Here is a 144,179-nt window from a genome sequence, read left to right on the forward strand (position 1 = left end):
TTTCAGATTGAGAAACTCTATTTCACATGTACTTTCCTTTGCCATTTTGAACATTAGGTAGTATCAATAACAATTCAAAAATTGTAATGGCTGTAAATGTGGCCTATTAAATAATACCACAAAGCCCATGCTAAAATTGCTAACTGGAAGTAAAAATGCATTGACATTACATAGACATCTTAGTCATGTATTTATTAATTCAACAAAAGCTTATCCATTCCCTGTTTTCCAATCACTGTTGTAGGTGCTTAGGATACAGCATATCGCCTCCTTTTCCTTGTAAGATGAAAAAGTTGTCCTTCAGAAAACAAATGCATAGTGACCTCTTATAAAAGAGAAGGCATTTTTAGTGCTGCAGTGAATTGATAGTGTGCGCTTTCTAACCATTGCACATACAGTTATATTGGAATTTGGATTCTTTTAAAGCAACGTCAGAAAAGTTTAGACTGCAAGAAGCCAACATGCTTCACTTGGCTTAAAGATGGAGATTTACTGTCATTTCTTTTCTTTATGTCTCTGTGCATTTGCGTTTTCATGATTCTAGAATCACTGGTGTGGAAAGTCAATTATTGTATGTATTCTTTGGGACCATAGATACCGCAAAATACCAAATTAAAAACATGTTTCCTTTGTGTGAATGTAGCCTAGTTAATGGTTTTTATGTACACACCAGTTCTATGGCCAGTAAATAAGTGAAACCTCTGATTTACAGGGCAGCGTGAAAGAACAGCCATCACTCCATTTCTTAGGAACACTACTGAACTGCAGAGATTGATCTCTACTTTCCCAGATCATAGTGAAGAAAGGGAAAAGGCCTTACACAAAGGATATAATTGGGGCCTTATCAATTGTTTCTTCTTTTTAGAAAAGCAATGAAAATTACAATTTTCATATTTAAATATTTCTTCATACTTTGATTTATTTTTTCCTAAAACAAGCAATATTTTCCAAGTAAAGTTTTGAAATATTTCTTGAAAAACATTGCCCGATGGCAGATAAAATAGTCAAGTAAAAACTCTATGAATACTTTCATCTTCTGATGGGCTAATGTAATTAGCCAGAGAGTAGCTCTTTTTCCTTAAAAAATTGGATGATATGCTTCCATTATAAGACTGAAAGGGGGGCTGGGCTCAGTGGCTCACGCCTGTAACCCCAGCACTTTGGGAGGCCGAGGCGGGCAGATCACGAGGTCAAGAGATTGAGACCATCCTGGCCAACATGGTGAAACCCAGCCTCTACTAAAAATACAAAAATTAGCTGGGTGTGGTGGCATGCACCTGTAATCCCACCTACTCGGGAGGCTGAGGCAGGAGAATCACTTGAACCCAGGAGGTGGAGGTTGCAGTGAGCAGAGATCACACCACTGCATTCCAGCCTGGCGACAGAGCAAGACTTTGTTTCAAAACAAACAAAAAAAGACTGAAAGTTTCCATAAGACTGAATGGTTCTGTAGGTCTCAAAATCACTATTTGTTGACACATATGCCAGCATTATGTGAATATAGTTAAATTAAAATGATATGCAAAGGTGTCTCCTCCATATTATATTTTATTCCTCCATATTCATTTAACCTTTTGGACAGAACACCCACATTACTATTATAGGCTTTGGAGTGGAATACACAGCTTTGAAAACTTTGAAACAACTTTGAGATGCTGATGATGTTTTAATTATTACAGAATTGAGTCAAACAAGTAAATCCTAGTAGATAAAAAAGGTTTAAGAAATACTTTGTATAATTTATGTCATTAGTTGCAAAATTGTCCACCAGTGCCATCAACTATTAAACACTCTTAATAGCTTTAAAATGCCCTGAATGTACTGATTAAAGCTGAAATCAAGGTACAGTTTTGCAGTTTTCACATCTATATAGCCATCCTCCTATCATAATCTGAAATCTAACTACTACGTGGTTTTAACTTATTGGAAAAGAATCAGTGGCGTGTTCTCTCTCTCTCTCTCTCTGCTTAGCTACAGCATTTTTCCAGAATGTGTGTTACAGAGCAACTTGCAGGACACTAAAACCCTCATGTTCGCTTTTCAACTGTGTAGCTATATTTTGTAATGCCTCTTGAATGGTCTCTTCCTAGTGAAACTGCTGCAAATTGACCTAACAAATACTCAAATGATAGTTTCAGTGTTCTAAAATACAGAGCTCTCTGCTCTGGAAGTCATTATGCAATGTGTTCTAATCTGTTCGCCTCCTTAAAAAAGTGCTACCTGCCTCGCCGTGAAGTTTATGTACATTTCCTTAATAAATGCATGTCGTCAGGAAACAGCCACTCTCTTGAGGCATATCATCGTGTCTTCAAAACTCCGAGGAAAGAATGAAGAGTGCAGGGCAGTGAAACTATTTACTCCATGCACATTAACAGCAGACACCTACAAATGCTTGCAAACACGAGCTTAGTTATAATTCTCCCTGCGGAACTTTATAAAACATAATGAGTGACAAGGATAATTTAATATCGCGAACAAATGTTAACTTTGGATACACAGAAGTGTGATGCATAGCTATCAACAAAGGCCACATTATTATAACTCTCTTTTCAGTCACTTTGGGCTTTGCTAAAGCTTGCATATATTGAAGTAAAGGAAAGGAATATACTAAAAAATGGAAAAACAAACAAAAATCAATGAATATTAGTTCTTTTCACTATCCAAGAGCCCTTAACTCAGAAAACTTTACAACTAACTTTCAAAGCTGAAGAAAAAGTTCAAATGATATGAATTACTTTGTTAATCCTTTTCCCGGATTTCAGATTTTTATTCCATTGTGTGGGGGAACTTCTGTGGTGAGATTCTGCTTCTCATTCCTTTGTATGAATGTGAGCTTGCATTTTGATTTCTCTTGTAACTCTTAATTCTTTGTTTGCCATTTGCTTTAATCCTGTTTAACCAATTTAAAAAAAAAAGCCCTAGAGAAAATCTCCTTTAATTCATATCCTAGAACTTAACTAACTTTATAAGATATTTGTCTCAAGGACTGGTTTCAAGGTTGAGGAGGCAGTCTCTCTTTTGCTTACTGACATGATTTGCAATGCTTTGGGCTTAATTAAGTGACAGAATAAATTGACCACAGCAATCAGGAAATGTTTTGATCCAGATTATTGGAATGGAAACTCTACTTTACTTTCCCAGTAACTTAGAAGCCAGAATCCTTTACCATTAGATCTGACAACAGAAATTTACTCCATATCCCCTGATAGAGCCTGTAAGGAGCAACAGGCCAGCATGTATGTGACCAGAGGTTATAACGTTCTGATTCATTATGCTCTAGTCATGAATCTGGCCCGTTGCAGACAAGCTCCATCCATCCATTTAGCTGTCAGTCTGACCATGAATGTAATGCTATTATGGTGAGGGCCAAGTCCACTGCTCATGCCAGATGTTGTTAGGAATTCAATCCATCCTATGTATGAACACTGGCTCCTTCAAACAACAAGATGTTGAGTGAATTACATATTGAGTGGTGAGTTTTCTTGGCATTTAATTATCCAGCTCAAAGAAACATACTTCTCTAATTGTTTCTGAGGTTACTGCCTAGCGTATAAGTAAAAGGGATCTTGTGAAGGAATGGTATGATATCAGCAGCTGTAAAAACATTTCAAGTTATTGTAATGTCTCTTTTTGGGATTTTTTTTGGCTTATTCCTAATGTCTGTTTGTCAATAAAAATTAGGCATCTTTTATATTTGATGTCACTGTTAGATAATAATTTAAGGGGGAAAAAGATTTGCCATATCCTAAAATAAATCTATTTTAAATTTTGTGAATTATATTACAATGCTTGTTCACATACTAATATACTATAACACGGCTGCAAAGACAGAAGGAAACCTTCCTTAAAAACAAAATTCACAGTTCTTTCTTAAAGTGACACATAACCGAACTATTATTAAGATCATTAATTAATTGGGGTTTATCAGAGTCACCCAGAAAACAATTAACAAACACTTCAGTTCATTTAAAATGACACCATTTAATATGATATATAGTTGATCCTTAAACAGCATGGAGATTAGAGCCAGCAACCCCCCCATACAGACAAAAATCCACATATAAATTTTGAGTCCCCCAAAACTTGACTACTAATAGCTTATTGTTGACCAGGAGTCTTACCAATAAAAAGTTCATTAACACATACTTTGATTTTATATATAGACTGTATTCTTGCAATAAAATAAGCTAGAGAAAAGAAAATGTTATTAAGGAAATCATAAGGGAGAGAAAATATATTTACTATTCATAAAATGGAAGTGAATCATCATCATAAAGGTCTTTATCTTCATTATCTTCAGGTTGAGTAGGCTGAGGAGAAGGAGGAAGAGGAAGGGCTGGTCTTGCTGTTTCAAGAATGGCAGAGGCAGAAGAAAATCCACATGTAAGTGGACCAGTGCAGTTCAAATCCATGTTGTGTTTGTCAGCTCTGGGACAGTTTTACTTTTGTGTAATGACAGTTCAATGGGTTGGCAAAGTTATCTTTTACCAATCTAAAATTTCATCAAAATTATATCTTCTTTAAAAAATAAAAATACTGTCTGGGCATGGTGGCTCATGCCTGTAATCCCAGCACTTTGGGAGGCTGAGGTGGGTGGATCACCTGAGGTCAGGAGTTTGAGACCAGCCTGGGCAACATGGTGAAACCCCATCTCTACTAAAAATACAAAAATTAGCCAGGCATGGCAGTGGGCACCTGTAATCCCAGCTACTTGGGAGGCTGAGGCAGGAGAAGTGCTTGAACCTGGGAGACGGAGGTTGCAGTGAGCCAAGATCGCGCAACTGCAGTCCAGCCTGGGTGACAAGAGCGAGATGCCATCTCAAAAAATAAATAAATAAATAAATAAATAAATACATAAAATACTTGTGTAATTTGAAAAAAAGGATTGCAGGGTCTTCAAAATAGCTTTTTCATTATATTATATTTACCAGTAACTTCAGAAATATTTATATGTTTAGTGCTTTTTAACCTCCAACGCCTTTTTTGATAAACTTCCTACTTCAATTTCATAGATTTTATACAGAATTACCAGAAGGGGCAAAAAAACCAAAAAAACCTTATTTGTGCCCTCTAGGAGTGCATTTGTGTATTCTCTTAACTAAGTAATCAATAATTCTTAGAGGCAATTTAATACCTAGAAGTCCCATGACCCTTGGAGGTGAACTACTGGGTAGATTCCTGACTAACGGCAAACAACAGAAAAAGACGATGATGCCTCTCGACTCTTTCTTTCTTTTTTTTTGAGATGGAGTCTCGCTCTGTTGCCCAGGCTGGAGTGCAGTGGTGCAATCTCGGCTCACTGCAAGCTCCGCCTCCCAGGTTCAAGCCATTCTCCTGCCTCAGCCTCCCGAGTAGCTGGGACCACAGGTGCCCGCCACTAAGCCCAGCTAATTTTTTGTATATTTAGTAGAGACGGGGTTTCACCGTGTTAGCCAGGATGGTCTTGATCTCCTGACCTTGTGATCCACCTGCCTTGGCCTCCCAAAAGTGCTGGGATTACAGGCGTGAGCCACCGCGCCTGGCTAGCTTTTTCATATTTAGTAATGTCCTGCATTCTAATAAGGGACTAAGGAGAATTTTACAAGTTAGAATCTTACTAGGTTACTTCTGGTTTCAACTTCAAAATGAAAAGATGCTTAACATCACTTTTTATTAGAAAATTGAAATCAAATGCAATGAAAAGTTGCAAAAAAAAAAAACAGCAATGAGAAAACACTGCATAATGATTTAAATGGCTAAGAACCACACCAAACTAAAACAAAACATCAAAAAATAAAAACCTGACAATGCCAATTTCTGTCTAGTATGTGGAGCAACAGGAACTCCCATGAGAATGGTAAATGGCACTACCAATGTGGAAGACAGTTTGGCAGTTTCTCGCAATGCTAAACGTAGTCTTACCACATGTTTTAGAAATCACATTCCTAGATATTTACCAAAATGAGATGAAAACTTACGTCCACACATTAACCTATGCACACATATTTATAGCAACTGAAAGCAGCCACAATATATTTTAAAGGAACAAACAGATCAATAAACTGTGGTGTATCCATACAATGAATAGAATGTAGAATGTGACAGAATAATCTAAATTGATTACAAATATCAGAAACAACCTCACAGAAAGCAGTATGGGAATACTGTCCTGACCTAAATAATTCTGGAAAAAAGAGTGAATTATCTGAAACTAAGGCCAAAAGGAACTGTACATAAGCACTGTAATCTAATTGATGAAGTTGTTCTCCACACGGTTTCGTGTTAACAATTCTGAACTGTTACACATGCTGTAATGATTAACTTTAGGCGTCAAGTTGACTGTGCTAAGGGATACCTAGATAGCTGGTAAAACATTATTTCTGGGTATGTCTGTGAAAGTGTTTCTGGAAGAGATTATCACTTGAATTAGTAGACTGAGAAAAGATTTGCCTTTACCAGCTTGGGCAGGTATTATTCAACCTGTGGAGGGTCCACATAGAACAAAAAAGCAGAAGAAGAGCGAATTTGTTTTCTCTTCTTCTGGAGTTGGAATATCCATCTTCTCCTGCCCATGGGCATGAGAGTTCCAGGTTCTTGGGCCTTTGGACTCCAGGACTTACAAGAATTCCCTCCGACCTCCCCACCCACCTTTGTGGTTCTCAGGCCTTTGGTCTTGGACTTGGAGTTACACTGTTGGCTCCCTTAGTTCTCAGTCCTACAAATACAGACTAAAATTATACCACCAGCATTCCTGGTTCCCCAGCCTGCAGACAGCATATTGTAGAATTTCTTAGCCACCATAAGTCTAAGTCAATGTTTATTAAAACATTCCATGTTATGTATCTACATATATATCCTATTGGTTTTGTTTCTCTAGAGAACCTAATACACATACATACTGAAATTTTAAAATTAAACAAATGAATTGTTGATGATTAAAAAAACCATGTTTCTCAAGTGTTGTAGTTGAAAGTTATAGATGAGCAATGGGAGGAAGCTAGAATGCTCCATGGGTAATGAATTAGAGTGGAGATATCAGTATGAACTCGTGTTTAGGTTAATGTAGACAGAGATGGTTATATGCAGATATAATGTAAGATATGTGTATATATGCAGGTTAGTACACACACTTCTAATTCTTTGCTATGTCAATAAGAGGGCCCAGAATCAATGACATTGCAGTAGCAAAGAGTACATCTAGCACCTTGATCTTGTTTTCTAATGCCATTCTCAAGAAAAGTAACCAGCTATCCTTGGATAACTGGCTTCTCCTGGGATTGGGTCAGGTAATGCAAAAGCTAAGCCTAGAGCAACTTGTGGTGCTAGAAAATGGAAAGTGCTCAAAAGAAGGAAAATATCACAGTGATGGGAATGTGTCAAACAGATACAGGATCCAACTGAAAGGTCTCTCAATGGCCAAAGCTAAAACAACTTAACTGATATAGTAGTATGGGATTATAACCCAAAGAATAAAATAAATATCCCTGAATCTTTATTGATATAAATAAATTATTGAATACATTTTAAAATCATGGGGAATAAATGAATCTTCAGTGCAGAATAGTGATAAATAATCTTTGCAGATCCCCTGCCTTTAAGGAGGTGAAACAGAACTTTCTACTCCTCATTTGTGGATTGTGCACAATGACTTTTTCCCAAAGATGACAATACTAAAAGAGAAAAGAAAAGACTAATTTTAGAGTGGAGAAACCTCGCGAGCAGTACTTCAGACCAGGGGATTAAGGTTGACATGCACAGTGATAAATCATGTTTGTAGTATGTACTCTTAATGTGAGAAGAATGGCACTTTACCTCTATAGTCTTATTTCCCCAAACCCATAACTTCAGTCTAATCACGAAGGGGATATTTAAAATGCAAACTGAGGATATGCTGCAAAATAATTCATTAGTAATCTTCAGAAATGTCAAGGTCATCAAAAATAGGAAAAGTCTGAGAAACTGTCACAGTCAAGACACCTAAGGAGACATGGCAAGTGTCATGTGGCATTCTGAATGGAATCCCACAACTGAAAACAGACATTAGGGAAAAACTGAGTGAATCTGAATAAAGCATGGACTTGAGTTAATAATGATGTGTCAATATTGGTCCATTAAACATGACAAATGTACCATTCTAATGTGAGCTGTTAATAATAGAGAAAATTGACCGGGCGCAGTGGCTCGTGCCTGTAATCCCAGCACTTCAGGAGGCCACAGCGGGTGGATCACGGCAGGAGATCGAGACCATCCTGGCTAACACGGTGAAACCCCATCTCTACTAAAAATATAAAAAATTAGCTGGGTGTGGTGGCGGGCACCTGTAGTCCCAGCTACTCAGGAGGCTGAGGCAGGAAAATGGCATGAACCCAGGAGGCAGAACTTGCAGTGAGCCGAGATTGCACCACTGCACTCCAGCCTGGGTGACAGAGCGAGACTCTGTCTCAAATAATAATAATAATAGAGAAAACTGAAGCCAGGCACAGTGACTCACACCTGTAATCCCAACACTTTGGGAGGCCGAGGTGGGCAGACCACAAGGTCAAGAGATTGAGCCTGTCCTGGCCAACATGGTGAAACCCCATCTCTACTAAAAATACAAAAATTAGCTGGGCATGGTGGCATGTGCCTGTGATCCCAGCTACTTGGGAGGCTGAAGCAGGAGAATCGCTTGAACCCAGTAGGCGGAGGTTGCAGTGTACCAAGATCATACCACTGCACTCCAGCCTGGCAACAGAGCGAGACTCTGTCTCAAAAAAACAGTAATAATAGTAATAACAATAATAATAGAGAAAAAGGAGTGTGGGTATTTGTGCAAAATCTCCTTATAATGTTTGACATAATTCTGTAAACTGTTATGAAGTAAAACTGTTCTAAAAGATATAAGTTACTAAAAATAAGTCAAGGTATACCTACTTAATGTAACAATATATTTTAAGCTTCTACTATGTAAGAATTTGATGAAAATCCAAAAGAACATATTTTGTAAGCTATTGAACCATAATCAAACAGAAAGAGTAAAGTTTGTTTCAAAGTTACAGCACTGGCACATCATTTGCCCCCCAAACCAGACCATATTCTAAATTTATTAAAGACTGTACTCTTGGTATTCCCATTCCAGTCTCTGGACTGTGAGTAGAAATAAAAGCCAATTCAATGTAATGCATCCTCACAAGTACCTTCCATGAAATAAATAATAGGTGACCACAAGGTTCTATGGATTTTAAGTGTGAACATAGTACACACTTTGATAAGAATTAATAATACTTTTAATAAAACAACATTGATATTCATTCATTAATCAGAATTTATGGTCTATTATTTGAACTAACAGAATTAATTCAAGTTAGAAGAACTAACCTGAACTGCTGAAGTGAATAAAAACTTTGGAATATTTATGTCCTGATAACCTCATGCAGAAAAACTTTGTTGGAATGGAACTTTTTTTTTTTTTTTACAATTTAATATCAATTTAATTTTTAAAAAACTTAATAAAAAATATAACAGAATTGAAACATTTAAGATAAGTACACTCACTACCCACTCCAGTAATTCATTTAAGTCATACCAACTATAGAATATGAAAAATAAATTCAGAAGTGTAATTACTTTAAAATACACTACTTCCACTTTTGTAAGTATTTTACATTTATGTATATATTCTATAGTGGAAGTAGAAATTCTCTCTAAAAACATTATCTCCTTAAAATCTTGAGGTGCATATTAGAGCCACAGGCAATCTCTGACATATAAAATTGCAGTACAGGCCTTTCAAATTTGGCATTTCACTGGTACAATACAACAACCAAGACATATAATAACTGTACAGTGCCTAGACATTCCAGTAAGAACCATTATTTTCTTTAATGTAGAATGATTAATACATATTCTACAAGGGGCAGTAAGGTTAGTAATTCTATAGGGTATGCTCCGACATAATTTTCAAATTGTGCAATAACACAAACAACTTTGTTAAGGCCATGTTTTATTTGCTGATTAATGGACAAAAGGCAATGTAATTTATTTTCAAGTATTTTCTTGAAAGTCTGTGCTCATAAAAATCATGAAAAGTTGGAAAGACTGTTAAATCACTGAAACTTCAAATATATCTTACACAATCTTGTTTGTAAAAAAATACAAGTTAAATATAAACATAAAGCAATCATGGTAATTTTATGCAAATCTGTTTTATGTGATCATCAGTTATCTATAAAAGTTTCTCAGTTCTGTTATTTGTGAAAAGATCAATACCAGATTGAATGACTACCTATTGGCAAAGGGCCCTAAAAAGCTTACTTTAGCACTAATCTTTTACATGGTTAAATGCATTTCCTAATTTGAGATCACCTAAACACTGGAAAAGAAAAAAAATGAAAGGGCAGTATGTCCATAAACCAACAAATAATTTGGCTGTAATGTATCATAAAACACAAACCCCACACATCTGTACAATAAATATTATGTATTACATACACACAGGTGTGTGTGTGTGCATGCACACACACACACACACAACACACACCCAGTCATAAAGCCTAATGATGTGCTGCTTCCAGTTCAATATTCAGCTGTGCATTTTTTCTTATTTCATCAAATGAATAGCTTTTTGTCACCCTGCCATTCTTGAAGACAGTATGGAGAAGATCCTGACCATATTCCTCAAGGTCTCCTTTTCCTTCCTCCAGTGTAACAAAATTCCCTGCTGGCGTCCTGTGTAAAGATAATCGGCCCTTTTTGGACCTTTTGTTGGGATCAGCAACCGGGTCCTTGAAGAGGTTAATCCCAAGGCCATTAGTTACAACATAGCTACACTTGAAGGAACAATTCAAGAGATCTCTTGTTAACTTCTGTAGCAAACCTCCACCAGAACCGAAGGCAATATTTTCAATACTCCACATTTTTTGTTTCATGCCTTCTACAATCTCTTGTAAGGTATTAATATCTACTCCATCTCCTTGAATAACTCTAAGATAAGGTGGCAGCAACTTGTAACCCTTTGAGTTCTCAGTAACAGGAAACTTCTTACCTAAAATCTCCAAAACCTTTAACACAGTGTCAAGAGGGTTTCCAGAATCAGGTCTGATTATTAGTGGTGCCTGTGTACTTCTCGATACTATTAAATGTCTTAGATCTTCACCCCATATTTTCTCACACGCATTATAAATGTCATAGCTATCGCTGACCACAGATACAGGCATTGATGAAAACTGTGTTACAATATGTTCAAAAGCATCTTTTTCATGGTCTTTCCCCCAAGCTGTTACGGTACTGTGTTCTGCTGCTGGAACAGAATAGCCTGGAACAGGATCTTTCGTTCCATAATATTTTTTAATTAGAGCAAGTCCTGCTACTGTATCCGTTCCTTTGAAGTTAACCAAATGAGCAGATGCTCCTATGCCAGCAGTCTCTTGGGAAGAGACTCCTCTGTAGCCAAAATCATGTAACTTGTATTCCAGACCATCTAAGTTACCAGAAGTTTCTAACAAATATTTGGCCAATATTTTCTTCTGCTCTCTAGAATTTGTGGCCACTGTGATTGGATACCAGGACTGAACAAGAATAGTCTCAATCCAATTTGTAAGCCAGTAACACTCTGGATCTGTGTTTTCCACCGTGAAGAGAACATTTCCTCTGGGAATGACAAAGCCCTCAGGAACAGCTTTTATTTCTATTGGAAGATGCCCATCATATTTCTCAAGAATGTCGTTCCATCCCTTTTCATTAACGACATCATCTTGGAAATGTTCTTTGTAGACATCTTTGGCTTCCTGGATTTTCTCTTTGGTTACTACTTTACCTTTTAAGTACTTATTAAGAATGTACTGCAACCCATAAAATACTGTTTCCTCATATTTCACCTTCCTTAATTTGGAGTTTTCTGTCTTCTTTTCACGGCATTCAAAGTAGGAATAAACTCTGCTTGTGTTGGGTGGATATTGTTTATAGTGAATAACCCGCCCAGCCAGGAGCGAGCGCGCTGGGCTGGCCCGGCAGGGAAAGCCCCGCTCACTCTCCACTGCGGGCCCCCGGGGCCGTTACCTAACTGGTCCCAGCTCCAGGCCAAGAGGCCGCGCTTCAGGGAAGGGCATGCGCTCGCCGGCGACGCCCAAGCCCCGAGCCCTGAGCACCGGAGCCCGGGAGTCCGCTGGGGCCCGCCAGGAATGGAAATTTTAAAAGACCTCTTAATAAGTAAATATTCCAAAGCAGCTAATCAATAAATGATCTCTTCTGCTCTTGGAATGGATATTTGGTCACAAATAATAACAGACATGATTAGAATGAAAACATCTGATTTTATGTGCATTTGATAATGTGATTCCAGGGTTGAAATTCTGAGAGAATGATATTTTATGATTTTACAGGTATATGTGTTGTTTTTTCTTTGTTCTCTCTCATTCTTTCCTTCTTTTCTGTGTATCATATCCCTAGAGATCCCAGTTCCCAGCAGGTGGTGATCATATTGAGCTGATAGTCCTGTATCTTAGTAATGGAGTTTTAATCATATTATATGTTTTGGTGGCAGTCACTGCAGGCTGCAGAGTTGATACTGTTCTCAAACTTTGTCTATTTAAGTTGCTAAGTTAGCAGCCACTTTGTGGTTCAGTGTCTGACAATTTCAACTAATCAATCTTTGATGGAACTTCAGATCAAAAAATGACAAAGATAAATCAAGGCATGTGAATTCCCCCCCCCGCCCCCCACCCCGCCATATCTTAGCCCCCTTACTAGGGAATGACAAATATGTTTGGATAAGATAATACCCTGCAGGGTCTACTGCCTGCAATAGCTATTTTCAGAAAATGATTCCCGGCTGAACTCTGTTGTCTGACACTCACACTATTCTGAGCCTTTCATTCACCCCAACCCCGCTCACTCTGTCTCTGGTTACTCCCAGTGAGCCAGTGCTTCCATTTTACTTCAGTCATGCCACCATGAAAACTGCTATTTTCTTTTGGTTGTGCCAGCATTCATGCCTTCTATTGCCCAATGAGGATACATTAGGAGAAAGAGGAGTGAGGAGAGGATTTGAGCACCAATGATGTGTATCTTCATCATATGTTATTGGTACTCTTATTAACCTCTACTTTGTAAAAACTTTGATTTGAAAAAGTTAAGTAACTTACCCGAAGTGAAAAACTTTTGTCTATTTTTTTCATATCATGATAAATATAGACTGATTTCATTGCATCTTTTACTGCTCAGGGGTGTCACCTATGAACATTTCAACAAATATTTTTTTGCACCTCCAACATACTGGTTATCATTTCAGGTGCCGTGCAGATTGGAAACAAAAAAAGCAAAAATCTCTACCCTTCTTGACCTCATTCTACTAAATCCAACAAGCAAAATTATATTAAAAGAAAATGCAAAAAGAATCCCAAGTCTTCATTTTTATGTTTCATAGTTAGAAAAACCAATGATAAGGAAACAAGTCAAGGATAACTATTGGGTTTCTGGCTTGAGCAACTGGTTAGAAAATGATACAATATTCTAAAGGGAAGGAAGTGAAGAGCTCATTCTTTTTCAAAATTTCTGATTTTGGTTCCTCAACTCAATTTTAATGTACTTGGCGAGATTAGGTAAAATGCTCCTTTGTATTTCAACAATTGGATCTGCATTGAGACGAATCAGATTAATACGTGATCCTGACTTCACAAGTCCAGATCATTTTTATAGAAGATCTGTGCTTGTTTTATTTAAATATTGTTTTTTAAAATGTTATTGTTTCTAACAATGGTTCTATTTATTTTGTGGAAAAAATACACATAAAATGATTTGATTTCCAACATCCATCTCTGAAATTCTCTGTATAGTTGATCTCATTCTGACCCTAAGCTGATATTTGCAGCTGCATCTCCACATATATTTTAATTCTCAAACCAAATATAACTTCCTAGAGTTATTGGCTGCACAACCTGCCAGGAAGCAAAAGAAAAGAGAAGTTGAGCAGGGGGAACTAGTCCTATGAGATTATTGACTCCAGATGTTCCAATTACTCCTTTTGGGGACTTTATTGACTTAAGTTATACAAATCCTCCTCTGTAAATCCTTACTCAGTCATGTTTGGCAAAGACTACATTCTGTTTCTCCCAAAACACCTTTATAAACTCATAGTACAGTTCACACCTAATAGAGGAAGAAGCAAAAATATCATGGTCACATTAAATCTTATGGAGTTTTAAAAAGACATAGTTAACTGATTTAATTTTTGTCTACTGAGAGTTGAGGTATGTCAATACAGCATAGCATTCTAAGGCATTTCATGTTTTTTTATTTTTTATTTTTTTCATAGAGCAGTAAGCCATTCTGCAAATTAGATGTGATTGGAATGATGACTTCTAATTATGTTTCCTACCTAAAGGGTAAAATATTTACCCTTTATCTCATAGTCATAGCCTCCTTGATACTCTCCTTGATTAAATTTTATTATAAACTTTAAAAACAGGACCTGCCCATTTTAAATAATTATCAGTACATTTATTTTAAATCAAATGGCTCGGCTACATCAACCCTGTATATCTGTCATGTGAAATTAAATATGGAGCAATAGTGTCTTAATTCTACCTTTTTGACAGTTTTCATCTGTGAAACTTTGATGAAATGGACGTATTTTCAAATCTTTTCATAATGTAATACCATTGCTATAAATGTTTGAGGAAATTTTTGTTAGTTCTTTTTCTTTTTTCTTTTCTTTTTTTTTTTTTTTTTTTTTTTTTTTTTTGAGATGGAATCTCACTCTGTCGCCCAGGCTAGAGTGCAGTGTTGCGATCTCTGCTCACTGCAACCTCCACCTCCTGGGTTCAAGAGATTCTCCTGCCTCAGCCTCCCAAGTAGCTGGGACTACAGGGACCCACTACCGCACCCGGTTAATTTTTGTATTATTAGTAGAGACGAGGTTTCACCATGTTGGCCAGGCTGGTCTCAAACTCCTGACCTCAGGTGATCCACCTGCCTCGGCCTCCCAAAGTGCTGGGATTACAGGCATAAGCCACCGTGCTCAGTCTATTTCTTAATATAATTAGCACAAAAGTATAACAAGTAGTTGTATATCATTGCCATCCAACAAGTATATATAATGTATGATGAGATACCAATGGATGGTTAACTCAAGGAGAGTAAGAGACCTAATGTGTGGGTTCACAATAATCTAGAAAAAGTGCACAAAAAGTATTTTGAGAAATCTAAAGTTCTTATTTCAGGAATCAGGCATTCTCTAGCTTATTGCTCTAAGGTCAAAAGAGGGTAAGGTCTGCCCAAAGCATAGTTGGAGAAAATCTGCAAGTAGAGAGAGGTAAATACCCTGTCTTCGGGTGGAGAAACATCAACTCTGTGAGGTGTGCAACTGGAGTCTACTTATTCTCAATTGATCTACTGTATGACAACTTGTTCAAAATAATAGTAGCAACAACATATGCCAGTATTCATGCTCATACACACACAGAGACACACACACATACTTATGTATGTTTACATATAAATGAAATAAATGGTAGCAATGAAACAAAGGAGAGAGGAGTTCAAATTACTTTGTTATTATAAGTTACTTGCACTGCACATGAATTGGTAGGTATATTATTAATAAGAATGAGCTTGGGGCCGGGTGCGGTGGCTCATGCCTGTAATCCCAGCACTTTGGGAGGCCAAGGCAGGTGGATCACCTGAGGTCAGGAGTTCGAGACCAGCCTGGCCAATATGGTGAAACCCCATCTCTACTAAAAATACAAAAATTAGCCAGGCACAGTGGCAGATGCCTGTAATCCCAGCTACACGGGAAGCTGAGGCAGGAGAATTGCTTGAACCTGGGGGGTGGAGGTTGCAATGAGACAAGATCGAGCCACTGCACTCCAGCCTGGGAGACAGAGTAAGACTCCATCTCAAAAAAAAAAAAATATATATATATATATATATACATATATATATGTGTGTGTGTGTGTGTGTGTGTGTAAAGCTCAGTAACACCACCAATCAGTTGGATATAATGAACATGTATTGACTACTTCATCCAACAACAGTAGAGTAAATATTTTCAAGCTCTTAGGAAACATTGACCAAGATAGACCGCATTTGGAACCTAAAACCTTAAGTTTAAGAAAATAAAAATCACACAATGTCTGTTCTGACTACCACAGAATTAAACTGGAGATTAATCACAGAAATATGACTGGAAAATCCCCAAATACTTAGAGATTAAACAACATATTTCTAAATGACACATGACTTTAAAAAGCAATATTGAGAGAAATATAAAAATATTTTGAAGTAAGTAAAAATGAAAACACAATCTACTAAAATTATGGCATTCAGCAAAAGTAGTGTTCAGAGGGAAATTTACAAGTTTGAATACATATCATAGAAAAAAGAAATCAATCATCTATGCCCACATCTTAGGAAACTAGTAAAAGAAGAGTAAATTAAATCCAAAGTATACAGAAGAAACATACAAAATTAGAGCAGAAATCAGTAACACTGAAAATATGAAATCAATAGAGAAAATAATTGGAGCCAAAAGCTGGTAATTTGAAAAGATAAATAAAAATCAATAATTCTGTAGGCAGGCTAACTAAGAAAAAAGAAAGAGGGCACAAATTATTAATATCAGACATGAAGGAAGGGACATCACTACTGATCCCATAAACATTAAAAAGATAATAAAGGAATATTGTGAATAGCTTTTTGCCCACAAGTTAATAACATAAGTGTAATAGGCCAATTCCTTGAAAGATACAATTTGCCAAAACACACAAAAAGAAATAGCCAAAGGGTATTAAATAAATTTGGTCAACAATAAATAACTTTTTGAACCAGAAACCACCATGCCTAGATGCATTCCTTGATAAATTATACCAAACATTTGAGGAATAAATTATACCAATTATCTATGTTTTCTTCCAGCAGAAAGAAGCAGAAGGGATACTTCCTAACTCATTCTAAATCATCAGCATTGCCCTAATACCAAAACTAGACAAAGATGTTATAAAAAAGGTAACTATAGACCACTATCTCTTATGAAAACAGAGACAAAAATATTTAATAAAATATTTGCAAATCAATCCAATAGTGTATAAAAATAATTATACAGCCTGACCAAGTGGGATTTGCCCCAGGTATGCAAGGCTGGCTCAACATTCAAAAGTCAATTAATGTAATAAATCACTTGTATGTAATGTAATCAAAACAGACTAAAGAAGAAAACTCACATGATCACATCACTAAACAAAAAAAATAAATTTAATAAAATTCAACACCCATTTTACCTTCTAAAAACACTCAGCAAACTAGGAGTAGAAAGACCTTTTCCTAACTTAATGAAGACAACTACCAAAACCCTGCAGCTAACATCATACTTAATGGTGAGAAAGTTAAATATCTTCTGCAAAGATATTTCCTGTTACCTCTCCTTTTCAACATTGTACTAGAAGTCCTAGCTAATGCAATAAGACAAGAAAATGAAATAAAGGGATTACTGACTGGAAAGGAAGAAATAAAACTGACTTTATTCACAGATTACATAATTATCTCTCAAGAAGATCCAACAGTCCTGACAAAAAAGCTCCTTGAACTAATAAGTATAGTATTTCTTTATACTAGTAATAAATATAATTTAACTTTTAAAACACGTTATTACTTTAGCACTCAAACAAATTACTTAAATATAGCTATAATAACTATGTTAAAAATTGATAAATTATGTACAAAATGAGGAAAACTACAAAACTCTGATGAATAAAACCAAAGGTAAACTAAAACAATTGAAAGATATTTCATGTTCATGGAAACGAAGACAATATTACCAAGTTCTTCCCAACTTGATTTACAGGTCCAATGCAATCTCAAACAAAATTCTAGAAAGATACTTTCAATATGTTGACAAATTGATTCTAAAATTTATATGGAAAAACAAAAGACCTAAAATAGCCACAACAATATTGAAGGAGAACGAAGTCATTATACATTTGTTAAAATCCATTGAATGTATTAACACCAAGAGTAAACCCTAATGTAAATGGTGATATGTTATTGGGGTGATAATGGTATGTCAGTGTAAGTTTATCAGCTGTAACAAATGCAGCACCCTGGTGTGGGATTTTGATAGTAAAAAAAGCTGTGTGTATGTGGCACATGAAGTAAATGAGAAATCTGTATCTTCTGCTCAGTTTTGCTATGAATCTAAAACTGCTCTAAAAAAATAAAAATAAAGTTGGAGAACTACCTTTTTCTTTTTTCACAGGGTCTTGCTTTGTCACCCACGGCATGATCACAGCTCACTGTAGCCTCGACCTTCTGGGCTCAAGCAATTCTCCGGCCTTAGCCTCCCAAGTAGCCAAGACTACAGGCAAGTACCACCATGTTCAGCTAAATTTTGTATTTTTTGTAGAGACTGGGTCTCGCTTTGTTACCCTGGCTGGGCTGCAACTCCTGGGTTCAAAAAAGTGTTGGGATTGTAGGCACAAGCCACTGTGCCCAGCCAAGTTGGAGAACTTCTTAAAAATGTTTGCTATTTAAGTTTTGCTCTAGCACAAGGCGCCTAAAGGAAACAGTGAAAAATACGTTTAGAAAGTTATACATAATCCAAATTGTGACGGTCTTAAATAATTTTAAGTTTTATTCTGTAAGCAGTGAAGAACCACTGAATGAACAATTTGTGGAATAGTCTTCTCTAAGATGACTAAAGTATTCAGAGTGACCATGTATAAACTTATGTGCCCCATGTTCATAGTTCAATTCATTTGCAAAGATATTTACTTTTAACAAGATATTTCAGAAATGAGTTGGAAACCTTGGTTCATTAACAATTAGTAATTACAATGCACAAATCGGCTGGTAAAGTACTAGTAAGTTCTACTGACTAATAAAGGCTTAGATTACTTAGATTTTTACAGTGTCCAAAATCACCACAGTTCTGGATAGAAATGAATAGTGTATTTGCTTTATGTACTATTGGATTTTTCTATTTCCATTACAGTCATGCATATATGTAATAACAGGAAAATGAATCTGTAAATAGTGTCTTTTATAGTTTTTTTTTTAAGAATTGTTAGGTATACATGAGCCATTAGATAAATGGGGCTAAAAATGTCTTTAGAAATCATACTACTTATTCACATAACAAATGGGAAGCTTATGGGAGCTTCAGAAAATTGAGTGATTTTAAATGAATAATACATATTATAGGCAGTCAATAGCTGCTAAATGTTTAATTTGATCATCAAGCAAATCTCCATTTTAAAAAATGAGGTGTTATTTTATCGCCTATCAGTGGAAGAAAAATATATAACCAACAAATCTCATATTATGATTTATTTCATAATTAGTAATTTATTTTATTTTTATGAATTTAGCATTTTTTCTTCTAAATTTATATTAAATTTAAACATGTAACTAGGGCATTAAATTGTAAATGATGTAATTCTCATTTCATCAACCCAATTGCCACTAACAATTTATGTTAGAGCTGTTGGCTTTGTGTAGTTTTCCAAAAAAGAAAAATCCTGTTTGGTGTGCCTAGGTATGATGTCATCATTACCAAGTCATTAGTCACTTAATCAAGGCCCTCATAAAGTGTCAGCTAAGCTTTTCCAGAGCATGAGAATGGTGACTAAAAATGCCTGTTGTAGAAATATCCAGTTTGTAATGTTCTAGTACAGTGTACATTGGCAATAAACCACCAGAGCACAGGGGAAGAAAGAAGACATTATGAGATGCAGAAAAATTAACTAAAATGATGTAATATGTGAAAATGGTTCACACAGGGCCTGCTACAGACTAGACACCCAGTAGGTTTTTTAAAAATTTGTTTTCTTTTTCCTTTTTTCAAGGAATGGGAAGTGAAAATTCTTTTGAAAAAATTGTATGTTCATTGGCAGAAATTGGTCTCATTTGATAATGTTTCACATTTTAAATAATTTGTTAATTAGTAATGCTAAAATTATCCCTACATGGTGTCAAAACATGGAACAAAATGGAATATAAAAATTACTCATGTTTGGCCAGGCACAGTGGCTCAATACCTGTAATCTCAGCACTTTGGGAGGCCAAGGCAGGTGGATCACGAGTTCAGGAGATGGAGACTATCCTGGCTAGCACGGTGAAACCCCATCTCTACTAAAAATACAAAAAAAAAAAAAAAATAGCCAGGCGTGGTGGCAGGCGCCTGTAGTCTCAGCTACTCGGGAGGCTGAGGTGGGAGAATGGCGTGAACCCGGGAGGTGGAGCTTGCAGTGAGCTGAGATCGTGCCGCTGCACTCCAGCCTGGGCAACAGAGAGAGACTCCGTCTCAAAAAAAAAAAAAAAGTTACTCATGTTTAGCTAATAAAAAGTAAAAAATTGTATATATAAGGATTTTATTTTTATGCTACTGATTATGATGTACATATAAAGTCTATCACGGGCCAGGTGCAGTGGCTCACGCATGTAATCCTAGCACTTTGGGAGGACGAGGTCAGTGGATCATCTGAGTTAGCCATCTGGCTAACATGGCAAAACCCAGTCTCTACTAAAAATACAAAAATTAGCCAGACATAGTGGCTCACACCTGTAATCCCAGCCACTTGGGAGGCTGAAGGATGAGAATAACTTGAACCTGGGAGGCAGAGGTTGCAGTGAGCCAAGATCATGCCATTGCACTCCAGCCTGGGCAACAGAGTGAGACTCTGTCTCAAACAAACAAACAAACAAAAAAGGCCAGGTGTGGTGGCTCACACCTATAATCCCAGCACTTTGGGAGGTCAAGGCAGGTGGATCATGGGGTCAGGAGTTCGAGACCAACCTGACCAATATGGTGAAACCCTGTCTCTACTAAAAATACAAAAATTAGCCAGACGTGGTGGTGCGCACCTGTAGTCCCAGCTACTCGGGAGGCTGAGGCAGGATAATTGCTTGAACCCCGGGGGGCAGAGGTTGCAGTGAGCCAAGATCACACCATGGCACTCCAGCCTGGGTGACACAGCGAGACTCTATCTCAAAAAAAAAATAGTCTGTTGTGACATGGGGAACCATATAAATGGTGATAACGTTGTCATCTCATGTTAAGATCTATGAAAGGTTTGCTATACCCAGAAACATTTAGTAACATGTACACCCAATACATTAATTTACTGTATATTTTGAACCTAAGGGAAACATAGCCCTAACTGCTCCCTCAATGGGGTCAGATGCAGATTTCACTGTTCTGCTTGGCCGTGGTGGGGATCCCCTTCATTCTTCACATTTTTAGGTCCTTCTTTCTTAACAAGCACTTAAGGAAAAATAATAACCTTCAACAGGCAGAGAAGAACTGTTTTGTGGTCAAGGACATTTATGTCTTAAGTCCCTGCTTAACATCATTAATCAAATTCTCAAGGTTTATTTATGAGAAACCAGAGAATGTCAAGGGTCCAAGACTGAATCTTGATTTTTCTGTTCCAAGCACCAGATTCCTCATGAAGACTATAGTCAAAAATAAAATCTGTCTACTTGATGGTTGAATTTATTTCTGCCTAATCACCTATTCAAACACACCAATTGAGGATCTAAAATATTTGTGTGTGTGTGTGTGTGTGTGTCTGTAATTTTCAGTAGTCTAGAGCAACAGACCTCCATTACTTTAGCCTTCTAAACACACATTTTACTGCCTGCGAATGACTTAGTAGAGTAATGGAATTGTCTGACTTAGCTGGAAACTTGGCTTTTCTCTATTCATATGCGACTTAGTGTTCCAGCAATTCTTGTTTATAACATGTTAAAACTACTGGGCAAACTTTACATGCAATGGAAAAAATTTCACGTACATCTGTGAGCCCATATACTGAGGCGGGAGGCGTGCAGATGGAGAGGTATGGAGGAAAATGTTAATTTCCATTTTTCTCTCTGGGGATGCAAGCATTTAGCCTACAGCACTGGGAGCCTCATAAGTTATTACGCTACATGTAAGACTATTGTCCTCTTCAAAACAGTAGAGTGTCTGAGAAAGCATTAAATGCTAAAAGCAAGAGAAACTGCTTTAAAGTCATGAAATTTTAATGAGACATTTGCTGAGGCAAATGTCTGAAGAGGGTAAAAATTTTAACATTCACAGAGCTAAGAATATAATTCAGATGTTTTGGTGATAGCTGGCACAAAGAAAATAGGAACAACTTGTATCATTGACCAGCAACAGCTCGCTGGGGTGTGATTGAACTTCTTGTTGCTAAAAAATCTAATGTGAGTATGAAAGACAACTTAGTATGTTTTCCTTGATCCAGAAACATCACCAGGTGGACTCAATTATATCTGTTGTGATGGGATAGGTTCTTGAAGTCCCAGTGGCCTCCAAGTGTGCTTGCTCTAAGCCGATTATCTCTGAGGTCATGGGACAGAATGGTGCCCAGACCCAAGTAAGATGCTCAAGTCACATGGCTTGCTAAATCATACAGCAAGATGCAAGGAGAAAGAGAGGAAATAGGTTCATAAACTTAGGAAAGGGAGCTAGCAAAATGAGAAGACCATGACACCTGAATCCGGTGTTACACAACCTTCACATATCCTGTTTCTCTGACACATAACCCTGCCCTGCGGTGGTGTGGTTTCAAGGTCCAGAGCGCAGGGTGAGCAAGGGGCTTAGTAAGTGCCCTGAAGCTAGCACTCACTTCCTCCCACAGAGAGGCACATGTTCAGGGACTCCTGGCCAGCAGCTGGGGCTCACTGGAAACTGCTGAGATGCTCTGGGATTTGTCTGCATATCCTAGGTAGGAGACATATGGGGCCAGAATGGAGGTAACCAAAAATTGACGAAGATCTAGTGCCCCATAACTACTTAATGCTTCCTTAGGCCTTTTCTCCCTTCCTATCCATGTTCAACACACTTAGGCTGAACTTACTTTTCTGAGTCTAATGATTCTCACAAGCTACTGACTATTCTGTAGTCAGCTTTATGCCCTTAATTTGTATCTCTGTGTTCTATAAAAGAATTCAATAATCTCAAATGATGTAACAATTACACTTTTTTAGGTTAAGATGTCAAAATGAATAAATCATAAAGTAAAAATAAGGATATTTCCTTTTATCATGCAAAGCTTACTACAGGAGTTTTCGCAGGTTCTTGTAGCTTTCTTGTACCTCCCAGGATTCTCCTTCGCAGCTTTTTCCCATCACAGGAGTTGTATAGCCAGGGGCTAGAAGTATAATGAGCAGCTCCCGAGATATCATAATATTTCTCTTCTGTCTGCTCTCCTTCTCCTCTTTCTTTCCAGCATCCTCTCCTCCTCTTTCTTCTCATTTTCCTTCTCCACTTTCTTTTCCTTCCTTCTGGTTAATCCTGATTTGGAAATTTTGGGTTATATACTTGCAAATCATTTACCCATTAATCTTTTATCCAACTGTAATATATCTTACTTTATGTGAATAATAGTGAGTAGAAACTCACCAGGTACTAAACTAATTAAAATTTTTCCCATGAATTGAGAAGCAGCTGAAATATTGACTGCAGAACATTGCTTTAATTATGGTTCCTGCCCTCTAGCATTAGGTAAGTGTTATTGAGAGTCTGTTCATTCTATTTTTGACAGGTTCAAACTTATGCAACGCTAGCTGAGGATAAAATGTACATCAAGAAAGTAAGACGTGCCAAAATATGCTTAGTTTATGTTTTTATTTTACTTTTTGAGACAGAGTCTCACTCTGTCACCCAGGCTGGAGTGCAGTGGCATGATCTCAGCACACTGCAATCTCCACCTCCCAGGTTCATGTGATTCTCCTGCCTCAGCCTCCCAAGTAGCTGGGATTACGGGCGTGTGCCACCACACCCAGCTTTTTTTTTTTTTTTTAATATTTTTAGTAGAGACAGGGTTTCACCATGTTGGCCAGGATGGTCTCGATCTCCTGACCTTGTGATCCCCCTGCCTCAGCCTCCCAAAGTGCTGGGATTACAGGTATGAGCCACCACACCTGGCTGGTTAGTTTATTAAAAGAATAAATTGAAAAAGAAGTCAAAAATATATATTCTGGGCACAATGAATTCTAGATCTATATTAACATGATCAGACAGGTTAAAATGACAGGGAAGACCAAAACATATTTGTAGGAATATGTGCTTCTCTGCCTCTTACGTAGATACAGTGATTTCTCTATTAGATGTGCTAGGCTAAGGAGTATAAAAATATAAATACCATGTAGAAGTCGCAATTTATATTTTAAAAAGAGTGCTCCTCTTCTCCTTTCTTTTTTTTCTTTCATTGTCTTTCTTTTTTTGTCCTATGTTTTATATTTACCCTGAACTAAAGAATGAAAGTGACATTAATACTTGGAGTCTTTTGTATTTCTCCTTTAATTTAATCTAATTTAATTTAAAATATATAATTGACAAATAAATATTGCATAAGGCCTCCTTTAATTTTAAATACCCAAATATTTAAAAATGTAAGTATGAATATTTAAATGAAAAACATTTAAATTTTAACACTTAATTGAAATATTTAAAACATATTTTGAAGAGATATATGTAAGTAACAGGATCACCAACGACAGAGGAATCTGGAAAGAACTTGCATATATACAGGATAAGTATGTAAAGTGTACAATAACTTCAGCTGACTTGGAGGGTACAGCTTATTTTTATTTTTATATTTTTGAGACAGGATATCACTTTGTCACCCAGGCTGGTGTGCATTGGTGCAATCTCTCCTCACTGCAGCCAATCTTCCCACCTCAGCTTCCCACATAGCTGGGATTACAGGCATGCGCCACCATGCCTGGCTAACTTTTGTATTTTTTGTAGAGACGGGTTCTCACTGTGTTGCCCAGGCTGGTCTTGAACTCCTGAGCTCAAGCGATCCACCTGCCTTGGCCTCCCAAAGTGCTCAGATCACAGGCATGAGCCACCATGTCCGGCTGAGGGCATAACTTTTTAATACTAGTAAACAGTCAAGATTACCTTCTCTTTTTAGATATTCTTTTTAAAATAATCATATTAGACAGAAGAAAATCTGGAATTCCAGCTCCATCAATCATTCACTGAAAACTGAGACCTTACTGTATGCCTACAAGTAAATGAATTAGTTTCTCAGGGGTGAGTTGTGGGATTTTTCTCTTAAATACACATTACGCGTATTTGAAAATAAATTTTCAAGTATAATTAGCTCGTTTTAAATTGCCTTCTATTGGAAAAGATGATTTTTTTTTTTTTTGAGACGGAGCCTCGCTCTGTTGCCCAGGCTGGAGTGCAATGGCGCAAGCTCCGCCTCCTGGGTTCAAGCAATTCTCCTGCCTCACCCTCCGGAGTAGCTGGGATTACAGATGCCCGCCACCACACCTGGCTAATTTTTTGTATTTTTAGTAGAGACGGGGTTTCACCGTGTTAGCCAGGATGGTCTCGATCTCCTGACCTCGTGATCTGCCTGCCTAGGTCTCCCAAAGTGCTGGGATTACAGGTGTAATCTACCGCGCCTGGTTGATCTTTGTTTTTTAAAACAGAGATCATACCTCAGCCAATGAAACATCACACTTCTCAAATCTGTTTTAGTTGAGATATTAAACATGCTTATCTTAAAGCTATTACGATTGTGGTAAACAGCAGCACTCTCCCGCTCAGCTCCTTATGATTAACCAACTACAACAGAGGCTTCACACACTCATTAGCAACCACACAAAAGATTCTAATTTCTGTTTCTGGAGTAGAATGTTTAATTAAGTCACAAAAGGCAGTTTGCAATTAGTAATTTTCACTCTTCTTCTTTTTTTTTTTTTTTTTTGAGACGGAGGTTCGCTCTGTTGCCCAGGCTGGAGGGCAGTGGCGCGATCTCTGCTGACTGAAAGCTACGCCTCCCGGGTTCACGCCATTCTCCTGCCTCAGCCTCCTGAGCAGCTGTGACTACAGGCGCCTGCCACCACGCCCGGCTAATTTTTTGTGTTTTTGATACAGACGGGGTTTCACCGTGTTAGCCAGGATGGTCTCGATCTCCTGACCTCGTGATCCACCCGCCTCGGCCTCCCAAAGTGCTGGGATTACAGGCGTGGGCCACCGTGCTCGGCCCACTTTGCTTCTTTATGCTATTATTTGCCAAAAGGTAAATAAAGCTGGCTGACTAGATCATCACCAACTTGAAGCTCAAAACAGATAAATATCTTCCTAAGTGAGGGTGGTGTCCAGTGTCTTTACTAATTACATTGTAGTCTAGTTTTCAGTAACCAATTTGAAATAAAATCTAACTCTTTTATCCATGCCTGTAGCATCTAGCATGTATTAGGAACTCACTAAACGTTGAAGAGAAAAGAAAGAAAGAAAGAAAAGAAAGGAAGGAAGGAAGGAAGGGAGAAGGGAAGGAGGCAGGAAGCGAGGAGAAAGGAAAGAAGAAGAAAGAAGACAGAAAATAAAGAAATAATGAATCAAGTGAATGAATGAGAATTGATCATTTGATCTTTCTGAATTATCTTTTCAATTAAGTAAAAACAGATTAGCTGAAAGAATGTTGGACTGCAAATTGAGTCCTTGGTCTAGGTGCAATGTATCTCAAAGTAATTACATAACCTGTGCAAGTCACTTTACTTTTCCTGAATTTATTTCTCACTGAGTATTTCTAGATGCTCAAGTAGAGCCTGAAACTCAATATATTCAAATATTTTATATTTCCCTTCAAATCCAACCCAGCTTCTGTACATTATTTTCCTATTAAAATATTGTCATCAGCAGTAGATTGTTTACAAAAATGACTGCAATTTTTCTCTTCCCTAAATCAGCAACCCTTGGCAATGTGGCTTTGCAGCTCCTCCCATGAAGAAGTGTAGTCTATTTTCCCACCCTTTGTAAACAGACTGGCTTTGTGACTTGTGCTCACTAATAGGATGTGGAGGAAATGATGACATCCTGTTTCTGAGCCTAAGATTTATTATCTTTGCATGACTCTCTTAGTTGTCTCAAACCCCTGCCCAGCCTCCATGTGGAAAAGCCTGGACTAGCCTGCTGAAGGCTGAGGCCACATGGAGCAGAGGTGAGCGGTCTAACTCAGGCTGCCAAGATAAACCAGGTGTCAGCTGACCAGCAACTGATAGCAGATGAATAAACGATCACAGTCAACATCAGCCAAGCCAGGCCCAGTTCAACAGAAATGCCTTGTTGACCAGCATATTCATGAGCAATGAAAAATTGTCATTTAAGCCATTAAGCTTTGAGGTGTTTTGTTACTCAGAAAAAGCTAACTGCTATACTGCCCTTCTGGAAACATGAAACCACACTGTACTTTCTTCTCTTTGGTCCTTATAAGTCATTCACCAGATCTTCTGTATTTTAATTAAAATGTCTTCAAAATGCAATCCCTCTTTGCAATCCCCTGATGCTCTTCTAATTCTGGGCTCCATCGTCTCTTGCCTGAGTTTCCTGGTCTCATTCTCTTCCTCTTCCAATCCCATCTCCAAAGCACTATGTTTCAATCTAGAGATTTAATTATGTGACTCCTTTCCTTAAAAGTTGTCTTTGATTCTGTTTTCTAAGCATAATTAGCAGTGAAAATTTCTTTATAGTACATAAAGCCTTTTCTGTTTTTATTTCCTTTTCTCTTGCTGAGTATATAACGTGTATGGTCATCAGTCTACCATATTCCCCCAACACAAAACCACTCATCTTTAACTTCATAATCACAATTCTAAGCCACCACTCATGTTCTTTTTGCCTGAATTCCCGTATCCACCTTGTCTACCTGGCAACTTTTTACTTATTCTTTAACATTAATCTCAGATAAAAATCCGCACTGAGATTTTCTTGGTTTCTTTCAAACAGAATGAATTATACCCTTCCCTGTGTGTCCAGGGCATGTCTGTCTAACTCAGAACTTCCTCATGCTCTACTTCATTCACTTGTTTCTATGCCTTCGTCACACAGATTGAGTTCTTTAAATGCACAGACTCTAACTCCATCACCCTTTAATCCTTAGAAACAAGCGTAGTCTTACATAGTAGAGGCACTCAATACATGTTTTTTGATGTACGTGTAATGAGCAGAATTAAACTAACTTATCTGAAAAATGTAAAAATCTTGGTTTATCAAGATAGTTTTTTTTTTAAGTTTAAAATCTGTTTACTTGTCTTAAGAGCTTATTTATGTTTTGTGTGTCAATGCAAGTTGGTGACAAATTTTCCTGCGAGATATATTTTGGGGCAACCTGCCTTAATGTTGCTTATAATCCTAAGGCATTTTACTATTACAGAAAATTGTAGGCCAAGAGAACCTACTAACACTGGAATTTATTAATCAGAGCAAAACGTGGGTAACAAGCCACGGTATTAATTACAAGTGGGGTTTTATAACAAACAGATCAGAATTTATTGTAGAGGTAAAATAATGAGCTGTGAGAGCTTACTTAGTAGAGAAACAGTCTATGAATCTAATAGTATATAACAAAGTCCATTTTTCTTTTAGTTGATTTTCTGCTTAGTTCAGATAAATCATCACTGTAATATTACCTTCTTTCATTATGCAACAAATTTTATTTGTATTTTTAATTAATTAATTAATTTTTTTGTGGAGACAGGGCCTTGCTATGTTGCCCAGATGGGTCTTGAACTCCTGGGCTCAAGCAGTCCACCCGCCTCAGCCTCTCAAAGTGTTGGGATTATAGGCATGAGCCACCGCTCCCGGACTCAGCAAATATTTGTTAAACATAAGCACATACTATGTAACACTATTCTAATCCTTCAAATCAGTTATTCTCCAAAAGAAGTAACTTTGTTTCTTTCTTGTTTTTTCCTTCCTCTATCATTTCCTTTGACTTTTTAAGAAAAGAATCCTCAGGTTTCCAGTTTATTTTAGGACACTCAGGATGTTATCAGTTATTTTTTAATTCTCAAACTCTTTTACACACACTAGATATTTTTTACCCAGAATTTTAATACGTATAGTTTTTAAGATGATAACTGCTTAAGAAGTCTTATTTTAGTAGCTATAACACATATCCACTGATTTTTATTAATATAACATACCAGTCACAGTTTATAAATCCTTTGATTTGGGATTAAATTGAGTTTTTAAAGCATTAGTACGATTTCAGATTTTCAGTGAGAATATGATTGGGTTGTGCTAAGACAGAAATTAAAATTATTTTTTTGAGATGAAGTTTTGCTCTTGTTGCCCAGGCTGGAGGGCAATGGCGTGATTTCGGCTCATCGCAACCTCCACCTCCCAAGTTCAAGCGATTCTCCTGCCTCAGCCTCCCGAGTAGGTGGGATTACAGGCATGTGCCACCACGCCCAGTTAATTTTTGTATTTTTGGTAGAGACAGGGTTTCTCTGTGTTAGGCTGGTCTCGAACTCCTGACCTCAGGTGATCCGCCCACCTTGGCCTCCCAAAATGCTGGGATTACGGGTGTAGAAATTTAAGTTTTTATATATTTATTATTTATCAAAGATTAAAATTATTATCTTAGAATATCAGTGACTATGGATAATGTTTGTTTTTTGTAAATTGAATAATTAGGTCTCATATTCACAGTTCTATAAGCAAGTTATATTTGTGTTTATTATTTTAGAAAAAGAAATATGTTTTTATAAGAATTAGAATTCAAGAGTGAATGATTAAGTATAATTGTCAATACAATTCAGTTAAGAGCTACTGAATATAAATATTATATTCAAAATAAAGCTAATATTATAGGCAGACTGACAGTGATATAAGCCTTTACAAAGATTCATAGTGACATAGAACTATATCAAATTCGTCAAAAGTTCTATTCAGTAAAACATGCAGTTTTTCCCCTTGAGGAAAGTAAAACAAAATGCTTTGTCATTTTAAGATCAGTTAAATAGTAATATGAATTAATTGAGATCAATTTTTTTTCTTAGCAAAATATATCGAAGGCGACTTTAGTCTTTTTTTTTTTGTCCTGGATGAAATTACCCAGTATATTTATCTAGGATTCAAATCAAAATCCAATACATTATTCTTTTGCTTAATCTGTGAAAGAAGTTTCAGAAGTATGTTTTTATGTCAAGATTGATATTTTAAAATATTTTTATAAAACATCATAGAATAATGTTACAAATGTCTTTGACTTTTTATCTTGCAAATTTATTTTGAAGATTTTTAAGGAGGAAGGTAATCCAATCCAACTGAGTTTTCCTGAAATTACTATCATAATGAGCTTGACTCACAGTTAAGCTTGAGTCTTTTTCCATAATTGTTATGACCCCTCTCTCAAAACACGCACACACTCAAAGATTAAAGGAAGAATCCACTTCAAGTCTGATTTTGGCCAGAGTTTTACACAGTTGGGGTATACTCCTACCATCTGAGGTTATTAAAAACAAACCAATCATTACTCAATTTGTCCCTCTTGGAGTCTCTTTCCTGGTAGCAGCATTTAGGATCAACTGTGATCCTGAGTTCCCAAACTGGCCTGTTAACACGAACACGTTTATCAGTATTTGGCTCAAGGACAAAGCACTAAAACAACAGATGGAATCAATATTACATTTTACAAAGCGATTACATCGCAAAATCAACAGTTCTTTGTAATGACTGATGGTGACTGTGTAAATTTCTTCTGCTCTCAGCATTTTCTTCTTATAAGAATGTCTAAGTAAGTGCCATAGGTGCCAGTTATGAAGTAGCTCTGATTAGGTATTAATTGGGTTTCATCCAAGGCTGTAATCAGTTGTGACTTAGTCACCAAAGAAGGTAAAGAACAGAAATAATTACCTGCGCCTTTCAATTAATGTATATATATGGGGATTCAGCATTTCACAATGAGATCTTTTCCCAAACACACCACACACAGACACACACACACACACACACACACACACACACTTTTCTCTAGTTTCTCAATATTGCTATTGACAACATTTTGGTCAATGGTTATGTTCAGTGGCTTACATTGTTATGACTATGAAAATAATGTTCACAGCTAAGCCGTATATTACACCATGATCACATTTCCTTTCTTGTATATCTATGCACTTTTCCATGCTTACAAATTTCTTAATTACTTTGCTTAGCTATTTTTAATCTTACTCTTTCACTTATCACGTTGCAAAAACTGTAAAATTTAAACACATATGGAGAGAACCTCAGTGACTATATATAATTATATATATATATATATGTGTGTGTGTGTGTATTTTAAATAAGAAATACCTCTTGGCCAGGCGCGGTGGCTCACGCCTGTAATCCCAGCACTTTGGTAGGCTGAGGCGGGCAGATCACAGGGTCAGGAGATCGAGACCATCCTGGCTAACACGGTGAAACCCTGTCTCAACTAAAAATACAAACAATTAGCTGGGCATGGCAGCATGCAACTGTAGTCCCAGCTACTCAGGAGGCTGAGGCCGGAGAATGGCATGAACCTGGGAAGCGGAGCTTGCAGTGAGCCGAGATCACGCCACTGCACTCCAGCCTGGGCAATCTGGGCGACAGAGCGAGACTCCATCTCAAAAAAAAAGGAATACCTCTTGCAGGCACCTTCCATTCTCCTGCCCCAATTTTTATTGATTGTTCTCTAAACCTGCTACACCAGAGTCATCATAAATTTTCCTTCACCATCATTCAGCTATTTCCCTTGCTTTTCGTATTCTGTATGTAGTGGATGTATTACATACAGGAATTATTCTATTTTGCTCTATTTCTTCATTCATGAAACATGTCTTCCAAGAGTAAAATTTTAAAGGCCTTATAAGCTTCTATGAATTAGTTATTATCAGCTTAAATTTATAGTATGGCTTGGCATAGCATTCTAGGATGAAAACCAATTTCCCTCAGAATTAAAAGAGTGGCAGAGCTGGGCGTGGTGGCTCACACCTGTAATCCCAGCACTTTGTGAGGCCTAGGCAGGAGGATCACATGAGGCCAGAAATTCGAGACTACCCTGGCCAACAAGGTTAAACCCCGTCTCTACTAAATATGCAAAAATTAGCCAGGCATAGTGGCGCACGCCTGTAATCCCAGCTACTCGGGAGGCTGAGGCAGGAGAATCGCTTGAACCTGGGAGGTGGAGGTTGCTGTGAGCTGAGACTGCACCATTGCACTCCAGTCTGGGCGACAACAGGGAAACTCCACCTCAAAATAAATAAAATAAAATAAAATAAATCAAATAAAGTGTGGCAGAGACTAGGTAAATGTTCACATATTGGCCCTTCTTCCTTTGGGGCATAATTTGCATTACATTTCTCATGTCCTTTGCAGACATCACCTTGTGGCTCAGTGTTGGCCAGTGGAATGTGGCACAAAGTGACATACAGACCCTGATGCATGTGTACACATCCTTCACATTCTCCTTTCTTCCTTACTTTGAGAGCTGAATACAGAAAATCTGGATGTGGATTCCAGGCCCCTTATGAATAGAGGAGCCTCTGAAGGGGAGAAGCCTGGATCCTAGGGTGACTGCCCATGCTGGAGCTCCACCAGTTCACAGGGGTGTGACATGAGCAAGAATGAACTCTATTATTTTATTTTATTTTATTATTATTTTTTGAGACAGAGTCTCACTCTGTCGCCCAGGCTGGAGTGCAGTGGTGCGATCTCCGCTCACTGCAAGCTCCGCCTCCTGGGTTCATGCCATCCTCCTGCGGCAGCCTCCCAGTAGCTGGGACTACAGGCGCCCACCACTACGCCCGGCTAATTTTTGTATTTTTTAATAGAGATGGGGTTTCACCTTGTTAGCCAGGATGATCTCGATCTCCTGACCTCATGATCCGCTCACCTTGGCCTCCCAAAGTGCTGGGATTACAGGCGTAAGCCACTGCACCCGGGTGAATGTACTCTATTATTAAACACCACTGAGAATTTAAGATTCTTAGAGCTGCAAGCTTCTTTCTAACAAAATGTCGTATAAATTTTAATGTTAAAAACCTTGGCCAGACGCGGTGGCTCAGGCCTGTAATCCCAGCACCTTGGGAGGCCAAGGTGAGTGGATCACGAGGTCAAGAGAGGAGACCATCCTGCCAACATGGTAAAACCTTGTCTCTACTAAAAATACAAAAAAATTAGCCAGGCATGGTGGTGCACGCCTGTAGTTCCAGCTACTTGGGAGGCTGAGGCAGGAGAATCACTTGAACCAGGGAGGCGGAGGTTGCAGTGAGCCGAGATCATGCCACTGCACTCCAGCCTGGGCGACAGAGCGAGTTTTGAATTAGTCACCAAAAAAGAAAAAAATTAGACACACACAAAAAAAAGAATCTTGGTAAAATCCACATGGAAAATAATTGCATTTCTCACTAGGCATAGTGGCTCACACCTGTTATCCTAGTGCTTTGGGAGGCCAAGGGATTACTAGAAGCCAGGAGGTTGAGACCACCCTGGGCAACATAGTGAGATGCCATCTCCACAAAAATAAAACACAAAAACAGAAACAAACAAACAAACAAAATAACTGGGCATGCTGGTGCATGCTTATAGTCCCAGATACTTGGGAGGCTGAGGCAGGATCACTTGAGCCTAGGGTTATGAGGCATTTCCCATCTTCAAATCCCACATAGACAGCAAGATTTCCAGCTGCTTCTTCAGATGACTGGGCATTGTTTCCTAGCTTTTAAGTGAAAGTAACATTTGGAAGTCCCTGCTGTATTGGCGGGGAGGCTGAATCCTAGCTCCCTCCTTTTACAGAGGGCCATGTCCTCTGTTCCTACAGGAGCATTAGAAGACAAGGTCAGAGCCTGGGCATGGTTGCTCACACCTATGATCCCAGCACTTTTTGAGGCCAAGGCAGTCGAATCACTTGAGGTCAGGAGTTCAAGACCAGCCTGGCCAACATGGGGAAAACCCGTCTCTACTAAATATACAAAAATTACCCAGACATGGTGGTGTGCACCAGTAGTGTCAGCTACTTAGGAGACTAAGGCAGGAGAATCGCTAGAACCCAGGAGGCAGAGGTCGCAGTGAGCTGAGATCATGCCACTGCACTCCAGCCTGGGAGACAGAGTGAGACAGTCTGAAAAAAAAAAAGACAAGGTTGGCGCTTCTACCCCTTTTGTATGATCCATATGCTCTTATGCTCTGTGCCTTGCAGGCTTTGACTTCCTCTACCTATTTCAGCTTTTAGCTCTCTCTATACAGAGAGAGAGAGAGAGAGAGAGAAAATATCAGCTCAGTCTATGTCTTCAGAAGTTAGCTACTCATTTTATTTTTGAACATGACTCTCACTATGCATCATTTTACACAAGATGTTATACTTTCTGTTTATAAGAATTTCATTTTAGAATAGAGTCCAGGCTTATCATTTAGTAAGAGCATAGTCTGGTAGGGCAGCTACGGTTCGTTCTAAAACTTTTGGGAATACATCAGGAAACAAAACAAAACAAAAACACCAGCCCAAATTCAAGTAACACTGGACCTCACAGAGGGACCACACTTCTTGAGAGATCTTGTGACAGCATATCTACTTGCAGGAGTGGAGTTCTGTATGTATATAAAGTAAAACAGATAAATGAAGGCTGGGCTTGGTGGCTCACACCTATAATCCCAGCACTTCGGGAGGTTGAGGCAGGTGGATCACCTGAGGTCAGGAGTTCAAAACGAGCCTGACCAACATGGAGAAACCCCATCTCTACTAAAAATAGAAAATTAGCCGGGCATGGTGGTACATGCCTGTAATCCCAGCTACTCGGGAGGCTGAGGCGGGAGAATCACCTGAACCCGGGAGGTGGAGGTTGCAGTGAGCCGAGATCACGCCATTGCACTCCAGCTTGGGCAACAAGAGCGAAACTCTGTCTCCAAAAAAAAAACAGATGAATGAGCAATTACCATTGTTCATAAAATAACAATAACTGTAAGGTCAGCAATTTCTTCCATTTTACTAAATTGTTCTGTGTTCTATGGAAAAGAGGAAGGATTTAATCCCCAATGGTATAAGATGAACACAGTCATTAAATCTTAAAGGGAAATAAAAATTTTGTAGAATTTTATTTTAATTTGACTTTCACCTCCATCCTTTTCCAAAAACTGTGCCTCTCAAGATCAACAGTGACCTCTCCATCATTAAGTCTATAGTTGCGTCTCCATTTTCATCTTTCTTGACCTATGAAGAGCATTGGCCAAATTGTTCACTCCCTTCTCCTTGATGTCTCTTCATCAGGCCTCCAGGGCCCTACACATCCATGATCTTCTTTCAGTCACATTAATGCCCTCCCTCAGCCTCATTTTTTGGGTCCTCCTCTACCTTCTGCCTTTTATAGAGAAGTGTCCCAGCACTTCATCCTTGGCCCTTATCCTTGGTCATTAAACTTAGTCAGTAAGTTTTATTCATCTATTTATTTTAATTTTTTTCTTTTTTCTTTAGACACCCCATAAGGCCCTGGATAGTCGTATTAGTTTTAAATGTCATCCATATGCCAAGATATCCTCATTGTTTATATCTCCAACCCAGATGTCTTTAAGAAACCCAGACTCCTACATCCAGTTGCATCATCAATTGAATGTAAAATAAAATTCTCAAACTTAACATGTGCAGACTGGGTTATCGATAAATCCACCCCAAACTGCTTTACCTACAAACCTCTCCTTCTTGATTGAGAGATGGGATTCATCCTTCTAATTTCTCAAGCCAAAATCTGTGGACTCATTTCTGACTCCTCTCTCCTACACAGCCAGGCAATCCAACAGGAACTCTTGCTGGCTCTGCCTTCAAAGTTTTTCCAGCCTCTCTATGTTGCTCTCACCTCCCCTATTACTGCTCTAACCTAAAGCTACCAGCAGCAATATAATTACCTCCTCATTGTTCTCTCAGCTCCATCACAGCTGCACTGCAATCTTTCTCAATAATGCAGCCGGAATGATTCTTCTAAGACATTAATGAAATCATGACACTCTTCTCTGTAAAACTCTATCATGGCTGCTCATTTTACACCAAATAACAGCCAAAGTCCCTAGGATGATCTACAAGATCCTCTGGATCTGGGCCACAGTTATCTATGACCTCATCCCTTAATACTCCTCTCCAAGCTCATTTGGCTCCAGACACACTGATTTCCTGAGATTCTTTGAACACACCAGCCATTCTCTCACCTGAAGGCTTATTCTTTTCTCTGCCCACAAACCCTCTTTTGTCCTGCTCAACTCCCTCCCTTCCTTAGAGCTTTTGTTCTTATGGCATCATTTCGGGCTTGGTACCCCAGCTAGCACTGCAATCTGCCCCATTTTGCACATCCAAACCCAGTACGCTGATCTACTCTTCATTTCTTTCCATAGACTTACTGCATTCTCTCATAACTTTTAATTCACTTCTTGTCTATGACCTCTAGAATGTGAGCATTATAAAAGAAAGATTGTTGATTACTTGGTTTACTTACATATGCAAACTACCTGAATGAGAACCTGCTAAGGGACATGTACTTAATTCTTATCACTGAATAAATAAATTAAAAGTACAATTCATTTTTTATACATGTGAATTTAAAACATGTCTTCATGAGACATATTTTTCAATTTCAGAGAACTTCGTGGTAGGTTACTTGAATTTATATCATAGTGTTTTGTAGTAAAGCCAATTAAAACATGAATTTAAGAAATGAACAATTGCCTACACAATTGAAAGGCTGTTAGACTTATCCATGGTACAGCTAGATTATGGGGACTGTGGTGTCTCTCATACATACCCCAAAACAAAACTATGTATTTAGCCAGAACACTGGAAATTTTAAAGTGATTAATATATTGGCCCGGCACAGTGGCTTACGCCTGTAATCCCAACACTTTGGGAGGCCGAGGTGGGCAGATCACGAGGTCAGGAGATCGAGATCATCCTGGCTAACACAGTGAAACCCCGTCTCTACTAAAAATACAAAAAATTAGCCAGGCATGGTGGCGGGCGCCTGTAGTCCCGGCTACTCAGGAGGTTGAGGCAGGAGAATGGCGTGAACCCGGGAGACGGAGCTTGCAGAGAGCCGAGATCGCGCCGTTGCACTCCAGCCTGGGCTACAGAGCGAGACTCCGTCTCAAAAAAAAAAAAAACTTGATTGATATGCTCTATTATATAAATGGTAATTAATACCTTCCAACTTATTTAAAAAATATAATGTTCTTCAATGTCTAAAGAATGTTCACTTCTCTTAATTACGTGCTAGAAGTTTTGATAAAGTTGATGTAATTACAACCAAACCGTCTTCTCATTTATAAAAATGCAAACAACAGTAATATAATGAAAACTGGTGGAATAATTACGCCTGCTCTATACCAAATAAACTCCCAATCTTTGTGCTAAATTTGGCATCATGAAAAGATGTTCACTTCAGTAACCTAGTTCTTTTCTAAATGCAAGTGAAAGGCAGGCTTGGAATAATTTGTTCTTTATATCTTGCTTCAAAATTGTCAACAAAGATAGCGATAGCATTAATTGCCTCATCATATTTGCGTATGGTTTTACATCTGATTAGCCATGGAAAAAAAACTGTGGGTTTTAAATACATGAAATTAGAACTACCTGGAAACTGCTTGTCAGGAACCTGTCAGCTCAGTTTCGATACTGCCTATTATTAAATACTTTTTCTCTTGCTACTCATTCATGGTAAGATTTGCTAAGCCTGACAGAAACATTTTAATTACAATTTGAACTCAAGTAACTTCTTTAAGATTCACCTCCAGATCACTTTCAATTAATATTGAGAAATAGTAATACTTACTGAAATTAATTTGGAGTTTCTCTATGTATTTAAGTGCCTTCTAAAATGAGTATAAAGACATATACCTTTTATATTCTATATAATTACAGGTCCATAGACTTATTGCATTCTATCGTAGTTTATAATTTACTTCTTGTCTATGACCTCTAGAATAGTTTCTAATGAGTTTGGAAATACATGCAGTGTTGCTGCTTCCACTATTTACAGAGGAGATTGTTTTCTTATGTTCTTAGTCTTGTCATTTGAGTTTTCTTTTCCTGCTCACTGTAAAACAAAAGAAAATTTTAACCTTAAATTTTATATGAAAGATCCAGATAATATTAAAATATTTTCTATATACAAGAAATGTAGAAAAGACCCTTGACTTTGTGATAAAATACAAATTCATGGAAGTACTCTTCATCTGAAGCAGTTACGAAGTTTGCCTGTTAGCAGCCTAAGTGAATTTACAACTAAAACTGTAAATAATTGTACTCTATATATATGAAATGCATTTATTACATATTATTTCAGATTAGGCAAAGGTGAGCTAAGAGATGTGTGTTCATGTATGCCTATTCAGAGAAAGCCTAGGTGACATTATGAATATTGTAGTCTGGAAGGGAATTAATTTTATTCCATTTTTTCTATATGTATAAATATAAATATATATATATAGAGAGAGAGAGATAGAAAGAGAGAGATACGCAGTGTAAATAGGAAGAAAAATTATTAAATAATGTATACTACGTAAATATACATTTGAAAAAATCAACTTTTTTTTTTTTTTTTTTGAGGTGGAGTCTCACTCTATTGCCCAGGCTGGAGTGCAGTGGTGCAATCTCGGCTCACTGCAAGCTCCGCCTCCTGGGTTCATGCCATTCTCCTGTCTCAGCCTCCCAAATAGCTGGGACTACAGGCGCCTGCCACCAAGCCTGACTAATTTTTTTTTGTATTTTTAGTAGAGACAGGGTTTCACCACGTTAGTCAGGATGGTCTCCATCTCCTGACCTTGTGATCTTTCCACCTTGGCCTCCCAAAGTGCTGGGATTACAGGCGTGAGCCACCATGCCTGACCAAAAATCAACATTTAAAACTGCAGCATTTCATAATGGAAACCAAATAAACACTTGTTTTATAAAAGCCAAGTAATGTATTTTATAAATAAAGAATATTTAAAATTTAAAATATAAGTGATTAACATTGTTTTCTAGACTAAATTATTTGCATTCAGTACCTTCTGATATAAGCCCAATGTTATTGAACCATGAAGAAACAACTCAATTGATATTCAGTTCATACATAGACAATATTAGTATCATAATTGTTTCCACAATTCTGATAAGTTTCTACATTCAATAACCTGCAAATATTTCACTTCAGATATCATCTTGATCATGAAGCCCACCCTAGCATATTCTAAATTCCTGCTGGATGTTCTACTAGTCTAGCAAGCTCAGCCTGGCTCCTCAATTTTAACAGGGGAGTGTTGAAGAGAAGTCACACGGTGACAGCTGCTTAGCAGTAGAAAGGTTTAATTATTGTTTTGAGAAAAAATAAATGGGGTAAATAATGGAGAAAAAAGAACTAGAAACTCGAGGAGAAACAAATAATTGTTTAGCAAATACATGGCTGAAATATTAAGCAAAGTAGCAGCAACATAGTTGTAAACACCTGGAGGCGTCTATGAAAGGCAAATGCACTCTTTTTACTTGACTCAAATCTACACTGGACCCCGTGAAAAGGCAACTTAGTCTTAGCACAGTGTTTGGACCAGCATGGACCAATGTCTATGCAATCATGACAGTGTGACATTCTTCATGTTCAATTTTTAGCTCACACGCAAAGCACAGGGACCTTGGTTGTGATTGTTAAATGCAGATATTATTATCCTCATGAAAAGTGGAGCTTAGAGAAATTTGGGATATAACAAATGTATGGTGCTGACACCCTCAGCTTATAAACAGGCATGCAAGGATGGCTTAGGAATTTGGTGGATCATAAATAGACATTCAAAAGTATTAGTTACAATTACAAACACAACAAACAAAGAAACAGGTATAAGCAAAAGAAAAAGGAAAGCACAAACACATGCCTGTACACACCCACACCCACACACACAGACTTACAAAGCATTATAGAATGTGAAGCATAAGTTAACTAAACTCCACATCTTTCAAGTCAAGTGATCAGTTATTATTTTTTATTTATTTATTTTTTTAAGACAGAGTCTCACCCTGTCACACAGGCTGGAGTGCAGTGATGCGATCTCGGCTCACTGCAACCTCCAACTCCTGGATTCAGGCATTTCTCGTGCCTCCACCTCCTGAGTAGCTGGGATTACAGGTGTCACCACCATGCCCAGTTAAATTTTGTATGTTTAGTAAAGACAGCGTTTCGCCGTGTTGGCCAGGCTGGCCTCAAATCCTGGCCTCAAGCCATCAACCTGCCTCGGCCTCCCAGAGTGCTGGGATTACAGACATGAGCCACCATGCCTGGCCAGTTATTATTTTTTAAAAAATAATAAAGCAAGGGAACAAGGTATAACTCTTTAAATTTGTAATTTTAAAACTGTACAATGAGTGTACAGTTTTCCAAAATTCCTTTAGAGAGTGAATGAATGAAGACATTTCAAGACCACTGGTCTAGTCTCAGCTTGATACACAGTGCCGAAGCCTGGCTCTCAATGGCTGCCTCCTGTGTGTCTGTCTCTGCACCCCATCACCCTGCAGTCTTGTCTTCTCTAACTCTTTCCTTTTCCGGATGTGCCTGCTTTCACTCACCCCAGGCCTCTCACTTTCTCTTCTCTACTCAACCCTCTTTACCCAGCTGACTTCTTAGGCTTCCTGTTTTTATTTATTTATTTAGACACAGAGTCTCACTCTGTCACTGAGGCTGGAGTGCAGTGGCATGATCTCCGCTCACTGCAACTTCCACCTCCCTTCAAGCGATTCTCCCGCCTCAGTTTCCCGAGTAGCTGGGATTACAGGTGCCCACCACCAGGCCCCGCTAATTTTTGTATTTTTAGTAGAGACGGGGGTTTCACCATGTTGCCCAGGCTGGCCTCCAACTCCTGACCTCAGGTGATCCACCCATCTCAGCCTCCCAAACTGCTGGGATTACAAGTGTGAGCCACTGCCCCTGGCCTAGGCCTCCTGTTTTCTGTAAGCCTTCCCTGATTGGCTGAGGCTTCTGCTGTGGAAATTCCGAATGCGCTGTAGTTCTTCCCCTCTCCTGTCACATTTGGCACCCTAAGGTGGCACCATGTTTCATGTGTTCATCTTCCACAGTAGGTTCTGTGAGGGTAGAGACTTGTTTGCTGTAGCCACAGACATAGCATTCCAGGACACAAAGCAGATGCTCAGGAACTGTGAGTGAACTTGCAGCAATAACAATTACCTGAAATGAACTAGCAAAAAATGTATGCAGTGTGATCAGAGGCAGGGTGGCCAATATTTTAATACTGAAATCAATTTTATATAAAATAATCCATCAATAAAGTATTAAAATGTTCCACATGATAAATACTAGCATAATTCTTTGTAAAAATTACATATTTTGAAATCAGTGTCTGACTGGAACTAGATGCACAATACACACTTATTGCAAGAATGAATTCATGAGGCCACAGTACAGCATTGTGCTTAAGAGCTCAATTGCTGCAAGTAAACACTTGGGTTCTTGAGATTAGTTGTGTGAAAAAGAGAAATTTATCAACCCCTGTGACTCTCCATTTTCTTATCTGTAAAACCGGGATGATATTGTACCTACATCTTTGCATCATAAGGATAAAGGAAGATAATGAAACTGTGCTCAGAGAGTATTAAGAACTAAGTAGTAGATGTTATTATTAGGTTTTTGATAAGTAAAGAGAGATCAAAACTATATTTACTGATCATATTAAGCTGAAATATGTTGACCGGTGTTCAATAGCTTCCCATAGGGTACATTTATCTTTGGGATTATGTAGCCAAGAAAACTAGAGCTTTAGGCTGCTGGCTTGTTTGGTCCCAGGTTATATCTACAATAGGTTATGTTTTCCTTGTACCTCTTTGAAACACTTCTTTTTCACTGTAGGACTCTACTTCAGCAGATAATCAACACTCTCATTTCAACCTCAAAGTTAATTAGTGGGATGTCTTTTCCCTTAGGTTTGTTTCTATGGACAATCTCATGATATGGATTTCTTCATTAAACTACATGGACTTAACAATTATGCCTCTAGGAGCAAAAAAGCTGAGAAACATATGTAGGTGGTTAGGAATACTTAATATGTTTTTATATTAATTTCTAAGTAAGCATTTCGCAGAGCTTTTTAATATAGTATCTCAAATGGTAAGTGATTAATCTAGGAATCTTGGCTTAATAGTTTTGAACCAAATGATTTTTTTTTGCCAGTACCTTGAAATTCTAAAATATAGGGAACAGTTTATATTCTGAGTGTAAATAAAATTGACTATATTCTTGCTCTGATGTATTCTCCAAAAAACCGAAAGTCATGTTAGTGTTAAAACCAAGTGATAAGGCTGGGCGCGGTGGCTCACGCCTGTAATCCCAGCACTTTGGGAGGCTGAGGCGGGTGGATCACGAGGTCAGGAGATAGAGACCATCCTGGCTAACATGGTAAAACCCTGTCTCTACTAAAAATACAAAAATTAGCCGGGCGTGGTGGCAGGCACGTGTAGTCCCATTTACTTAGGAGTCTGAGGCAGGAGAATGGCGTGAACCCAGGAGGCGGAGCTTGCAGTGAGCCGAGATCACACCACTGCACTCCAGCCTGGGTGACAGAGCGAGACTCTGTGAAAAAAAAAAAAAAAAAAGTGATGAATTATAATAAATTTAAATTTATTTCTAACTAATTTTACTAGTGCCTACATGCATGAATTAATTAATGCAAGGAAGCAATAATTGAGGTTAAGAAAACATACTATATTCCTATATTCGTGGTACAGATTTCTTCAATTTACCCACCTTGATGAAGCTATTCTAATATGTAGACATAGATTACATAAGAAAAAATGAATAATGAAAATATCTTGGCTTCTTACAAATCAAAATGTTAGGTCCTAAATTGTCAAGAAATGAAAGGTAAAACAAGGTGTTTTGTTGCCCTTAACAGTATTGGGAGTATTTAGGACAACCAAAATGATTAAAGGTTTTGAGCAACTACTGTATTCAGGAAAGACTGAAAAGATTAGGATTCTTTAGGCTGGAAGTAATGACAGCAGACATGAATGAGATCTCTGATATCATGAAGGTTGTGGGTAAGGTGACCACTTGTTCAACCAAATCACAAAATGTTAGAAGGAAAATGCTTTGGGAATTTAATGCAAAATTCCAGAGAGTAATCCTTAACAGAAGTCCCTTTGTGTGCAATTATTTGCAAACTCTGGTGCCACTGCCCAGTGGATGGAAGCTTTTCTCTTCTTCGCACAATGGCTTCAGAACACTTGCATGGTCTCTTTGTCTCCTCATGACGTTTCTCAGTCATGAATCATATCCATCTTTAACACACTCTTAGCCAGTTGTACCTAAGAAGACAATTGTGATTTAGTGTTAGGAGTTTGGGGGTAAAAACATAAATTGGGAAGCAATTTAAGCTTAGCTGCTATAAGCTTAGCCGAAAAATCCACCCTGATGTATAACAGATAAGCAAGCCTGGCTCTCCCCGGGCCAATCCATTTCTCCTTAGGGATTGGCTTAAGGAAGGAAGCTGTTTTCTTCAGTTCCAGCCTGAATTTAGATCTCAGCAAAAACGTGTTTGTTTTTCAATTTCTTCTTCATTCTAGATAGTTGGCAATTTGACTCCCTTGTAGCTGATGTTGTGTTCTGCCAGTAAGTCATGATATGGATATCTAGCATTTACTTATCCATTAATTGGAAAATAGTTATCCAGCTTCTTTTCTGTGCCACTCCCTTTGTGAGATGCTGTAAAACCAGAAGAGGTCAGGCAGACAATGCCCCTGCTTTCATGGAGCTTCCTACCAGTGGAGACAGGAGTCCTGCAGTAATTACAGTAAAATGTGATGAGGGCTGTAATGGGGATGGAAGAGGATGCTATGGAGACATAGAGAAGAGGACCGTCAGCCTGCAGAAGGGGAGCAGTGTAGGCAGAGGGTGAACATTCAGAGGCTAAACAGTTGTAGTCCAAAAAGAATTATGTAGACTTGAAAGAAGTTTGCCAAATGTGAGGCTGAAGAACAGACAGAGGGCAGATGTGTTACGAATATCAACTTTGTAAAACTAAGAACAATGAGAAGACATTGCTTTCCTTTCTTGAAGGTAACGTAATTATATTTTCAATATAAAAAAATCACACTCTCTTCAAGTGAGGGAGATGGATTGGATGTGAAAATGGCAGTCAGAGCAGTTTTTTGCAGGAATCTGAATTAGGAATTGGGCAAATTCTTACATTTGGGCTTTATTTCCTAAAACTGAAGTACAGCTACTCTAATAAAGAGAAAATAACTAATTCTGAGTCTTGGCCTTTTCTTGTTTCTGCATGAGAACACTTTTAACTTTCCTGTTTTGTTGCTGCAAAAAGTACACTGGCAATATGTTCATCCCATACTAAGGAGACACTCACTGTGATTATTAATGATGATTAGTCATTTGCAAACTTCATTTAAAGATGAAATACAAATACATAATGTTTTGCTGCACTATATCTTTATCAGAGTATCATATTTCAACTTTGAGAAGTAAAGCTCAAATTTAGGAATTTGCCTAAACTAAGGAGGAACCAATAGAAATAGAAAGTCATGGAAATGTGGAAGTTTTTTATAATGTAGAATTGCAAATACCTGACTGCCGATTCTACTGGTGTTGCTCTCTGAGTCATCTGGGTCATTTTCTAATTCCCCTTTGCTGCATGAATGCTTTCCTTAAGAAAAATCTAGAAATTAACTGGGTCAAAATGATGCAGTGTTTAGAGGAGAGCTTCTCAGCTTTGGATGTGTGTTAGAGAAAAGGTGTGAAGGTGCTTTAGAGTGTCTCATTAGAATGGGGTGAGCATTTTGCCACTGTACTTTTTACAGCAGTAAAACAGGAATTTAAAAGTATCTTCATGGAGAGACAGGAGAAGTCCAAGACTCGGAATTAATCAGGACTCTGGGCGTTCTACAGTGCAACCATCTGAAATCAACAATAAGAAAATGAAGTGCATGAAGAAACATGGTGCCCAAATCCTCTGCAATCTAAAGCCCTCATGTAACTTTTTTATGAAATAAGAAGCATAAAATGCACCAGCAATGGCACTTCTGTATTATAAGAGACCACCTATAAGGCCAAGTGAAACATAAAAGTGTTTATTTTTCTTAGTTACTCAATGAACAGAAATTGAATAACAAGCTAAAAGATGCCTACGGCAAGAAACAGTTTCCATCCCTCTCCTTTCCAATATTTTCCATTTCCTTTTCTCTTGATTCCACATGACATGAGTGATTTTTTAAAAGAAATATTATATTACACTAGTCAACTTCCAAAAAAAATTAAACATAGACACAACATCATAAAATCACAGCATAAAAAAGGATGTCTTTTTCAGAAGCAAAAATGAAATTGGAAGGATCTCTTTGCCCTTCTCTTTTCTTCTGGGCACTACCAAAAGTAAATTTCTGAAAAAAAAAAAAAAAAGAAGAAGCAATAGGAAAGGGAAAGAAAGAAACCCAAGAGGAGGTGAAGACAGAAGAACTAAAGCAGGAGCTGTATGTCGGGGGAAGAACATCTCTGTTTCATTTACAAAGACGATACAACACATACCCTCCAAAACACAAATACATGGCATCCTAGAGCAGCCCGCTTGCAGCTTGGTCCCAGCTACCTCTACAGGAATTTTTTGCTTTGGTTAAGGGTGGTCTAGAGACTCTTTTGAGAAGATCAGTTCAACCAGGCCAGATTAGATGTCTCCTGTGTGTATCCTCATAGTAAACCCTGCTTATTACTGATGGCGTCCTCTGGCGACAAGGGGCTGCATCTATACAGAGTAAGGATGCCCTCCCTTCTTAGTGCTGCCGATGATGGAAGAGAAATCCTGGAGGAATTACAGAGAGGCCATAGGCGTGTTTAGGCCATAGACATGTCTTCACGCAGAAACAGGAGAAGCCCAAGACTCAGAATTAATCAGGACTCTGGGCATTCTGTAGTGCAACCATCTGAAATCAACAATAAGATAAGGAAGCGCACGGAGAAACATGTGGTGCCCTAATCCTCTGCCATCTGAAGCCCACATGTAACTTTTTGTCATATTATATATTGTATTTTCAGAAGGTTTGACTGGCTCCTTCTTCCTTTCCCCCAAGAAATTAATATATATGATAAGAGGTTTTTTTAGAGACCGGTCTTAAGAAATTTTAATTTTTATTAATGCGATTGTTGACAATATTATCTGTTACCTGTCTCAGTTATCTTTACTTTAATAGTGCCTTTATAAATATACCATATGTAAATTTTACCTTCTGTTTTTGCAGAATATTGTTCCTAATGGAGTAGATTAACTATCAAAAAGGTACAAAAGTCTAGTTTTCACACCAGAAACATCACTCTGACAGATTTTTCATTAGTGTCTGTGTTTTATTAACATATATATATAACATGTGTGTTGTGTGTGTGTGTGTGTCCAAATTATCATTTGAAATTTCCACCCAATGATTTGGTGTCACACAGACATGACCTTAAATGCTTTGTCTTTTAAATTGTGAAAATCTTCCTGAGATTTATAACATTTCCTAATTTTCGACCAGGGTTTGATAATTTCACTTAAAGAAGAAATAGAAACTCATAGGGTTTTTGCTGCATTATATCTTGATCCTTCATTAAAGTGTATGTACTTCAATATTGGAAAGTAAAGCCCAAATGAAAAATGTGTTAATAAGCATTTCTTCTGTTCAGATCTGATATCTAACAGCTGGCATTCATTCATCAAAAGAATCATGACATGGCCTCCCTAAAATTTGGACTTGGATTCTAAGGAGATTTTTTTTTAATGCAACCAGTGGGATCTTGTTGTTATAGGGACTCCAGAGCTGGGTTGAGAAGTTAGGGTTATCAGCCTAAAAACAGCATCATTTACGGAGTACCAAAATAGACAAGTGCACATAACATCATTCTTTAACATGTACTTTTGTCTACTGTGCCTGTGTTCTAGCCATCAAAAAGGGCTGGATAGATATGATGGTTAATTCAGCCTGTTTTTCTGTTAGTTCAAAGTTGAGTCAAAGCAGTAACTGACAGCATCTTCCATTTGGCAATTAACTAGTGAATGCCTATACTCACTAGTTGTATTCCTCCGACTGTTGAGTCATGTTATAATTATTAGGCTGGCGCAAAAGTAATTGCACCAACCTAATAGCTTGTGCGCTATTCAAATTTTCCATATTTTATGACCTGTCTCCTAAATAAATTGCAAGTACCTCAAAGGCCCTAGACACTCTACATTTTTCTACATTTTTAATATTCTCTATCTTCACCGTGTCTAGAAGTTTGCCTGGCATTTAAAAACTTTTGTTAATTAAACTATATTAAGTAGATGATTTAACATAAGTGAAGACACACTACCAGACGTTGGTTCTCTAATCATGTAAAAAATTATTTGCTAGATGGTGAGACTTCCCACCCCGACCCCTTCCAGGGTGGAGATGTTACACATAAGAGATTTTCTTTCTTGATAAGAGAAGCCCTTCAGGATTCAGAAAAATCAGGCTCTGATAAAGTGACTCATTCTTTTAACTACCCAGAAATTTAAACTCCTTGGGTCTTGGCACAGCTACTCACATCTCTATTCCAGGAATGAGAGTTACTGACATAACTTCTCAGTCAAATGGTCTGAGAAGATGAAGTTTAATTACAACTTTAATAGCACACAACTTCAAAGCATCCAGCCAAAATGGTGACAGGAATTACAATATTCATTTGGTCTATCAATCATACTTTTTGTTAATTTCCTGAATTTGGCATCATCAAGTAGTGATCCCGGCTATGACAAAATTTTGGCGGGCAAGAACTAAAGCATTCCCTACAAAACTAGCAATCATCTGCTACAACCTCATTTCTGTGGGATAAAATGGGCACCAGAAACCCGACCAAAGCAGCCAGCAATAAACACAGCATCAATTACGCCACCAGAAGATCTAAAGTAGCAAAGAACAAGACAGCATCAATTATTAAATCTCTACGTCTAGATTCATGCCACAGCACTCCTTGAATGCATTGACAATGTGTGTTAAGTTAGGCATTCTGTTCCAAAACACTGACTTGCTTGAAGAGTTATAAAATAAAACTTAAGAAGTTGCTGTGTTTATGACCACAGAGCAAGAGTCAGAAGTGGAATCCTGGGAGCTGATGAAAATTTATTTCACAATATTGCTTAAAACTAGCCCCAAGAGGGAAGAGAGAGTGGAAAATGGCTCTAATTTCATCTTTCTCACTTGAAATTATGGGGTAATATTTACAGTCCTGCCTCAGTCAACTGACAGCAAATCTTTTCCTATGATTGCAGAAAGTTTCTTCTCTTAAGTGAGGAGAATGTGTTAAAGGAACACATGGTAGGGAGAGAGAGGCAAACACCGAAGAAAAATGCTTCCATTGATAAAAATTCATGCCAAGACTTGATGATATGGCCATAAAGCAAGCCCTAGAATGGAAGTGTTTCACTCTAGAATCCCTTGAGGCCTAACACATGAACTTGCAAAGTGTGAGGCTTTAGGACCTGGTGACAAATGCAGTCATCGAGAAATTCTGGCATTCAGTGAATTCTGTCAAGGTGGTTTCAATGTGGGGGCTATACAACACAGACACATTTATTCCATGCAAGACCATACAAGTGAGGAGTTGTTGTGTTGGGAAGAAAAGGTCATTAAACCTTTTAGAATTGTTTAGCACAGCTAATAGGAAGCGAAGGTTGACTTTGAACAAGCAAGTCATGTAGAATCAAGACTTTGAGAAATGTATTTCATAAACTACTCATCAAAATTTGTAATACATTTGTTTTTTAAATTAACTGAATTCCAAAAATAGTTGTAATACTAACTAACCCAAAAGAAGCTTATTTTGTTTTGTTTTGCTTTTTTATTTCTTTTATTACTACAGAGCCATATGATCACTGGATAAAATTTATACACATTCTTTCCAGAGGCTAGAATACAGTGTATTAGCCAGGGTTCTCTAGAGGGACAGAACTAATAAGATAGATGTATGTATGAAAGGGAGTTTATTCAGGAGAGTTGACTCACAGGATCACAAGGTAAAGTCCCACGATAGGTCCTCTGCAAGTTGAGGAGCAAGGAAGCCAGTAGTGGGTCAGTTCGAGTCCCCAAACCTCAAAAGTAGGGAAGTCAACAGTACAGCTTTCAGTCTGGCCAAAGGCCCCAGAGCTCCTGGCAAACCACTGGTGTAAGTCCAAGAGTCCAAAAGCTGAAGAACTTGGAGTCTGATGTTCAAGGGCAGAAAGCATCCCACACAGGAGAAAGATATGGCCAGAAGGCTCAGTCAGTCTAGTCCTTCCACATTCTTCTGCCCGTTTTATCCTAGCTTCTCTGGCAACTGATTAGATGGTGCCCACTGAGATTGAGGGTGGGTCTGCCTTTCCCAGTCCAATGACTCAAATGTTAATCTCCTTTGGCAACACCCTCACAGACACACCCAGGAACAATACTTTGCATCCTTCAATCCAATCAAGTTGACACTCAATATTAACCATCACATAGAGTAATCACTAAAATACTTTGAATCAATAAAAATAATAAATTAGGATAAAATTCTGTGGGAGTAGTAGGATGGTAATACAAGTTCAAGAAGAATAAAACAAAAGAATGATGTAAAACCTCTGATGATCAAAAATTAGAGCTTGTTCATAACAAAATATTCTTTTCAGAATGATTATCTTGATGCATATACTGTGTTAAATGTATAACTGATGTGACTACCATATTATAGAAGTTTTCATTGGTACACACTATAAATTGAACTTTACCACTTTAGTATTATTAGGATATTTTTGTTGACCCTTAAAGTAAACTATGTAGAGGCTATCAACTTCCTTGGGGAGGAATCATTAGGTGAATTTGCAACATAATTGTTTTATTTTTGTAATATAAAGTTTAATCATTCATTAGCATAAGTAAAACATTTTGTCTTCAATAAAAGTGTCATAATATACAAATTTTGTTTAACAGTGGACTCCTGTGAGATGTGTGAAATTTCAAAACCCTTTAAGAGATTAAAACATTTTAGTCATGAACAAGTATTAATTGATGTATTCAATGTAAATGCTTTGTTTCAAAAAATATTTAGTGTTTGCAAGATTCTGTCCAAGAAACCTGATTTATACTCTCCTCTGAGCATTATTCTGTTTTTGTACAATAGCCATAGCTTATCCTGCAGGATAGCCTGGCCTCTAATTATTGCCATGTTTATATTATGTGCACAGATTGTCTGCATTGTGGCTTATCCTCAGGTATTTCCAGATGTGTTCCTAGGTGCACATTCATCAATATGCACATTTGTCTTATGCATAAAAGCTAACTTCATTGTTCTTTTTTAAGGCCTTTTTTAAAAGATTATTTGCTGAAAAGTCCAAAGAATCTGATTTAATTTGTGTGAGAATGTTTGCTTTTTCGCTTGTGAGTCAAAAACACCACAAAGACCCTTTAACAATATGGTTTCTGTTTTAGCCAGAAGGATAAGGTAAGATGAAGCTTTGCAATTTACTTTTTTATGATCTTTTCATTTCATATAATCTTGTCAATATTTAGTGAAGAAAATACTTGAGTTTATAAAAATTGTGGGTTAATAGATCTGTCATCCATCCCACGCAAGAGAGGTTATATGCAATATGGTGGTATAGAGAAAGATTAGACAGGCAAGTTCAAGACCACTGAATGCTATATAGATGACACAGAGCAATCGGTGGAGAAAATATTGAGTGTTTTGTTCACGGTTAGAGTAAAAAGTATTGTTAGGTATACTGTAAACTGGTTTCTTCTTCTTTCATTCCAGTCTTGCTCTAACCAAGTTATTTGCAAACTTTTTGACTATCATAAACAGTATGAAATACATTGATATTCACAATAGGAAATATATTGGTCATTAAGCCCTGTAAAAACATACATACACACTGACAGAATTAAAAATATTATGAAACTGTACTTATCTATTATGTGTGGAGTCATGTGTTTTATGGTATAATGTATACACTATAATATTCTTCTCATTCTATTCTATTTTATATATTTTTAAAAGATTGATCTTATAACTATCTAATGCAGTGTGATCTGTAAAATGCAAAGCACTGTTTAATGCAGTGGTACTCAGTTGGGATGATTTGTCCCTCAGGGAATATTTGGCAACGTCTGGAGACATTTTTAGCGTCACAGTCAGGGGATACTGATGTGTAGTGGGTCAGTCATCTTACAAGGTACAGCTCTCCACAACAAATCATTACCTGGCCCCAAATATCTATAGTACTGAGGGTGTGAAACCCTGGCCTACTGTATATTGCCCTCCAGAGCTTAGAAAGTTTTTCTTGTTTCTTAGACTTCCTTTCAGTTAGGGCTTGATTATGACTTAGATTTTGCTATGGTGTGAATATGTCCTCTCCAAAATCTAGGTGTTGCCTATGTGATAGTATTAAGAGGTGGGGCCTTTAAGAGGGCATTAGGTCATGAAGTTTCCTCCTTCATGAGTAGGTTTAGGTGCCCTTATAAGGAGACTTGACACAGGGAGGCCATTCCTGTTTACTTCCCCTGCCTTCTGTTGTGGGAAGACACAGTGTTACTCCCTTCCAGAGGATGCAGAGTTCAAGACACCATCGTGGACACAGAGACCCAACCCTCCCTGGATGCAGAAGCTGCTGCTGCCTTGATCTTAGACTTCCCAGAAGCCAGACCTGTGAAAAAATAAGTTTCTGATCTTTATAAATTGCCCAGTCTATCGAATTCTGTTATAGCAGTACAAACAGACTGAGACACACTGTGTGACAGAACTGAATTCAGAACGAAGTTAGGCAGAGAGGAGGAGGAAGGTCCTAAAGCAGCCATATGAGAAAACAGCCATGGCAGAGTCACTGTGGATCTGTGGAGGTTTCCTCCCGTGGCAGCAGCTGCTTTCCTGGTCACAGAGGCAGTGTGAGTCCTGGCCTGAGAGCAGTTCTTGTAAAGCAAGCATAAGGTCTGCTCCTTTAGCCCTTTCAAGAACTTTACATCCTGCCTGGTAATAAATCCCTGTCTACCCAAAGTATTTGGAGCACATGAGTTAAAAGTAAATAAAAGTAATATCTATAATGTCTCCAAACTAGAAATATGTACATCCCCCAAAAAAAGAAATCAACCAATAGGTTGACCAAATGTGGACGCTCATCATTTAGTTACTACAGCCTAGGAAAGTACTGTGCAAATGGAAAACATATTAAAGCAGGGATACGGTTTTTTAAAAAGTAATTCTTTTGAATTATGACATTTTAGGTGAGAAACTGTAGCCAAAAATTGACATATTGAAAAACTGTAGCCAAAAATGAACACATCAAAAGTAAGACATAAGCAACTTACTGGCTTTTTTGGAGGGTATAACATTTGGCACTATCTAGGGTCAAAGGACCTTTAAGTAAGTTTCACAGTGAACTAAAAGTTTCCATTTTAGGTGTCAATGTTATGTTAATTTTTTTGGTGAACATATTTCTAATTTATGTCATGAATACTTGTAGCTTTTCTTAATAGTCCAAGATTCTTTTACTCTTTCACCAGACATTAACACTTTCTATGTCTAAAATGTGGTTTTGTCGTGATAATAGCTATGAGTGTGCTCTGCAGTGGTATTTTCACACATTGGTGTGTGAAGAAAATGTAAAATGTTCCACTGGAAAAAGCACTTTATTAGAAGGTTGCAGATTTCTGCAGATTTCCTCAAAGAAATCTGAACAAGACGGATGGAAATCGTTTAAGAGTAGAAAAAATATTTGCATAATTGAATATTCTCTTGCTTCAAGAGAAAAGGAAACTGAGAGTCAGAGACATTGAGATATACTCTCATCACACAACCCACCAAATGGAAGTTGTAGCTGAAATGTGTCCTCTGAGAGAGCCTGGCGCTCTCTCCGCCCGCCCTGGTGCACCCTTCACCATCTGCACTTACGGCAGAGCAGCACCATGACATCGTTGATCAGAGGAGGGTGTTTTGTACTGCACAGGGATCCTGGCTGCTCCCTCCATAATTTATGCAAAATAAATTAAATGCTGACATTTTGCTTCCGTTACCTTGTAACTGCTTAGAATCTACTTATTTAACACACAGTCATCTTGATGCCGATGGTGACCTCCACTAGTTACTTACCTTCTTTTTTTTTTTTTTTTTGAGACGGAGTCTTGCTCTGTTGCCCTGGCTGGAGTGCAGTGGCACAATCTTGACTCACTGCAACCACCCCCTCCCAGGTTTAAGCAATTCTCCTGCTTCAGGCTCCTGAGCAACTGGGACTACAGGAGAATGCCACCATGCCCAGCTAATTTTTGTATTTTTAGTACAGATGGAGTTTCACCATATTGGCCAGGCTGGTCACGAACTCCTGACCTAGTGATCCACCCGCCTCGCCCTCCCAAAGTGCTGGGATTACAGGCGTGAGCCACCACACCCAGACTAGTTACTTAACTTTCAACTTTTTTTTTTTTTTTTGAGATGGAGTCTGTCATTCTGTTGCCAAGGCTGGAGTGCAGTGGTGCGATCTTGGCTTACTGCAACCTTTACCTCCCAGGTTCAAGCAATTCTTGTGCCTCAGCTTCCTGAATAGCTGGAATTACAGGCACATACCACCATGCCTAGCTAACTTTTGTACTTTTAGTAGAGACAAGGTTTCACTATGTGGGCCAGGCCGGTCTCAAACTCCTAACCTCAAGTGATCCGCTTGCCTCAGCTTCCGAAAGTGCTGGGATTACAGGAGTGAGCCACGTTACCTGGCCTATATGCCTCAATTTCTTACCTCTAAACTGGTGGTAATAATGTTACGAATCTTCTGTGCCTGCTCATAGGACAAGTTATTTACACACACGCACACACACACACATAAATTTTCACCTGGCATGGGTAGGGTGCATAAGCACTAAAGATGAGTCACTCATAGGATTCTAAGAATTTGCTCAATATAGCTAACATTTATCAATAGGAAGGATCACAGTATTCTAGGCTGTCACAGAAGACAAGCAGGGTTTGAATCCAGGCTTCCAATGGGATACTATTATCAAAAATGAAACATGATGTAAGTAAATTGACAGGTAAGTGAGAGATCAACTATACAATAAATGTAATGAATTTAGAACAAAATGCAATGAGATTACATATATGAAAAGGAAGAAGTCATCAAAATAATTTTAGCAATCAAGAATGAGAAAGTAGAAATGGTAATTTTTTATTAGACAATATTTTTTAGCACACACTCTAAGGAACTTCTGTTTTAACAAAGAATATCTGAAAGTTGTTGATGCTGAATGAAGTTTGAAAAACAGTATCTGTGAAAATTTTACCATAATGTTATCTCCTTCCTGTACTAAACTATGGCATTGAAATAGAAGAGCATTGAGTGTTTCTTACGTGTCTAAAACAGCACTAAAAAAACAAGTGGGGTAAAAGAAGCAGAAACATAGTCTATATTCTCCAAGTTCTAATATTATTACTAAATAGTCTCTTTTGGAGGTGCAGGTGTCAGATTTAGCGAAGAAAAATATACCATAATTTGTATTTTAGATAAACTAAGAATTGATTTGGTATAAGTATATTCTAAATATTGTATAAGATATACTTACACTTAAAAAATGCCAATTACTCATTGCTTGTTGCTTATTTAAAATTCACATTTAACAAGCCATTCTGTATTTATTTATTTTGTCCCAGCAATGCTATTGAAGGGATTTTGTTTTATTTAATGTAACTTTAGCTGCTGTAACAGACAAACCCTATAATATCAATAGCCCAACATAATAAAGCTTCTTTTGTATGCATAAATCATACGAATGTTCATGTTTGGGTAGGTCTCCACTCAGGAGAAGAAACAAAGACCCCTTCTACATTGTAAGTTCATTTTGAAAACATGGCTTGCAATTTCTGTTTGGGGGTTGTCTCCGTTCCTGATACCAGAAGGGAAGCCCCACTCTTGGGGTGAGATGGAGAAGCTTGGATATGACTTACATACTTTCTGCTCACATTTAGGACACATGAACTCACTTACTGGGAACTATAGTCTAGCAGTGTGACCCAGGAAAGAGGAAGCCAACTGAATTATCTGGAAGTCTCTGCTACAGATGCTGAAACACTGCAGACATGTGAGAACTTTATCAATGGAAGAGTTTTACCCAGTTTACAGACATTCAAGAAAAGAAACACTACATCGATGTGAATTCTAATAATGAAAAAGTATCTTATTTAAAAGTTTAAAAGAACATGTAGAAGCAAATTACTATCTACAAAAATAAGTTAAACACAGATGTGTGATCTACATATAGTGAATTATCAATTTTGCACATAAATGTATATAAATGCAAATTATCTTTTCTTTGTTTCTTTTTTTCTCCTTCAATTTTTATATTAAGTTCCAGGATTCATGTGCAGGATGTGCAGGTTTGTTACATAGGTAAATATGTGCCATGGTGGTTTGCTGCACAGATCATCTCATCACCTAGGTATTAAGCCCAGCATCCATTAGCTATTCTTCCTGATGCTCTCCCTCCTCCCACATACCCCACTACTGACAGGTCCCAGTGTGTGTTGGTCCCCCCATGTGTCTATGTGCTCTCATCCTTCAGCTCCCACTTGTGAGTAAAAACATGCAGTGCTTGGCTTTCTGTTATTCCATTATTAGTTCGCTGAGGATAATGGCTTCCAGCTCCATCTGTGTCCCTGCAACGATCATGATCTCATTCCTTTTTATGGTTGCATAGTATTCCGTGGTGTACCTGTACCACATTTTCTTTATCCAGTCTGTCATTGATGGGCATTTGGGTTGATTCCACGTCTTTGCTATTGTGAGTAGTGCTGCAATGAACATATGCATGCATTAATCTTTTTTTTTTTTTTTTTTGAGACAGAGTCTTGATCTGTTGCCCAGGCTGGAGTGCAGTGGTGCAATCTCGGCTCACTGCAAGCTCTGCCTCCCGGGTTCATGCCATTTTCCTGCCTCAGCCTCCTGCATAGCTGGGACTACAGGCACCTGCTGCCACACCTGGCTAATTTTTTGTATTTTTGGTAGAGATGGGGTTTCACCATGTTAGCCAGGATGGTCTCAGTCTGCTGACCTCGTGATCCTCCCTCCTCGGCCTCCCAAAGTGCTGGGATTACAGGCTTGAGCCATCATGCCCAGCCACGTGCATGTATCTTTATAATAAAATGATTTATATTCCTTTGCATATATAGCCAGTAAAAGGATTGTGGGTCAAATGGTATTTCTGCCTTTAGATCACTGAGGCATCACCACACTGTCTTCCACAATGGTTGAAATAATTTACACTCCCGCCAATAGTGTAAAAGTGTTCCTTTTTCTTTTTTTTTTTCTTTTTGAGACAAAGTCTCACTCTGTCACCCAGGCTGGAGTGCCGTGGCACCATCTTGGCTCACTGCAACCCCTGCCTCCTGGATTCAAGCAATTCTCATGCCTCAGCCTCCCGAGTAGCTGAGATTACAGGTGCCCGCCAGCAGTCCAGCTAACTTTTGTATTTTTAGTAGAGACGAGGTTTCACCATGTTGGTCAGGCTGGTATCAAACTCCTGACCTCAGGTGATCCACCCACCTCGGCCTCCCAAAGTGTTGGGATTACAGGCATGAGCCACCACACCCAGCCAAAAGTGTTCCTTTTTCTCCACAACCTCACCAATCTGTTGTTTCAGTAATCGCCATTCTGACTGGTGTGAAATGGTATCTCATTTGGTTTTGATTTGCATTTCTCTAATGAACGTGATCTTATTTCATTCATCAATACCCTTAAGGATTTCTAGTGAAAAATAATACCACTTTCCTGATAATCTCCTTATAAAGTTGTTTGTGTTATCAGTTGTATTGGAAGTAATAAAACTGGCAATCTTTATTTATCAAAGCCATGTTGAAATTTTTTTCAGATGATTTCAATGTTAGTATAAAACTTCTGTGCGAATATATGCAAACTGCAGGATAACCTATGTTAATAGATAAAATATTGACTGAAAGAAACGACCTAAAATAGGCAACTATAAAATGGAAATGATAAAACACTGAATAGTTTATAGTTAGAATTTATCAATTTAAATAACATATGCTGTAAATGACATTTTAAAAGTACATGAGGAGGCCAAGCGCGGTGGCTTGCGCCTGTAATCTTAGCACTTTGGGAGGCCGAGGCGGGCGGATCACGAGATCAGGAGATCCAGACCATCCTGGCTAAAGCGGTGAAAACCCGTCACTACTAAAAATATAAAAAATTAGCTGGGCGTGGTGGCGGGCGCCTGTAGTCCCAGCTGTTCGGGAGGCTGAGGCAGGAGAATGGCGTGAACCAGGGAGGTGGAGCTTGCAGTGAAGGGAGTTCGCGCCACTGCCCTCCAGCCTGGGCGACAGAGCAAGACTCCATCTCAAAAATAAATAAATAAATAAATAAATAAATAAATAAATAAATAAATAAAATACATGAGGAAAGAAAAGAAGTATAAAACACCAATAGAGAGGATAGAAAATCAGGGGAAGCTAAGGTTCATAGTCAAAGAAAAGGCCAAGGAAAAGGGAGAGGTAACATGAAACTGAAGAAAGAAGTCCGAGAAACAAACAAAAACCAGTGTGAGTCCTCAAAAAAGAGGAGAGAGACAAAGGGGAAATTTGATTTTAAAGAATCTCTAGAATTAAGCTGCTGCTTTTTCATTACATTTAAGTATCAGTAAGAAACTTAATTTTGATGCAGAAAAACAGCTGAAATACAAAGCTGATAAGCCACAGGTAGTCATGTATGAGAGAAGAAATATTTTAAAGGCACAATAATTAGCTTTGTGTTGCTTATTTGATGTAGCTTTAACCTTAACAAGAGCTTTTTCAGTTGGTGCCATTATCTAATAATCTACTATTATTGATTTTCAGAGAAAACAAATCATCTGCAGGAAAACTTTCTGAAAGTCACAAACATGAAGAACCCAGAGGCAAAAGATTTGTAGAATCTTTAAAAGATAGCTAGAGGCAAGAGTTTGAGCCATGGGAGCAGATCGCCAAAAAAACTCTTGTCTACCTAATAAATGCTCCATAGAACAAAATCTATTCAAAGCACAATCCAGAAAATAGAATCGACATCATGCCACTGCAGTCTTCAGCTGCGACCTTGCTAGAAACAAGCCACAGGTCTGCCACTTACACAGAATTATTCACAAACCAGCAGCCTGCCTGCAGGAAGAGAGAGAGAAAAAAGGAAGACTTTAATAATCAAATCCAGTGACAACATAAATATTTCACCATGTCACTCTCAGGGTGCAAGCTGGTTTGCCTTCTAGAATAATTTAGGGAACAAAATATGATTCTGTGTAACACAAAACATATTGGCCTAATACTTTTTAAATTTTTTTTAAATTAGAGGCTATAACTGCTTTCATTGAAAGATATGAGTTGTTCAAGACCCACTCTTTATTTAAACCTTAAAAGTAACCCACCAAGTAACAGCATAGGATCTAGATTCAATTCTAGCTTTAATAGCACAAAGTCACCTTCAGATGTACAAGTCTACATGTCTAGCCTTGAGATTATTTTTTTTAATTCTCATGGTGATTCATAATATAATCCCAGGAGACACAAAGCAAATATGAAAAATTTTAAGGCTAATTCTATACAGTTTTCTGATGATAAAAGCATATCTTAGGGAGTGAGGTAAGTAGAAAAACTTCTCTTTCTCTCACTCCCCATCCTCTATTCTCTCTCTCTCTCTCTCAACTCAGCTGTTCATTCCTAACAGTTATATTTATTTCAGAGCTCGCTCTAGGCCAAATGAAAGTAAGATTATTTTTCTTTGGCACCTCAATTCCCTCTTTTTAGTACTTCTGCCTCTTATGGGTCATTCCCCCTTGGCTGCCCTAACTATATATGGCTTACATTATTTTGTTAATGCGTTTTCCCTTTGGAGTTTTCCTGCCTCCATCAAACTTTATTGTTCTGAGTCTCATTGTAATTTTAATTATATATCATGATGAAAAGAAATCTGAAAAACATGTAATAAGCCAGTATCTCATAATGGATTAATGTTAATTCCATGAGAACAATTGCATTCCAACTGGAGAATTCTGGAGAGACACAGCCCTAATCCCAAGGGTGAGGCATATGTGAAACTGGATATAATTTTATACTCTTTAAAGCAAGACTCAGTGCGTCTGGTTCAATTTCTCATATAGGGCTAAATTTGAGGAGAGAATTTCTAGTCACTGGCTAATAGTTTGCAAGTTCTTCAGGCCCCATTTGCAAATATAGAAATGTGACCAAGGAAATAAATTGTGAGAGAATTGTTTATATTATAATTCTTAAGGTTTGGGAAACATACTGCTATTACTAGAAAAGAACATAGATATCATTTGCCAAATGCTGTGGTTTAAATGTTCATGTTCTTTTCAAAATTGGCATTGGGACTTAAAGCCCAATGTGATAGTATTAAGAGGTAAAGCCTTTGGAAGGTGATGAAGTCAAGAGGGCAGAACTCTCATGAATGGGATCAGCCACTTTATAAAAGGGCTAGAGGGAACTAATTGGACTCTTTTTGCCCTTCTACCTTCTGCAGTATGAAAGCCCAGCATTCATCCTCTCTGGAGAAGGCAGCAACAAGGCATCATCTTGGAAGGAGATAGAGCTGCCTTCAACAGACACAGAACCTGCCAGCACCTTGATCTTGGACTTCCCAATCTCCAGAGTTATGAGAAAATACATTTCTACTCATTTCAAATGATCCATTTTGTGGTATTTAGTTGTATCAGCACAAATAGACTAAGGCACGAAATGTCCTAGTTTTGAAGCCAATACAAGTAAAGATATACTAGCAATGTACCAAACATTATGCAAACTGCTTTTTCCATTATCTCACTTAATTTCTACTACAACTCTTTGAGATAGACACTGTTGTCCCCATTTCACAGATGAGAAATCCAAAACCTGCTTGATAAATTTTTAAGTTGTCCAAAGTCACATGGTCGGTAGGTGCAGAGCTAGAATGTAAACTCAAGGCTACCTGACTCCAAGCCAGGGTTCATCCCCTTGTGCTGCAGGACCTGACAGAGAATGACATTGAGGCACAGGAAGTTATGTCCAAGCTCCTATTGTTGGGACTGGACACCCTGGACTCCAGTGCAGAACTCTTTTCAGCTCTTTACTATCCAACTTGACAATTTGTGCCTTATGGGGGCTAGACACCAAATCAGGTGTCTAGTCAATTTCACAGCTTTAAAATGGTTATGTGGAGGCAAAAACACCGTTTTTTGTTTGTTTGTTTTTGTTTTTGTTTTTGTTTTGAAACAGAGTCTCGCTCTGTTGCCCAGGCTGGAGTGCAGTGGCTGGGGCTATGGGCACATGCCACCATGCCCGGCTAATTTTTTTTTTTTTTTGGAGATGGAGTTTCACTCTTGTTGCCCAGGCTGGAGTGCAATGGCTCGTTCTCAGCTCACCACAACTTCCACCTCCCGGGTTCAAGCGATTCTCCTGCCTTAGCCTCCTGAGTAGCTGGGATTACAGGCACGTGCCGCCACACCTGGCTAATTTTGTATTTTTAGTAGAGATGGGGTTTCTCCATGTTGGTCAGGTTGGTCGCGAACTCCCGACCTCAGGTGATCCGCCCGCCTCCGTCTCCCAAAGTGCTGGGATTACAAGCGTGAGCCACCGTGCCCGGCCAAAAACACCATGTTTTTAAAAATTCCAACTCTACTTGAGATGAGTAAAATGGATCACATACTATTCTGATGATTGGTTATATAAACATTGGGGATAATGAACAAAGAATAATATTCAAATATTAAATGACAAAAGTAAAAATGTAATTCTAAATATCATAACAAATTCATTCTTCTTCTAATCTGAAAATCATTTCACTGATGATGAAAATACCTTTCATCACCTGAGTTTATCTTGTTCAGGTGACAGAGATTTTATATTCAAAATATTGTCATAGTTAAATACTTTTCATTTCTTCTGTGACTGTCTTTTGTTAAAACCCAGGCTATACAACCCAGGGCATAAAAGTCTTACCATCTTTTCAGATAGAATTTTTCTTCCTTATGTTAATTTCCAAAAAAAATCAATAAAATCTGTAGGTCCTGTAAGACCCATTTTTTGCAAACTGTATTCAATTCAGGAAAATGATTATCTCTGTTTTTAAAAATAAATATGTTGTAAATGAAATGTAATGCCAACACTATGTAAACAATAACTCTTCTGCAATTACAAATTTATTTCCTTCATGACTGCTGATGCCTCAAACCTAGAGGAACACCGTGGAAGACAGAAAACTAAACAAAAACAATTTATTTCCTTCAATCTTTCCTGCTCAATAATTACTTCCTGCATTTTCTGATATCTGCTTCCTGTTGCCTATTTCTATATGTTTTGCCCTTATAAATGACCAAGGGAAACACTATGAATGGAAAAAGATTTGCAGCAATTGTTGGCAAATCTCCAATTCTGCCTCATTCAAACACGGAATTAAAATTAGAAAGGCAATAGTATCCTTTCACCTTTGGTTTATGGTAAGTTGTCAGAAATGGAGCATTGAAATATGCTTTCAAGGTAAGTCCACCTAATTATTTAACTTAATTTTTTAATTTTGTCTTTACAAGCAGGGGCACTTGGGTTTATCTGATTGCTTCCATCTGCATTTGCTTACACACTCATGTCCTTTTTCATTTATTCAATAAAAGTCCTTCTTTTCCTTTCTTTTCTTGAATGATTTGGTAAAACATATCTGTGACAACATCTTTTAGAGTTACAAAGATATTTTTAACACATTGGTACACTTTCTCTGCTCCCTTCAATTCATTCAGAGTGATTATATATACAGAAAAATTAACTCTAAAATGGGGCTGTGTCGTTTCAGAAGTGCCCATTTTTTTCAGAAAAAGCACTCATTGACTTCCTCTTTGAATTATTGCTCTTGGATACATAAGCTTCTGCATTTAAATAATGCCTTCTCTTTAGCCAGGGATTTGTGGTATATCCAATTGGGATGAAATATAAAAATGCAGGCTTCCCACATGTTCTAGAGCCTCTACTTCTCAGAGTGTATGCATAATAACAGATGCTACAAAAGTAACTAGTGAAATAATTTGGAAAACTTCACAAAGTTAAACCTGTTTCTTTACTGCAGAACTTCTCAGAATCTATAATATAGCAAAGTACATGTAAATTTCCATGTATGTGTCAAGTAAGATGTAGTTTAAGACAGTTTCCCCCACACATCCTTATATATAAAATCACTCTGTGGTGCACATCTCTGCCTAAGCTAAATTGGGAACTGTTTCACAAAATAATAGCTCTTCAAGGACTAAAAGGGACATTTTGCAAAACCTCAGGAATTTCAAGCTGTGGCTGACTGACCCAAGCAGGAAAAGCAGAGGCAGGAGTTAGCCTAAGGGGAGGTGCTCTGGGCTTCTTCCCATTTGGCTGGAATATTTCTTCAACAGTTGCAGGAAAAAAAGTCCATTAGCAAGAAGGACATGCTTCTGGATGTCTAAGTGAGCCAAAGTGTGGTTTAGCAAACTGCATAATAGAAAGAAATCAGCCAAAGGAAGAACCCATCTGATGAAGCTATAAATGGACCATATACAGGAAAGACAAGTAATCATTGAATGTGTCTACTTAAACAACAGTGCTGTGGTTAGGCTCTTTGTCCCCACCCAAATATCATCTAGAATTGTAATCCCCAGGTGTTGAAGGAGAGACCTGGTGGGAGGTAACTGGATCATGGGGGCTGTTTCCCCTATGCTGTTCTAATGATAGTGAGTGAGTGCTCACAAGATCTGATGGTTTTATAAGGGTTTTTTTCCCCTTCACTTTCTTGACACGCTCTCTTGCCTGCTGCCACGTAAGATGTGCCTGCTTCACCTTCCGCCATGATTGAAAGTTTCTTGAGGCCTCCCCAGCCATGTGGAACTGTGAGACAATTAAACCTCTTTTCTTTACAAATTACCTGGTCTTGGGCAGTTCTTTCTAGCAGTGTGAGAACAGACTAATAAACAGCAAGCCTTTCCTGGGTATTGTGTAAGGTTTTACAGTGTAAATCAGAATTTATAAGCTAATTAGTGCTCAATGAAATTAAGGGTTGCTATCGATAAGAATTTTATTCCATAGCCATAACATTAAAGAGGAAACAAACCTTAGTTAATCTCACGTCACATTTATTGCACAGCAATGCTACACAGGAATCTAGATTTCTAGACATACATATGTCTGCTCCTCAGGGTGCTGTCATTTTAAACACTTCTCCCAAAGTTGAATTAGGAATGGAATAATAATTGTTAAGTAAAAATTCTGAAATCATGGAATTCTTCCTATTGAAAAAAAACACTAACTTCAGTATGAATGAAGCTGTATCCTCTGAAGTTCAAATCACAGACGAAAGGTATTTTTGTCTACTAAACAGATAGGAATTATCATTAATTTTAAAACAATTTTATTGGTAAATTTGTGGAATATTTTCTAGGAAAGATCTTCTTCTTTGTTGGAGAATGAATTTCTTTATAGATGTTGAATTAATTTAGTTAAATATTTTGTTACCATAATTATTTTCTTACCATAATTATTTTCTTAAAATATTTATTCTCCAAAATATGTTAAAGTTAAAATGTGGGAATGAGATAAACAATAAACATAAGCCACGATATCTTTTGTAGGAAAGAAAAATGTGGAAGATTGATATCTGTATCTTGTGAGTAAATATAGCAAATTCCCATGTTTTTACTGCCTAGAAATGAACAGCTTAAGTAAAAGTGTTTTTCCATTTTAAAAAAATGGATGTGGGAAATAATCATTTTATTTCAATCCATTTATAACAACAATTGCATGTTTTAATTAAATTTCCATTGATATCAATAGACAAGGGCATTGCATAGTTTAATTAAATCTTTAACATTACCTTTGAGGGTAGACACTCATTTCATTTTAATTAACAAATGAGAAAATTTCTTAGCTGGGCTAGGTTTTTTTAGATGGTTAATAACGGAGCTATGGTTTAAACTTAGGGGGACCGACCAGGGTCTATACCGTTAATCTCTGAGATCCACACATAGGTACTCAGGGTGCCTTGCCTTGGTATCATCACCACTGCATAAAAATTCAGTTAATGTTGGTAAAGTATCAGGTCTTCAGAGGTCTATATCTCATTCATGAAGCTCACTTGTGAACTTATTTTAAGGGTATATTGAATCAAAATACACCAGTTAGCCTACATGATGCATCACATGTCTTCTCTATGTTGGGTTTCTCAGTGAAATACAGTGTTAAATGTGAGCTATAGAAGCAGACCATCTTCTTTTTTTCTTTCTTCTTCTGTTTCCTCATTTATTTTTTAATTCTTTTGATATATATTCATTGAGCACTATCTAGGACAAATGTATGATACTGGGATAGAATCGACGTATTAATTTTAAAAAAGAACAAAAGGAGATTATATTTAACCTCAAGGAAGGCACCATCTCTTTTTATTTATTATTTATTTATTTATTTATTTATTTATTTATTTGAGACGGAGTCTCGCTCTGTCACCCAGGCTGGAGTGCAGTGGCACGATCTCGGCTCACTGCAAGCTCCGCCTCCCGGGTTCACGCCATTCTCCTGCCTCAGCCTCCAGAGTAGCTGGGACCACAGACGCCCGCCACCACGCTCGGCTAATTTTTTGTATTTTTTAGTAGAGACGGGGTTTCACTGTGTTAGCCAGGATGGTCTCCATCTCCTGACCTCGTGATCCACCTGCCTCGGCCTCCCAAAGTGCTGAGATTACAGGCATGAGCCACCACGCCCGGCCTTATTTATTTATTTATTTGAGATGGAGTCTCTCTCTGTCACCAGGCTGGAGTGCAGTGGCACGATCTCGGTTCACTGCAACCTCCGCCTCCCAGGTTCAAGTGATTCTCGTGCCTCAGCCTCCAAGTAGCTGGGACTACAGGCGTGTGCCACAAAGCCCAGCTAATTTTTTGTATTTTTTGTAAAGATCGGGTTTCACCATGTTGGCCAGGATGATCTCAATCTCTTGACCTCGTGATTCGCCTGCCTTGGCCTCCCAAAGGGCTGGGAATACAGGCATCAGCCACCACATCTGGCCCACCATCTCTTATTAGGGTACAGACCTATGAAAAATAAGTGAGAAGAGTATTTATGTCCTGTGGTAGAATATATAGGAGGCCCCTAAGAAGGGAGCACTCACTCAATCCTACTGACAGAGCAGGGAGTGAGGCCAAAAAGAATTAATCACTAGAAAACATCCTAGCCAAGTCTCAAAAGATGAGGAGGTAGTAAAAGCATGTGGACAGGGGAAACAGCAAGGACAGAGATATTGGGCTATGTGTCTCAGCTGTGAAAAGACAGCTGTTTTGGCAGGGCAGGTTAGAAAGCAGAAAGAGTACAGAGAGAACAGGCCAGGGGTTCAGAGGCCAAATTAAAATTGGTCTGGATTCTGTAAGGATAGGAATTTAGACTTTGCCCTTTTGAGAAAGAAAAATCATTGAAAGATTTCAAAAGAGACAATAGGATGATCCTAATTTTTAAGGAACATATTTTAAAACTGCATTTATTTGTTTCATTACACAAGAGTGATATACATGCCTTTTAGAAGCCGTGGGCAATAAAAGAGACTGTACAAGCTGGAGGTATGAAGAAGAACTAATGGGGCCTCCTGGAGTTGTGCAGTGCACAACTTATGAGGCCATATGTGACAACTTTATTCTAAACTCAGAGCACAGAAATGAAAATTTCTTATACTTCTAACTCCCAATAACATAAATATTTTCCTAAGTTTTCTTCCACTTTCTTCTAAGTATGTTGTATTATTCCCATTCAAAAATTCATCTATTTTAATCATCCATTAATTTAATTTTAAACTTTTTTTAGAGCAGTTTTAGGTTCACAGCAAAGTGGAGAGGAAGGTATAGAGACTTCCTATATACCTCCACACCCCACACCTTTCCCCACATACACAGCCTCCCCCGTTATCAACGTTCCCCACCAAAGTGGTACATTTTCCACAATTGCTCAACCTAAATCAACACATCATGGTTACCCAAAGTTTATGGTCTACGTTAGGGCTTAGCATTGGTGGTGTACTTTCTATGGGTTTGGACTAAGAGATATTCTTTATGGAAGACAAACTATGGCAGCAGTTCCAGAGACTTTTGTGGAGTGAGTCAGGACCAGAGGGAGAGAGAATCGATGATAAATTATTGCAATGGATCAGGTCAGACAAGAGGGGCTCTATGACTGGAGCCATGAAGATAGGCAATGGTGGATCTGTTCATCGATTAAATGTGGACTCTATGGAGTGGTAGACATTAATCATTATGCCATCATAGCTAGTGCTTCTTGCTCAGTATGGTAAGTACTACTAGAAGTTTATTAACTTCTCGAGGCAAAGTGGATGAGTGTTCATGATGCAGTTATCAAATATCTACTATGTGTGAGATCTGATTCATGGTAAAGACACAGAAGATAAATTAGACATGGTTTTGGTCTTCCACTGATTCATATCCTGTTAAATATGCCCAATAAGACTTCAGATGAGGCCAGGCGCAGTGGCTCATGCCTGTAATTCCAGCACTTTGGGAGGCCGAGGTGGGTGGCGAGGTCAGGAGTTTGAGATCAGCCTGGCCAACATGATGAAACCCTGTCTCTACCAAAAATACAAAAATTAGCCGGGCATGGTGGCAGACGCCTGTAATCTCAGCTACTTGGGAGGCTGAGGGAGGAGAATTGCTAGAACCCTGGAGGCAGAGATTGCAATGAGCCAAGATTGGACCATTGCCCTCTAGCCCGGGTGACAACAGCAAGACTCCATCTCAAACAACAACAACAACAAAAGACTTCAGATGAAGTCTGTTAAATGACAAATCTGGGCAACATGGTGAAATCTCATCTCTACCCCAAACTACAAAAATTAGCCAGGCGTGGTGGCATGCACCCACTACTTGAGGGGGCTGAGGCATGAGTATTGCTTGAACCCAGGAGACAGAAGTTGCAGTGAGCTGAGATGACACTGCTGCACTCCAGTCTGGGTGACAGAGTGAGACTCCATCTCAAAAATATGTAAATAAATAAATAATAAAATGGTCCTCAAAGGAAGCGATACACATAATCAACAGACTACTGCAAGCCACAAAAACAATGCATTTTTGTCCAACAACAAATGAAAGAGTAAAGAAAATGTGCTATTTATACACAATAAAATACTATTCAGGCATAAAAAAGAATTAAATTCTGTCATTTGTGGCAACATGGATGAGTTTGGAGAACATTATCTGTAGTGAAATAAGTCAGGTGTAGAACTGTAAATATCACATGTTCTCATTTATATGTAAGGGCTTAAAAGATTGCGCTTGAAGATGTAGAGAGTAGAATTGTAATTATTAGAGGTTGGGAAGGAGAGGTGGGTAGAGGAGAGGGAGAGGTTGGTTAATGATACATAGTTACAGCTAACTAGGAGGAATAAGCTCTGGTGTTTTTTAGCACTGTAGGGGGAATATGGGTTAATAATCGTTTATTGCATATTTTCAAAAAGCCAGAAGAGAGGATTTTGAATGCTCATAACATATAGAAATGATAAATATTTGAGATGATGGATATGCTAATTACTCTGATTTGATCATTACATTTTTTATATATATCATAGTATCACTCTGTACCCCATAGATATGTAAAATTATTTCATATATCTACTAACAAAATAAAATACATTCATTAAAAACAAATTTAGGCTTAATTTAAATAAATACAAAGCACTATTCTGGACAGAATTTCAGATTCTTCAATATCTAACGATGAGGCAATTTATATTACTATAGAAATATTCTGTTAGTGCTACAAGGACTCTCATCTGATCAATAAAAGGTTATTAAATAGTATAATGGATATGTATGGTCACATCAAATAGCCATCAATATGTTAGTATTTTCATGTAATTATAGTTAAAAACAGATGTCTGCAGGATTGTGATGGATGCCACAGAAACACATTTACAAATGACCCCTACCAGTCTGTGCCTATGTGGATTATTAACTGGGGTGCATTTCCAGACCATTGCGCTTTCTTGAGGGAAAGGCAATGAATAGCATCCCTACTGTATTCATTCACAGACATCGGTGTAACTTCTCCATCCATGATTTTTTAAAAATCTTTTTACAAGAATTGAGAGCAGAACTTCTTAATTGAACTGTCTGGTGGGATACTTATCCCATAATAATATATTTTATGGAATATCATAGCACAGTGTAACACTCTAAAGGGGTCCAAAGAATCAGATTTGAAAACAAGTCTTCCTTCCTTTTTTCTTTCCTTCTTCTTTGAACATTCAGCCCAAAATCCTGAGTGAGAAAGAATTAGAGGAAGTGTGGGAGGGCTGGAATCAGAACCTTGAGAGGAAAGTGGTAAAGTGAGACGGGAACAGCCTGGCTGGAGGGTGCCACCCAGGGGAGGAAAGTGACTGAGTGGATGGAAGTGGCTTAGGAGAGAGGAGAGTCCACAGGAGGCAGACAGTCTAGATCAGTGACCCACTGAGAAACGGAAACGATTACAATTAGGGGAACTGAGCAAATAGCAAGCATACCGAAGATAATGAAAGACAAGTTTTGCACTACAGAAGAAGAAAATTACAAATATGGAAAAGGGAAAACAACTGGAATGAAGCCTGCAGTGTTGAATTGGAATTGGGGATGTGAACTCACGGTTTTCTTTCTGTTTGTTTGTTTGTTTTTGAGACAGTCTCACTCTGTCGCCAGGCTGGAGTGCAGTGGCGCAATGTCGGCTCACTGCAACCTCTGCCTCCCAGGTTGAAGCGATTCTCCTGACTCAGCCTCCCAAGTAGCTGGGACTACAGGCATGTGCCACCACGCCCAGCTAATTTTTATATTTTTAGTAGAGATGGGGTTTCACCATCTTGGCCAGGATGGTCTTGATCTCCTGACCTCTGTGATCTGCCTGCCTCAGCCTCCCAAAGTACTGGGATTACAGGCGTGAGCCAACGCGCCCGGCCCATGGTTTTCAACATGTAAGTATAGACAGAAAGTCAAGCAAAAATATTAATGTTGGTGGTGGGTGTGTAGATATATTTCCAACTCAATTTTGGTTTCTGAATACTACTATCCACTGAAAGGAACAAGGGCTCCTTAGAGAAATGAATGATTCAAAGGCTGGACAAGGAAAGTACAAGATGAGCCTGGAATATCTTAAGTGCTCCCAGAAGGCTGAGGTTATGTCAAAAAGAAGATAGAAACCAATTTGAAGGAGCTCTATTTTATTAGACAAATCTGGGGCAATTTGGGTATCAAAATAAATGATGAGAGCAACAGGTTATATAACCTGTTGAATAAAATGACATTCTGTGAGTTCATACTGATATAAAATAGATGAATAAATAAGTGAGGGGAAGAAAGCTTTTCCTTAGAGTATAATGCCAACTAATAAATGTAAAGTGAACCGTGAATTTGGAAGATTACCATTTGACAAGCATAGTAGAAACAGATGCTAGAGACACGTTCCCATGTTTTTAAGGTATGTACATATAAAATGCTATTGAAGTAAACGGGAGATATGCAGTGGGAACACCAAGGAGTCAACACTTCACCAACCAATTGAAGTTAACATCACCTGTAATGGGACAAAGCTAACTTGTGTGCCAAGTGGGAAGACATCAAATCACTTCTGTGATATCCCCCACCAAAGTGCACAGCCTGAATCTGCTCATGAGGAAACATCAGAAAGATAAACATTAAGGAACATTCTTCAAGGTGTCTTGACACCTTTGAAGCTGTCAAGGAAGCCAGGCATGCTGGCTCGAGCCTGTAATCTCAGCCACTGGGGAGATCAAGGCAGAAGGATTGCTTGAGACCAGGAGTTCAACACCACCCTGGACAACATAGTGAGATTCCATCTTTTTTAAAAAAATGTGTCAAGGGTTTGAAAGTGAAGAGAAAATTAAGGAAATATTCTACATGGAAAGAGATTGGGAACACATGATCACAAGGTATAACAAGTGATTCTTAGTTAGAATGTTTCTCCATTAAAGATGGTTAGGAAACTAAAATAAATGTGAGAGGTTAAGATTGGATGGAAGTACAGTGATTACTTCCTGATTTTGGTTGTGATGTGGCTACACAGGAAAGTGTTATTCGTGGGTTGTGAGCACCGAAGGATCAATGCATGTGTCTGCAGCCTGATCTTGGATGATTCAGGAAACAAAGTTTAGACTATTATTGCAACTTTTCTGAACGTCTGAAATTATTTGGAAATATTAAGAACACACACACATTGGATGGGCATGGTGGCTCATGCCTGTAATCCCAGCACTTTGGGAGGCTGAGGTGGGCAGATCACCTGAGGCCAGGATTTCAAGACCAGCTTGGCCAACATAGTGAAACGCTGTCTCTACTAAAAATACAAAAAAAAAAAAAAAAAAAAAAAAATTAGCCAGGCATGGTGGCGGGCCTCCTGTAATCCCAGCTACTTGGGAGGCTGAGGCAGGAGAATCACTTGAACCCGGGAGGCGGAGGTTGCAGTAAGCTGAGATCATGCCACTGCACTCCTGTCTGGGTGACATAGGGAGATTCCATCTCAACAAAGAAAAGAAACACACACGCACACATATATGTGTGTATAGGCAGTGTGTCGAGGAGTGGGTGAGGTGGTGATAAAGCAGGATAATAAAGAAGGATAATCAAAAAGTGATAATGATGAATGTGTGATTGGTACATGTGGCTCCATATTCTCTATTTTTTTTGTATTCTTGTAAACATGGACAATTTTTTGAACTTTCTGAGCCCCGGTAGAATGTGACAAATGTTAACTAAACATATTCAAAGAAGACTCAATATGTTCAGTTTTGTGGTATGCATAGAATTGATTTTGGTTAATGGTTTACTATACTTAATAACTTGACGGCTTTTTGCTACCTTTGACACGATAGAGATGGAAGATACAGGTGACCAGCCAGGATATGGGAAGCTTTGTTGTGCTCTTTTGATGAGCAAAAGTGCACTCCAGAAACTGGTCACTCATCTACTGTTATTATTCTGGTCCAAGCCACCAGGCTTTTGCTTGAATAACTTTTGCTTGAATTATTATAATATCTTCCTAAAATTTCTTTTTGTGACTTCTCCTCATCCAATTTTCTTCCCTCTTCACAGTATATTTCCAATAGCGTTGGCAGTAGAATCAAAACAGAACAGAGCCTGGGACTTGTTTGTTCAAAACAATCTATTGGCTGTCCTACTAGCCCAGAGTGAAAGGCTATTTTTACATGACCTCCAAGGCTCCACGCAGAGGTGATTTCTGATGTTATTTCCTAACATTCTCATTCTCCTTGCTTCTTCCAACTGCATTATGGATTTTTTAAAATTTTGTGGTTTGTTTAACACACAAGTCAGGCTCATGCCTCATGTCTTTGCTTTGGCTACTCTCTTTGCAAGGAACATATTTCCATCAGATATTCTTATGCTCACTTCTTCACTTTCTTCAGGTCATAATTTAAATGTTTAATTCGCTGACTATCCTATCTGAAGTTGTACCGTGTAGACTCTTCCTATTCCCTTTTCATACTGTCTATTCAGCTACAACACTTATCATCCTGTGATATATATTTTACTTCTTTATTACATCAAAAGATTCCTAAAAGAAAGTACATGAAAATGAAAATTCTACTTCATTTATACTCATGCAATCTTCTACTAGACTAACTTTCTAGAAAATAACAACAATAAACTCTGGAATAAGTACAAGAAACCTGAAGAGAAGAAAGTGAAAAACAAGCAGATTCTAGGTAGAAGTTGATACACAGAAGAAAAGAATGGCAGTTACCTTTCTTCTTTTCTTTCTTTCTTTCTCTTTCCTTCCTTTGCTCCTTTTTCCCTCCCTTCCTTCCTTTCTTTCTTTCTCTTTCTTTTTTCTTTCTCTTTTTCTCTTTTTCTTTCTCTTTCTTTCTTTCTTTCTTTCTCTCTTTCTTTCTTTTTCCTTTCTTTCTTTCTTTCCATTTTTTTTCTTTTGAGGCAGAATCTCACACTGTCGTCCAGGCTGGAGTGCAACGGCGCTGTCTCAGCTCATTGCAAGCTCCACCTACTGGGTTCATGCCATTCTCCTGCCTCAGCCTCCTGAGTAGCTGGGACTACAGACACCCACCACCACACCTGGTTAATTTTTTGTATTTTTAGTAGAGATGGGGTTTCACCATGTAAGCCAGGATGGTCTCTATCTCCTGACCTGGTGATCCGCCCATTTCAGCCTCCCAAAGTGCTGGGATTACAGGCGTGAGCCACCACACTGGGCTTCCTTCTTTCCTTCCTTCCTTCCCTCCCTCCTTTTTTCCTTCCTTCTTTTCTTTCTTTCTTTTTTCCTTTCCTTTCTCTTTCTACCTTTCTTCTTTCTTTCTTTCCTTCCTTCCTCTCTTTCCTTCCTTCCTTCCTTCTTTTTCTTCTTTCTTCTTCCTTTCTATTCTTTCTTCTGCTCTTTCATTCTCTCCTTCCTACTTTTCATCCTTCTTTCCTTCTTTCTGTCTCTTTCCCTTTCTTTCTCTTTCCTTCCTCTCCTTCCTTCTTTGTCTCTTTTTCAACTTTTAATCTGGGAGAAGTCTGCAGTCTATGCTGGGTGTCTAACTCTAAACAGCCTAGTTAAAAATAAAAGCACTGAGTTATAATTTTAGCTGCTGCCAAAGAAACAGTATTTGCTTGAGTCCAGCAAAATAAACTACCTTAAGGTTTTTGCAATTTAAGAGAAAAGGCAACCAGTGAGAACAAATCTAAGGTGAACCAGACCTTAGAAACAAAAATAGGACAAAGGGATCCTATTCATGCTAATTGATATAAAGTAAAATAGGCTTACAAAAACAGCATGTATCAGCAAAGAAATAAACTATAAAAAGAACAAAATAGAAATTCCAGAAGTGAAAAATACAATATGAAAAATTTAAACAATGAATCACCTTAGTATCTCCTAATTGCAAATTAGAAACTATAGAAGACAGGATCACATAATTAAAAGTGTTAAAAAATAAAAATGACAGAGTAATAAGTCAGAGAACATGAAAATTCTAGTAGAAATTACACAATATGAATTTAAAAAAAGAAAAAGAAAGATTGGAATAAAATATGAACAGGGGCCAGGAGCGGTGGCTCACACCTGTAATCCCAGCACTTTGGGAGGCTGAGGCAGGCGGATCACAAGGTCAGGAGATCGAGACCTTCCTGGCTAATATGATGAAACCCCGTCTTTACTAAAAATACAAAAAATTAGCCAGGTGTGGTGACGGGAGCCTATAGTCCCAGCTACTCAGGACGCAGAGGCAGGAGAATTGCTTGAACCCGAGAGGCAGAGGTTGCAGTGAGCCGAGATCGCACCACTGCACTCCAGCCTGGATGACAGAGTGAGAATCCGTCAAAAAAAAAAAAAAAAAAAATGAACAGGGCTTTGAAGGCCCATGGGATGATATCAAAATGTCTAAAATGTGTAACTGGAGTCCCAGAAGAAGATAACATATTTGAAGAAATTAGGTCGAGACTATCTCAAATTTGCTGAAAAAGATACATTTACATAGTTAATAAGTACAATGAATCCCAAAGAGGATAAATATGAAGAAAACCTTGCACTGGTGCATCCCAGTCAACCTGCTTTAAAACAGAGAGAAAATCTTTAAAGTAGCCACATTATAAGCAAGATACTAGTGACTGAAGTGTTGGCTGGCATTTCCTTTGGACCATGGAAGATGGAAGATAACAATTTTAAATTACTAAAAAACAAGCCCAAACAAATTAAACAAAAAACCTGTCAATGATAAGTTTTACCTCCAACAAAGATATCTTGTAAGAATGAACGTAAATAAATATATATTTAGATAAAATAAAACAAGAAAATTTGTTACCAAAAAAATTGTCTTCAAGAAAAGAAGTCCTTTCATTTGAGGAAAAACACCACCAGGTAGAAACTCAAATCTTCAGGAAGAAATGAAGAGCATCAGAAATGGTAAATATCCAAATAAATGTATAAGGTGATAATTATTAGCTCTTATTTAAAGAAACACATATAACTATTTAAATAAAAATGATAATATTGTAATGTGGGGTTTATAATATACTTACTTGTAATATACATGACAAATATAGATTGAAGAATGGAAAATGTAAGTGGTGAGTGCTTACAATATTTCTATATTTTGCATGAAGTGGTACAATATTAACTACAGAGACTGCGAAAAGTTATCTATTGTTAATCATAGAACAACCATTAAGAAATGCAAATAGGTGGTCTGGCGCAGTGGTTCACGCCTGTAATCCCAGCACCTGGGGAGGCCAAGGCAGATGGATCACAAGGTCAGGCGCTCCAGACCAGCCTGGCCAAGATGGTGAAACCCCGTCTCTACTAAAAATACAAAAATTAGCCAGGCACGGTGGCGGGCACCTGTAATCCCAGCTACTCAGGAGGCTGAGGAAGGAGAATTGCTTGAACCCGGGAGGTGGAGGTTGCAGTGAGCTGAGATCATGCTACTTCACTCTAGCCTGGGTGACAGAGCAAAACTCTGCCTCAAAAAAAAAAAAAAAAAAAAAAAAGAGAAATGCAAACAGGCCAGGAGGGGTGGCTCACACCTGTAATCTCAGCACTTTGGGAGGCTGAGGCAGGCGGACCATAAGTTCAGGTGTTCAAAACCAGCCTGGTCAACATAGTGAAATCCTGTCTCTACTAAATGTACAAAATTAGCTTGGTGTGGTGGCCGCACCTAAAGTCCCAGCTACTCAGGAGGCTGAGGCAGGAGAATCACTTGAACCCAGGATTGGGAGGCTGAGGCAGGAGAATGGCTTGAACCCAGGAGGCAGAGGTTGTGGTGAGCCGAGATCGCACCTCTGCACTCCAGCCTGGGCAAGAGAGGGGGATTCCGTCTCCAAAAAAAGAAAAAAAAAAAAAAAAAAAAAAAAGAAAAGAAAAAGAAAAGAAAAGAAAAAAGAAAAAGAAAAGCAAATAATTGGCTGGGCACAGTGGCTCACGCCTGCAATACCAGCACTTTGGGAGGCTAATGCAGGTGAATCACAAGGTCAAGAGATCCAGACCATCCTCCCTAACATGGTGAAACCCCATCTCTACTAAAAATACAAAAAAATTAGCTGGGCGTGGTGGCACGCGCCTATAGTCCCAGTTACTCAGGAGGCTGAACCAGGAGAATCGCTTAAACCCAGAAGGTGGAGGTTGGAGTGAGCCAAGATGGCGCCACTGTACTCCAGCCTGGATGACAAAGCAAGACCCCATCTCAAAAAAAAACAGAAATGCAAATAATTATAGTCAAAATGTAAATGATTAAAATAGAATGTTAAAACAAGACTTCATTTAATTCCAAAGAAGGCAGCAAAAGAGAAACAGAAGGACAAAAACTACAAAAGAAACAAGAAAACAAATAAAATGGTAGACACAAATCCAACCACATCATTATTTAATGTATGAATATCATTTTAATTAAGTTTAATTAATTAACTTATTTAATATAATGTACAAAAATATCAAAATAAAAGGCAACAATTGTCAGGATGGTTAAAATTCAACAGACACAACCATAAACTATAAGAGATATATTCAAATTATGCAGACACAGAGAAGCTGAAAATAAATGGATGGAAAAAGATCTTTCATGTAAATAGTAGAAAAAGGCTAGGTTAGGCCGGGTGCGGTGGCTCACACCTGTAATCTCAGCACTTTGGGAAGCCAAGGTGGGCAGAACACGAGGTCAGGAGGTCGAGATCATGCTGGCTAACACAGTGAAACCTCGTCTCTACTAAAAATACAAAAAAATTAGCCGGGCGTGGTGGCAGGTGCCTGTAGTCCCAGCTACTCAGGCGCTGAGGCAGGAGAATGGCGTGAACCTGGGAGGCGGAGCTTGCAGTGAGCTGAGATTGCGCCACTGCGCTGCACTCTAGCCTGGGTGGCAGAGCAACACTCCGTCTCAAAAAATAAATAAATAATTTTTTTTTAAAACGATAAGACCATAGATAAGTAAAACAGAGAACAGATAAATATTTTAGGTTCAATGAATCTAAAAGCTGATTGTTTGTAATGAATAACAAAATTGATAAACCACTACCTAGACTGATGGAGAAAAAATAAGAAAGAAATAACCAATGTCATGAATAGAAGAGGAGTTATCAGTACAGATCATATAGACATTGAAAATAAAATAAGTAAGACACTATTACAGACAACTTGATGCCAACAAATTGGACAGCTTAGAAGAAACAGAAACACTCTTTGAAAAATATAACTTAGCAAAACTAATAAAGATGAAACAGAAAATCTGAAAACTCCATATCTAGCAAGAATATTGATTTTGTTGTCAAATTCCTTCTGAAAAAGAAAAGTCCAGGCCCACATTGTTTCAGAGGTCAGTTATATAATATACTTAGTGAAGAATTAAAGCCAATATTATATTGAATTTTTTTTGAAAATGCAATACCAGGAAAGCACTCTTATTTTTTGGGGCTGGAATGACAAAGACTTAACAATAAATTAATAACATTGAAGCCTAATATTCATTATGAAAAATACTGTAAAATTCATTAATAAAATATTCATAAATCCAGTAGTATATGTAAAAGATATTATATCATGCCCAAGTAAGGTTACCCTGGGAATTCAAATTTACCATTTGAATATTGATCAACATAATTTACCATAATAACAAGGTAAAAAGAACATTTATGTATTTTTCCAATAGACATGGAACATACACTTGACAAACTTTAACACTCATTTATGAAAAAATCCTCAGTGAACAAGGAATCCAAGCAAATATCCTCAATCTGTTAAGTTGAATTTATGAAAAAAAAAAAACATTACAGTTAAAGGTTTAATATTGAACAGTTTCTTCCCACATTTGGGAACAAGGCAAAAATGTTTACTTTAACCACTGGCTCTCAAACATTATACCCAAGATACTAGCCATTTCAATATGGCAAGACAAGCAAAAAAAAAAAAGAAAGAAAAAGAAACGCATAACAAAGTTGAAAAAGAGGTAAGTACAATTATACGATTACTCTATTTAATGAAAAGATTATTTACCCACAAACTGAGAAATCTACAAAGAACTGGTAATATAAATGTTAACATAAAAATTGTATATGTAAATATTAGCAGCACACAATTAGAAAAAAGAAACTTAAAATGTGCACATGTACCCTAAAACTTAAAAGTATAATAAAAAAAAGTATGTATAAAACAGTTAAAACTTACCTAAAATTTCAAAATACTTAAGTGTGCACTGTATTAAACAGAAAGTATGCAAGTCATCTACACTGAAAACTACAAAATGTTGCCTATAGAAAAAAACGAAATAATAAATGCTGAAATATATCATGTTTACTGATTGGAGGATACAATATTGTTAATATGTCCATTATTCTCAAGCTGATCTGCTAATTCAATGCTTTTTCAATCATAATCCCAGTAGTCTTATTTTTTGGAGGAATTGCCAAACTGGTTCTAAAAATATATAGGGGAATGCAAAAGACCTTGACTTGTCAAAATAATCTTGAAAAAGAACAAAATTAGAGGTCTTACCCTTTCTGATTTCGATATTTACTTTATAGCTGTAGTAATCACTGGGTTTTTGTTTTTTTTTTTTGTTTTTTTGTTTTTTTTTGAGACGGAGTCTTGCTCTGTCACCCAGGCTGGAGTGCAACGGCGCCATCTTGGCTCCCTGCAAGCTCCACCTGACGGGTTCACGCCATTCTCCTGCCTCAGCCTCCCGAGTAGCTGGGACTACATGAGCCTGCCACTATGCGTGGCTAATTTTTTTTGTATTTTTAGTAGAGACGGGGTTTCACCGTGTTAGCCAGGATGGTCTCGATTTCCTGACCTCGTGATCCGCCCGCCTCGGCCTCCCAAAGTGCTGGGATTACAGGCGTGAGCCACCGTGCCTGGCCATTACTGCTTTTGTAAAACAAAATTAACTCTAAAACTGCTTAGTGGTATGACCTTAACCAAATTCCTTGGGATATCTAAACTCAGTTTTCTTATCTGTGAAAGGGAAATAATACTTGGGACAATGTTGGTCCCAGACTTGATGCTAAAGAAATAAATATTAGTTATATTTTAAAAATTGACATTTGGGGGAAATTTTTGGTATGTATACATATATGTACCTTATGGTTGTATTGCACTTGAAAATTTTCAAAGCATTCTCATAAATGCTACACTGGATTTTGAAAAGATATTTAAAATACGTTTCAGAAATCAACACTACTCATATGTTATAAGCGCAAGACACTGATAAGATTATTTATATTATGAGGGTTATAAAATAACCATAGCACAAGACAGTGGTGAAATGCCTTACATTTGTATTGAATATTCACTTCCTTTTTTTTTTTTTTTTTTTCAGTCGGAGTCTTGCTCTGTTGCCCGGACTTGAGGGCAGTGGCTTGATCTCTGCTCACTGCAAGCTCCGCTTCCTGGGTTCACACCATTCTCATGCCTAAGCCTCCCGAGTAGCTGGTACTACAGGCACCCGCCACCACACCTGGCTAATTTTTTGTATTTTTAGTACAGACGGGGATTCATCGTTTTAGCCAGGATGGTCTCGATCTCCTGACCTCGTGATCCACCTGCCTCAGCCTCCCAAAGTGCTGGGATTACAGGTGTGAGCCACCGCGCCTGGCTGAATGCACTTTCATTTTCTCTGAATTTCCACCCTCATTCCAGCCCATGCAGAACAAATACACATTCTCATCCTCAGATGCTTTCATTGTCCTTAATATGCATTTCCATTATTGTTATAATCTCATAAACAATGTTTACTTTTCATGCTAGACCATGTGATCCTTGAAGTCATCCATTGCATTTTTTCCTTCTCTTATCCCTGGAGATCATCTTGACATTGGGCACATAACAGGTGATGGAGTGAATTAATTGTATGTCTCCTTAAGCCCACCCATGTTGACATGAACATCACTAACTATATTATGTAATATCGGTGTTACCAAACTTGTTATTGATGAGAAAATGCGTGTTCAAATGAATGACCAAGAGACAGCAGGCACAAGGAGCAGGAGAAGGGGCTGGGTCTTGTGGCTCATCGTACTGACTCTATGAGCATCATTTACCATGCTGGAAAGAACCATCATGGGAACTGAGGTGAGTCAGAAAAGCCCTCCTATATTCTGAAGGAGGAAGATCTGAGCTTGGTGTGGGTGGTACTTCACTGCCTTGGTGATATTGAATTTCTACTAGGGATGGAAGGTGTTGAGGGCCACAATGGCTCAAAGTCCTTCATTTTTGCATGGAGTAGTGGTGGTTAGTTTTACAGCATTTAGATTAGCAAATTCTGGAATTTCAGCAAAGTGAGAATTCCTTTGGGAGTGAAATTCTCTGCCTTCTTACAAGATTGCTATGTTACAAGGGATCATGTATGCAAACATAGTTTTAAAATTATTTAGAGGCACATAATTATAAATAAAGGTGACTACCAATATCTGTACTACTCACAAAACAATTTCTCAAGTTGCTGGAGAATACCAGGAGGGTTAGACCAGTGACCTAGCTAACTCAGTGCCTGCAGTTTTTCACGATTCCCTGAGGGACTATTAGATAAAAGTATGTTGTAATCTCTCTCCTTGATATGAAACTCAGAAACCTAAGAATGTTCATAGCATACTTTGCTTATACCTATCATCTCTCAAATAAATTAACCAGGCAATATTTTACTTCTTCAAATACGTTAGTAATTCTGATGATGAAACTTATTTTTAGAGAAGTTTAATTTATAATAATGCACATTTTGATGATTAATTTCTCTTCCTCCTTGATTTAAAAGTGAGAAGATAATACATATGATTTCAAAGGCTTTAGACATATGAATAATCCACTCACCTTGGCTCACTGACACAATACGCCACAGAATTGTATTGTATGGATCATTGGCATGGCCGATGATAGCACCTCCTGTGGAGCTATTGTGGTCCACCTTGTGGAAGGCGGCTTCCTCACTTTAAAAGTAATGCCCTCTAGGTGGTCCCTGATCCAGAATGTGTCTCAAAGAACAATAGAAAACCATGGATTGATTCTGACATTTTTTATTCCATTGTGATCATCAGAAATTTCTAAAATTCAACTCACCCTATTAGAATTTCATAGCCCATAATAGATATGCATTTGAAGCAGTTCTGTTGAAAACTCATATTATTCAGCTTTCCCTTAAATGCACATAAAAAAACTAAATAGAGAATAGCTGTTATATGACACACAAATATTTAATTTGAAAACTCAATTCTCAAGGTTAAAAGATCAATGACAACAGCAAGAAAAATTACCCTGTGTTTCTCAATGTATATTATAAAATATAAAATCATCTACCCTGGTTGTCACACTAATAATTTTCACATAATAAGTTTGGGAAATTCTACCTCAGTGGTTCTCAAAATGTGGTTTATAGAGCAGCAGCAGTAGCACCTGGAAACTTGTTCAAATTCAAATTCTTAGGCCCCATTGTAAGAAATTTTAAACCAGAAACCTTGATTGTGAGGCTCAGTAATCTGTTCCAACAAGGCATCCAGATGACTTTACTGATTTTCCTTCCACCCGAATAAACGTTCACACTGGAATCTCTAGAAACTGCAATTGTGTTACATTACATGAAGGAAGGGACTTTGCATATGTGACTAAAAGGTACGGACCTGGATTATCTGGATGGGCCCAATCTAATCCCAGAAGCCCTTAAAGGTGGAGAACTTTCCCTGGCTGGAGTCAGAGAGATGCAATAGAAGAGGAAGCAGGGGGCTTGCAAAAGGAGAAGGCAGAGAGAGTCCAAGTGGGAGAGGATACAAAGCACCCCTTCACTGGTTCTAAGATGCAGTGGGCTACATGCAAGAACTAGAGAGAGGCCTGGAATAGTTAAGGCTAGGTCCCCAGGTGACAGCCAGTAAGGAAATGGGGACCTCACTCCTACAACACAGAACTGAATTCCACCAACAATTTGGATGAGCTGAGAGGTGGATTCTTCCCCAGAGCCTCCAAAAAGAAGGAAGCCCTGGCAACACCTTGATTTCAGGCTCGTGAGACTGGAAACGGAGGAACCAGCTGAGCCACACTCTGCCCAGACTTCTCACCCTCAGAAACTATGAGGTAATGAATCATTTATGTGTATGTTAATCGGTTAAGTTTGTGGTGCCTATTACGGCAGCAATACAAAATAAATACCACACTCAAGTTTGAAAACCACTGCTGTGCATAATCATTAATTATCATTATCATTTATTCTATTGATGGCATACAGTTGGAACCACATCGATGAAAAATATTTCCTTGATCGACGTGCTTATTCATGCCAGCTTCTGTATAAAGTAAGAATATAGCATAGCACAGCACATGGAAATCATGGTTAGTCCCATTCTTTGGGAGTTCTGATGTTTATAAACATTTAACTGAGATAGACCTGGGGCTAATGACAGATCCATCTTCTTTCTAAATGTGCTGCTTGGTTAAATTTATTTAAGCTTTCTATTTTTTTATGTTATTTTTTTGAATTTAATTTAATTTTTTCTTTTTGAGACAGAGTCTCGCTTTGTCGCCCAGGCTGGAGTGCAGTGGCACAACCTCAGCTCACTGCAAGCTCCACTTCCTGGGTTCACGCCATTCTCCTGCCTCAGCCTCCCGAGTAGCTGGGACTACAGGCGCCCGCCACCATACCCAGCTAATTTTTTGTATTTTTAGTAGAGACAGGGTTTCACCGTGTTAGCCAGGATGGTCTCGATCTCCTGACCTCATGATCCGCCCACCTGGGTCTCCCAAAGTGCTGGGATTACAGGCGTGAGCCACCGCACCTGGCCTTTAAGCTTTCTTTAGTAAGAATTCTCTTCATAGAATGAGGTAGCAATACCCACCCAATAGAATTGCTTGGAGGATAAAATAGATAACATATACAGTAAACCTGACATTTATTTGATACTCAATAATGACTAGTTCTTTCTGTAAGAGCAATAGAAACCACATTTTGGAAGCAGACATAACCAGTGAAGATCATTGTCTCAGGTCTGTTTTCTCAGAAGCAGAGTTGGAGATGAGTTCTTGAGCATGTGATTCATTTCAGGACAGACTATAAGGGAAACATATTAGGGCAGGAGAGATAAAGATGTGGATTCGAGGGGAAACAAATGTCATCCTCTTCCCACGGGGAAAGCTTCACAGCACAAGTTGGAGTCAGGGCCAGCCATTGGCTCAGCAGTCATTGGACTTGGAAGGGGAGAAAAGACAATTATCTAGGGAAAAGGCTGCTGTGCATTGGGAGCAAGCAACACTCCCAGCAGCAGGTATGCCAGGCACAAAAGGGTATCTGTGTCCGACACTAACAACCCACAACAATTATTCCATTTCCAAATTAAGTCTCTGGCTTGTTTTTCACTTCAGGGCCAAAGCCAGCAGGTATCACTCGACTCTCTGCCTTGTACAATGCATAGCTTCAGCAATGGAATTTTTTTTTTTTCTGAGACGGAGTTTCGTTCTTGTTGCCCAGGCTGGAATGCAATGGCGTGATCTCAGCTCAGGGCAACCTCCGCCTCCCGGGTTCAAGCAATTCTCCTGCCTCAGCCTCCTGAGTAGCTGGGGTTACAGGCATGTGCCACCACGCCCGGCTAATTTTTTTTGTATTTTTAGTAGACGGGGTTTCTCCATGTTGATCAGGCTGGTCTTGAACTCCTGAACTCAGGTGATCCACCCACCTCGGCCTCCCAAAGTACTGGGATTACAGGTGTGAGCCACTGCACCCGGCCAGCAACAGAATTATTACAACTCCATCTGCCTAGTGGCTCTGCTTTTCCCTCTTTGCTTATGAGTTTTAGCCATGAATCACCCATATGGAGATCTAGATTTGTATGGAGTGGCAGTCTCTGTTAAAATAGTTTTATTTTTCCATGGTTAGTTATGGCTGGAATCATTCTGTGATAATTCTGTTGCCAGTCTTTAGAAACCAATTACAAAATGCAATTACAAAAACCAATTACAAAATGATTCATTGATTATTTAAATTAAGAAAGAAAATTAGAATACAGCTTTCTTTTTCCTACCTGGTGAATTTGATCTTTACTTTAAACTCATCTTCCTCATCCCACAGTGATTATCCAGTGTCATTCTGCCTCATTCTGCCTGGATAAATATAGTTCGTTAGATTCCCACATTTAGACCTCTAGTGGAAACATCACATTAAATGTAATATGAGAATACTGTATAAAATTATACAATAGCATATTTTTCCTCAATGTTTCTCCAGCTCCCATCTGTGCCACTTTATCCATATTATATAACCCACTAATTTGCTAGGTTTGCCAAAAATTCTGTTAACCTTTATTTCTTTCTGTAGCACTGTAAGTTTTGGACTTTGCCTATTAATTCAAACTGGTCTTAAGTCATATTCTTCCTGCATTCTAAAAATAGATTGTCTAATTCAAACTAATGTGTTAATGGCTGAGAAGTTTCAGTGCATTATTTCAAAGAGATAGCATCTGTATTTGCCACTTTCCATTACCTCAAAGCATTACAGTTATGAGAATCACGAGTATTACAAAGACCTCTGAGTGAGATATAGTTAGGCGAACTAACGCTCAAATCATAACATGTAAGTGGTTTTCCTTTTTTTATTTATTCAAGAAATACATATTCTAGGTATTTTCCTAGTTCATTTAAACACTCTGGGGGCCATAGAATTTGATAATCATATAAAGGAAAACAATGGCCCTTTCTTAGATCAGGCAATGGTGGTATTAGATATTTTCTGAAATCTAAAATAATATTCCAATATATGCAATGACCAATGTCAGCCACACTAAGCAGAATCAAACAGTTAATTTCAGAGGGAGCTTTTAGAAGGGAATACAAAAACAATTCCAAGGTCATCCCATTTCTCAAAATATCTTCACAGTGATTGCTAGAACTATAACCTGTGCTTACTGTAGGCATCTTTTTTGACACTTCGCCCAGGAGCAGTGTGGTGCCACTGATGAAAACACCACTTCAAATCTGCTTCTCAATCAGTGCTGTGCCGGATTTCTATGGAATCACGGCAGTTTTAGGAAAAGCATATCTTTCAGCTGTTGAGATGAAACTAATTAATGTAATGCCTAAATTACATTAATGTGAATTGGGTATTGAATCCCTACGATCTTCTCTTGTGGTAATCTTTAGAGAGCTGAGATGATCTGGATAGTTGTTTAGATATTTCATTTTATGTAGTAAACATATGCTCTCATGAGTCATGTTTTATGATGTTATAGACAAAAAAGAATGCTTAAATGTCATTTATATGATACAAAATTTATTTGATTAAAAATCTTTATTGGTATGCCCAGGTATGCTAACACAGGGAACCACCTAGAACATGTTCAGTGCAAGTGGCAGACTTCCTGAATGCTCACCAAGTATCCAGCTGGTTGCCTCATTGTTTCTGCCTCCTTTGTAGGAAGCCCTCAGTGATAGAATGAGTTCCAGTCAGTAAAGTGTCATTGGAAGTGACCTGTGTCCCTTGGGAGCAGAGGGGTGGGTAAGAGCCAGTGTACCTCTTAGGTGTTTCTTATGCCCTTCTGCACTGGCTTCAGAGTCTACATGTTCCAGAAGCCATCACAGAAATATGGAGGAACCCTTGCTAAATCCCATCAAATGGTGAGAGAGTGGAGAAATACACATGTGGCGCTAAGCCACTGAAACTTCATGGCCTGTGTGTACAGCTAAGACAGGCTATCCTGATAAATATTAAAGTGAATGAATCAAGTTATAAGGAGTATATAGCAGGTTTTGTATAATCTAAGTTTTAAAATGTTCTTAAAGCATAGATATAAACCTGATGATAGTGCTGACCATGAGTCTGTGGAAAGCCAGGGATTAAGAGTGGAGGCAATGAAGGGCCAATGAGGAAGAAGGTGAGAGACTTCCATTTTTACTTTTATACAAACCAATTAATGTTGTCTTCTTTTGTGATGAACACAATTTACTTTAATATTTTTAACCTATATTTTTACTGGGAAGAACCTGGATTTTATTTATTTACATTTTTAAAATTTGTAATTATTATGGATATAAAATAGGTGTACATTTTTGTGGGGTACACGTGAAATTTTCATACCAGCATACAATATGTAATGATGGAGGCAGGGTAATTGGGATATCCATCACCTCAAGCATTGTTCATTTCTTTGTGGTAGGGACATTACAATTCCACTCTTTTAGTTATTTTCAAATACACCACACATTTTTGTTACCTATAGCTGCCCTATTGTGCTACCAAACACTAGGTTTTCTTCCTTCTGTCTACTGTGTTTTTGTGCCCCTTAACCAACCTCCTTTCATCGCCCTCCCCAGTTCTCTTCCCAGCCTCTGATAACCATCATGCTACTCTCTATCTCCTTGAGTTCATTTTTTAATCTCCCACATATGAGTGAAAACATGTGATACACTTAATCTATTTCAACAGAGTTTCTCATTGCCATTATTATAATAGTAAAAATGCAAATATTATCTGACTAAATCATGCATTTCAGATGCAAGGGATTAGAAACTTTCTGTATTTAAAAGGTCCAAGCAGAATTAAATAATTTGATGAACGAAAACTAGGTAATGTCTACAAATAACAGAAAACCTAACCAAGAAACAGAATACTGAGACTTTGAAAAAAATGTTTTAGGTCATTCCAAAACAATTAGAATACTTGAGTGTCTATAAATTCAAAAAGAAGGTACATTTCCTGAGCCTTAACAGAGACAAAGAAGTTTTTCAAAACCATAACCCAGGCTAAGAGCAGTGAATGGCTCTGTTGCCTAAATGGCTCAGTGTTTAAATAATGAAAATGAAAATCTGTTTTAGATTTTATGTTCCTAAAACTCAGCTTTTGAAAATTCCAAAAAGCATGTGAGGCCAAGAAGAAAATGCACATATGCTTGTCTAGGAAAAAATAAACGAAATGGCTTGTTCCATCTTTACACTTGACGAATTCCCAAAATTCAGAGGGAATGGGCACAGTTGTTTATTCTAATATTGTGGCTCACAGTGGTTTTATGAGGAGAAGCAGGGCATTTATAGGAGTCTTGACTCAAGTCTCTTTAAGGAGCATTTGTTTGCCAAGCTGCAGAGGTTTCTTTTCTGTTTCTTTCTAACATTAGGGTTGAGAAATACATGTTTGGGCTTTTACTTTCATTAGGTCTCATTGTATTTTGTTGCTTTTAGCAAAACCCAATATGCACTTTTACCACTTGTAAAACTTATATTCTCTCCATTTTAAAGATTTGCTAATTTACCCCACTTAACTGATTTCAAAAATATTTTACACACCTAATTGACTTTTAAAAAATGATTTCAACCCCAAAATAAAATGTAACCAAAGTCAAGGTAATTCTGATTTCATAAACTGTATCATTATGCTTTGAAATTTGGATATGGAAATGGACTTCTAAGCTAGAAGAATCACGCCTTGGCTCCCTTTCAGGAGTGCCAGGAAATATAGAATGATTTGATTTCCTGCAGAGAAAGTTGTCTCCATTTTGGTTGGTATTCAATCCCTTATTCTGGTGGAGAGAACAGCGCATCTCTGAAAAGCCTGATTTTGAACCAGATGCAGTGACAAGATTAACCTTTGTGTTGTCTCATTTGAAGAAGAGGTGAGCGTATTCTGTGTATGGGAAATGGCTAAATTGATGTTTTGTGAAATGAAGAACCAACTTTTGCAGAGATTAATGGCGGAACCACAAATCTAATTTCTATTCTGGGGTACAAAACTCATCTACATTTTCTGTAGCTTCTTTCATTTCAAGCATCTGAAGTACTATATGAATGAAAATTCATTAACTAATCACGTCAACATTCTCTGAACATTCATCAGCATTGATAAAAATGAAATATGATTAAAGTATTTAACATTTAAAAGTAATTAATGCATGGTTTTGGTATTAAATAGACTGAGCTGAATATTAAGAGTTAATATTAAAAATAAAATATAAATGTTTCCCAATTTAATAATTTCAATTTGTGACATTAACATATGCATGCACTCTTTTGTAATTGTTACAATCACAGTGTTCTCATTCCATTTACCTTGCGTTTTAACTTACTCTATCCTGTACATCTTTAAAATTTCCACACATCTCTCATCATTATAATTTGCTGTCATTGAATGTCATTCTGTCAAACGTTTCTGTTATTTTAAATCCATTATTTGATATTAACTAGGAATTATTCCATGACAGATAGAAGCTATGGGTTCCTCTTCATTGGATAACCTAATTCCCATTTTCATTTCTAATTATGTGAATAAAGTAAACATTTTCAAGGGAGAAGATTATTTTTCCAACTAATTCAAAGCTTGTTTCATTTTTCTCATTTTCCATCATGGAAATCACAAAACAAAGTCTGATTTAGGCTATTCTCTTAATGAAAAGAGGCGACCTTAGCCACTCAGGAATCTAGAAGTTCTACAGTATTGTTAGGCTCCTCACGGCAACACAAAGCGAACCATGACAACACGTCTGATGCTGCTTCACCTTCAATGTTTCCCACCTACTTACAGATTTTAAACACTACAGGTTTTTTGCTGTGGTTATCAGTGCCCGTTTCTTATACAAAAGAAAGTGAACTGTGCTCTTGAGGTGCTGGGATCTGACAGACACAATCACAGCAGAAGGGCCCTAGATCATTGAACCTTTCAGCAAATGTCACCTAGCTTCACTTCTCTCCTTCCGTTAAGGTAAGGCAATCTTGCAGAAGGCAGGCACTTCATTTTTGTGGTTTTAGAAAGAAATCAAATCCAGAAACATAATGTTTTTAAGAAGAAGGAAGCTACATTTTCAAAACAGAATTTGATTTTATATTAACCACACATTCTAGTATCTCACTGTGTTTGTGAGACTCCAGGAGAGGCTGATTGTCCCAGATAGAGCTCGCCATGTGCCCACATCTCCTACCTTTGGCATTTGTACATTACTGCTACAATGCACAATCAACAAGGCAGTGTGCTTTTGCCAGAGACAGTCCTGTCTTCTCCCTCTGCGTCCCAAATGATAGCCCTCTAAGATGGAAATGTGAGGTTTCTCATTAATTAAAGATGGCACTTATCATCCATATCCCCTCATTGTAGTGCGTCACTTCAGCGGCTGTCCTGGCCTAGGAAGGGGATCAGCCGCGGCCAAGCAGGACCTGTACTGGAACCCTGCAGAGATGCTGAGCACCATGAAGGCTTCAGGGTAACTGTGTTTTGGCTCCGTGATTCATTTTGGTTGTACAGCTAGATTGTTTGTTCTCTGACCCAATAAACCAAAGACAAAAAACTCAGGGCAAAATAAGACTGATTGAAAGAGAAACTAGATGCTCAAACCCTGCTGCACACTCACCTCCTATTTCCTCCCAGGGCATGTTTTGTGAATGTAATTTTTGTTCGCTTGTTTTGATTTGTTTTATTTCAAGTCTTTAATGTGTCCTTGTTTCTTTTTTATTTTTAGATTTGGGGTTCATGCACAGGTTTGTTCCAGGGCGATATCATGTAATACTGAGGTTTGGGTTTCTACTGAAGCCATCTCCCAAAGAGTGACCATTGTATCCAATAGCTAGTTTTTCAATCCTCTCCCTTCCCACCCTTCTCCCTTTCAAAGTCCCAAGTATCTGTTATTCCACCTTTATGTCCATGCATACCCATTGTTTAGCTGTCCCTTATTAATGAGAACACGTGGTATTTAATTTTCTGTTTCTATTTCACTTAGGATATTTCACTGCAGCCCCATCCATGTTACTGCAAAGGACGTGATCTTATTCTTATTCATGGCTGAGTAGTATTCCATGGTATATGTGTATTACATTTTCTTTTTCACCAGTCTACCATTGATGGGTATTTAGGTTGAACCTATAACTTTGCAATTATGAATAGTGCTATAGTAAATATACAAGTGCAGGTGTCTTTTGATAAAATGATTTATTTCCCTTTGGATAGATATCCAGTAATAGGATTGCTGGGTCAAATGGTAGTTCTATTTTCAGTTCTTTGAGAAATCTCCATAGTGTTTTCCTTAGGGGTTAAGCTAATTTACATTCCCTCCAACTGTGTCTAAGTGTTCCCTTTTCTCCATACCCTCAACTACATGTTATTTTTTGACTTTTTAATAATAGGCATGTGAATATAATTTTAATATAAAAATAAAGTGGCCAGGTGTGGTGGCTCATGCCTGTAATCCCAGTACTTTGGGAGGCCAAGGCTGGTGGGTCACAAGGCAAGAGATCTTGGCCAACATGATGAAATCCCGTCTCTACTAAAAATACAAAAATTAGCTGTGCATGGTGGTGCGCAACTGTCGTCCCAGCTGCTCAGGAGGCTGAGGCAGGAGAATCACTTGAACCCGGGAGGCAGAGGTTGCGGTGAGCCGAGATCATGCCACTGCACTCCAGACTGGTGACAAAGCGAAGACTCCATCTCAAAAAAGAAAGAAAAAGAAAAGAAAAGAAAAGAAAATTAATGCATGGTTTTCATATTAAATGGATTGAGCTGAATATTCACAGTTGTTTTTGCTAGTGATAAGAGAGCAGATATGGAGCAACAGAAGACTCCCCCCAGAGCACGCAGGAGTGAAATATCTATCAGCAAAATATTATCTGACCTTTAGGCTTTTGCCCATCTTTATTTGACAGTGTATACACAATGGGTGGAGTCAGGCTCTGAACAGAGACCAGGAGAAAACTTCTTAAATCATCTTGGCACCATTTGATAATTTCCTAAATTATTACCAGCGCAGCATAGTTTCTGCATTGGAATAAAAAGAGGATAATACCTTTAGACTCTGGTAAGCCTTAAGGTAGAGTCTTGCCTGGTCAACTCAGAAATCACTAACCGACAGGGGAGAGAAATCTCTAATAGAAGAGAAATGTGGTCAAGTTCACAGATTTTACCTTGAGGAATAATTCATATGATTAATCATATCTAATTAGAGTTCACTATAAGGTATAAAATAATTGTATTACTACACAAGAAATGTAACTTTATATTATATTAAATAAGACAAATAATATGAACCCTTTAAGTACATTTACCAAACTATGATAATAGTAATAAAATAAAAATAACAAGGCTTTTGAAATATGATAGTCTACATTTAACTTTTAATTAACATTCAACAAAGGGTTATGAGAGATGAACTTAAATTTTATTTCTTCTAATTAAACCTGTGTGACCTTGCTAAGACACTTAACCTCTGTAGAGTTCATCTGCCTCATGCATGCTGGGGATAATGGTGTGTGCTTTAAGGATTGTAGTGAGGATTAAATGAGATAATGAACCCATAAACAACTGCACATGGTAAAGCCCTAGTGAATGCATACAAATCCTAATTTATAACAAACCATGATATAACCTAAGAGAAGGTATATACTAAGAAAAATCAAAGCAGTGAAATAAAGTAAGGACAAATTATTCACAAATTCCACTGCTCCAAATCAGTACTCTACCCATCCTCATATTAAGTGATTCTGGTTATTTTACTCTGTCTTCGTATCCAACCCCCACTGCTTTTCAAAAGTCAATGTAGTCCAAAATCATTTTTAAATCATTATTTTCCTGAGTAAGCAACTCGATGAGTCAACCCTAAAAGGCAGACATTTCGTTTGTTTACATAGGAAGGTTTTCAAGACCATTACAGCATTTTTAAAAGGCTGAGTTTCCTTTTTGTTGATGTATTGACAGCGTAATGCATCCAATGGTTTTGTAGATTGCCTTTCTACCAACACATTTTCCTTCTCTAAATTTAATATGGATTTGATTCTTCTTTATCTTTCAGTGTTTTTCTATAAAAAAGGTCCAATATACTTTACAAGAAGATGCTTATGAATTAAAGCACTGTCAAGGCGAGATTGTAAATCTTTCTCTTTTTCCCTCCCATTTGATATGATCTATCTTTCTGCAAAATTATGCAGGCAGCAGAGGATAAAGGCAAAAGGGGATGTTTTTAGAACTCTACATTAGTTTTCAGTATTCAGGTTGGATCATATTTTATTCTGGAATACTTACAGAAAAGAAGACCCCTTGTCCTCAGCAACCTGTCACACTAACTACAACATGTGTAAAATTTCTTCCTTAAAACTTGATTTGGTTTCTTTAAACCAATATCAGATTTTTCTTGCTAGTTTACAATGCAGCCATATAGGTATCATACACCAACCACAAGTACTGTGGTAGAGATATAACCAGTAAAACCTACAACACAAAACAGAGATAAAATGTAGTCATCTACTTTACTCCAGTTAAATGAATACTGGTTTAAGCCCACATCTCAAAAATTGCTGCAAACCCACACTCTCTACATGGAATTGCTCCATACCCTAAATGCTTCAAAGACCCAGGACACTTGCACAGTCCAAAGATGAGGGTTCAACTCACTCCACAACCACAGTCAGAGTGGCTTCCTATCAGTTGACCTGCAACTGCAATTTATTTTCTTTTTTCTTTTTCTTTCTTTTTTTTTTTTTTTTTTTTTTTTTTTTGAGACAGAGTCTTGCCCTGTCGCCCAGGCTCACTGCAGTCTCTGCCTCCCAGGTTCCAGCAATTCTCCTGCTTCAGCCTCCCGGATAGCTGGGATTACAGGCACGTGCCGCCACTCCTGGCTATTGTTTTTGTATTTTTAGTAGAGACAGGGTTTCACCATGTTGGCCAGGCTGGGCTCGATCTCCTGACTTCAGGTGATCCGCCCGCCTCGGCCTCCCAAAGTGCTAGAATTACAGGCATGAGCCACCGCGCCCAGCCTACAATTTATTTTTCAGTAAAATCATGTTGCTATTGACAATGTGTCCTACCCATTTTGACCGAAGATTCCTTCCTTCATTCATTTACTTGAAATTTGCTAAGAGAATAGATTTCAAGTACAGTATATGAATATGTTAATTAGCTTGATTGTGGAAATTATTTCACAATGTATATCTAAAATATCACGTGATACACCTTATATACATACAATTTTTATTGTCAGTTTACCTCAGTAAAGCTGGAAAATGTCATGTAACACCCAATGTTGTGCTATACTTGAAAAACCATAGATTTAAAAGTGATTGCATGAACAGGATAAAACTTAAATGGAAATTAATATCTGACCATGGACTTGAAGGATTATAAGAGTTTGCAATTTGGGAACACAGGAAGAGAAAGACAGATGGAAGAACAAGCACAGGTGAGTCAAAATATGCCAGTATCTGGCAAGACTTCCTCTTCTCCACTTCTCCAGTGCTGTGTACACATCTCTATTACAGAATCTATAAAAATATACAATTATTAAATTATGTTTCTGTTTTGCTGAGTATACTCCCAGATCCTGCAGGCAAGGATTATACATTTACTTCTTGCCTAGAGCAATGCCAGGTGCATAGAAAAGCATTAAACATTTGTGTTCAAGGATCAATAAATGGCTATTGCTAAAGAACACAAAGTTTAGGAGATACAGAAAGATAATGGGCAGAAACAGGGCTGAATATGAAGGATTTAATAGGCTTTCAATTGCATGACAGTAAAAAAATTGGTGTCTTCTAAGCCAATAGTTCTCCAAGTGTTGTCGGTGAATCCCTGGGGCTTCTTGGGATCTTTTCTGGACATGCATGTGGCCAAAACTAATTTTATAATAATGCTAAGTCATAATTTTAATGCTTTACTCTCATTCTCTCATGAGTGCACAATGCAATTTTTCAGAGGCTACGTTACATGCAATAACATAATTATTTGTATGGGAAATGAAGTGTGTATTTGTATATTTTTGTTTAAAAAATGTATGTTTTACTTTCTCATAGAATAAATGAAGAAAAATATAACCCACATTAACAAAAGTTCTTTGAAGTTCTCAATAATTCTTAGGGGTATAGAAGATTCCTGAGATCAAAAAGTTTGAGAATTGTTCTAGGTATGCCATTATATTTTTAAGTGGGGTAGTGCTATAATTATATCAGAGCTATTTTGCTACAGAGTTTAGTAATGGTAAGAAAACTGTGTCTGATGGGTCTAAAACCATTATTTACATATTTGTACGTCTTGATAATGTATTATTACATGTTGCTTGTGTTTTTTTTTTTTTTTTTTTTTTGAGACAGAGTCTCAATCTGTCACCCAGGCTGGAGTGCAGTGGCATGATCTCAGCTCACCGCAACAACCCCTGCCGCCCAGGTTCAAGTGATTCTCTTGCCTCAGCCTCCCGAGTAGCTGAGATTATAGGCACCTGCCACTGTGTCTGGCTAATTTTTGTATTTTCAGTAGAGACGGGGTTTCACCATATTGGTCAGGTTGGTCTTGAACTCCTGACCTCATGATCCACCCGCCTCGGCCTCCCAAAGTCCTAGGATTACAAGCATGAGCCATCGCACCAGGCCTGCATGTTTTTAATGATAATTAAATATGGCCACCTTAGATACCCCTTGGAAATACCACCCAAGCCCATAAACTAAAGTCAAGTAAACACTTAACCATTATTATTAAGTTTGGCCTAATTCTGCCTTTAAAAAAAATGAAATTTTCCGTTTGGATGGTGACTCAGGATGAAGATGGCAATTAGCTATATTCATACATATGACATCAAACTACATATATTTTGTGATTACACAGGGTACTGGCTGGTGATATTATTACCTTAAAACCTGCTGACCGTACTAAGACATTTATGGGTCTTGCTGTCTCGTCTAAATAAATTTAAAGTATTTTTTTTTTACAGTTTAGTTATTCTAAAGTGCTTTATGCCTTTAGGTGCCCATTTGAAATTTGAATCTTTCTTTTGATAGATTTTTTGCATCAAAAACTTTATATTTGGTTTACTTTGACTAAGCACACTCTAATTTTGAGTGCTATGATATTTTGGCTGAGTTCGGGAACTTCTTTATCTGATAACAATAGGGTGCTTACATATGTAATATTCATTTCCTGAACTCATTTTCACCTCACTTGGATACTTTTAATTTTTCGTGTTCCCTTAATATATCAGTCAAAGGTGCCAACCAAGTCAGTATCAAAAAGCGGGGACAGGAAACATCCTGCTGTGCAGATTATTTTTAAATGGGTACAGACTGTATTAAGACATTCCTACTTTCATTTACAATATTTCTCCAAAACAAAAAGAAAATGAATATGTTAGTCATTAAACTGCCATGATCTATTTGTGCTTATTGAGGCATTGATTGAGATCTATGTTGCTTTATTTTTCTGAGCTCAATGGAGATAGCACTGACTATCAATGGCTCATATTAACCTTTGTTATAATTTGTTTTCACTATGAAATCTTCCCAAGGCCTTCAACAACTTTACCCCAAAATTTACAAATGGTTTACCTAAAAATTTCCTCTCTGAAATTTCCAGTGAAAACAAAACCAAACAAAAATGTCAATTAGGTAGTTTATTTCTCATATCAATGCCACTGTCCACATGCATGGAATGACTAAATACGAAAGAAAACAGATGTCTGACTCAACGAGCCTTCTGATAAGGGATCAGATTCATAATAACTATGCACAGAGATATATAGTTTCTTGGCACCCTCTATTGTTAAGTAATCAAAGGTTGATTACATACCTTTTGAGTTTAGCAAAGATTGCCAGTAATTTTCAGTCCTGTAAGTTGAAAGTCGAAGCCAGAAATTATGAGGGAATTTTCTGTCATTCTCTCTTTCACTGTCTTTCATTAGTCTTGAGGTAAAATGAAGATGAGGCACTGAGTTAAAGCTGAGACCATTTAGCCTTTGACACCTGAGAGTCCTCATATACTCTATGCTGGAAATTAGAATGGGATTATCACATATGGCACCACAGAGTTCTAGTACAGGAAAATTCCACGACAAATACAGGAACGTGGAAAAGACTGAGAATTCTTTGTAAGAGTAAATATATCCTGATTAAATTTTCCCTCACAAATTGGTTTATTAGAAAATCTTTTTATACAATTTTTGATCAAGACAAAGTTGCATTCCATCACATAGACTGTGTGTCAGGATGCCCATCCTGTGTCTCATTGGATTTCCTACTGTGTAGCTCAGTAGCACCTGTGTGGGAAGCGTGCTACCTGCTTTCTATGATCCCCTGCATTCCACCTACTCAACCGATGGGGAAGCTAGAGCTGCAGTTGCAGAGAGCATCACTTCAGCAAGGGTTTCATTACCTTACTGAGACATCTATCATGCCACTGGAACTAAATATTGTCATTGATTTTAAAGATGTATGCTGTGTACATGATTTTGACATATGCCATATAATTTCTAAATCTAATAAAGAAAACCTGTTGAGAGACGAGGGGAGACATTATTTATACCTATTATTCAAATAAGAAACTAAGAGTGAGGGAATTTACTTTTATCACTCAATAAATTAGCGGCAAAGCATGGACTCAAGCAAAATTCTTCTTTGTGTTTACTTTTCTTTGCAATAGACATTGGAAGACATAAATATGACTTTGCTTTTTAAAGCAGACATCGAGGAATAAATGATTGGAGAGTTGTCTAATGCTGTGGAATTTTCCAGAAAGAAAGGTTACAATTCCAGATCTGAATCTGAAGAAGAGCCTGAATTTGAAATTTTTTTTTTAAGAGCAGTTTTAGGTCTACAGCTAAATTGAGCAGAAACTGCAGAGAGTTCCCAAAACCCCCTACCCCCACAGACATATAGCTTCTCCCATTACTATTATTATTAATTATTATTTTATCATTATTATTATTTTTGAGATGGAGTTTTGCTCTTGTTGCCCAGGATGGAGTGCAAGGGCGCGATCTCGGCTCACCTCAACCTCCGCCTCCCGGGTTCAAGCGATTCTGCTGCCTCAGCCTCCGGAGTAGCTGGGATTACAGGCATGCGCCATCACGCCCAGCTAATTTTGTATTTTTAGTAGAGACCGGGTTTCACCATGTTGTTCAGGCTGGTCTCGAATTCCCGACCTCAGGTGATCCGCCCGCCTTGGCTTCCCAAAGTGGTAGGATTACAGGCCTAAGCCACCGTGCCCGGCCCGCGTCTTCCATTATTAATATCCCACACCACTGGGGTACATTTGATGCAATCAATAAATCAACATTGAGACATCGTTATCCACCAAGGTCCATAGTTTACAATAGGGTTCACTCTTGATCTTGTACATTCTATGGGTTTTGACAAAGGTGCAATGGCATGTATCAACCATGATAATATCATACAGAATCACTCCATTGCCTAAAAACCCCCTGTGTTTCCCCATTCATCCCTCCCTCCCCACACACCCCTGGCAACCACTGATCTTTTTATTGCCCCTGAAGTTGGCCCTTTCCAGAATATTATACACAGGAAATCATATGGTATGTAACCTTGTCATATTGCTTTTTAAATTCACTTAGTAATATGCATTTAAGATTCCTCCCTGTCTAATGGCTGGATAGTTCATTTCTTTTTAGCCTTCTAACTTGAAATTCTTTAATGAATACTTGTATTTGTTGGAGACAATGGCTTTGAGAACAGCTGATTCACTGTGCTGGGAATGTTATCATACTGGGACAGGGTATTGGTAGGGAAGGCTATCGGACAACATGGTTTTGAAACTATGCCAGAGACTTTTGGTTCAAATTCCATTATCTTGTTAGCAAAACAAACAAAAACACTGCATTTTATAAATGTAACCATTAGTTATGGCTGTGTGCTCATGTATGTATGGTGGTGGTGGTAGTGATTTCTCCATTCTTTTTGAAAGAATAATGAGGAAAATAAGAAAACACGAGATAACTATGTTTCTGATATTTTTGTAATGAGAAGTTACTTTGGAACAAGGATTTATTCCACTGATGCGGCAATGTGAGATACTCACGAACTGAATGCATCCTGTTGTGTAAACAGGTTTTCCCATGTAACCTTCTCCCCAGAAGGCTGATTATTTGGGGCTAACACTAGGGACTCTTCGTCTCCCACACAGACGCATTTTGTTAATTATGTTCTGTGTCTGCTACGCTGGACCTGCACAGCTTAAATATTCACATTGTAAGGGTAATAGAATGCAACCAATGTGACTGCAGGGGCAGGGTTGGGTTAGAAATGGTTCATAGTATTTTGGGTTTTGTTTATTGCTATGTGTTTTCCAGGCCTAGACCATAAGCTCTGATTATTTTGTTTATTCAATGGAAAGACTGTGCCAAAAAATGTCACATCTAGTCCAGTGATTCATTTTTTAACCAAGGTAGCTTAGCTATTGGGGAACAACCCCACTCACACAAAGTAAATGAATGAAAGCCATTCATTTCATTATTTCTTGAGATGAATTCTTGCTATGGGAGAAAGACAGAAGCAAACACATGTTAGGGAACTGTATGGCACAGCAGAAAATGAAGCATTCTCAGACTGATTTGCAAGGAGAAGGAAAAGAAAAATATGGAAAGAATACAGGAAATTCTTTCTATAGACTGAAAGGGATATGCGATTTAAAAAATAGTTGTGGGAGCAAGGGTTTCAAGTTCAGTCCATGAATACATCTTATAAAACAACTAGATTTTAAGACTTTAGGCCGGGCGCGGTGGCTCACATCTATAATTCCAGCACTTTGGGAGGCCAACGTGGGTGGATCACAAGGTCAGGGGTTCAAGACCAGCCTGGCCAAGATGGTGAAACCCCCTCTCTACTAAAAATACAAAAATTATCTGCGCACAGTGGCAGGCACCTGTAATCTCAGCTACTTGGGTGGCTAAGGCAGGAGAATGACTTGAACCTGGGCAGCAGAGGTTGCAGTGGGCCGTGATCGTGCTACTATACTCTAGCCTGGGCAACAGAGTGAGACCCCATCTCAAAAAAAAAGACTTTAGATTATTTTACTATAAATATGATTCCATATTTATATATATATATATATATATCTTTCAGGCTGATATATAGTAGATAAGAAAAATTAAATGGAAAAAAATAAAGCAAAAACTGGATTCATTAAAATCTGAGTGTAAGATCAAATACTTAGTTACTTAGGCCCAGCTTACTTCCCTCTATCCTGAATTTTAACAACTGAATTATATCCTGTAATAATCTTCTAAACCTTTTTTTCTTTGTCTTTTTTTTTTTTTTTTTGAGATAGAGTCTTGCTCTGTTGCCCAGGCTGGAGTGCAGTGGCACAATCTTGGCTCACTGCAAGCTCTGCCTTATGTGTTCACGCTATTCTCCTACCTCATCCTCCTGAGTAGCTGGGACTACAGGTGCCCGCCACCACGCCTGGCTAATTTTTTTGTATTTTTAGTAGAGACGGGGTTTCACCGTGTTAGCCAGGATGGTCTTGATCTCCTGACCTCGTGATGCACCCGCCTCGGCCTCCCAAAGTGCTGGGATTACAGGCGCGAGCCACTGCGCCCGACCACCTTTTTTTCTTTCACAGTGAAATAAATGAATTATCTCTGTGTGGATATTAAAAACATATTAACAGTGTATTTGCTCTACTGCTATCATGCTATGTTTTCCATAATAGTCTACATTTAATGGATTATTTTCTGGATATTATAATATTTATTCACGAGCCCCTGCTATGATAAGCATTTTATTAAACAATCTAGCATTAAGCTGCTGGGTGCGGTGGCTCACGCCTGTAATCCCAGCACTTTGGGAGGCCGAGGCAAGTGGATCGCCTGAGGTCAGGAGTTCAAGACCAGCCTGGCCAAACTGGGGAAACCCCATCTCTACTAAAAATGCAAAAATTAGCCGGGTGTGATGGCAGGTGCCTGTAATCCCAACTACTTGAGAGGCTGAGGCAGGAGAATTGCTTGAACCCAGGAGGCGGAGGTTGCAGTGAGCCGAGATTGCGCCACTGTACTCCAGCCCCTGCAGGAAGAGCGAGACTCCATCTCAAAAAAAAAAAAAAAAAAAAAAAGGTTGGGCACGGTGGCTCACGCCTGTAATTCCAGCACTTTGGGAGGCCAAGGCGGGTGGATCACAAGGTCAAGAGACTGAGACCATCCTGGCTAACACGGTGAAACTCCGTCTCTACTAAAAATACAAAAAATTAGCCGGGCGTGGTGGCGGGCGCCTGTAGTCCCAGCTGCTCCGGAGGCTGAGGCAGGAGAATGGCATCAACCCGAGAGGCGGAGCTTGCAGTGAGCCAAGATTGCACCACTGCACTCCAGCCTGGGGGACAGAGCAACACTCTGTCTCAAAAAACAAACAAAAAAATCTAGCATTAAGATCACTTATCTCAACAGTATCATGAAATTACCATTATTATTCCTTTATTATAAAGCTGAGTCTCAGCTAGTTTACACAGACTTCCCAGGAAAATACACACATTTATTTTCCTTTTTATATTATTCCCTCCATAGAGAAGCAACTCAAGCTAATAGATAGATGGTTTGCCATGGAAAAATTTTGCATTTGTAAATTATTATCAGTATCATGATAATTTCAACTTGCCGTCATTCTCTGTTAATTTTTCAAGTGACTATCTCAAGAGTTTTGAAAAAGTTATCTTTCTTACTTTATACTATCTTGATGTCTGTTGTTGGGATCTTCATTGTTCTTATTTAAATCCCTGTGGTCATAGAATTTAAAACCAAAAGAACCTTATTTTATTCCAACCTTATAAACTCAGTTTATTTTGCATAGGAAAGATGAGGTGCATAAACATTCAGGGAAGTATTCAAATGCAACTTCTAAAAAACAGGGCTAGGATGTTCATATAGTTTTCCTGACTTTCACTTCTAGAGCAAGGAAAATGGTGATTTCTTACTCTGTCTTCATATGTTTCAGCTGTATTCTGAATCTCCATAACCATTCTTTTTCTTATTCCATGATGATCTTCTACATTCATCCCATTTGTGACTTATGGTAATAGCACAATATGAGCTTAATAAAGGCCAGAAAATGTAGACAGATGACAACAGCAATCCCAGAAATATGCTCTGATAACAAATTATAAATCCTGCTTATTTAGACAGCATGGCTCCTGATATTTTATTTGGCCTACAATGCAGACATTTCTCTTTGTCTATATTCTAAATCAGTCATTCTCAGTTCAGTGCAATAAAAGCATAGAAGCTAAGAACCCTCCTCACAGAAATGGTTTCCAGGAATGTCAGCAGTTCAATAAAGCATGTTCAATATAAACCTTTCCATATATACAATTTGTCTTCCATTTAGTTTTTTATTACATTTGAATCTATTTTGATGTTACGTTTTTTTCAAGAATGGTCTCTTTCCTCTGTTTCTCTGCTGAAATAATTTGTTAATATCAGTCTTTTCTGCTTTATTCATTAACACATTTTTCATTTTTTTAAAATTCCTGTCATAATTCCAACATCTGAGCAATCTATGGGTCTGCTTCTATTGATGATTTTTCTTCTTCAACAGGAGCTACATCTTTTTGTTTTATGAGTGTCTCCCTTTATTTTATGCTGAGCATTGTTTGTAAAGGAACAATGGAGACTGAAGTAAATACTATTTACAGTCAGTAAAGGGCTAGTCTCTTTTTTGATCAACTAGCTGGTGTCAGTGAGTTGAAGCAATCCAACTTATCTTTGAGCTGGGCCTAGGATCTGTTGCAGTTTTATTTATATTTTATTCACTGATCACGTATAGTGTTTTTAGGTATATCTTGAGTAGGGAATGTGGTGTTAGCACCTACAAGTTTACAGTGATTACTTTATGCTTTCCAGCCAATTCATTGCCATTCCAAGCCATGGGAAGTCTATGTTTTATCACTGATTTGGTGTTTTGGGGCCTCCGTGATTTCAGTTTTCTCTTCAGTCCTGCCCTAGGTTTCCATTCCCTGCAGACCTCTCTAAAACCTGCTGTCTTGCCCCCAGCTCCCAGAGGACCTCCACAGTGCATATGTCAAGGCCCAGAGTACCTTTGGAGGGATTCCTTCTAGCTGTGCTCTCCTCCCACCCTTCTGTGGGACACTGCCTTACAACTGAGGAAGACCCCACATGTCGCAAGATCACTCTCAGGTTCCCTGCCTTGCCGGTGGCATGTATCAGGCAAAATCCTTGTATTCAGTGAAGGCTCACAAGGGAGTTCTGGCAGGGGGCTGTTAACTTGGTCTGCAGGTGGAGCTCTTCAGGCTGTTCATGAGTCAAAAAAGCCAACAAACAGCTGTGATGGGCTCATTTCTTTATTTCTTTATTTTTTTATTTTTTATTTGGAGATGGAGTCTCGCTCTATCACCCAGGCTGGAGTGCAGTGGCACGATCTCTACTCACTACAACCTCCACCTCCCAGGTTCAAGCAATTCTCCTGCCTCAGCCTCCCGAGTAGCTGGGACTGCAGGCACACGCTGCCATGCCTGGCTAATTTTTTGTATTTTAGTAGAGATGCGGTTTCACTGTGTTGCCCAGGCTGGTCTCAAACTCCTGAGCTCAGGCAATCCACCCGCCTCGGCCTCCCAAAGTGCTGGGATTACAGGCGTGATCCACCGCGCCTGGCCCTCTCATTTCTATATACTCATGTCCACGGTAGAGTCATCCTCCCCTGTTAGTCTGCCAGGGATGGAAGCAGCTTTGTGACCTCTCTGTCTTTGACATGCCTTGCCAGTTACCAGCATTTAGTTAATTTAGCTTTCTCTGCATACTTAGCTCTATGATATAGAAAGAAATAATTTTGTAGTTTATTATGCTTGTTCTTAATGTTGGGGTGGAATTGATAGTCTCTTTCAAACTTCCACACTCTAACAAAAAGTACATTTACTATAAGTTTGTAATATGGACTTTTATCGAAAACAAATCAGTGTGTTTATCCTCCTCATTATGTTAAAACTTTAACTCTAATGGCCCACAAAACAATGTAATTTACTGTTTTCCAGGATTTTAAACCCACAATATTTTTATACCCTATCTCCAACATTTGTCATAATTGTGATTTTTTTATGTTTCTTTTGATTTGCCCACATATTTCTGAATTTCTTTGCTCACATTCGTCTTTAAGTCTCAACCCTTCCATCTGGCCAAAGATTTCTTTTTCTAAAATATCTTTTTATATTAGTTCCCTTAATTACAGACTTGTTGAAATTTAATTACTCTTTGGTTCTAAAAATATCCTATATTTCCTCATTCTCAAATAACATTTAATGGAGTTTAAAATTCAAGGCTGATAGTAATTTGTTTAGTTCATCAATGGTATTTCCCCCTTTCTTCTGACTTCTATTGTAGTTGTTGAGATGTCCGCTACCAGCATCATTGTAGATAGTCAATAATTTGTTTTTCTTTCTGGTTGCTTTCAAGCCTTCGTTTTCCTTGGTCTTCTGCAGTTTCTAATATTATCAAACTCTTCCATTGTCTTTTCATTGTAAACCTGTTTATACTATTGCTCTGATAAATCTATTATCTGAGCATTTTAGAATCCAATACAACAATTGATGAGAATAGGGACTCCTGCTCTGTGAATTCTCTCTGAAAGCTTTTGAAACCTGGTTCAGGGTGTCATGGTAATGTTACACTTGTTTTGTTGAGTGATGCAGGAGATTTTTTGTTCCTTCTCAGTGAGAGCCCAGGTCTACACAGGCAAACTTTCTTATCTCATTTGTCAGTGGGTTGGAATTTTGGGGGAACCTCTTTCACAGCATTTATAAACTTTTGATCAGCTTGGTCTATGTAGGGATCACAAATATAATGTACCACTTCTAATGTGTTTGAGGCCTCTTCTGGTTACAGCAACTGGCTACCGCCCGAGGGCAACTGAAAGTGTTTTAATTTTTTTTATTCCTGTGGGACGGTGGTTGAGGTTATATAGTCTGCCACATTGTCAGAAAAAGAAATAATTTTAGAGAACTTTTACTTCTGATTCTGCCCTGTCATATACTTATTTTTTATTTGAATGTTTGTTATAGTTTATATTATTGTGTAATTTTTTTAACTTTCTTAATTTAAAAATATGAGAAAAATCTGAATCCACTACTTACTTAGAATACATTTTTCACATATCAGAAAGAAAAAAGAGTTAATAGACATTGAGTTTGACAGCAATTATTTTAGCTGATTATCTAATTATTTAGATTTAGTTAATATTAATATTGGCCAGAACAAAATAGATGTTTCATTCATTACTGAGTAAATTTTACTAATTCCACATATTGGGAACTTCAATGATGTGACTTCTTAAGTTGGAAAATATTTAAGACTTCTTTTTTTAAAGAAAAAATATATGACCAACACAGGCTCAAACAGTTTGCATGATGAACTTCATTTTAGAAAATGATTTTAAAGACTATTTTCCCCAAAAGTTCTTTGCAAAGTTGTGACAGGTATTCATGTTGTTATTGCTGATGTGTTTGCCTCCAGAGTCACTATTAAGAACTATGTTCTATAACATTTAACTTGAATATACAACTTGGAGAGAAGAGTTTAGGTGTGCAATTGCTTTATTCACTTTTTTAATATAAATAAAAATTTATTCAATCTCAACTCTAAATAAATCTGAATTATCTGTGGAGGCTGTAATTCTCCAGATTTATGGGACCTTTTACAATCTCTTGAATTAAAATCTTCAAATTTGTCCCAGCATAAGTGTTAAAAATAAAGAAGCAAGCAAAACTTTATAAATGATTTGATAAATATCCATTGTGGGAGAACCTCTGTGCTAAATAAATGAGCTTGAATAACTTTTTGATACCAGTGTTTGTGCAGTAATGTAAGTGTAATCAATATGTGTATGAAGATTTTCTACCTCCAAAGTTCTATCTCTTTGTATAGGCCGCAGTTTTCATTCTGATAATAAATTCTTTGAATTCTCCATTTTAGACCAATCTCCTATGGGTCTTGATCATCATTATGGTGTTTTTATTTAAATATATTTTATTTTGCAAATCTAGTTTTGGGGACTCGTTTAAATCCCTTTAAAGAAAAAAAATGCCTGAAAAAACATATTTAAAACAGGTAAAACAATCTTCGTTTTACAATTTTAATAAATACAGAAGATAAAAGAAGTTAAGAGGCTGGGCGCAGTGGCCCATGCCTGTAATCCCAGCACTTTGGGAGGCCAAGATGGGCAGATCACAAGGTCAGAAGATCGAGACCATCCTGGCTAACACGGTGAAACCTGGTCTCTACTAAAAATACAAAAAAAAAACACAAAAATTAGCCGGGCGTGGTGGTGGGCACCTGTAGTCCCAGCTACTTGGGAGGCTGAGGCAGGAGAATGGCGTGAACCCGGGAGGTGGAGCTTGCAGTGAGCGGAGACCACGCCACTGCACTCCAGCCTGGGCGACAGAGGGAGACTCCATCTCATTAAAAAAAAAAAAAAAAAAAAAAAAAAAGTTAAGGGTGAAGCAGAGTTAATTTCAACTGCAAAAGGTAGTACTTGCAGTTTGTCACCTTTGAACATATTTTTATTCTATTAATTGAAATGCCCTCTAAAAAATAAAGCCACTGACTTTTCAGTTACGGACAAAATAAAACGTTTAATTTGAACAAACAGTAAGTTAATTCAGGTAAATCGAGTGTATGTTGATAATGAACTAATAAAATTCATGGTTGAATCATGTTGAAACAAGCTTTGTTTCATTCTAATAGCAAACAATTTAAAACTTCCCACTGAGGTTTCTCTGTGTAAGTGTGTATATTATTGTAGAAGAATAATTAAAATAATTTCCATTTAACAAAACTAAATACTGCTTTATCTCATTAGTATGAGAAAATATTCCAAATGAAAATATAAGTATGGAAAAATTGTAATGAAGGAAACAGCTGAATAATATTCAGCAGCCTACATAGTGCTAGAAGTTCATCAGGGCACATGCGCTGTAATTGGCACAAATGTTCAGCAGAGATGCACCATCCCTTAAGGTTTCATTAAGTTCTTTTATGCTGGGAGACAGAATTCAGTGCACATAATTATCCATTGTGTATTAATCTTCTCTGTTTTGAATATTGCTTTTGTTGAATTTAATCATGCCTGAAAAATGAGAAGTGTTATTTTATCTGTGTCGTCTTACTAAATGATCATCAGCCAAGAAGTACCAACATTTGAAAAGAATTGAAAAGCTGAGTGTAAAATCAGAGTTTGCAGGAAAGTCTGGTCTTTTGATGCCATGATGCATTTAGCCTCTCCTCACTCCTTCCACCGTTTTTTTCCTACTCTAATTTGTTGTTGACAGTTGAAAATTTCAATGTGTGGCAATTCTGTGATTAAGTATTAAGGGAGAGAAAGAACAATTCTATCTATAAATGCTATTTGTCTAATACACTGAAATCCTCTTCGTTACTTACCAACTTCTGAATGAATCAATTTTGTTAAATTAGATGTCCTACAGAAATGAGGGCGAATACAGTAGAAAACAACAAAGTTCTCTAGAACCCCAAGCAAAACAATGGCAGATTAGTATTTCCATGGAATTTTTTAAATGCCTACAAGATTTTTTCCTGCCTTGGGGTTTTCTAGCTTAGTCTCTCAGCTTCTTTTTCAAATCATAAAAGCTAGAAAGCCAAACAGCAACAACAAAAAACTATAGAAAATAAAATTTGCAATCACGGCCCTGCATGACTAGCCACAGAAATCATCTTTATTCTACAAGTAATAGGGAAATAGCTCCACAGAATTCAATTTATGTACCATTTCTATCAGACAATGGCAAATATTCTCCATTTAAGGGATTTCTGCCCAGGCACTCAACAGAAACCTTTACCGTTCCAACCTCATCACCACCAAAAAAAACTCACTGGGAGTGCCAGACTATTTTGACAAGCAAAATATTCAAATGAACAAACAACAAAAACTAAAGCAGCCTTACTTTAAATTCTTATGTTTGATCAACCAGTACACAGTGTGGAATGTTCTCTTACAATTGTATCAGTACAAAAATGAAGGTGTGCAAACACAGACATGTACTTACCACCATTGCTTTCCCTATACTTTCTCATCCCATGAGCCTGCTGCTGGGATCAGGCATATAAAATCCTGGCCATTTTCTTTTTAATAAACAGGTAGTGTCATGTTTTAGCTTTTATTTAGAGATGCTGTTGAGAAGGATTACCTAAATATCTGCTGAGCTAGGAAAATGAGGTTATTTTCAATGAAGAATAAAAGGTTTCAGAAAGAGTGGATGCTATGCTTCCTATTTTTAGATCGTATACCAGGCCAAGTAAGAATATTTGGCAGGCTTTTAAAAATTATTTTTATTATTACCTGCATTATAGCAAACATTGTTTAAACTTGACAATATCTATCCCAGTGAGCCAGTCAGTCCCAAAGTCTTGACCTGTTTACTGATAGAAACTTCAGTTCATATCTGCAATCTATCTGCAACCCAGTCTACATAACATAATGATTTTAAACTCCACCAGAACGCCTGGGTGTTATTTACTTGGGCCGCCTTCTTAGGCTTATTGGGTATCACAATATCTGAAACAGGAAATAAGAGGTATGTCAGACCAGAGATGGATTGTGTTGCTATATGAGCTCGGCTTATGGATTCCTAAGTTGAACTTGGACATTCCTACTATGAGAATGGGATGTAACTATTTCTGATGTAGTAATGCCCGTGTGGAGTGCACGAGAAGGAAAACTCCATGGTAAGTATTGTTATATGATTCTCCTTTCCCTCTTTCTCTCACTCCATTCTAAATGCTAAGTACTCAAGATATGCCACAATCTCTCTGCTTGTTTGTTAATTCATATCTTTCTTTGTGAAACAAGAATTATAAATGGCTGACAAAAATAGTTTGAAAACACTCGAAGAAGTTAAGATTTCCAAATAAACAAGACAGAAAAAAATATAAAGTCATGGATAAAGATTAAAATGACAAGTTTCTAATTGCTAGGTGGAACTTAGCTATATATTTCATTAATTCATCCAGTTATTTATTTTGTTCAAAAATACCAGAATTTATTGAGGGATATTTATGGAGCTATTAGCACTTGCATAGGAGAGGCAGAGACAGTGGGGATAAAGCTCTTGCCTACCATTAGATTACATTCTAGCAGTGGTGTAGACTCACAGGTCACTTCTTACCCATACAGGTTGTGTCAGATTTTATCTTTGGAGCAATGAAAATGTTGAAAAGGATCTCTTAAACCTCAAGAAACTAAAATGGATATCATGGAACAGTTCAGGACTTCAAAAATAACCATCTTTGCTTGTTCAGGTCTGGCTTGAAAAGCTTCGGCATGCTCCAAAAGTCCCCAGTGATATCACCACAGTTGCTTTTGTTGTTTCTCATTTTGGTGATTTCGGGTCACAATAATCTGATTCCATTCATACTGAGAAAACACAGCAAAACATGTTCTTCATTGCAAATCCCCGTTCTTGCCCTCCATCACTCCTGCTGTCTTCACACATCATGTTTCAGCTGGGACTACAAAAAATCTCATCTCCAATTCCAACCTTTAAGTACGCTGTTTACTTCCCTGATTCTCTAACAAGAAAGTAAGTAAATTATTTTTTTCTCATCTACAATAATCAAAATTTATCCCATTGTATAGAGACACTTTTTATGGAAAAAACTTTTTCCATGATAATTGTCCCTGCAGTAGATACACATGGAAAAGCCTAATATCCAAACCCCAGGTCACCTGAAGCAAGAACTCAACATACCCTATGATCCTCTACACTGTTGCGTATGCCATGTAACTTTATGTAATCTATGTTCACATGTTCTTTCTATTAAATTATTAATAAAATATATTACTAAAATGTTTGTATTCATAGTCTTTTGTAATTTTTAGTTGATACATAATATTTACTACCCCAACTGGGTCAAATCTCTAGATCTATAAACTCTTCTTATAAAGGGCCGGATAGAACATATTTTAGCCTTTGTAGGCTGACAGGCAAAATTAAAGTTACTATGTAAGTAGCTATATAAGCATTTAAAATGCAATCATTTAAAATTTTTAAAACCACTTTGAGCTTGTAGGCCATGCAAACAGGTAGTGGGCAGGATTTAGCCCATGAGCTGCAGTTTCTTGACCCCAAATATAGAAGCTTATAACATTGTGCATTTCTCATTCATGCATTCCTCACACTTACACGCAAATTTAAGTAATGGCTTTCTTTCTTTCTTTTTTGAGACAGACTCTCACTCTGTCCCCCAGGCTGGAGTGCAGTCGCGCGATCCCAGCTCACTGCAAGGTCCGCCTCCCGGGTTCACGCCATTCTCCTGCCTCAGCCTCCCGAGTAGTTGGGACTACAGGTGCCCGCCATGACGCCCAGCTAAATTTTTTGTATTTTTAGTAGAGACGGTGTTTCACCGTGTTAGCCAGGATGGTCTCGATCTCCTGACCTCGTGATCCACCCGCCTAGGCCTCCCAAAGTGCTAGGATTACAAGCGTGAGCCACAGCGCCTGGCCAAATTAATGGCTTTCTTTAGAAGATTCAGTCTCTATGAACTCAGAAATTATATCTGACCCTAGTACTTAACACAGTGCTTGGTTTATAGGAAATGCTGAATACATTTGAATCTCTTTCTCACCTCACTAATTCTCTACCAGGTTAGATCCCTGAGGGTAGGGGTGAGACTCGTTTATATACTTTTCATTCCTAATACTCTTACAAAGATTTACTCATATCAGAAGCATAGGAGTGGGGTTTTGTTTGAAAACAGTCAATAGCCGTAAGTAACTTTTTCCATCTCTGTAAGAAATAGGCCAATGTGCGGAAGTATCTTTTATTTTAATTAATTAATTAATTAATTAATTTTGAGACAGAGTCTTCCTGTGTCGCTCTGTCTCCCAGGCAATGGTGTGATCCTAGCTCACTGCAACCTCTGCCTCTGGGTTCAAGCGATTCTCCTCCCTCAGCCTCCAAAGTAGCTGGGATTACACGCACCCACCATCACTCCCGGCTAATTTTTCTATTTTTAGAAGAGACAGGGTTTCACCATGTTGGCCAGGCTGGTCTTGAACTCCCGACCTGAGGTGATCTGCCTGCCTTGGCCTTCCAAAATGCTGGGATGACAGGTGTGAGCTGCCGTGCCCAGCCAGAAGCATCTTTGTATTACGGTTCTGTTATCAGATGCCGGGAGGCTGAGAGGAGGTCCATGCCAAGCCTGTGTCTACAGTGTTTCCTCTACGCAAACAGCAGGAGGGTTGGAAGCACAATTCAATTCCAACTGCTGTGCACTGATTTATATCGATTTCATTTCTTTTTTTGGCAGGTGTCAAGTTAATGACTTTGAAGAGTAATACGCAGTTTACATATTTAAACCGAAAAAACTTCCCAATTGCATAAAACCCTACCCACATGGACAAGAAGGTATTTCTTGTCACTTCCTCAGGAATCCTCACAGCTGCATCTTGCAGAGTCACAAGGAATTATAACTTGTTACATTTCAGAGCAGTAGGCTTAGTACCACCAAGGAGACGAAAATACCTATTGAAGATTTCATATTATAAACCAGTCCAGAATAATTCATACTGAATATATTTTATCATATTTTGGGTGGATGGAACACACCAATTAAGGCTGAACGGCTGAAGGCATTCTACTACATTTATGGCCTAATGACATTTATATTTTTAACCATTTTCTTCATTATTTTCTTTTCTTCCTCCTTTATTACTATCTTTTTTGTTTTCTTCTATTTTTACTTAATTCTTTCTCTTTTTTCTTCCTTTCTTCTGTCCTCCCTTCCCTACTATCCTCCTTCCTCCCTTTATTCCTTCTTTTCTTCATCTCTTCTCACCTCCTTCCTTCTTTCCTTCATTTCTTCATCTCTCTCCTTTCTCTTCTCTCACTCCCTGCCTTCCTTCTCCAACTCCTCATTTCAATGTATTTTAAAAATATAAGAAAATGAATATTTTGTTAGGTATCTAGGAAATATATGAATCAGCAATTACAGGTGAAAAACAGAGAAAGTTTGTGTTTATCAGGTTTTCATCCCAACCTCTGTCTAGTTACTGCTGATAACACTGAAAATGAGTAATTTGGTGACTCGGAATGTGAATCATCTCCTTGAAGTGGACAGCAGAATTAATCTGCATGGGCGATTTAGACTTCCCAGTTGTCATAGAAAAAAGAAATTACTTTGGTTAACTGTTTTCAGGTTATCCCTGATGGTTGATTATTTACTCATTCATCTTAAAATGTTTGCTCCAAAGACTTGGAAGGATCATTTTCTTAGGACTTTTATGACTTTTTAGCAACACTGACCACTCACTTTTTTTTTCAAGGCTATGCAAGCTTAACTATCATTGTGGGATGTGCAAAGGAGCATTAGGATTAGGGTTCTGGTTAAACAGAAACTGAACTGTAAGGGAACGTTTGGTACCTCCAGGATGCCAGAGAATGTGTTAGTCAAAGCTATGACCGATACAAAAAGTGTGAATTTTAAAAATGATTAAAAAACTTAAGGATGTTTGTAAACTATCACAAATTTCAACACAGTGAAGTTAAGAGAACAGCACTATCGGTGTTTTAAAAATCTATTCAGTATACACACACACACACACACACACAAAGGTGATGTACATTATGAGGAAAATATACAATAATGAGAATAAAATAAACAGTTTTGGAAACAGAAAGTTGAGCTGATAAATTGTGAAGCAGTGGGAAGATCTCAGTATAATGACTCTCTGGGGTTGTTCTAAGAAATACCACAGGCTGGGTGCCTAAACAAGAGAAACTTATTTTCTCATAATTATGAAGGCTGGAAGTCCAAGATCAAGGAGTCAGCAGGGTTGGTTTCTTCAGAGGCCTCTCTCCTTGGCTTATAAATAGCTCCCTTTTCCCTGTGTCTGCACATGGTTTTCCCTGTGTATACGTCTGTGTCCTAATCTCTTTTTTTTATAAGGATGCCTGTATTAGACTGTTCTCACACTGCTAATAAAGACAAACTTAAGACTGGGTAATTTATAAAGGAAAGAGGTTTAATGGACTCAGTTCCACATGGCTGGGTAGGCCTCACAATCATGGCAGATGGTGAATGAGGAGCAAAGTCACATCTTACATGGCAGCAGGCAAGAGGGCCTGTGCAGGGGAACATCTAATTATAAAACTATCAGATCTTGTGAGATTTATTCACTACCACAAGAACAGTATGGGGGAAACTGCCCCCATGATTCAATTATCTCCACCTGGCCCCACCCTTGACACCTGGAGATTACTACAATTAAATGTGAGATTTGGGTGGGGACACAACCAAACCATATAAACACCAGACACACTGAACAAAATGAGGGCCTGCCCATATGACCTCGTTTTATTTGAGTTCCCTTTTCAAAGGTCTTATTTCCAAATTCAGTCACATTCTGAGGTACTGGGAGTTAGGCCTTCAACATGATAATTTGGGGTGGGGGAGTGTAATTCAGCCCATAACCATGTACAGAGAAGCACACAGGGCTGTCTAATGAACTGCTGCAAATTTGGCTTTCAGCTTCCTGGTGCCTAAAGCATAATAGCATAATGGAAATTTGATTAGTTAGAAGAAATGTTAGATGATCACAAGAGTTTTAAGCCTCTGGATTACAAGCTTGATTTGGAATACAAGGATTGACATTTGGGGTACAAGGAGTCAGGCAGAAAAAACATTTTTATTTAATTTTTGGAAATGGATGTTGTGGTCTTTTTTAGAAATGCTAGGGGAGAAACCATAGAATGAAATGTGTATGGTGGTGGCAGCGGCAGTTGTGGTCTGTGTGTGTGCTCATGTGTGTAGACTGGCAGGCAGTGAGGAATATGGGAAAAATCATTCCCACATATGGATCAATTCTGCCCACCACACCTCCCTTAATCTCAGAGTCCCTCAGAGCATGACAGAATGCCTTATACCTCCCCTACTTGATGGTATCACTGGAGAGATGGCTGACTGTTTCACTGGGTCATGGCTTAGAAAATTCTTTTTTTTTTTTTGAGACAGAGTTTCGCTCTGTGCCCAGGCTAGAATGCAGTGGCGCAATCTCAGCTCACTGCAAGCTCTGCCTCCTGGGTTCATACCATTCTCCTGCCTCAGCCTCCCGAGTAGCTGGGACTACAGGCACCCACCACCACGTTCGGCTAATTTTTTGTATTTTTAGTAGAGACGGGGTTTCACTGTGTTAGCCAGGATGGTCTCGATCTCCTGATCTCGTGATCCGCCCATCTCAGTCTCCCAAAGTGCTGGGATTACAGGCGTGAGCCACTGCACCTGGCCAGAAGATTTATTTTTAAATAAATATGTATATGTTTTTTAACCATTCCCCTGTGTTTGTTGTATACGTGAATACAGCTCATGGATGCATATGTGTTTATAGGTCAACCTTTGAACGTGTAAGTTTTGTCATTTTCTGTTATTTTGTCTTTATGACACTTAGGGTATCACAAAGAATAATTACTGGGCCGACTGATAGCAGATGGTTTTACTCTTCAATTGCTTAATATGTAAATTTTTAATTTTAGATGAATGTTCATTTCCCTCCATCATATGTAGCTAAGACCCTGGGGGCATAATTGCAAGATTTTGCTCATGTATTAGGGCAGAAATAATTTACCCAACACTTCCTAATATTGACTTCTAAATTCCCACATTTTCTGTAGGGCTATGTTGTATTTTCTGGTGCTTGTTATTTGTGTCTTATTTGATTTACATGATCATATTAAAAATTCCTACATTCAAGTATCAGAAAGTCAATTCAAACTAGCTTAAGAATTCACTGGTTTACCCTACTGGGAATTCTCAAGGAGAATCATCAGGCCCAGTGAAATCCAGGTACTATAACAATGTTGCCAGCCAGGACTCTGTCCCTTTCCCCCAATCTCTCTACTCTACTTTTTCTCTAGGGCTTACTTTTATATGCATATACATAGCTGTTGGCAGCCTCTAACTGACATACTTCTAGTTACAAAGTTTGACACATAGATGTGAGACCTCTTTCTCTCTCTCTCTCTCTCTTTCTCTAACTTTGTCTCCCCAATCTCTTTTTCTTCCTCTTGATCCTGTTACAGAATTCCAGAAAAAAATATCAGTTTATCTGTACTTAGATTACAAAATCTTCTCTGAACCAGTTGTTGATAGAGTAAGAGGATTCTCTGAATGATCCAGCATAGATTATGTGCCTGGCCCTGTGGCCACTAAGGATATTGGAAAGGTAATGGTAGGCCTTTCTTTTCAAAAAAGATACTTTGGCATGCATTATTATTTCTTTTTTCAATTGCGTCTCCTTCTTTTACTTTGCATTTTATTTTTATTTGTTTAGAGACAAGGTCTTGCTCTGTTGCCCACAGCTCACTGTAGTCTGGAATTCCTGAGCTCAAGCCATCCGTCTCAGTTTCTCAAGTAGCTGGAACTGCAGGTATGTGCCACTGTGCCTGGTTGCACTATTATTTCTATATATAGACCTTTCCAAAAGTATTCCTAACACCAGAAATTATTCTATGTACTATAAGAAATGAAATCTTTCTCTCACCAAAGAAATATAACCCAAAACAAATATCTGTCTTGCATTATTTCCAAGCCAAGGTATTGAGTAATAAGCATCTTTTCAGACAGGCCTGGATGTGGTTCCTCACGGTCTAACAAGTTACACCTAAAAGTCTAGTTAACCCCTACCACACCCAATGTAACTCCATTAGAAAGGAGAAATGGAGGCTGGGCATGGTGGCTCATGCCTGTAATCCCAGCACTTTGGGAGGCTGAGGCAGGCGGATCACGAGGTCAGGAGATCAAGACCATCCTGGCTAACACGGTGAAACCCTGTCTCTACTAAAAGTACAAAAAATTAGCCGGGCGTGGTGGCAGGCGCCTGTAGTTCAAGCTACTCGGGAGGCTAAGACAGGAGAATGGTGTGAACCCGGAAGGCGGAGCTTGCAGTGAGCCCAGATGGTGCCACTGCACTCCAGCCTGGGCGACAGAGCGAGACTCCGTCTCAAAAAAACAAAAAAAGGGAAAATGGAAATCTACTCACTACTTCCTTGACACTGCAATTATTTCTTGGATAACTAATCTAATCACCCTTGTTCTTCCCCTGGTCATGCCCCTTGCCCATCCCATCAGTGATCTTCACCATGCCTGGGGGGGGTGTGTGTGTGTGCGCACATGCATTGGGGGTTTAATACCTAAGTCAAGAAGGGAGTTGTTAACAAGTTAATTTGAGTTTCTCTATTTTATTTGACTAAAATCTCAGTATTATCTTGCATTATGTTTTCTATCTCTCATCCTTTGTTAGTACCAAGTTGCCTTGAAACAGAAAATTTATCTTTTGCAATTTTTTAATTCACTCGATGAAGTCAATGAGGGATATTTAAGCTTTGGTCACAAATCTACTCTTCAATAATGTGCTATAGAGTATTTATTCACTAATGTAAATTTATGACCTAATATATTTTAATGTACTATGCATACCTTGGTAATAGTAATGTAATTTTGTAGGAAAAGTGATGCTTGTTTTTTCAGATATTCCAAGCTGTTGTATGTATGTGTTTTATTTCTTATGTTTCTTGATCTATTCAAAGAATTTGATGGTGTTCTCTCCTTCTTCATATTAAATGCCTGACATCTTCCTTAAGTATTGTTCTAAAACTAGTCAAGTGCAGTGGTGAGAAGGAGCCGGGGGCGGCGGGGGGGAATATAACAAAGAGTTTAATCTATAACTGACCGTGAACAATTGAGATTGAGATAACTTGATACCTCTGGACCAGTCTCTCCTTAACTTTTTGATACTGCTCCTCTCAAACATTTCTGCCAGCTTGCTGACTGCTCCTCCTGGTCTTCTTTGCTCTGTATTTCTGGCTTTCCTTAATCTTGTTCCTCCTTAGGGAACAACTGTAAATTATCTTATCTACTCATTCTATGGAATCCCCTTCAGTGATATAAAATGATGATTCAAAAAATACATATCACGAGTTCAAAGCTATCTCTGAGATAAAATCTACATCCAGAGCAACAGAGCGAACTTTCACTTGGCTGCCACAAAGTCTTCTCCAATGCAACATGTTCTGCAAAGCAGTAAACACCACCCCATTAACCAAGTCAGAAGCCTGGGAGCCATTAGACTTTCGGGGGTGACAGTGAAAATACTTTACCGGTGAAAAGAAGTCACATATAGGTACAGAGGGTGAGAACATTGCCCACTGTGCTTTGCAGGTTCTCTCATGAAGAAATTCCACTGGCCAGGCGCAGTGGCCCACGCTTGTAACCCCAGCACTCTGGGAGGTCATGGCAAGTGGATCACCTGTGGAGTTTGAGATCAGCCTGGCCAACATGGTGAAACCCCGTCTCTACTAAAAATACAAAAATTAGCTGGGCACGGTGGCACAGGCCTATAATCCCAGCTACTCGGGAGGCTGAGGCAGGAGAATCACTTGAACCTGGGAGGTGGAGTTTGCAGTGAGCCGAGATCCTGCCACTGTGCTCCAGCCTGGGTGACAGAGCGAGCGAGACTCCATCTCAACAACAATAACAACAAAAAAAAAAACCAAAAAGAAAGAAATGATATCTTTTTGTTTACTCATTGAATCTGTACTCCTCTTAGGACTTGGTTAGACTACTATAATATGGTGCAGAAGTGACTTTGAGGAACATCTGAGACTAGGCCTTAAGAGGCAAAGACACTGTTAATTGCACTAAAGTTGGGCTAAGAATCCCTGGTTTGTGCAACCATATTGTCTAACACTCCTACAAATTGCTGGGCAGAGCCACTGTGCCTCAGCAATGTGTCACTGAAAAACTTGTCATCAGGAATGAATATAAATTTGTATAGAGAGATGTGCTACAAGCCCAAATAATATTTTGCCCATGTTAAGGAGAAACTTTCATTCTTTGCATTGAAAGGCATGTTTTGTGGAGGCAAAAACCTGGAGTCTGGTAAATTATGAGAGACCCAAGTCAGTCATCACAAGCAAGAGGCTTTCTAACATTTGCTGTTGCACAATTGTTTGTGTTTGTGCACCTCAAAAAAAAAAAAGAAAAAGAAAACCGCAAATGACTGCCATTGTTAAACCTCATTTAAATAATTTTTCTTTAAAATAATAGATTTGTTTTCTAAAATCACATGCTAAAACCATCCTTATTTTGAAGTCAGAACATACAAATATTAATTTAAAAAAAATTCTTGGCCGGGCACGGTGACTCACGCCTGTAATCCCAGCCCTTTGGGAGGCCGAGGCGGGCGGATCACGAGGTCAGGAGATCGAGACCATCCTGGCTAACACGGTGAAACCCCGTCTCTATTAAAAATACAAAAAATTAGCCAGGTGCGGTGGCAGGCACCTGTAGTCCCAGCTACTCGGGAGGCTGAGGCAGGAGAATGGTGCGAACCCGGGAGGCGGAGCACGCAGTGAGCCGAGATCGTGCCACTGCACTCCAGGCTGGGTGACAGAGCGAGACTTTGTCTCAAAAATAATAATAATAATAATTCTTTAAGTCAATCGCTAAACGATGCCTCATTATAAATTTATTTCTATATTGTTTATGCTAATGGTCAACAGTCTCTGTACACAATTGAGAACATCTCACTCACATGTCAAGAAAGTCAGCAATAGGACCATTATCTCAAGGGCCACAGTCACTTAGAAAAGAAAAATTCTGCCTCTGAAGATATTTGCCACTGGTTTAAAATCGACTAACTTATGTTCATTCACTCCTATACAGGTCTGCAGGCTGAGATTTGAAAGGTGGGAAGGAATGTTTTTATCCTGATTATAGGGAGATGGGAAGGAGTAAATAGTCCAAGTCACTTACAAACAGAAGTTGAAAATAACATTGAGCAGCTAGAGTGGAATCAGTCTGTACCGCCATAGCTATTCTGCTGCTTCTCCTCTCTCTGCCTTCAAGGTGCCGGGCTGGCCTCTGCTGTCACTGCTGTTTCCTTGACAACCAAGACAAGATGTCTTCTTTTGCAAAGCAAATTATTTCTACTCTTGAATTAGAAGACAGTTTAAGTTCTGGGGCCGGGCGCTGTGGCTCACGCGTGTAATCCCAGCACTTTGGGAGGCTGAGGCGGGTAGATCACGAGGTCAGGAGATCGAAACCATCCTGGCTAACACGGTGAAACCCTGTCTCCACTTAAAAAAAAAAAAAAAAAAAAATTAGCCGGGTGTGGTGGCGGGTGCCTGTAGTCCCAGCTACTCAGGAGGCTGAGGCAGAAGAATGGCGTGAACCAGGGAGACTGAGCTTGGCGTGAGCTGAGATTGCACCACTGCTCTCCAGCCTGGGTGACAGAGCAAGACTGCATCTCAAAAAAAAAAAGACAGTTTAAGTTGTATGTAATTGGAGGGAAGATATCTACACATCTGCAAGAATTGTGCTTACTTCTTATGAAGAATGGAGAACTAGGTATTAGGAAAGTAACACAGTATGCTCATGACAGATCAGTAATTACAAATAGTAAAATGCTTTAAATTTTCAAGTCAAAACAGATTTGTGATTAATAAAATTAATCTACCCAGCTGCTGTGGTCTAAAGGTTTGTTTACGCCAAAATGCATATGTGAAAATCCTAATGTCCAAGGTGATGGTATTAGGAATACGGTTTTTGGGGGGTGATTAGGCCATTACTGCTCTTATAAAGCAGCCAAAGGAGCTCATTCACCCTTCTGCCATGTGAGGTTATAGTGAGAAGATAGCTGTCTATGAGGACACAGGCCTTCACGAGACATGGAATCTGCTAGTGCCCTGATCTTGGACTTCCCAGGCTCCAGAACTGCGATCAATAAATTTCTGTTGTGTATAAGCCACATAGTCTATGGCATTTTTTGTGTAGCAGTCCAAATTGATGAAGAGGAAAACCAATAACATTTTTTTTAATTATCAGAGAATTTTTTTTGCATACACTAATTTGCCCATGACATTCATTAGAGGAGATTATTTTAGCAAGTGTAGTACCCATGAGGTCAATGATACTGGCTTCTTGTCATTTATATTTATCTTTCTTCATCTGTTCCTAAAAGTAATTCAAAGAACTTTTTTAAGGCACAGAAAAATACACACACAAAAAATTTAAAAAGTAAGGAACCTTGTAGAAAATAGTAGAAAATGTTTCCATGAACCTGAAGTAAGCTGGCTATTGACTGTATATTTTAATTCTGAAGTTTCTGGTAGCAACTGCAAAAATAGGAAACATAATAGGCTCTGTCATTTTATTGTCCAATAAAACATAGCTTTGGGAGAATAAATCCTTTTCCGGTCATAAATTATGGGTACTCATCACTTGGATCCTTTTATGAGGGGCAGTAACAAACATGATTAACATTGATTTTGCAAACATATGGTCTAAGGGACTGCTTTTATTTTGACCGCTATCAACCCCTTATTTAAGAAAGTGCTTCTCTTTCAGCTCCAACCAAGAGCTTCCAATGAAAGTTACTGTGTTCTTACTTGATCATCTCAAGACATTGGTCTAAGAGAAAGAACCTAATCAAACTTATTTTGGGTTTTTGAATTTAGGAAATCTACTTGGTGGTTCAAGCCATAAAATATGAAATTGAAAACAATTAAAGTTTACATTTTCCATTACGAAGGAACTGAGTGTGATGAAAATGGAGTTGGCATGCTGACAGAAGTCAATCAAAAAGAGATAGGGACAGAGATTCTTGTCCCATTTTGCCTGCTCATGTGGTTCAACCCTTCCTGTGGACTCTGCAGACCAGTAAGTTATCTCCTTAGTCTAAAGTAGACTCATTTGAGGATCTTTTATTTACAACTAAAAGGTTGTTGGCTAATACATGTGCAAAGAATAATTTATATGTCTGTAAATTCTAATGGGTGCTTTAATTTAGAGTTTGTTTCTACTTTACATAAAAAAATCACACACTTCATTCTTAGTTTTGGTTACACTTCTTTGAAAAATTGCACTGATTGGAATGGAAATTGGGCATGAGAAAGTATAAACAAACTGAACAGAAAGGCCACTGTCAAACTACATGTCTTAGTTCTGGACAGTGAATAATGTTGACCAGGGAGCAGTTAACATATCATGACTCTGCAATCAGTCACTGATGCTTGGTGCCATATTTGTTTTTCCTATGAGGATTACTATAGCGCTTTGAGTATGGTAAGCCTTAACTAAATACTTTCTGAGCAAACACAAAGTGAAGCAGGCACTGACTTTTCTTACATTCAAAGCCATGAAATTAGCATTGTTAGCATGCACTTCAGGTTGGATGTAATAACCATGCTTCATCTTCATCTTGCATTGCATCATGTAAAACTGCAATCTTCTCATGATATACAATTACATCCCAACATATCTCTCTGATTTCTATTAGAACAGACACAAATTCTGTTCATGCTACTTTCATTATGTTTTAGTCTGAGTGACATCATAATTTACATGTACAATTCACTGAGAGCTTCTCTTGTCAAGAATACTCACCAATACTCATTTCCAGTCTATGTTGACTTTCACTGTTATTCTCTCCGCCCCAGACCAGTACAAGCCACTTTTGTGTTGTGTATGACATTGGATGTGCTTATTTTATTTATCCAGCATAAAATCGTATCACTTAGAAAGAAAATTTTTTGAGAATCCAAAAAAGAGATATATTACTTTCAGTTAGATTAACTTTATAAGCAAAATAGTTTTTCTTTAGTTTCTTTCTTTCTTTTTTTTTTGAGACGGAGTCTCGCTCTGTCGCCCAGGCTGGAGTGCAAGTGGCGCGATCTCTGCTCACTGCAAGCTCCGCCTCCCAGGTTCACGCCAATCCCCTGCCTCAGCCTCCCGAGTAGCTGGGACTACAGGCACCTACCACTACGCCCGGGTAATTTTTTGTATTTTTAGGAGAGACGGGGTTTCACCACATTAGCCAGGATGGTCTTGATCTCCTGACCTTGTGATCCGCCCGCATCGGCCTCCCAAAGTGCTGGGATTATAGGCGTGAGCCACCGCGCCTGGCCTCTTTAGTTTCTTTCAGCACTTCTAGGTCAAAATAAGAAATAGGAGGTGTGACCGTTTTTATCAATTGTAAAAATGGAAGCCCCTGTTGTGTTAGACTCTTAATTCTTTCCTTCTGTTGTTATGTGAGTTGTTTTGTTGATAGCTTAAAGTCCCAGATCATTTCCTGCCTGTGATTTCTGCGCATGGTGATGTGGCATTCTCCCTAAGGGATAAAGCATTGCCATCAGTGGAAGGTTTCTGAGAAGAGACAAAAGCATGTGTAAGACATGGAGAGTCCCTGAATGTTACGAACCTTTAAGAGCCAGTCCCTCAAGATAAAGCTCAAATGGCTAACCGGGTCTAAATTTAAAAAGGAGCCAAAATGGGCTGGGTGTGGTGGCTCACACCTGTAATCCCAGCACGTCGGGAGTCTGAGCGGGGCGGATCACGAGGTCAGGAGATCCAGACCATACTGGCTAACACGGTGAAGCCCCGTCTCAACCAAAAATAGAAAAAGTTAGCCAGGCGTAGTGACAGGCGCCTGTAGTCCCAGCTACTCCGGAGGATGAGGCAGGAGAATGGCGTGAACCCGGGAGGCGGAGCTTGCAGTCAGCTGAGATCACGCGCCACTGCACTCCAGCCTGGGCGACAGAGCGAGGCTCCGTCTAAAAGAAAAAACAAACAAACAAACAAACAAAAAACAAAGGAGCCCAAATGACCATTTGCTGATTAGAGGTCACATCTTCCTCTGAGTTTCTGGGAAATACACACATCTGCTTAACTTTAGCAATTTCATAGCTGACTGTACATGTTGGTAACATCTGAAATAACCAATAGACTGTGGCTTGCACCCACCCATTAGAAGTAAGCAAATGTTAATCCTTTATTTACATGGGAGGACCTGACTGGCAACCCGGGCAAGAACATTCTCTATAAAAGCTAGACCCCTCATTTGTTCTCTGGAACATACCTTCGTTTTACAGAAAAGGCTATGTCTCCTCAATTTGCAAACTGTTCACTGGAATAGTCTCTTTCCTCCAAATCCCTCTTTAGACAACGTCTCTTCACAATGTGTTAGCACATTCACATACTGTTTCTGTATTTATATGAGAGCTTTGGATTCTTTACCTAAGTTTTATGCTCTTGAAATCTTTTCCATGCTTTTCTTTGAAATTCTCTTCTTTAACTGACATTTTTATTTGCATTGCTTCTTTTTGAATGTTTTAAGTATTTCTACAAACTTGGAATGTTTTTACAAGACTACTTCAGATCCACCTAGACGAAAAACTAAAATTTCTATTAGCTTTGAACTTGCAATATTTTAACACATTTTTTCTCTTATTATTTCCAACTTTTGAATGATCTAAATTTTCATATGTATAAATTGTTTTTTTAAAAAGCTTTCTTTCAGAACAATCTATAAAACAAGATGTGTTGTTTTATTCTCAACTGGAATAAAATATTAGTATTAAAGGAGCTATAAAATATATTTTATATATACATATATATACACACACTAAAAAATATACATATATAAAGTATACAGGTATATATAAAGTATATATATACTTTTTAATATATTTATATATAAAAGTATAATTTTAGTGTATATATATACTTTCTTTAGTATATATATACTTTTTAGTATATATAAAAATATATATACACAAAAATGTATACACTAAAAAGTATATATATACTAAAAAGCATATATATACTAAAAAAAGTATATATATATAAAGTGTTTACGTGTGTGTGTATGTGTATATATATGTATGTGTATATATACATATATATATATATACACACTTTTTTTTGAGACAAAGTCTCATTCTGTCGCCCAGGCTGGAGTGCAATGGCACAATCTCGGCTCACTGGAACCTCTGCCTCCTGAGTTCAATTGATTCTCCCACCTCAGCCTCCTGAATAGCTGGGACTACAGGTGCACGCCACCACCCCTGGTTAATTTATTATATTTTTAGTAGAAATGGGGTTTCACCATGTTGGCCAGGTTGGTCTCAAACTCCTGACCTCAAGTGATCTGCCTGCCTCAGCTTCCCAAAGTGCTGGGATTACAGGCGTCCGATTTGATATTAAAGGAAGATGGTGGACAGTGTGCTTGAAGGTATTAGTGGGAAATGGCTATTAAAGTGCATGCTAGAAAGTGTACTTAATGCACCATGCTAATATCTTGTAAATGTTGAGTGCTTTAAAAGAGCATAAACCTCTAGCATTTTCCATGTAAGCCCTGCTCGTTCACTCTTTTCTCCTTTGGAGGACTTTCTCCTTTGACATTTCCTTCTTCTATTCCCTTGGACAATACTTCTGAAGCATGACGCTAGAGTGGAAAGAGCATCTGGGTGAAAGTCTGCAGTTGTGATTGTAGTGTTGAGTCTGTTACACCTGTCTGTGCAACCCATGTCATTTAACCTTTGTTGACTCCCTTAAATAAGGAGAATGATACATGTGATCTCCTAACCCTTTATGTATTCATTAATGATAAGTACCATTCACTGGGTATATACTAATGATCAACACAGTCCCTGTCCCTGTCCCCATATAGAATACATTCATATCAGGAGATGGACATTTAAACAATAATTGCAGATTAAACAGTGTTAAAATTCAGAGAGCTATGATAACATAATGATGCCACCTCTACACCAGGGAGTCAGATAAGTTTTTCCCAGAGAAACATTTTATACCAAAAATAAAAAATTTAGTTTGGAGTTAAATGCCTAGGGATGAGGTACAGAGGTAAAGTGGGAGATGCAGAAATATGTATTTTTTCTGTAGAGTGAATAACATGTGGGGGTCAGAGGCAGGAAGAAACAGGCTACTCTTCAGAAATTATAGACCTCTCGACTTCTCAATTCTGTTCTATCTCAAAGATCCAGCTTTAGTTCCGTATTATTTTTTCGAAACTTACCTTTAAAATTTCTTGCCTACCTTGACCATTTTTCTTCTTAAGATTCCATTGACATGTATCATGTGAATCGTTGAATTTTAGCATTTGGTTATTTTTGCTTTGCCTCATCAAACATTTTCACATGTGTGTGTCCTGCATCCCTACATACTTTCAAGTTCAAAATTAATAGGACTGTGCTTTGCACTGCTTTGGTGTGCACGGTGATGTCTGTGACGGTGCTGGGCACTGAGCAGCCGCTAAAAATCATTCTTGTTGAATTTATTATTTCCTTTTACCTTAATGCAGACTTCCTGTCACAGCATTAGGGCCAAGAATAATTTACGGGTTGAAATGTTGATACAAGGAGCAATAGTAAATGTCTTATCAAATTGTTGGACCCTGTCATTCTTCATCTGGATTTAGAAAATAAAAAGATCCCTGATGATACCCCCAATTTCCTCTGGCAGTGTTTCTAAAGGAACTATCCTATGAGACTTCAGCATTCTGACTCACGACATTAATATCCTGAGCTCCTCAAGAAAATTAATCATCACAGAACACAGGAAGATTCTGCTAAAATTGCCAAAAATAACAATACTTTTAGTTAGTACTCTTTTCCAAGGTATTCAGCATCCAACGTGTATAGCAACTGTGTCATGTTTAAATCGTTTTGCTAAGCTAATTGAGATATGAAGAAACAAGGATAGAAACATACAAATCATTTCTTTAGGTCTGAAAAGAAAGCTATTAGCTAGCCAAAAGCACAGACATTCTAAAATTCATAGTGTCAAATTAGTTGTGTTATTTTCTTATTTTTGCTTCTGGTGGAGACATCCAAACCTGATGGCTTAGGGGGCAGCAGTAATGAATTTTAATCCCAGGTACATTGCCAGCTTTAGGTCTTGTGCAAATGCCTCTGTGAAGTATTTTTCTGTGCCTATATACAATGAGGATACTGACACATCTTTATCATAAAATAAAAATGTGGAGTAAAGATGTAGCTAATATTCTACAACATAAGCATTCTTCCAGTTACTCGTAAATCGATGCCCATTAATTGAATCATAGGGCAAGTACGTTTGTGAAGCTTACTAAATAATTTGTAGCAGGGTATTCTTTTTTTTTTTTTTTTTTTGAAACGGAGTCTCACACTGTCGCCCAGGCTGGAGTGCAGTGGCGTGATCTCGGCTCACTGCAACCTGCACCTCCCAGGTTCAAGCGATTCTCCTGCCTCAGCCTCCCGAGTAGCTGGGACTACAGGTGTGTGCTACCATGCCCAGCTAATTTTTTGTATTTTTAGTAGAGATAGGGTTTCACCTTGTTAGCCAGGATGGTCTCGATCTCCTGACTTCATGATCTGCCTACCTTGGCCTCCCAAAGTGTTGGGATTACAGGCATGAGCCACCGCGCCTGGCCCATGGTGTTATTTTTTATAGAGAAGGATTCAGTCTCCCTAACCATTCCCCGCCTACTCCTCTTTCTGTTGGGATTTTTCACATATCAAATTTGCAAAAATAAAACATGAAAGATGATTGTGAAAACAGAATTAAGTCGTATGATATTTTATTTCATTATTCTAAAGGTAATTGTAATCTATAAATTAGATGTCCCTGAAGTATTGACAAAACACTCTTAAAAGCTTTTTGGATAAATGTGACAAAAATTACTTAAGTCAGGTTCCACTGAGAAACTGAGAAAAAAAGGAGAAAAATATTCCTTGAGGATTCAGATGCCTGAGAAAGATTTAAGGAGTTTTTATACTTTGATAGAGCTTTTAAGAAATGTTTATCTGTTTTATCTTTGCTCTGGCCACATACCGAGAGAACTTGCAAACTGTTTACTTAGGAGTATGGATTTGTAATATTTTTACAGTAAAGTAGCACTCTGATTTCTAAACAGTTCCTGTGGTTACAATGAAGAAGGAAGGAAGGAAGGCAGGCAGGCAGGCAGGAAGGAAGGAAGGAAAGGAAGGGAAGGAGGGAGGGAGGGAGGGAGGGGAAGGAAGGAAGGGAGGGAGGGAGGGATGGAGAGACGGAGGTAGGAGAAAGTCTTTCAGAGTAGTAGGAAGCTGTCAAAATCTACTTAATGGAATCATTTGTAGATGGAATCATTTGTAGAGAATGTTTTTCCTTCCCCTCCAAGAAAGTTTTTGTTCTTGCTGATGGCTTTTCTATCTAGAATCCGCAGATCTTCCACAGATTAAAAAACTAAAGTATAGAAAAGTATTCTGTACAGGTGGAAGATTTGAAATAATTTATTGATGCTAAAACAAGATGTGTATAATACTTTTCCTCACTCCACCTACTACTTTGAACTTGCTCAGTCGGTGCCATTCTATTTAGTAAGGCTTAGAGCAAGTCAAATCAAACTTTGATTTGAATTTCACAAAGATTTGAAATTCTCTCACAGAGATTTGAATTTCTCTCTCTCTCTTCTCTCTCTCTCTCTCTCTGCCTTGCATTCTCTGAGAGAGAATACTTTTGAGTTAATCAGCTGGACAGTTTATGGGGGAGTAGTAGTTCCCTGTTTACATTATTCAGTAATAACTAAAAGTAGATAATTGAAGTATGTTTTATTAAAATGTACTGATGGGAAAGAGTATTTTAGAGTGTCCAAAGTGGAAATAAACATATATGTTTACATAAATGATTTAGAAACATCAGGTTTTTAAAATGAATCTCCTCTTGTGGATTTGTAGATTAGAACTTGACTCACAGCTAAAAGCAGAAGCCATTTAAAAAAAAGATAATTATTTCCTAAAGTAAACTTATTTCAGGTAGTGCAAAACCTAATACAAGAAAGTGCATAATTACAAGTGTGCAGCTCAAAGAACTTTACAAAGTGATGCACCTGTGCAGGCAGCACAGATCAAGAAACAGCATTGAGCCTCCTCTCCCTCCTGCTCAGTCTTGGCCTCTCTCCAAAGCTATATCCTGACTTCTAATTTGACATCCAGGTGGGTTTTCCTTGTTTTTAAATTTCTCAAAAGTGGGATGATACAGTAGGTTCTCTTTTATGTCTGACTTTTTAAACTCAACATTTTTCTGCAAAATCCATCCACATTGTTGTGAGTAGCTATATTTCATTAATTTTCATGGCTGTATTGTATTCCATGTGAATAGAGATTGTTTATTCAGAGTCTTATTCACAGACAGGTAGTTTCTGGTTTGGGGTTGATACCAATTGTGCTACAATGATAATGTTTAACATATTTTTTCTGAAAACATATACACATTTCTCTGGGGATGTTCCTTAGAGTGGAATTCCTGGGTCATAGGGTGTGAGTAATAGATATTGCCAGTAGTTTTTCAAATTTACACAACTGCCAGTAGTGTCTGTGAGTTCCAGTTGCCAAGCCAATCCTTGTATTTTTTTTAATTGCTATTCTGATGAGTGTGTAGAAATGTCATATCTGAATTTGTATTTTTCTGGTGACTAAGGAAGGCAAGTATCTCTTCGTGTGGATGCTGGCTGTTTGACTATCCCATCTTATGCAGCATCTCTTCCAATATTCTGCCATATTTCCATTTGACTGTCTATCTTTCATTGAATCCTTCAGATATTCAGGATACACATATAAAATATCTTCTTGTATTCTCTGGCTTTCATTTTTATTATACCAATAGTGCCTTTGGATTAACAGATTTTCTTACTTTAATGTATTCACAAGTATCAAATTTGTCCTGTTACAGTTAGGTGTTTTAATGTCCTGTTTAAGAACTATTTAACTCTTCCAGGGAAAAATATTTATTTATTTATTTATTTAATGATTAACTGTGTGTCTCAAAATGCGGGAAAGAAAGGATGCCTAGAGAACTAGCATCTATAGTACTCCACCCATGGAGTACTAAATTTTATGCAGTGTGCATAAAATTTAATTGGAGACAATGTACATTGAAAAGTCACATTTCTATAAAGCTGTAAATTAGATATAACATCTTCCAGGACTTAACCTACTCACATGTTAGTAAGTTCAGTCTCAGCCATTTACATTTTTTTCTCATTCCCTGAATGGAAATGACTCAGATAGGAATATGGATTTGGGTTTATGCAGTGCCAGAGGAAGAAAATAAAGACTGCTCCATGCCCTTTGTCGATATGGGCACTGGGACATCTTTTGCCTATTCTGAAAGAGGCTGTGGTGGAGGCTAAGCCCAGGCATCCATCCTTGGGGGCTGCTGTCAGGAATGAGCCTCCCTTCTCCTCTCTTTAAGATGCATGCTATCTTGCTCCTAGCCTCCTCCTCAAGCTGAACAAAGGCTAAAAATGCTTCAGACCTCATTTGTTACCACCTCTACCAGTCTTTCCTGTCTACATGCTTGGGGTTAAGGCAGCGACAGCTCCTTCAGTGAAGGTTAAGACACTGGTCAAAGAGAGTCTGACTTTTCCTCTATAGTGATGCGGGCAATCTTAACAGTATGCACCAGTATAAAGGATAATTTTAAATATGAAGGTATTCTGAAATCACATTTAGGAATAACATTAATTATGGTATTTAGATATTTACAAATATTCAGAATCTACAGTTGCTTTAATGATGCCTTAAAAAAATAGTATCTTTTTTCCTTTTTTCCTTTTTTTTTTTTTTAGACAGAGTCTCACTCTGTCACCAGGCTGGAGTGTAGTGGCGCAGTCTCGGCTCACTGCAACCTCCGCCTCCCGGGTTCAAGCGATTCTCCTGCCTCAACCTCCCGAGTAGCTGGGATTACAGGCACCTGCCACTGCACCCGGCTAATTTTTATATTTTTAGTGGAGACGGGGTTTCACCATGTTGGCCAGGATGGTCTTGATCTACTGACCTCGTGATCTGCTCACCTCAGCCTCCCAAAGTGCTGGGATTACAGGCGTGAGCCAACATGCCTGACCTATAGTATCTTTTTTTTTTTTTTGAGACGGAGTCTCACTCTGTCGCCCTGGCTGGAGTGCAGTGGTGCGATATCGGTTCACTGCAAGCTCCGCCTCCCGGGTTCACGCCTTTCTCCTGCCTCAGCCTCCCCAGTAGCTGGGACTACAGGTGCCCGCCACCACGCCTGGCTTAATTTTTTGTATTTTTAGTAAAGATGGGGTTTCACCGTGTAGCCAGGATGGTCTCAATCTCCTGACCTTGTGATCTGCCCACCTCGGCCTCCTCCCAAAGTGCTGGGATTACAGGCGTGAGCCACTGTGCCCGGCCGGCCAGTATCTTTTTTTACTTTTAATTTTTTTTTTTAAATTTAGCAAAGGTGTCTCACTCTGTCACCCAGGCTAGAGTGCACTGGCACTATCATAGCTCACTCCAGCCTTGAACTCCTGGCTTCAAGCAGCCCTCTCACCTCAGCCTCCTTGGAAGCTGGGACAACAGCTGTATGCCACCAAGGCCGCCTTTTTTTTTTTTTTGACGCGGTCTGTGTTGCCAAGTTTTTCTCAAACTCCTGGCCTCAAGCAATTCCCCTGCCTCAGCCTCCCAGAGCACTGTGATTACAGGTATAAGGTACCATGCCTGACCAAAAAACAGTTTCTAATATCATCAAGCTAGTGATGGAGTTAAATATGTAAAATGTAAAATTTTAAATCAGATATTCCCCTCACCCCACCATGGATATCACCTTTGAGCAAAGAAAATTTACAAAAAAAAAAAAGTCTTGGCTGGGCCCGGTGGCTCACACCTGTAATGCCAGCACTTTGGGAGGCCAAGGTGGGCAGATCACCAGGTCAGGATTTCGAGACCAGCCTAGCCAACATGGTGAAACCCCATCTCTACTAAAAAATACAAACATTAGCCGGGCGTGGTGGTGTGCACATGTAGTCCCAGCTACTCAGGAGGCTGAGGCAGGAGAATCGCTTGAACCTGGGATGCAGAGGTTGCAGTGAGCCCAGATTGCGCCACTGCACTCCAGCCTGGGCAACAGAGCGATACTGTCTCAAAAAAAAAAAAAAAAAAAAATCAGGGTATTTTTACTCGTGCTTTAAATAGCTGTCAGGCAAATATTGCATTAGAAAATGTAGTAGTAATTTCATTTTTATATTTTCCCAAATAGAACTCCTGTAAGTATGTCTTCAATTAGAAATAGCTAGACATCCTCCAAATTTAGGATGGGTTGAAGCAATGCCTGAGTGGCTCACTCTCTATTGCGTGACCAGACTGAAGTTAAGGTCGTGAGTAATAGATCCCTGTGTTCTTCCTTAGGAGACAAAGTGCAGCTTGGGAAAAGCCTCTGATCTCCGCAGGTTAATCGCCTCCATCACTCTGTTCCTGAGAGACTCATGGCTGCAACTCTCTGGGTTCTTGCTTGAAAAATGCTGGGTTTCCCTTCTGTCCACCCGTGACTCAAATCACTTTATCTCCCCTCCCTGACACCTCCTTCAATGATTAATTTTAGAAAATCTCATTAGCTTATTTTAAACAAAATGCTATTTTTCTTGAAGATTTTGAACTTTTTGAACTTAACTTGATAAATTGAACTTAATTTTACAAAACATATAAATAGGACAGAAATGAATATTCAACAAATACGCAAGGAGGTGATCCATTGTTTTGTTTTTTGTTTTTAGTTTTTTTGAGACGGCGTCTCCCTCTGTCGCCCAGGCTGGAGTGCAGTGGCGAGATCTCGGCTCACTGCAAGCTCCGCCTCCCAGGTTCACGCCATTCTCCTGCCTCAGCCTCCTGAGCAGCTGGGACTACAGGCGCTGCCACCACGCCCGGCTAATTTTTTGTATTTGTTAGTAGAGACGGGGTTTCACAGTGTTAGCCAGGATGGTCTTGATCTCCTGACCTTGTGATCCGCCTGCCTCGGCCTCCCAAAGTGCTGGGATTACAGGCATGAGCCACCGCGCTCCGCCGGTAATCCATTCTTTTAAAAAACAGCTTCCAGCATGAGAAGAGTAAAGCCAGGATATTTTTTAACCTGTTTCTTTCCTTAATTCATTTGTTACTCTCAACAAACAGTGACGGGGTTTTTCGTTTGTTTGTTTTTCTTTTTTTTTCCATTACCCTTAACCTTGTGTTTATTACTAAAGAATTCAAAATAAATCTGCCACATATTTTGGATGGCTCCTAAACAATCACTGGCTTGCAGCTAACCCAAAAAAATATGCCATCGATTTTGGTGATTTATTTGTACTTGATAAGTCATTTTTCTTCTCTTTCTGCAGATCCCAAGCCCATGACCTTTCTTTCTCCTTACCGCACTCCCTCATCATGACAGACAGGGCAATAGAACCCTGTGCTGGGAACAGAAAGAACACTGAGTGGTTTTAAAAGGTTATCTCCATCTCCCTCTGCATTTTAAACAACTTAACATGGAATACTGGATTTAAACACACACACACACATACACACACACACAGTTATCCTGATTAAAACAGGTAAAGAGCGTAGTGTGCATTGTGATTATTTCCTCCAGTATTTCTCATAAGTACACGAATATGTCGATAGACTCTCATTGTTCTGGTATATACCAATTGTAAGATGACGTGTTACAAGGATTCCAAAAGATATAACTGTAACGGATTAGAATAAAATACCCTGGAGACCCAGTTCCCTCAAACTTCCAAAGCAGTAGAAAATCTAGGAAAAACATACACCTAGCTTTACCAAAAACAAATTAACTAAATCCTCATAGCAATGTCAGAATCAATCCAGTGGCACCCAAAAGCTGAAGATGATTAATTATGTTTTTTTAATCCAGATTACTCTATTTAGATGACAGAGTTACATTTTACAAAGTCATTGTATATAATTAGGTATTATAGTATATATTATATATTATACATGTATATTTCCAAAATTTTAGCTAAGTAGAGATTTTCTTTCATAATCTGTAAATAAAATAAAATCACATACTGTTACTAAAGAATGGAAAGCACTAGATTAAAGCATCAATATAAAGAACAGCCATTTTATATGACAAATATAATAAAATATTTTCTCCTTTAAGGTATCTTCAGCTAACCTAAAGGAAGGGTAAAATGTTGTTGTTAGATAATAGCAAAATGAGTAACAAATACAATAAGCCTTCACAATTTGGTTTTGGGTTATTTTTTCATAATCATTATTTGCATCCCTTTTTATCTAGCCTAGGGGATAGTCACACTGGCTTTCAGCTGGTAAGAATTTGCTCTTCTTTGTGTAGGAAAGTTTACTCTGCCAGACATAATCTTTTTTCTGCCTTTTCCACGTGAAAATCTTTTATGTTCTTCAAGATCAGAATTAGTCCTATCTAATACCAAAATGTTTGAATTTATAGAGAGGAGGAAACCCTTCCGTATGAAGTGCCTAGCACTCTGCACTTTGCTTTTGGTTCAATTCTCATTCTATCTCTTGGCATGTGTGATCTGTTATAGCTTCAAGAGTACTTTTTTATTTTTTTCCTGAGTGATTGCTACTGATGGACCATCACTAATTACAATGATTACAAAATTGTGATGTTTTTCTTCCATGCAAAATCTGTTTGGTTTTATCGAATCTGCTCACTCTCATGGGAGTTTATTGGGCATGTGCGTGGCATCTTTCCTGTTCATCGTGGGAGAAAATGATTAGAAGCAAAGCCCTAGACACTATTCTCCCAGGCCTGGATGGACTGTCACTGCTGGCAGCTTGATGTGTCCCCAGGTTGAATTTTTAGGATCTCCTTCTTGCTCATGGGGGTGGCCATAATGCATTTCTAGCTCTCAGCCCCATTTATGAAAACATGTTTATTCCCCTCTAGTGGATTTTTTCAAGCATCAAGAGCTCTGTGGTTTAATTACTGGTCATATATTACTAAGACAGTGCTGTGGTCTGAATATATTAATATGTACTCCCCACAAAATGCTTATGTTGAAATCTAATCACAAATGTCATGATATTAGGAGATGAGGCCTTTATGAGGTCATTTGGTCACGAGGGCAGATCCTTCATGAATGCAGTTGGCACTGCTGTAAACAAGGCCCCAGGAGCTGCCACATCTCTTTACACCATTGGAGTATGCAGCTATGAACCAGAACGTGGCCCCTAACCAGACACCAAATCTGCCGGCACCTTGATCTTAGACTTTCAAGCCTCCAGAACTGTTCAGAAATACATTTCTGTTGTTTAGAAGCCGCTCAGTTTACAGTATTTTGTTATGGCACCCTGAATAGACCAAGATATATAGTAACTATAGATATATTTGCTGATAAATTTGCTTTTCTCTTTTAAAAGTCTATTCATTTTCCTGAAATCCTGATGATGTTTTACATAGCCTCAATATTTTTTTCTTGGCAAAAATATAGTTGCTGAATTCTTAGTAGGTAGTTTCAGCAATAGTCTGGTAAGATACATTTATTTTGAAAAAAAAAAGGAAAAACAGAAAAAAAAGAAGGCAAGAGACAGAGTTTGAGAATTTGGATTTTCTATACACACAGATTAAATTTTCCAAATAATCCTTCTCTTCTCCTTTCACCTTTGTCTATATATTTGTACAACTGAAAGCCTCCCTCCCAAGACTGCCACTCTTTCCCTAACCAAAAATGAAGTATATTCTGGAAAATAAGGGAAAAAAATATAATAAAGATAAAAGCATTTATTAAACACAGATAATAGTGTTTGAGGACAATATAGTGATGAAATTGGGTGTTTCAAAATCAACTAACTTTGAGAACTAATATCATAAAATCTTAAATCAATCTTGTTTCAAGATAAAAATGAAAGAAAATATATCAGCACAAAAAGATTTGTTGGCAAGAAGGAGCATTTAAAATCTTAACCTGAGTATACCTAAAGCAACAAAACCGATTTACCACCTATCACCATTTTGAAATCCAAATTGATCTAATAGAGGCAGAAGCAGCTAGAAGAACCACAGAGTTTCATATTAACCTTTAAAATAAGAATAAACAGTGAACTTGTAAATTACTCTCTTACAAATCAGACATGAATAGTTTTTGAAATAATGGAACACATTAACAGGATATTTGTGAACATTCTGAGAACAATAGATGACTCCTGAGCTGCACACAAGGTGAGTGATTAAAAAAAAAAACACACACACCTCAACTTGTTAAAGAAAGTGATTATATAAAGAGGAAGGCATTCTCTTAATGAGAAAATTAAACATATAAATGAAATATAATCTTGGATGTTTACAAAACAACCTTTCCCCATGAGCTTAAAGCATGTTCTTCTTTAATGTGTTTTATGCCTCCTTAGCTGAGTGAAGATTTTTTTTGTTGCTCCCTCTTCACTTCTGTTTTATCCTAAGGCATTTAGGATTTTACCACTACCAGGACCCTAAAGGTGTCTCACTAGGGCCACTAGTGCCTTTCAATTGATAATCCAATGAATTTGTTTTCACTTCTTATCTTTCTTAAATTTCTCGTAGCGTTTTTAAAGTAAATGTGTATTAATGTATAACACATATATAGTACATTGCATAAATCACAAATATACAGCTACATCAATTTTTACAATGAAGACTGCACCTTCCTTTTGTTCACTCCCTCTCTCGTCTTTCACTCCCCTCCACCTATCTTTAAATTCTTTCCTCTTTTGTTCTCCACATGTCATTCTTCCCTCTTTTTTAAAAAATTAAATATATTTATTGAATATAAAGAACACTTCTGTGAATTGGCTAAATTAAGAGAAATAAGATGATAAGGATCATCTTAGATAAGATAGCCATAGTGACATAAAATTATTTTATGTTTATTTACATAATTAAATTCTGATTTCATTGTAGGCAGATACCATTACTTATTTTTTTCATGCTTGTAGCATTAACAGGTTGCCAGACACATTCAGTAAATAAAGATATGTATGATTGGAAATGGAGAAAGGAAGCTAGCTGAAATCATTTCACAGGGGTTAAAGTTGATGAAGACAGCTTTACACCTGAGAGCATTTGAACAAACAAAGTTACACTTGGAGGAAAAGGGGTCTTATATATAGCCTATCGCATAGACACCCATGATACTGTATAAATGAACACAGCTTCTTCATAAATGAGCACAGCTTCTTCTCTTCTGTCTTATTTTTCCCTCTCAGGCTCATATTGCAGTTCTCTTTCACTATTTCCACCAGCTAGGTGTTGATCTCTAGCGTTGAACCTTATATCTTTTTCCTCAGAACCTAAGTACTCTTCAGAGGGACCTTATCCATTCTCATCCCTCTGTTAGTTATGCCTTGGTGACATGTATGTCTTGACATATACATCAACTGTTCTCCTAACCCTACAGTTGTATAATACCACCATGTCTCCCCTGGATATGTAGTTCATAGCTCAGAAACAACACAGCCAGGCCAAAAGCATCTACCACGGGTTGCAGAGGAAGCCCGCCTGTGCTCAAGGCCTGGCTTTGCACCTGACTGGGTACGTGACCTTGAGCAGGTCACTTAATATTAATATTTTTCTTTTTATAATGTAGACATATCATGTATTATAAGTTTCTTTGGCTGATGTGACCAATCACTAAACATTTATTAGCTTAAAAATCATAAAAATTTATTTATTTTTTACAGATATGAAGACCATAAGTTCAAAATCAGTGTGACTGAGCTGAAATCAAGGTGTGAAAACAGCTGCACACCCTTCAGAGGCTCTCGGGGAGAATAAGGCATTGCCTATTCCAGCTCCTGGCAGCTGCCGGCACTGTCCCACTCATGGCCACATCACTCCAACCTCTGCCTCCATGGTCCCATTGCCTCCTCCTCTTCTGTCTGTGTCAAATGTCCTCTGTCTCTCATGGATACACATAATGGCATTTTGGGACCACTGGGCTAACTCACAATAATCTCTCCCTTTCAAGATCTTTAACTTAATCACATCTGCCAAGATCCTTTTTTCCAAATAAAGTCAACATTTACATATCCCAGAGAATGGGGCGTAATATCTTTTGGGGGGCCTGGGGGGACATTCTTCTAAGGCTAATGTACTCTTTATTTGCTTATTCATCTGAGTTTAATATGCATCTTGGGAGTGAATCATTCAGTCCCCTACAGATGAAACAGTGACCATCTATGAGTGGTCATGTGGTTAAATAGGTAACTTCAGACTTAATTCTTGGGATAATACCTGAACAGGATCAGCACTCACTAAGCATTAGCTTTTTCATTGTTGTTCCTCATAAGTCTCCCCATGTCAGATTTTCTTTCTCAGGAAAAACCAACCAATATGAAGCCTGAGATCATGTCCTGTCAATTCTGTCCCCTTAACATCTCATTCTCATTGACTTGATTTCCACTCTCAGTGTCTCCAGCCTGAGATATTACAGCCTCCCATCTTCATCCTATGCTCCTCCAGCACATCCTTCCCACCTCTGCCAGAATGCTGTGTCTAAAGTAAACATTGGTCCTGGCAGTCCTGCATATTGACATTTATTCCTTCCACGAACAATTATTTAACCTAGTCTACGCTTGGCATTGAGAACACAAAGAAAATAAGACACAGCCTGATTGGGGACGTTGTCAGACCACAAATGTGTAGTAGGTGGAAAAATGGTCCCTCAAAGACATCACTTCCTAATACCTGGAATCGGTGACTATTACATGATATTACAAAACATGTGATTAAGTGAAGGATCTGGAGAAGAGACATTTCCTGAATATCTAGATGGGCCCTAAATGCAATCCTGTGTATTCCTATAAGGAGAAAGATAGAGAAAGACTAGACAGAGACACATAAACAGAAAAAAGTGATGTGAAGATGGAGGCAAAGATGGAAGGGATGCAGCCACAAGCCCAGGAATGCCGGCTGCCATCAGAAACAGGAAGAGGTAAGGTGTAGATTCTACCTAGAGCTTCTGGACTGAGCATGGCCCTGCCAACACCTTAGTTTTGAACTTCTGCCTTCTAGAACTGTGAAAGAGTCCATTTCTGTTGTTGTAAACCACCAAGGTTGTGGTGATGTGGTACGGCCATCCTACACTAACGCAGCCGGGCAGAAGCACAGAGGAGGAGGTGCTCACAGAACCTCGAAGCAGCCTGCGTGGGGACAATACCAATGCTCAGGAAAGGCTTCTTGGAGGAAGTGCTGTGTGAGCCGAAACTCTCCATTTGAATAGGAGCTAATCCCGTGGGAAAGAAGGAAACACGCGTCCTGTAGGATGCAAAGGGAGGAGAGAAAGAATGAGGGGCTCAGGAAATGATTTGCATTTGGTTCTGCTAGGATTTTATGTCGGAAGTGACCAACAGTGAAGCTGGAGACAAGGTTTGAAATGGATCACATGGAGCAGTGTCTCCTTCCGTAAACAGCTGAGACTTTGTCCTGTAAGTTACAGAGCCAGTGATGCTTCTGAAGCAGGACTCTATTTAAAATGGGAGCTCCAGGGTGGCCACACAGCAGTAGGATAAGGTAGGTGATGGGAAAACTAGTTAGAAAGTTGCAAGGACAGAGAGGAGGGTAGAGATGACAAACTTTTTAGTTGATATCATCAGTGGGATTTTAGGGTTATTTAGCTTGGGTGGAAAAGGGATAGACTGAGAAAGGGAAGGAAGACATTCAAGCTTCTGGCTTTGGTGACCACTTCACTGGGGGTGAGTAATTATAGCATCTACAGGTAGAAATATTTAACATGCAGTTCCGTATATATAAGTCTGAAGTTCAGGGTAGAAGCATAGACTGAAGATTCCGATTTGAAAGTTGTCAGAATTTACAACACATTACTACGTGTATTTTAATGCCTTTCTCAAACTCTACTAAACCACAAAGAAAAGGGTTTATGTCTTCCTACTCTTCATATTCTCAGCTCTTAGAAAATACAAAGACATCCAATAAAGCTTTAAGAAAGGAATTAATATACTGATTAGAATATTGATGTTTTTATTAGGTACATTTGATCTAGTTTGACTAAAATGCCTTTTTAAAAAATGTAGCCTTTTGTAGAAGAAGTTCAAAATAACTCATTTAGCCTCAATAAATCAATAATTATACTGTTACTGGATGCAATGAAAAAATATCTAATCATTACAAATTAAAAAAGAGAATTATATTTCATCAATACATTTTTTCCAGTAAAGTTTCATAAAATGGGTAAGAAATACACCACATCAGGGAAAAATTAACAAGTAAGACTAAGAGGAAAAGCAAACGTTTCTAGTACTGAGCTATTTTCTAACCTACACTATTTTAAGCTAGTCTGTAACACATGGAAATTTTGAATAAAGTTAAAATCTGTTACTAGCCAGGGATGGGAAAAATGAATAGTTGGTTGTTTTAAGCTTTGATTTCTGTGATTCTAAGAATGTCTTTCTTTGTTTTTATTTTTCCTAATGACAAAGCATTTAATAAAATGCTCTCCCTACATTGAGCAGCACCGAATAAAAACAGCCCTAGTCAGGTCAGAAAGATTTCTTTAAGGATTAAGTTCAAATCAAAGATTTGTTTGAAATATATATAGCTTTCAATTATATCCACTCTTTATTGCCACAATCACTTTCTGTTATAACGCATTTAACACACACAAGAAGAGACTTTCAAGAACCTGTAGACATTATTAGATTTAATAATTAGCCACCCACGATTGTGTTGATTAGTTAGATTATCACACTTCCCACGTGTGGAGGTCAAGGCTGAGAATGGAAAGAATGTGCTCTATGGCTGCATACGCAAAGTAAAGAACGAAATATATATACACACACATTCGCTTAATGTAATGCAATTACAATGGAATGGAACTCTCTTAATGGAACATGTTATATATATATTCACTTAAATATTATATTTTAGGTTAAAATAGAATAGGCTAGAAAATAGCTCAGTGCTAGAAACATTTGCTTTTCCTCCTATTCTTGTTAATTTTTCCTTGATGCTGTATATTTCTTTCCCATTTTCTGAAACTTTACTGGAAAAAAATATCGATGTGATATAATTCTCCTTTTTAAATTATAATGATTCGATTTTTTTCATTAACTCCAGTAATGGTATAATTGTTGATTATTGAGGCGAAATGGGTTATTTTGAGCTTCTACAAAAGGTTACATTTTTTAAAAAAAGCATTTTAGTCAAGGTAGATCAAATGTACCTAATACAAACATCAATATTCTCATCAGTATATTAATTCATTTCTTAAACTTTTATCGAATATCTTCTACATTTTCTAAGAGCCGAGAATTTGAAGAGTGAGAAGACATAAACCCTTTTCTTTTTAGTTTTAGTAGAGTTTGAGAAAGGCACTAAAATACCTGTAGTAATGGGCCAGGCGCAGTGGCTCACGCCTATAATCCCAGCACTTTGGGAGGCTGAAGGGGGAGGATCACCTGAGGTCAGGAGTTTGAGACCAGCCTGGCCAACATGGAGAAGCCCGTCTCTACTAAAAGGACAAAACTTAGCCAGGCATGGTGGCAGGCACCTGTAATCCCAGCTACTCAGGAGGCTGAAGCAGGAGAATCACTTGAACCTGGGAGGCGGAGGTTGCAGTGAGCCGAGATTGCGCCACTGCACTCCAGCCTGGGCAACAAGAGCAAGACTATCACACACACACACAAAAAAGTAGTAATGTGTTATAAATATGTGTGTGTGTGTGTGTGTGTGTTTCTCAAGCAATCAAATCAAAAGGAATTGATTTGTTGTAAACATTTTCTTTCATTGTCAGATTTTTAGTGGTAATTTTTTTGTTAACTTCTCCTTTGCAGACAAGATGAAGTCAAAAAGTGGCCTTTGAGTACTTTCTAAGCTCCCCGGGAGTAGAAGAACGCTCTAAACCTGGACTCTTTGAGCTGCCCAAAAGTGAAGGTTGTATGAAGGAACTTTGCTTGGAATAGTGGCCGCGTTGATTAATGTGCCTGGTATAAACAGCAAAGCCTGGGCATGGAATGTGATCAATAGAATATTTGTTAAATGATGCAAATCACTATTAATTATTGCTTCAGAGAGCTAGCTTAGGGATAACTTTGAGAAGTGGTATAGACATAGCCAGAAGCTTAAGCATTGGCAATAGCATAGAAGGATTATAACACAGAAGAAACGGAAGTAAAGAAACAGAGGAAGCCAGCTTTGTTTCAAAATGATGCCATGCATTCTCTAGGAGATGGAATACATATGTAAACAGAAGGAACATAGTAGAGAAAGAGCATGAAACAACATTTGTTTAAAATTGACCTTTCTCTTTGAACAAGAATGGACAGTACAATATCCAATAACAAAATTGATAATTGAATAACTGGTGTTTGCAAATTGGGAAACAAACATAATTTGAGCACCAATTCTTTTAACAATTTTGTCTTATCAGATGTAACAGGGTGAGGGTTTGCCAAGCATCAGTAGCACTGTGAGAGCATTTTCTGCTTTATGTCTCTCTGGTAACTAGAGGGCACCTCTTCTAGCTTTAGCTTATTGCTCCGTGAGATTTTCCTTTTTTTTTTTTTTTTGGTAATAGTCTTTTTAAAAAAAATTATAGTAACAAATAATCATTCTACATATTTATGGGAACAGTGTGATGTATCAGTGCATGTACGCTGTATAATGATCAAATGGGGGTAATTACCATATCCGTCTCCTTAAATATTTATCACTTCTGTGTGTGATAACATTCAAAGTCTTCTAGCGATCTTGAAATATTCACTACATTAGTTTTTGCTGTAGTAACTCTACTGTGTAATAGACTGCCAGGGCTTATTCTTGCTGTCTAGCTGGACTTTGTACTCATTTTCTACCCTTTCCCCTTCTCCTCTTCATCACCCTACCCTCCCCAGCTTCCAGTAATTTTTAATCTATATATTATAAGTTTTTCTCACATTTAAGTTCCCTCAATCAAACCCAAGTACTCCAGACTGGGTTCTCTTTAGGTGGATTCATTTAAAGAGAGTGTATGTTTTGATTAATTTTCTTCTTTCAATGTGTTAGCACTTAATACTATTTTGAGTGCAAAGACTGCATATAATATTTAGCCAAATACATATGTACTTCATTTGAGGGATCTTAAGATAACCCTCTACAAGCTATGAAATGAGGTTTTCTTATAATGCGGAAAAATTCATCTGAATGTTTCTAAAAGAATGAACTCATAAATAACAGAAGGTAACACTGAAAGCAGAATAAACTCAAATAAAGGACACTTGTAAAATTATACATAAAAGAAATTTGACATCAGTATATAATTAAGTGTTTAAGGATCCATAATGGGCCGGGTGCCGTGGCTCACGCCTGTTGTCCCAGCACTTTGGGAGGCCGAGGCGGGCGGATCACAAGTTCAGGAGATCGAGACCATCCTGGCTAACAGTGAAATCCCGTCTCTACTAAAAATACAAAAAATTAGCCAGGCGTGGTGGCGGGCGCATGTAGTCCCAGCTACTCTGGGGGTTGAGGCAGGAGAATGGCGTGAACCTGGGAAGTGGAGCTTGTAGTGAGCCGAGATCGCGCCACTGCACTCCAGCCTGGGCGACAGAGCGAGACTCCGTCTAAAAAAAAAAAAAAAAAAAAGGATCCATAATGATAATGATACAGAGACTTGGAGAATAAATAAATAAAGTATCTTTTTAATATGTACTCTACTGACTTGCCAGGTCAAAAAATATTGTATGTAAAGGAACAAATTTATAATTTTAAGAATGTGATTTATCTATATAAATAATAATATAAACTAACATTATACAAATTACACAAAATTATACAAAGTATGACTCCAAAACAATCAAAATTTAAATTAGGGCATTAAAAAGCCACCAAAGGCCAGGCACAGTGGCTCACACCTGTAATCCCAGCATTTTGGGAGGCCAAGGTGGGTGTATCACGAGGTCAGGAGACCGAGACTATCCTGGCCAACGTGGTGAAACCACGTCTCTACTAATATATATATAAAAAAAAAATTAGCTGGGCATGGTGGCGCATGCCTGTAGTACCACTACTTGGGAGGCTGAGGCAGGGGAATCACTTGAACCCCGGAAGGGGAGGTTGCAGTGAGGCCAGATCGCACCACTGCACTACAGCCTGGCGACTGAGGGAGACTCCGCCAAAAACAAACAAACAAACAAACAAAACCACCACAGACACATCCAACGAAATTGACATTTGAAGAACTTTTTTTGAGAATTAGACCATGATTATGAAGGTTAGGGAGTTAACAAGATTATTTCTAATTCTAATTTATGACCTTATTAAAAAGTTACTTCTATATTGAACTTTTTGGATCAAAAATAATGATTTTCAACTTGAATGTTTTCTTAGTTACTATTTGGCTCTGAATGACATGATATTCTCAAATTCAAAATTCACCTCTAAAGTGGTCAGATATATACTAAATTGAAGTTATTTCAAATAGTTTTTCACATGACTCCTGAAAGCATTTGTCAAAGAATTATTTCTAGAAACTTCTGGGCAGAAGAAATATCACTTTGATTAAAAATATGTCCTTCCAATGTCACTCCACTGGGGAACATAATGCTTATTCAACTGTGTATGTTCTTTCATGTGTATTTTCCTAAAAACAATAGAGATTCATTTTGCATAGACCTGGATGATATGTACCCATATTTTAATAAACAATAAATTAGAAAGAGGATTGGGTGTATATATATATATATATATTTTTTTTTTTTTTTTTTTTTTTTTTGAGACGGAGTCTTGCTTTGTCGCCCAGCTGGAGTGCAGTGGCACAATCTCGGCTCACTGTGACCTCCACTTCCCGAGTTCAAGCTATTCTCTTGCCTCAGCCTCCTGAGTAGCTGGGATTACAGATGCCTGCCACCACACCCAGTTAATTTTTGTATTTTTAGGAGAGAGGGGGTTTCACCAAATTGGCTAGGCTGGTCTCAAACTCCTGAACTTGTGATCCGCCAGCCTCGGTCTCCCGAAGTGCTGGGATTACAGACGTGAGCCACCGCGCCTGGCCGGGTGTAAATTTTTACTGTGGTAAAATACACATAACAAAATTTACTATCTTAAGTGTTTTTAAGTGTACAGTTGAGTTGTATGAAGTACATTCATAATGTTGTGCAACCATCACCATCTGTCTCCAGAACTCTTCCTCTTGCAAACTGTAACAATCTACCCATTGAACAGTAAGTCCCCATTTCCTTGCTCCCCAGCTCCTGGCAACCACCATTTTACTTTCAGCCTCTATGATTTAAACTACCCTAAATACCTCATGTAAGCAGAATCATACCGTCATTGCCTTTTTGCAACTGGCTTATTTCACTAGCATAATGTCCTCAAGGCTTATCCATGTTGCAGAATACATCAGAATTTTCTTCCTGTATGTATACGTATATTCCTGTATGTATTCCTTCCTGCATATATATGTATACATGTATATATGTATACGTATATATATATGTATGTGCATATGTCAAAAATAGTGAAATAAAAAATAGAGAAGTTTCTCTTTTTTTTTGAGATGGAGTCTCGCTCTGTCGCCCAGTCTGGAGTGCCATGACGCAATCTTGCTTCATTGCAACCTCCACCTCCCGGGTTCAAGCAATTCTCCTGCCTCAGCCTCCCAAGTAGCTGGGACTACAGGCATGTGCCACCATGCCCAGCTAATTTTTTTTGTATTTTTAGTAGAGACAGGGTTTCACCATGTTGGTCAGGCTGGCCTCGAACTCCTGACCTCGTGATCTGCCCACCGTGGCCTCCCAAAGTGCTGGGATTACAGGTGTGAGCCACCGCACCTGGCCTGAGAAGTTTCATACATCTTTACAAACTAAAGAATCAAAATTTAAATTATTAAACAATTGCACACAAAAATGCACATTTTACAATCACATATAAGTAAGGTTCAAAATTTGAGCACATTCATTAATACATTTCACAAATATTCACTGAGGCGTTATATGCCAGGCACTGATCTAAATTCAAAGGTGAAAAAGCAATCAAAATAGGCAAGAATCCTTGGCATCTCCTTTTCTCTTTCTACTCTATCATGCATAATTTCTTCAGATTTGCATAGTTGTTCAGGTATTTCTGAGTTACTAATGCTCTTTTTTATGGCATCTAACATGCAGAGCAGTTTGAATCATCCATTGCACTTAAAATTTCAATTATGACTTTTTCTTCAATTCCAGAGGCATTTCTTGGAACTCTATTTGTTAAAGTCCTTTGAAGACAGTGTTGTAGCTCACAGCCTCAGAAATTTCTTTTCACATATATATATATATTTTACTTTTGCCTCAGGCCTATGGACATAAACTCTTATCTATAGTAGTAGTTATTGGTTATTAGATAATCTAAACCAAGTAAGGCAAGTGAAAAAGACTAATAACTACTACTGCTATTCATGTGTTCATGCCGGGTAGGTAGAAATATAATTTTACAGTGATCCCATAAGAGATGGAACAAAAATTAAGGGATTAAAATGTAGTCAAAACTGGCAACTTGAAGCGTGAAAAAGCTAATGAAAAGTTTCTTAGCCCTTTTCAAAGTCAGTCTAGAAAAAGGATTTAGTCAATTTAACTAGATTATAAACCAAACTCAATGAGTGTAATAAAAATTACACTGATGGTTTACATGAATTTAAAAAATGCTATGGACTAAAGTTTCACAACATTGGGTTTGGCAATGATTTCTTGGTCAAATGATACCAAAGACACAGACAAGAAAAGATAAAAATAGAGAAATTGTACTTCATAAAAAAATTTTTAAATTTGCACATCAAAACACACTGTCCACAGGATAAAAAAGCAACCTAGCCCATGGAATGGAGGAAAGTATTTGCAAGTTATATATGCAGATAACTCTTAAAACTCAACAACAACAACAACAAACTCTGATTCAAAATAAGCAAGAGGCTTGAATAGCCATTTCTCCAAAGAAGACGCAGAAGAAACCACAGGCACATAGAAAGATTCTCAACACCACTAATCATTAGAGAAATGCAAATCGAAACTGCAGTGAAATACCACTTCACACCACTAGGATGACTACTATTAACCACAAAACCAGAAAATAAAAAGTGTTGGTGAGGATGTGGAGAAATTGAAAGTCTTACACATTGTTGGTGGCAAAGTAAAATGCTACAGCCACTGTGGAAAACAGTATGATGATTCTGCAAAAAATTAAACACAGACTTACCATATAATCCAGTAATTCCACTTCTGAGTATATACCCAAAGAAATGGAAACAGGGCCTTGAAGAGATGTTTCTACAGCCATGTTCATAGCTGCACTATTCACAACAGCTGAAATGTGGATGCAACCCACGTATTCATCCTTAAGCAAAATGTGGAATATACAATTATATCTCAACAAAGCAGTTTCTAAAAAAAAAGAAAAAAGACCTTGTGATTATTAGCCAAAAAATAGACAAATAAATCAATAGAACAGAATAGAGGGCCCAGAAATAGGCTCACAAAAATAAAGGCAATAGATCTTTGACAGTGAAGCAAAAACAATTCAGTGAAGAAAGGTTAATCTTTTTAAACAGATGGTGCTGAAAAAACTGGACATCTACATGCTAAAAAACAAAAACAAAACAAAAAAGAATCTAGATACTAACCTTACACCTTTCATAGAACTGAAAGGAGAAAGAAACAAATCCTCCACAATTATACCTGGACACTTCCACACCCCCTTCTCAACAATTGAAAAAAACAACTAGACAGGAAAACATCAAAGAGGTAGAAGAACTCCACAATACCATCAACTAACAGGATCTAATAGACATTAACAGAACACCCCAAGGAGCAATAGCAGAATACACATTCTTTTCAAGTGCCAACCAACACATGCCAAAATGGACCGTATCCTACACCATAAAACCAACCTTAACAAATTTAAAATGGCTGAATTTATACAGAGTATGTTCTTTGACTAGATGCCAAACTAGAAATCAGTAACAGAAGGTTAACAAGAAAATACCCAACACTTGGAAATGAAACAACACACTTATAAATGTTCCATTAATAAAAGAAGGCTCAATGGAAATTTTAAAAATCTATCAACCAAATGAAAATGAAAATATGATATATCAAAACCTGCAGGACACAGCTAAAGCAGTGGACAGAGTAATATTTATAGCAATAGGAAGCCAAGGCAGGTGAACTTCTTGAGTCCAGGAGTTTAAGACCAGCCTGGGCAATACAGGGAGACCTT

At 38.1% G+C, this 144,179-nt stretch overlaps 1 protein-coding gene across 1 annotated transcript; it reads right to left on the reverse strand.

Annotated features, from left to right (window-relative positions):
- Nucleotides 1-10,283: 10,283 nt before the first annotated feature.
- On the reverse strand, nt 10,284-12,012 carry LOC100972580 (nicotinamide phosphoribosyltransferase-like). Its single transcript, XM_055092256.2, has one exon. The coding sequence runs from the start codon at nt 11,172-11,174 to the stop codon at nt 10,512-10,514; it is 663 nt and encodes a 220-aa protein (XP_054948231.2). The 5' UTR covers nt 11,175-12,012; the 3' UTR covers nt 10,284-10,511.
- Between the last annotated feature and the right edge of the window lie 132,167 nt (nt 12,013-144,179).

Source organism: Pan paniscus, chromosome 8 (assembly GCF_029289425.2).
Source record: "Pan paniscus chromosome 8, NHGRI_mPanPan1-v2.0_pri, whole genome shotgun sequence".
In the NCBI taxonomy this organism is placed as follows: Eukaryota; Metazoa; Chordata; class Mammalia; order Primates; family Hominidae; genus Pan; species Pan paniscus.

Excerpts from the sequence above, each read along its gene's own strand:
- LOC100972580 (XM_055092256.2), bottom strand. The coding sequence starts at position 11,174 with ATGCCTGTATCTGTGGTCAGCGATAGCTATGACATTTATAATGCGTGT.